The sequence below is a fragment of the Callorhinus ursinus genome, unplaced genomic scaffold (assembly GCF_003265705.2).
Source record: "Callorhinus ursinus isolate GAN/ISIS: 27379988/994484 unplaced genomic scaffold, GSC_fseal_2.0 scaffold22, whole genome shotgun sequence".
Taxonomy (NCBI): domain Eukaryota; kingdom Metazoa; phylum Chordata; class Mammalia; order Carnivora; family Otariidae; genus Callorhinus; species Callorhinus ursinus.
In genome coordinates, this window is record NW_027397084.1 from 10,889,710 (window position 1) to 11,022,583 (window position 132,874).

At 43.1% G+C, this 132,874-nt stretch overlaps 2 protein-coding genes, 2 long non-coding RNA genes and 1 pseudogene across 11 annotated transcripts in view; 1 reads left to right on the top strand and 4 right to left on the bottom strand.

Moving 5' to 3' along the window:
- TRAM2 (translocation associated membrane protein 2) overlaps positions 1-5,733 on the bottom strand; it is an 80,820-nt gene extending 75,087 nt beyond the window's left edge. The window contains exon 1 of one of the 2 annotated variants that reach the window (XM_025890356.2): positions 5,482-5,733. In XM_025890356.2, coding sequence (XP_025746141.1) covers positions 5,482-5,601 — 120 coding nt within the window. In that variant the 5' untranslated portion in view covers positions 5,602-5,733. The remainder of the gene's footprint in view (positions 1-5,481) is intronic. The other variant, XM_025890358.2, reaches the window with a different exon arrangement.
- Positions 5,734-26,403: 20,670 nt separating this feature from the next.
- LOC141374807 (uncharacterized) lies at positions 26,404-47,955 on the bottom strand. Its single transcript, XR_012381935.1, has 4 exons — positions 47,825-47,955; positions 33,075-33,272; positions 32,783-32,841; positions 26,404-27,752 (listed from the first exon to the last, which is right to left on the bottom strand). It is a non-coding gene; the product is annotated as an uncharacterized lncRNA (long non-coding RNA).
- A 17,921-nt stretch (positions 47,956-65,876) lies between these two features.
- Positions 65,877-85,961, bottom strand: LOC141374838 (uncharacterized). Its single transcript, XR_012381979.1, has 3 exons — positions 85,852-85,961; positions 71,431-71,680; positions 65,877-67,193 (listed from the first exon to the last, which is right to left on the bottom strand). It is a non-coding gene; the product is annotated as an uncharacterized lncRNA (long non-coding RNA).
- Positions 85,962-91,971: 6,010 nt separating this feature from the next.
- On the top strand, positions 91,972-112,253 carry TMEM14A (transmembrane protein 14A). 7 transcript variants are annotated; one of them, XM_073905093.1, is made up of 5 exons: positions 91,972-92,198; positions 96,211-96,299; positions 100,527-100,628; positions 101,506-101,593; positions 110,229-112,250. In XM_073905093.1, exons 2-5 carry the CDS (start codon positions 96,230-96,232, stop codon positions 110,302-110,304), a joined length of 336 nt encoding a protein of 111 aa, XP_073761194.1. In that variant the 5' UTR covers positions 91,972-92,198; positions 96,211-96,229; the 3' UTR covers positions 110,305-112,250. The 7 variants fall into 7 exon arrangements, with proteins under 7 accessions (XP_073761194.1, XP_073761193.1, XP_025746559.1 ...); XM_073905092.1 differs by having other exon boundaries at positions 91,980-92,198; positions 96,208-96,299; positions 110,229-112,248; XM_025890774.2 differs by lacking the exon at positions 110,229-112,250 and adding an exon at positions 103,110-103,680 and having other exon boundaries at positions 92,037-92,198; positions 96,208-96,299.
- LOC112837806 (glutathione S-transferase-like) lies at positions 105,070-119,296 on the bottom strand (annotated as a pseudogene).
- Between the last annotated feature and the right edge of the window lie 13,578 nt (positions 119,297-132,874).

Genomic DNA, 132,874 nt, shown 5'->3' on the forward strand with positions numbered 1-132,874 from the left:
ACTGCGGGACACTTGAGACAGCGGAGGTAAATCAAGGCGGAGCAACAGACTGGGTAAAAGATAAAGGTCGGCTTGTGAAATAAGAAGGGCTGCATCAGGAGCCATGGTAGTAGTTTTACCGTTTTCTTTTCCTCCTTTTTTCCCCCACCCCTTTCTTTAACCATGAGGTACCAGTGGATACCAGATACACAGCGCTGGATGAAAAGGTGAAGAGATAGCATCGGGGCAGTTTCCCACCAAAGCCTGCTCAGAGCGCTCTCGCTGATGAGAAAGCACTTCTGTCGTTTGGGAACTCTAATCCGGTCTTATCAAGCCTCTGGCTTCGTCATTTACCAGGGTGGGAAGGTGGGGGGGGGGGTCCATCAGCTCTGCCACGGAGTGATTTCTGGGGCCCCTGCCCACGACCAAGCAGATCAAAAGGGAGCTCATGCCTGCCAGAGTGAAGTTTTCACCATAGCAACACATGTACTCTACAAACAGTCAGGACTGAGGAGCTCTGTTGTGACTGGTCCGGACAGTGCCCCCGAGAAACCAACCAGCAACCGAGGGCTCAGACAACGGAGCAAGTGAGAGAAAAGTGGCACCTACTTAGCGTGCGCGGCCGTCTCCTCACGGTTCTGACCCCTCCACACAGCTGACAGAGGCCGCCCAGAGACCCACAGCCCTGGTCCTAATGAGCGGGATGTCAGAGAGAAAACAGATGTTCTCGCAAGAGCAGCTGTCCCCCGGGCGCCCTGGGGAAAAGAGGGACCCAGTGTCGAGCAAAAATCCCCTTTGGTGAGCAAAATGGCCAGCACTGGAAAACGTGGGGGCCAGGTCTCGTGGCAACACATGTCATATCTAAAATGAAACACAGCCCCGGTGCCCCACGAGCCAGCGTGGTGGTGGAAGGTGTGCAGGCAAGACCCAGCAATGAAGCCAAGAACAGCAGCGATCGGCGCGGTCGTTGAGACCATCGATCAAGCGCTCATGGGCCGGGCACAGTGCCAGGCATGTTTACAGGTCTCAGTCTTCATCCTGAAGTAAGGGTCAAAAACTCACTAAGGGATCAACGCCACCTTTCTGGATATCACATTTTGGCCAAGGGAAGACACAGGGATGGGTGATGGGCCATTATGTCTCACAGGTGAGGCTTAACACTTAGGCTTGACCAGGAGAAAAACTAGCTCCCAGTCTCCGCTCTGTTGCTCCGATCACTGAGCGATGTGTGTAGAAATCCAACCACAGAACAAGGGCACCCAAGAGAGTAAGTCACCCTTCTCAGTTTCCCTGGGCTAATTTCTCCAAAACACCACTGAAGGATTGATGTCAGAGCCTAGAGAGGATGATGCATAAAGTCAAAAGCTGTAAAAGCTGGTGGGGAAACATCTTCAAACGCGCATTAGAAGGTAGTCAAGGAAATAACCGGTGTGCACAGACGCGGGTCTGCGCCATTTATAAACCTCTCCTTCCTAGAAACACAACAGAAGCAGAACTGTTTCACAATGCTAATAGACAGGAGTGGCAGCCTGGCTTCGGGCTGTAATGTCGATCTGTATGTCTGGGAGGATGTAAACAGGTGCCACGGAGCCCCTGTACTAACAGGACTCCCATTGTATACACTGCAGACGCATCATCCTGGCAAGTCAATCACGGAGTCAGGAACAGGGAAGAAGGTAGCCCTACCACAGCTACCTCCAAAAGAAGCAAACCCAGCCACTACTGGAAAAGGTCTCTGGGTCCTGAACCCTTAAGTCATCGCAGACCGAACTGGGACCCGAACCTACAAATGACAGGCCTAGAATTTTAGAAACATTTCCTTGCCACAGAGCCAGCAGAGCCTGCAAATGAGCTTTGAAACCAACAAAAAAGTTTCTGTTTCAAAATGACATTTTAGAGGTAATGTATAATTGCTTCCTCTCTGTTCGATGCTCCCCCCCCCAGCCGCCGCCTTCGCCCCCGCCGCCTTTTTCTTTCTCCATTCACTAATGAGAGAGTTTTCCTCTTCCCCTGCCTGTTTCAGTTTGAAACGTGGCACTGAACAGGCCACTGGAAAGCAAAGGGAAAGGGGAGGGGAAGGCTGCTTTCAGGTCTGACGCACGCACACACCCCCCAGCTGGCTGCCCACACCCCGAAGGAGGGTCAGCACTCCACCACAGCCAGGACTGAAGACCCAAGCTGCTGGGTAGAAAACTCCCACTTGCACCAACTCCCCCGAAAGCAGAGTTAAGAAAGAGAAAGCTGGAAGGGAAGGAGGGGGAAAAAAAAATAAAGCTCCACATTCCTGACATTTTTTAGCCAAGTGCTGTGGCTACACAGAACAGCTCTATTCCAAACGGCCTTGCGGAATGGAAAGAAAACCTGGATGCAGGGCAAAGAACCTGCCCTCTGCCTTGGAAATGGGAGACGGAATTTTAGGACGACCCAAAACTAAACCAGAAGGAGGAGGGAGGGGCACTTTCATGTGTGTTCCCCAAAGGCAGTGATCCCCAGGGAGGAAATTTGGAGTCAGCCTCTCCCAGAGGATAGAACTGAAGTCCCAGGGTCCCCGGGGTGGGGGGGCGATGGAGGCCCCCCGAAATGCTGGCGAGCTGAGGGTGAGTTGGGGAGGGGTAAGGCATGGGTGAGATGGAGACCAGTCAGGATGCCAGGGGCTGCGGAGGCCTGGGGTGGAGGCAAAGGGGTCCAGCTCATCGGCAGGGGCTGGGCGGGGGACCCCGAGGGAGGAGTGGCCAGGAGAGTTACTCTTTGTGGCAAGAATCCTAACTGGGTTTTCCTGACTCAGCTTCTGATGAAGGAACTCTAGCCCTGCCCAAATTAGAAACCCCACAGCCTGACGTCCTCTCTCCCTGTGTCCCCCTTCCCTTGCCACCTCCTTCTATTCTCATTTCCAGGAAAAAGCTTGTTAAGAGCTGGACTGCCCCCCGCCCACATGCGTCCCTACATATACACCACACCTCCAGGGGAGAACCCAGAAGACCCTAACTAGATGTATCCCTGGGTTATGAGGTGCCATCCCCGGCTTTACCCCAAATGTGAAGATGCCCACATGTGTCTCTCTGAGGTCCCTAGGACTAACCGAGTTATTTCTGCTCTTTTGGTAGGGAGAGCAGAGCTCCAAAAACTTGACTCTCTCTCCTACCTCCTCAGAGTCAGTTGTCAGGCATAGACAACAAGGACCTATGTGCCGAACACAGCAGAACACGTGTCCTTCAGAAGGGAGGTTTGGGCATGGCCCTCTCTCTCACATACCAGCATACACTGACAATCCCACAATGTACCTCCGATGCCCCTTCTAGAAAAGGTGCCCTGCCCTGTAAGCCCAACCGCTGCAGGTCTAAGCTTCTGCAGATAGAGGGTGACAGGAAGAAGCAGTCAGTCTGCAGGGCATTTCAACCAGGGCCCTTTCCACATTCCCCAAGATGGGGAACCGGGGAAGGCATTGTTGTTATTTCCTCAATCCCGGACCTTCCTCCTCTGTCAGGGAGTGGGAGTAAGGGCTCCTAGCACTTTTCAACTCCCACAAAGTCCCAGGTTTCATGCAAAGGACTTTCCACAAGGCTGAAGGCAGGAGAGGGAAGGAGGTACGGAGCTCAAACCCTAAGCAGCTCTTTGAAGCAACAATAAAACCCACAGAGCCACGAACCTTAGCAACTGCCCGAAACGCAGCAGAGAGGCACAAGGCTATGCGAGAGACCCGCCGGCTGAAGAGAGTGTGCCCATGAGGTCTACAGCTGTCACGTGTGTCTTTCCAACCACACCTTCCAAGACTGGTGACACGGCCCCGGGAGGCCTCTTAGAACGGAGGACAGCAAATAGATACTGAGGGTATGGGCTGCGCAAAACAAAATTCTTATTTCATTAAAGCTAGTACCATGATCAATAGTAACGGGGCTTCGTCAACAAGCGATGCGTTTTCACATTTGTGGAATCTGTTCTGGCTCTTATTGCTTGATCTCAGTTGAACCTTCCAATAAGCTTGTGAGGAAGACAGGTTTTACTAACCTCTTTAGCCAAGGGGAAACTGAGGCTGCAGTCAATTTTTCCGTCCGGACTAGTGACAGGGCAGAGACGGGGACCCAGGGACGGTCCTGGCTTGACAAAGTCAGGGTGAATATGCAATGAGAGCTGTGGGGGTGGGGGAAGGAAGGAGGGAGGAACTGAAGGGCAGGAGCCCTAGCAAAAGCTGGAGTGCAGACCCCAATCCTGGTCCCAGGTTTATTTCCTACAGACCCTGAAGGCCAGCCGAGGATGCATTCACACATCCAACCCTGACTCACCACCACGAAAATGTCCCCAGCCTGAGGGCCGCTTCAGGCCCAAAGAGAACCCTTGTCATCCACAGAGGGGAGACAAGGAACCCAGAGAGAGAGGGGCACTGAAAGCGGAATTAGCCACACTAAGAATCCTCCGTTTCCAAGGCCGTTACAGCTTCCTAACCCATCCCTGAGAATGCAGATGAGCAGCACTACCCAGCAGGGAGGACCAGGCACGCCTCAAAGGAGACATGGGTGAGAGGAGGGGAGCGTCACTCACGTAATCTCACTCTTAAGACAAGATATACCAGAGCAAGCCCATCCTCACTTTCTTCCAGTTCTTCCCACTTTGGATATCACATTTTTCTCCCTCTCCCGAGCAGTCAGTCATTCCCTTGGATTCTGACCCCCAGCGGGCTTACTAAAACTCGGCTTGGTCTGCTTGGTGAGGCCTACACCAGGGCACTGCTGTCCGGGGTCGGACCCCATCCCCTCCACCCCCTGTCCCCCACGGCTCTGAGAGAATCATCTTTCCCCTAAAAGCAGAGAATATCCCTGTCCCTCTCCTTGCCCCTGTAACAGGGGAGAAGCTCTGGTTCCACCACAGATGGATCCAAAGGGACAGTCCTCAGGGTAATAAAGGGTATATGAAACCTGGCCTTTTCGGCAAGGGCAAAAAAAAGGGGGGGGGGGAGGATGGCAGAAGGGCACTGCTGGGACAGGGTCAGGGCCACACGTGAACGCCCTGAGCACGTTCCAGAGGTGAGGATGCATGAGACCTGGAAAACCAGGTGGGACGTAGAAAAGAGTCAGCGTCCCTCCCGCTGGAAAAGCCCAGAGGAGCTGGCAGCCACCGCTTGGGAGGGGGAATTGTGCAATGACCGCGGGTCTGGGAGTCTCCGGGCTTGGCTCCCGGACACCAGAAAGGAAACCCCACTGGTCGGGCCAGGGTGGCAGCGCTACGGATGGTTCGAGGCCAGGCTTAGGATCCAGGGCTGCAGAAAGCGCTGCAGGATAGTGTGGGTGCTCAAGGGGGCGGCAGAGCAGGGCAAGGCTGGCGCGGCCGCAGAGCTGAGGGGTGGCGTCCGGGCTGACCAGGAGGCCAAGGGGGCGCGGAGTGCACAAAGCCGGGGTGCAGAGAGCGTACATGGCAGCCAGACGCCCCGGCTCGGAGGAGGACCCGCAGGACCTGCAGGGCTACGCCGGGCGACGCGCGAGGGGGCATCCCCTCCCCAGTCTCGCTCACCTCGAACATAAGCCCGATGAGGACGCAGAGCACCAAGCAGAAGCCGATGTCCGCATGGTTGTGGATGACGAACTCCTGGCTGAAGAGCGGGTAACTTTTCGTCCTCCTGCGGAAAGCCATGGCAGCGGGCGCGCAGCGGCCGGCGGGGCCCGCACCCTGCGCTCTCGAGCCGCCGCGCAAACTTCTCCAACCCCGGCCCGGTCCGCCCGCCGGCCCGCTGCCCCGCTCGCCCTCCCGCCCGCCGGCCTAGCGCCGAACAACTTCTGGGGCCCGCCCCCTTCCTCCGCCCGCCCCCGCCCCCGCCCCCGCCCCCGGCGCCCGGAACCGCCCCCGGCCGCAGCCCCCTCCCCACCCGCGGCCCGCACTCGGCGCGCCGGCCTCGCTGCGGCCCCGCCCCCCCGCGCGCTTAACCCTCTGGCCGCCGGGACGCGCGGGGTCGGGAGGGAGCGGGGTCCGGGGTGGGGGAGCGGGGCGGGGCCGGCGCGCGGGGCCGCGAGCGCGGCTCGGGCCCCCTTGGCCCCGCGCCCGCGGCCCGGCCCGTCGCCGTCGCCGCGCCCCGCTGCATTCTCGCCGCTGCGGCCCGGCCGCCTGCCGCGCGTAGGGAGCAGGCCGCGGGGGGCGCTGCCGCCCGGCCTTGCCGGGACAGGAAGTGGGCCCGGGTTTCCCACTTCTCGGCGCCCGCTCCTTCCTCCGAGGGAAGGGAAGGGCCGGGGAGGCCGCGGCCCGGCAGAGGGCGGGGTGGGCCGGGCAGCCGGATACTCCTGGGCTTGCGGGGCCGAGAGCAGCGCAGGTTCGGTGGAGGGAGGGGAGCGGCCGGCGGGCCCTCTCGCTGGCCGCCCCGCCAGGCACGGATGACCAGTGAACCTCAAGTCAACCAAGTGTTTATTGAGAGCTTGTAGTGACCTAGGCACGGTTCAGATTGCTGGGAATACGCAGCAAACAAACAAAAAAGACCTGCCCCGGGGGCGTCTGTATTCCAGTGAGGGGAGTGGATGGACGGGTGCAGTTTTGCTAACTAATGAGACTTTTGTGCTACTATCAATTAGTTATACACGTCTTACTCAGAGTCTGCCTTAAATATTAATTGATCTGAAGAAGAAAAAAAGAAGGCACTGTCTCATGTAAAGTTTCTATTTAATATTAAGTTTTAAAAGTACTCCTGGAAAGGACAAAATGTATTTTTAACAAATTAATTTATATAGGCAAATATTGGATTTATGCCTACCAGTAATGAAGGAGTCAACTAATCACTTTCTAGATGTGTGAAAATGCAAAATGAACAAAGAACTATTTAATTCCTATTCTCCTTTTCTTTAGGTCCAGAGTTATTTCACTTTTAAGTAAATATGATTTCTTAAACATGGCACGGTGTGGGAAATGTGATGGAGACTGAACTTACCTTGACTTCCTAGATAAAATTTTACATCTGAAGTTTCTTCACTCATCAGTATTTAGATACAGTCTTTGGTCTTTAATTTATCTGGCTTCAGGAAATAGGAAAATATTGCCTATATTGGACTAAACATTTAACTTCAAGGCTGACCTTTCTTAAAGTTGGACCCGAGTTTCATGAGGAGTAGAAAGATCAAGAACTCCAGAGCATCTTAATTTTCCATCTGTGAAAAGGTGTTCCTATTTTCAAATGGGAGCCACATCTGTTAGGTTGAACCCTATGCCATCAGTTTCTCTAGGTCAAAATTAGAATACCAGCATTTCAGATGGCTCAACCTAATACTTTCCTCGTGTTTCCCCATGACCATTCGTAGAGGATATCGTGGTGGGAATTTCTTGCATAAAGTGAGATATTGTCAATCTCGGCCTGTATTCAGGCCAAAAGTCCTAGGAGATAGTTAGGGATTATAACCTCCAGGTGTGTAAATGAGAAACCTAAAGTAAAGGGGATAGCTTAGTGCTCATACTGATGATTGCCAGCCCTGAGTCCTTTCAAATGCAATTGAACAGTTAGACAAAGGGTTCTTAGATGCATGGTTTGATATTCATTACCTTACAACCCCATGGAGGAAGCACTAGACGCCTACTTCAGCCATCCCAGCCATCTCTAAGTCTTAGTTCCAAAACCATCTTCAACCCCAGACAGACCTCTTCCCAACCCCTCATCCAGTCACGGATCCTATGAATCTCAGCACCTCAGAACAACCTTCCAACAATCCCCCTCCCCTACCATTCTTTACCTGGCCCACACTAATTACCCATAGATACCCTGCCTCCAGGATCTCCCCCTTTAACACACCACTCCATTAGAAACATCTACTGAGCACCTACTAAGTGCCAAACACTGTGCTAGTTACCAGGGACGGAAAGATAAGACAATCCATGTGTGGTGGTTTTAAAATATGTCCTCAAATTCTTTGATACTCCTCCCTTCAAGAAGTGGCGATTAATCCCTCCTCTTGAATGTGGGCTGGACTTTAGTGGATCACTTCTAACGAATAGAATATGGCATAAGTGATGGTGTGTGACTCCCAAGACTAGAATGTGAAAGACATTTTGGTTTTCTCCTTTCTGTCTTAGGTCACTTGTTCTGGAGGAAGCTAGCTGCCACATTGTGAAGATACTCAAGCAGCTTTATGGAGAGGTCCACATGGCCAAGAACCAAGGCCGCCTCCCAACAGCCGTCACTAATCTGCCAGGCTTGCCACCTTGGAAGCAGATCCTCTAGCCCTCGTCAAGTCTTCAGATGACCGTAGTCCCAGCTGACCTCTTGACCGGATTTGGTGACTGCCTTTTTTTTTTTTTTTTTAAGATTTTATTTATTTATTCATGAGAGACAGAGAGAGAAGCAGAGGGAGAAGCAGGCTCCCCGCTGAGCAAAGAGCCCGATGAGGGACTCGATCCCAGGACCCTGCCATCATGACCTGAGCCAAAGACAGATGCTTAACCAACTGAGCCACCCAGACGCCCCTGGTGACTGCTTTAATATAAGATCTATAAGAGTTAAAGGAGTCAAAACTTAAGGCCGGGATGACATAAATGACAGTGGCACCATTTAAAAAACTATGTGGGGGCACATGGGTGGCTCAGTCGGTTAAGCGTCTGCCTTCGGCTCAGGTCATGATCCCAGGGTCCTGGGATCGAGCCCGGCATCGGGCTCCCTGCGCAGCGGGAAGCCTGCTTCTCCCTCTCCCACTCCCCCTGCTTGTGTTCCCTCTCTCGCTGTGTCTCTCTCTGTCAAATAAATAAATAAAATCTTTAAAACAACAACAACAACAACAACAAAATGGTTGGACTGCAGTCAGGGAGGGAAACCCAGAATTAAAGGAATCTGTGGTTCATCTGCAATGGGACTGCTGAAGCCGTGAGGTTAAAAGTAAGTGATCCCCGGAGAGTGTGCTGCATGAGGAAAGGCCTGAGGGCAGTAGCGTCCAAGGTAGGGAACCCCAAGCTGAGAAGGGAGGAGGAGAAAAAGGAAAGTACAGGGTGCAGGAAGCCAGGACACAGGCACTTCACAAGGCTAGGGTAAATCAGGCAGGATGCGAATAAAATGAAGCCCCTCGATGCACTCATTATGGCCTTTGAGAGCACCCTTTTTTTTTTTTTGAGAGAGCCATTTTTAACTGGACCTCGGAGCGGGCTTAACCGTGGGTAGAAGATGAGAAAAGGAGGTGAGAAAGTAGTCTATTCTTTTGAGAAGTTTGGTGAGGAAAAGGGAAATGGATGGTGTCTTGGGGGATATAGAGGATCTAAGGCAGGGTCTTTAAATTACATATAGTTTTGGAGATTGGAGTCTGTTTGGAGAAGAAACAGGAGAGAGAAGGAGGAACTGAAAATACTGTAAATATTAACCCTAGAGATCATTGAAGAAATCAAGGAGAACAGCTCCAACCATAAGGGGAAGAGGCAAAACTCCTCAGGCTGGGGCAAGGACCTAAGAATGGGTGAAAATATATATAGTTACATCTGGAGGTGGAGGAAATAATTAGCTCTCCTGTTTCTGTTGCACTTTACAGTAGCCCTGTGAGGGAGGCAAGACAGTTATTACCAAGCCCTGTTGTCGCTCTTCTGAGACACATGAATGACCAAGGGCCACATAATTAGTGGGTAGCTGAACCAGGACTCAGACCAGCAGGTCAGCACAAGGTTCCCTTTGCTAGACCATCCTGTAGCCTTTCAGGCTTCTTAAAGTGTGGCACTGATCAGGGCCATACCGTCTGTCTCTCCACCTGTCCCATCAGGGCTGCTGATAATTCGGCCACACCAACTCTTAACTAAATTGGAGTAGCCCCTCTTTCCAGAACAGACCATGTAGCTTCCAATCTTTATATCTTTGTTCCCCTCACAAGGCCTTTGTTCCGTGTCCCTTTGCCAAAATGGTAACTGTCCTTCAAGATAAAGAACGTGTATCTCTTCCTTCGCCAAGCTGTCTTCAGGGCCCTGGGCTGGAGGCACGCGCACTGTGCTGTGTGCATCTCTCTCAGGTAGCAGCAATCAGTGTATCTCTCTATGAGTTTTACCGCCCCCCCTTAGAGAGTGTCACCCTTCAGGGCAGGAATCTAGCCATTTGCTCTCATATTCCAACAGCACCAAGCATAAGAATCCCACATAGTATGTTCTCACCAAGTGTTGGTTGAATGAATGATTCAGTGAGAGATGCTGTTGCCCTGGGCTGGTATAAACGTAACCGTTATCCCAACAAATGGAAAATGTATTTTCTCACATACCAAGAAGTCCTAAGTTAGTTCATTCCCAGAAGTAAATGATTCATCGAAAACTAGGGTCTCACTGTCTTCCCATTTTGCCACTGTGTTTGCTTTTGTCTCAGATTTGTCCCTCATGGTTACAAAGGGGCTGCAACAGCTCCAGGCATTCTTTATTCATTCCTTCATACAACAAGACCCAAAACTCAGACAAGAGGGAGAGGGGTGTTTTGAAGAGTGAAGAAAACTTGCCCAGAAACCCCAGACTTCTCCTAATGCCTCACTGGCCAGAATTGCATCCCATGCCCATTCCTAAACCAGTCATTGGCAAGGTGAATGGAATTAACATAACTGGATTAACCTCACCAGGGAGACATCCTCAGAGAGCCAAAGAAATTTCTCACCTCCTTTGAAGATCTGGCAACCCCTTACCTGAATAAAATAAGAATTCTGATTGCAAGGAAAAGGGGAGACTGGGTGTGAAGCAGGCATCCAGAAGGATCTGCATAGTGATTTTTTTTTCTCTATACATTTTCACATCTTTGCCTCACAGGACACACAGCATTCTTGTCCAAAACCATCCTTACTTTCTGGTTTCTTGCAGAAGGAACATGAACCTTGCAAATGTCATACCCCTAGCAGTTACTGTTGGAATGTCTGGCTGAAGGGTCTCCAGCTTGACGAAGTGGACTGTTCGTGCCCTGGTAGCCCAGCATGTTATATCAGACTCAATACCACCTTTGGCCAAAGAATGAGGCTTCACAGCTCTCAGAGCTTCTTGCCTCCAATATCACAGTAGTTTAGTGGAATCAGTGGTCTACGAAAGGCAGGGCTGTTAGGAGTGGTCGTCCCTGGCGGCAAGCACTAAGGAGCTACATGATCTATAAAGAATTTTAAAACAATGATAAACCTCTAAATGCAATGTGGTATCCTGGATTAAACCCTGAAACAGAAAAAGGACATTAGTGAATACTGCTGAAATCCACATAGCCTGTAGAGTGGTTAATAGCATTGTACCAGTGTTAATTTCCGTGTTTCGATAAATGTACCACACTTCTATAAGCAAGGTGAAAGATTTATGAAGATTCTCTATCCCATTCTTACAACTCTCTTACAAATCTAAAATTATTTCAAAATTTAAAAAAAAATTTTTAAATGACAAAGGTACCTAAAAATTGGGGATGCTTTTTTGCATTATCACCATGGCAATCCCAAACAACGTTAGCGGTAAAAGCACCTCCCCCCTCACCCAAGTCTTTTGGTTCTAAGTTCTAAGCAATCATTGTAGCTGTTGTTGACTCTTGATAACAAAAATGTAAGTTTCAACTTAGCACATTTTTATTATTTATGTTTTGATGAGCATTGCATTCTATATGCAGGTTAATCCTAGTAATTCTCATATATACATTAGACCCCTAATATATGGGGTCTCAGATGCACCCATTTGTTTCGAGTAAGTTCATATCCAACCAGCATCATCTGAGCTTGTTTCCAGCCCAGTCATGTCTCCAGCCCAAGGGTACTTTAGAAGCTTGCATTTGAACCACAAATTGGAAACAATTCCAGCACAGTGATTTTACAGCTGAAGAAAGAGTACATGTGGCTTCAGTTCTGTCATTCTGTGTGACCACTTGCAGCTTTTATGTATGTTTAAAATTTAAAACAATGAAATTTGTTATTTGTTTCATGTCCTGTGTCATGATTATTTCTGAATTTTGTTTTCACATCGAGGAGCAGAGAGTTAAAAATGATCAGCTCCAGGCATTCAATATGCTAAACATAAGAGTGAGTGGAATTAAGATCCCAGGTACTAGAAACTACCATAAAAATCTATTTTCACTCCCTTCCTTTTAGAGATCAAGAAAGTTCGAAGACCCAGAAAGTTGCTGAGGTTAATAAGGACTTGGTGAACTGGGGCGAGGACCAGGGCCTCTCCCCTCCTGGCCCAGTGCCCCCAGCACTGTCTCTGCAGCCCATGCCCGCTCTCCTTTAGCAGACAGGCAATAACTTACAAAAACCGAGTCACTTGTCCAGGGTCAGCTAGTGACTCAGTGGCAGAGCAAGACGTGGAAACCAGGACTCCTGACCGTGTGGGGCTCTAACCACTGCCCCCTATTTCCTCTTTCCAGCTCTCATTCAGCTAGAGACAGATTAATTCTAGACGACTAAAGAATGTGCCACCTGACATATGGAAAGAGGGGAGCATTTTTTTTAAGAGAGTCACAACTCAAATTGACATTAGAAAAGCATAAATTTCTGTCAGAATTCCCACAAGCAGAAAAACACTGGAAGACATTTGGGAAGCATGGGAATGATTCCAGACCTCGATTTCCATTGATTTCTCTAGCTTGGGGGGCTATTTTTCAATGGAAACTATATTGGGATCTTAAGCTGCCCACAAAAATGCTCATCCTTAGTTTTTTCATGTTTAAGGAGAAAGCAATAATTATTAGAGTGACGTTTGTGAAGCAAGGGGCCATCACGTTGAGGATAAGCTCAATAGCAAGAACTCCATGGAAAGGTGTGCATGAACCACTGCCTTCCCTGAGCCACTCTCTCCTACACTTTCCTAGACTAGACTTACTAGACTAGACTAGACTTTCTAGACTCCTAGAAAGGTAGGCACTATCTTGATTAAATCTAGGCACCTCCCTGTGAACCTTTGCTACCAGCTCTTGAAATTCATCCCATCTCTGTTTCTCAGATCACAGCCCAGGGTTCAGAACCCATTCACTTGTGAATTGTCAGGCATATAACTGTTGGGGTCTGTCTTGGCACAGCTCCCTACCACAATAATTGTTTAGGTGATTCCTGATCCCCATTGAGCTAATAATTGACCTCCTACTGAATGCTTGGAAGGATGATGTTTGAGTGGATGAATGGATGGATCGGTGAGTGGATGGGTGGAGGAATGGAAAGGTGGATGGTTGGATGTGGGTAACATTTTGTTCCCTACATGAGTGGATGGATAGATAGATTTACAGGTAGGTAGATGGATAGATGGGTGAATGGAATGGAAGAGTGAATGAGTAGATGGAATGGAAGAGTGAATGGGTGGGTGGATGAATGGATCAATATACGGGAATCCATACCATTCCATTTTTATATTGGTGCCCAAGGTAATTCTGTAGTAAAGGGGCCCCAAAGGGATTCTACTTCCACATAGGAAATATGTTCAAGACCAAAGCTATCTTTAGATTGTGTAGAACTTAGCCTTCCGTAGACTTTAAGGCCCTAAGAGGCAGGAATTATAGCTTTCCATCATGTGCCTTAATAACCAGCTCATTCCCTGCTACATAGCAGGTACTACATGAATATTTATTGCCAAGAATGAATGAATGAATGATTTGAAAAGCACAAACACATTCTGATTCTTTGTGCTTATATTCCAACATTAAAATTTCATTCCTTTGTGAATCAATTATGTATCCAGAAAGTATCCAGTTAGGATGCAGAATATTCCTGGATATTAAATACATTCAGCTCTTTCCATTTGTTGTCTCCTTAGCAGGAATTAGCTAGTCACACTGCTGTCTCTCCTGATTCCTTGCTGGTGAGGTTGGGCACGGGGCAGGTCCAGAGGTTTCTCTGGCTGGGCTGAAGGATTCTTGCTGACCAGTGGGAATGGGCCCTTTACAGTAGGAAATACCAGCGCTGTGGGGAGCGACCCAAAGACTCTCCTCTCTCATCTGACCCCTGGCAGCTAGCCCCTGGCCTTCTCAGCATCCTCACCTCTTGGTAGGATGGGAATTCCTTACTTTGTCCCCTGGGTTTCTGCAAGGTGGGCAGGGCATGCCGAGTGAGGAAAGAAATGAGAGAGGAGGAAGAGTGAAAGCAAGAAAGGAAGCCTAAGAAGAAAGGAGACACAGGACAGTAAAGAGAGGAGAGTGGGAAATGGGCAGGGGCAGGAGAGAGCGGAATGATCTTTGCAGCACAATGCCTCCAGTAGTAACATCATCATTGTCTTGCCTGAGCAGATGTGCAAGGATTCCATCTACTCATTATACAACATGAAAATGGAACACGTTTGTTTCTATCAGCCTCATCAGAAATCTTGGCAGATGCTGTCAAAAAGTGCGTACTGCTTCTAAGATGTGATTTTTCAACAGTGCATACTGTACTTTTTTGATTGGGGTTGGAAAAGACAGGAAAAGGGAGTTGATTGTGGTTTTTATTTTTTTTCTTTTTTAATTTTGAAATTACTCTCTCCAAGGAGGCTTTTCCTTAGACCACACGGAGCTCCTCTGACTAGCCAGGATGGCACAACCAGGGGTCTGGGGCTGGCCAGCAGGCTTAGGGCCACCCTAAAGCCCTGTGCCAAGGGCCCATTCCTTTGAAATAGCCCCCTCTGTACAGGGTTCGGGGCTCCCCCTTCATGGCTCTCACCTCCCCTTAGTCCAGCATTTTTCCGAGCTTCCCCTCTCCTACACTGCACTTCAGCCTCGACCTCCGTGTCCCTGTCTCGCCTGAAGACATCTGAAGTGGGTGGTTCAAGCAAAGAGCATTTTGTTCCCAGCTGAACGAGGCTCAGGGAGACCGGTAGTGCCAGAGACAGGAGTGGGCACCATTCGTCACTAAACTAAAGCCTTGCAGTGTGCAAGTTCCCCACGACAAACGCCACCTTTCCCTGGGAAGACAGCCAAGGCCTGGAGCCCTGCGTAGGAAATCCCCAGTGAGAGGCCCTTCCTAAGTGCCACAGAAAATGGTTCTTTTCATCGACTGAGTCCCCTTCCTTTCTAGCGTACAGGCCCACATCACATCCCCCTTCCTGGCCTTCTACACTCCACTCACATGCCAAGTGCCCCGCCCCGGCGCCTCATGGCTCCTGTGTCCCTTCCCTTTCCCCTCCACGCTCAACGGGCTCCCCCAGCCCTCGCAAAGCCTCCTCCTTCCCCCAGTAGGGCTGCCGACTCTCCTTCCATGCAGCAAGCACTCTGTGCCCCCACGTGAAACTGTTCCGTGCCATGTCCTCGCATCTCCAGAGGCTCCGCTCGGGTTGAACAGAAATGGTTTGTTGACTTTACCAGATTAGCAAGGGGAGCAAATTCCACAGATGCCTCTGTCCCTCAGTCTCAAAGTTCAGACCTCCAGCTTGATAGCAGGAGGGAGGTGATGCTGGCAGCCTGAGAGTGCACGAAAGAATGACAGCTAACAGTCCCTCTTCACGGGGCAGTTGCTAGCTGGCAGGCAATGGTCGACGCCTCTCACGGCTTCTTAATGTAATCTTCACGACAATCCTCTCTCTGTTCCTAGCCCTGCTTTACGGAGGAGGAACGAGATGGCACGTAAGGCTAGGGAGAGGCAGACCTGGGGGGTTCCTGGGGGATGGCACTCCTGCATCCCTGGGATTACCTCTCCCAACATGCACTGCCGGTAGCAGGAGACTTGGATTCCAGCCTCCTCCTGCCACTGCTCAGGTGGGTCACTTCGGGCCAGCCACATTCATTTTCCAAATGTCCTTCTCCCGATTGGAAAAATTATGGGAAGGAGGTGATTTCCTGGGGCACCGCCATACGGTGACACTGATTCTTTTCCTCATTATAAAGGCATTCAGAGAGACCCCAAGCTTCCGGGACTAAAGACCAGCCCCAGGTAAAGGGATGAAGTAGCTGTTCTTTGAATGCATCCCCATCTGGGACAGGGTGAACATATGGTCCAGCACGAGGCAGCCATTCAGTCCAACTCTGTTGGGCAAGAGGGCGTGATCCCTCATGCTTTAATATGAGATGGAGTCATAAACACCATTGTAGATAGCAGGGGCCATATGATCCCAGATGTCCTGCACCCTTGCCAGGGTCCTCTCAGTGACTCCCCTTTACCTGCACTCTAGCACACTCTCACCTTCCCATCTTGACCTCTAGCCTTCCCTAGAGACTCATGCGTACCTCCCCTGCCAATTTTGACTGAGCAGACAGCATGTTACGAGTTCATCCTTACCACTGGCGGAAGATTTGCAGCGCCATATTCTGTCAATTGGAAGATGCACCCTTTTAATCTCATTTTAACATCTTATTCATTTAACATTGATCCTAAAACCAATGCCACATCATTGTTTACTTGGCAGCACTTTTTCTTTCACAGTGGTTCACAAAACCGTGGTGTATCTTACAAATGAAGGCCTCTTCGTTTTGACGAAGTGTGGTAAGTAGCATTTTCCAGGTCCCAGCTCTAGAAGCTCAGCCAGAGGGTGGCGACCTGGGTGCTGGTTCTCTGAGGCTTTTCCCTCCCAATCAGGACTGGGCCCAGTATAACGGACGTGATCTCCCAAGGACTTACAGGGCCCTCTAGTTGTAGCCATGGGGGATATGTAAAATGTTTAATGACCAGACCACTCTGACAGAAGACAGCTGAAAACACCTGGCACGTCTGTCCGGGCGCTTACCCACTCCCCACCCTGGCTATAGTACTCCTTGCTGTTGGCTCCAAGCCTGCTGCCAACTTCTCTCCTGCCTAATTTTACGGACACTTGCCAGCACTCTCAGGGAACTTGGCTTATCACCCAACCCCAGGGGACAATCCCTAAGTGGACGAAGTCAGGTCTGGTTATCCCAGTCTCCTTTGCTTTTATTGTTTTTAGGAGTGGGCATGTGTATTAATTTACTATTACTGCCATAACAAATGACTAGAACTTGAGCTTAAAACCACACAAAGGTAGTATCTTGTGTTTGTGTAGGTCAGAAGTCGGGTACAGTTCTCACTGGGCTAAAAATCGAGGTGTCTGCACGGCTGAGTTCTTTCCTGGAGGCTCTAGGGGAGAACTGGTTTCCTTGCTCTTTCTCAGGGATTGGCAGAATTTAGTTTCCTCCTCTATGATTGAGGTCCCTGGCTGTCAGTTAGGGACCTCTATTAGGGTCGAGACACCCCTTTCCAGTTCTTACACAAAGCCCCCTCCACATCGGGACCAGAGACAAATTCTCCTCACACTGCCATCTCTGTCCCCGAGCTGGGCTTGTGGGATTAAACTGGGCACCCCAGATAATCCAGGAGAGCCTCCCCATCTCAAGTCCCTGTGGCCATGTAAGGTCTTAAACGCATCTGCAAAGTCCCTGTGACCATGTAAGGTCACATATTCACAGGTTCCAGGGGACAAAAGAGAGAGCATCTTTGGAGGTTGTGGTTCTGTCAGCCACAGTATGTGACCCACTCTGACTGAAGAGCTATAAAGGGGTATCTGCTGGGCGTTGGGGGATATTGCTCCTTGATAAATAGATGGGCTTTGAGGAGTCCTGCCCTGCTCCTACCTACTTTGAGATGCTATGAGCTGTGGTACCTAGCTTACCAGCATTAGGCATCAACACCAAGAATAAAAGTTAACACACTAAGAAGATCAGTGAAAATATCAGAGTGAAAAGAAAAAGCTTGCCTTTTGATGACAACGTGGAGCTGCTGAAACAGCCTAGATCTCCTGCCTCCTCCTGTTGATACCTCTTTAAGGGCTGGTAAAGGCTCCCATATTTCTGGTTATGATTGGGGATTAGTCTTGGATGAATAGATCTCCCATAGTCCATAACGCTGCCTGCCAGGTTGTACCTCCTGGTTGAGATGATGGGCTGAATTATGCCTGAACTTGAGGTGCCCTCTAAACTTGATGGCTTGGATCGCTGGCTGCCCTCATGGTGGGTCTGTCTTCCAGCCCTGTACCATCCAGGCTTAGCTTTTCCCTCCCTGTTAATCTGCATGTCCAGGGTCACACCATACCTACATTCCGCCCATCTTGGTGTTTCTGGTGTATCTTAATAGCCAGATACATGAGGCTGCTGGCCAGTCCCTGACCAGTTCTTTCACTTTTATGCTTCTGTGTCATTCTTCCTGCTGCTCCGTCAATCAGAAATACCCTTTCTATATCCTTATATCTTTACCATTATATCCTTGCAACAATCTTGGGAGGAGATGCTATTACTCCCATCTGGCAAATGATTCAAAACACCGGGTAACTTATTTAAGGGGACCTGGCCAGTAAGTGGCAGAACTGGAGTGCCCCTGTAGGTCTCACCGACTTGAAAGCCCACGTCCGTTTAGCATTTTAGAGGAGACACTGCCCAACTGAAGTCTTGAAGGATTTGTCTCCCTCACTACAATCTAAGCATCTTGAGCGCAGAGGGTGAGTCATTCTTTAGTGGCCCCCAGCATCAGTGGTGCTAGTCAAGGTTAACAACTGGCTCTGGGAGAGGGTTGGTGGGGGAGCGGGGGAGGAGGGGGAAGCCCTGATTTGTACTATTTCCCATGGGGTAAATTAATTTTTTTAAGATCTTATTTATTTATTTGAGAGAGAGAGAGATAGCAACAGAGATATCGAGAGAGTGAGAAGCAGGCTCCCAGCCAAGCAGCAGCAGGGAGCCTGACACAGGGCTCGATCCCAGGACCCTGAGATCACGACCTGAGCCGAAGGCAGACGCTCAACCAACTGAGTCACCCAGGCACCCCTCCCATGGGGTAAATTCTTCCATCATGGCTGATTTCAAGCTCCCAATGTGACATTACTGAACAAGGAGTTAGGAGAGATGTGTAGAAACACACCATCATATGATATCTCCACCATACAGATACAGTAGATGTGAATAACCTCAAAAGGACAGAAAATAGTAAAAAGTAGTAAAATAAGTAGGGAGTGAATGACTTTTGATTAGTTATTACCTTTGTTTTAAATCTAATTTATTCTGTTTTAATTTTATGTAACTTAACCTTTAATAATTACTGTGTTTCATGATCAGCTTGCAAATTTTCTGAAAGCTTAATAAATCGGTTTGCAACTGGTTTGAGCTGGTTCTGGCACACCACTGCTAGGGTCTAGTACAAGGATTTGCTTTTTTTTTTTTTTTTTAAAGATTCATTTATTCATTTAAGAGAGAGAGAATGCAGAGGGGGACAGAGGGAGAGGGAGAGAATCTTCAGCAGACTCCCAGCTGAGCACAGAGCCTGACACGGGGCTCAATCTCACGACCCGAGACCATGACCTGAGCTGAAATCGAAAGTCAGACATGCAACAGACTGAGCCGCCCAGGTGCCCCGGATTTGCCTTTAATAGGCACTGGAATGGTGGTGAGGATGCTAATAAAAAGAACATGAATATGACCTCACTGATCTGAGGAATTCTTAATCTCAGGAAACAAACTGAGGGTTGCTGGAGTGGTGGGGGGTGGGAGGGATGGCGTGGCTGGGTGATAGACATTGGGGAGGGTATGTGCTCTGGTGAGCGCTGTGAATTGTGTAAGACTGATGAATCACAGACCTGTACCTCTGAAACAAATAATACAATATATGTTAAAAAAAAAAAAAAGAAGAAGAAGATAGTAGGAAGGGAAAAATGAAGGGGGGAAATCGGAGGGGGAGACGAACCATGAGAGACGATGGACTTTGAGAAACAAACTGAGGGTTCTAGAGGGGAGGGGGGTGGGGGGATGGGTTAGCCTGGTGATGGGCATTAAAGAGGGCACATTCTGCATGGAGCACTGGGTGTTATATGCAAACAATGAATCATGGAACACTACATCAAAAACTAATGATGTAATGTATGGTGATTAACATAATAAAACAAAAACAAAAAAATGCACATAAAAAAAAGAACATGAATATCCATTAATGAGTTTTGAAGAGAGTCTGATAACTCAGCCTTCAATATCCTTTCCTGTGTTTGAGAATTTCTTAGTTCCATTGCTCAGACTTCACCGAAAGCCCAACAAATAAAAACTAGCTGACAGGAGGGACCAAAGAATAGCCAAGGCTCCCACTAAGGGCTGTGAATCCTGAACTCTGTGAATCCTGAACTCTGTCAGGGTGGGACCCTATGACTGCTTCCAGTTCCAAAGGGTCCATGTGCACTGGGCTTGAGGAAGCCTCTGGAGCTCTGTCTTCTCTCTTCACCTCCCCCAACCACGCCCACAACCAGAGACCTACTGGGGGGGCGGTGCGGGGGGAAGCACCAAATCAAATTAGCACTCGGTTACATTCAAGAAAGGACAGCCTCAAAATTAACAAGTCAGGAAACGACAGATGTTGGCGGGGATGTGGAGAAAGGGGAACCCTCCTACACTGTTGGTGGGAATGCAAGTTGGTGCAACCACTCTGGAAAACAGTATGGAGGTTCCTCAAACAGTTGAAATTAGAGCTACCATACAATCCAGCAATTGCACTACTGGGTATTTACCACAAAGATACAAATTTAGGGATCCGAAGGGGTATGTGCACCCCAATGTTTATAGTAGCAATGTCCACAATAGCGAAACTGTGGAAAGAGCCAAGATGTCCATCAACAGAGGAATGGATAAAGAAGATGTGGTATATATACACAATGGAATATTATGCAGCCATCAAAAGGAATGAGATCTTGCCATTTGCAATGACGTGGATGGAACTGGAGGATGTTATGCTGAGTGAAATAAGTCAATCAGGGAAAGACATGTACCATATGACCTCACTGATATGAGGAATTCTTAATCTCAGGAAACAAACTGAGGGTTGCTGGAGTGGTGGGGGGGTGGGAGGGATGGGGTGGCTGGGTGATAGACATTGGGGAGGGTATGTGCTATGGTGAGCGCTGTGAATCGTGCAAGACTGTTGAATCACAGATCTGTACCTCTGAAACAAATAATGCAATATATGTTAAGAAAAAAAAAAGAAGGGCGCCTGGGTGGCTCAGTCGTTAAGCGTCTGCCTTCGGCTCAGGTCATGGTCCCAGGGTCCTGGGATCGAGTCCCACATCGGGCTCCCTGCTCCGCGGGAAGCCTGCTTCTCCCTCTCCTACTCCCCCTGCTTGTGTTCCTGCTTTTGCTATGCCTCTCTCTGTCAAATAAATAAAATCTTTAAAAAAAAAAAAAAGAAGAAGAAGATAGCAGGAGGGGAAGAGTGAAGGGGAGTAAATCGGAGGGGGAGACGAACCATGAGAGACGATGGATTCTGAAAAACGAACTGAGGGTTCTAGAGGGGAGGGGTTGGGGGGATGGGTTAGCCTGGTGATGGGTATTAAAGAGGGCACGTTCTGCGTGGAGCACTGGGTGTTATGCACAAACAAGGAATCATGGAACACTACATCAAAAACTAATGATGTAATGTATGGTGATTAACATAACAATAAAAAATTAAAAAAAAAAGAAAGAAAGGACAGCCTCCCAGGAAGTAGGGAGCCTAGAAAGAAAAACTACATTGCAGCCTCCCAAGAAGTCCTGCCTCTCACTGTCTCAAACTTTTGTCATGGGTGCAGTGTTGATGTCACGGGAAACTGGAGGGAGCGGGACAGCTGGTGAATCAGCACTCAGCACTCTCCTCATCCTGGCTCAGGGATTGCTCCATATATGGACTCGGGCTCAACAAGGCAGTCCCACTGATTTGCATCGGAGCTCCCTTAAAACTGCATTTTGGGATTAGGTCATTGTTAGCAGGAAAAGGGAGACCCCAGAAAGGTTGGTCAGCATGAAGAAATTGGGCCAATTGTGGTCTGGCAAGGGAAAGCTGAGAAGAGGGGGGCAGCCCCATCCAGTCACACAGCTCTGGGGAAATGAAGGCCAGAGCCTGAGAAAGCAGTGGGAGTGACTCTGAGCAGTGGTTGCAAGGGGAGGGATTGGGCAGAAGACCAGCCCATTCCTGCACACTGCATTCTGCCCCTGGCTGGCCTGGGGCTGCCAGAGCTTTATCCTAAGGCTGATTCCCACAAGGGGAAGAGCTCCAAAATTTCAGATATGAGAGACAGTTCCCCGGCCTGTGAGCGAAGGTGGCTATGAGGCTGCTGAATGTCCAGGAGCCCCACTGGTCTGGTGAGGGACAGACCAGGCTCTGAGTTATCCTGAGGTTGAGATGGGTTCACCCAGGTAGAGCACAGCTTGTTAACCTCCAGCCCCCATTCCATCTGTCCAGACCAGGGCAGCCCAGTGTGACACAGCCAGGCTGTGGGAACACAGGGAAACAGGAGACGAAAAGGAGGTTGGGGAGTGATCTGGGAAAGTGGCTTTTAATAGCTGGCCAATAAATTGGATCCAATTGGTAAAGATTAACCAATTTTTGTCGTTGTTTCTGCAATCTGTTTGCTTTAACCTTTTTTTTTAAGGACCAGCTTAAATTATTTCATGATGCTTCTCTCTCCGTATAACCCCCTGATTTAATTCAAAAGACCAGAACCGTGGAATCGTTGTGAGAAGGAACTACTCCATATGCAAAACACAGACAAATCTCACGAACGTAATGTGGAGTGAAAGAAGGCAGACACAAAAGAGTACTGTGAAATCCCATTTATATCAAGCTCGGAAACAGGCAACACCAATCTGCGATGTTAGGAATTGGGATAGTGGTTCCTTTGTTGTCATTAGCAACTGGGAGGGGCAAGAAGCCTTCAGGGGTGCTGGCACTGTACTAATTCTTTGTCTGGGTGCCACTTACATGGATGTAGACACACTGAGCTGTCCACTGATGGATGCATTTCTGTATGCATGTTATATTTTAATCAAGTTTCCTTAAAATAGAACCAGAATGTAATCTTTGAAAGAAGTGGTGACAGGAAGAATAAATTCCTGTGTGCTAACCAAAAGGAAGCCTTTGAGGGTTGGTTGACAGAATGGCACCCCCCCCCCAGGGCAAAGAGTCAGAAGACTTGATTTCCAATTGCACTCTGTTATCTGCTGCTGGAAGGGTCTAGGAAGCTTAGCTCCCCTGCTCTTCACTTTTTCTGCTGCAGAACAAAATGGGTTGGAATGGATTGCATGATCTCAGAGAGAAGATTCCTCTTTCTTACCTGTTCCAGTGGAGATGGAATAGGATTTCATGTTCATTTTGCCTCTCACGTGCTCTTCTTATAGAGGAATGATCTTCAAGCTTGGTGAGCTCACAGATCGATTTTTACACTGTCAAAACATGCGCGCGCACACACACACACACACACACGTGCACACCTAGGGGTATGTGGCCCCCCTCAGTACCCTTTTGCCCATCACCAGCCTCAGCTTTCCCATGCATCTCCTTCTTCATCTTCATCTCCAAGTTCCTTGCTCTGTATTCCTTTCCTAGGGCCACCATACAATGTACCACCGATGGGATGGCTTAGAACAACAGAAAATTTTTGTCTCACAATGATGGAGGTTAGAAGTCCAAAATCAAGGTGCTGGCAGAGCTGTGCTACCTCCGAAGGCACTGAAGGAACTTTTCTGTGTCTCTCTCCAAGCTTCTGATAGCCCCCAGCGTTCCTTGGCTTGGAGATGATCACTCTAATCCTCCCCGTTCATGTGGCGTTCTCCTGTGACTTCCCCAACATGATCTTCCCTCTGTGCTTGTCTGTGTCTGTGTGATACCAGTCCTGTTGGGTTAGGGCCCACCTGAGTGACCTCATTTTAACTCAATGACCCTATTTCCAAATAAGGTCACTTTCTGGGGTACTAGGGGCTAGGACTTCAACATATATTTTGGGGGCGGTGGGGATATTATTCAACTCATAACAGCCGGTGATTAAAAGGCTTCAGGAAAACCTCAAGTAGCCCCCCCCACAACTCCATGTCCTGCCAGGAAAGGTTAAGGATCCCTGGTGAAGACCAAATACCAAGAGACTTGGATAAATAGTGAGACCATTCTATGTTTGTACAGAGCTTCCCACTCCTAAAGCACTTGCATAATTATTCAACCACTCGATTTTTCTTATTTTTAATCTTTTTTTTTAAGATTTTACTTATTTAGGGCGCCTGGGTGGCTCAGTTGGTTGAGCGACTGCCTTCGGCTCAGGTCATGATCCTGGGGTCCCGGGATCGAGTCCCGCATCGGGCTCCCTGCTCAGCGGGGAGTCTGCTTCTCCCTCTGACCCTCTTCCCTCTCGTGCTCTCTCTCATTCTCTCTCTCTCTCTCAAATAAATAAATAAAATCTTTAAAAAAAAAAGATTTTACTTATTTATTTGTCAGAGAGAGAGAGAAAGCACAAGCAGGGGGAGCAGCAGGGAGAGGGAGAAGCAGACTCTCCGCTGAGCAGGGAGCCCAACGCGGGGCTCGATCCCAGGACCCTGGGATCATGACCTGAGCCGAAGGCAGACACTTTACTGACTAAGCCACCCAGGCACCCCATAAACCATGTGATTTCTCACAGTAAGAAAGGCAGAGATGCAGGCTTTGGGGTCAGACTGCTTGGGTTGGAACCTCAGCTCCATCTGTTTTAGGTGCTCGACCCTGGGCTCACTGCCTCTGTACTTCAGTTTTCTATCTGTCAAAAAGGGATGTGGTAAGAATCAAGCGAATTAGCATAAGCACTTACAACACCGCCTTGGTACGCAGTTAGCATCGATAAATGTTAGCTACAAGAACAAAGAGCCAGACAGTGTCATCTGCATCTTACGGATGAAGAACCTGGGGCACACAAGGCTAATTCAAAGCAGATCCAGAACTGAAACTCTCGGGCCTTCTGGGATACAGCACTGACTCGTTAGGTTATCTGGCATGACGTACTGTCCATTTTTAGGTAAAAATAACAACAATGACAGCTACCTTTTACTGAGCACTTACTAAGCGCCAGGCACTGTGCTAAGCACTTTGTATTCAGCATCTCATTTAATCCTCATAATGACCTATGAGGCAGGTATTGTCCCCATTTTAGAAAGGTGCAAGTTGAGGCCTAAAATTTCAGGAAGCCAAAGTTGGATCGCCCAGCTAGTGATGAAGAGCCAGGATTTGGATGTCAGTCTGTGCAATACCAGGGCCTGAGTTTTTGATCACTTGTGATCCATAACCTCCGGAAAGAAAACCAGCGTGCTTGCTGGCTTTATATGCAAGCAGGGGTTGCTAGGATGAACAGGGTGATGTGGGTAAGTTCCCCAAGGGTCAAGAAGAAGCCTCTCTTAATCATCCTTCCCCCATACTCCCTGCTGCTTCAGGGACTGCACCCCAATAAATCTCCCAGATCCTCCCAAGGAAGAGTTTTCAGATCAGTCCCCAGGAAGCCGGGCCTGAGAGTGCAGAGGCACCAGAGGAGAGCTGGACGGCCAAGCCAGAGGGATTGTCAGATGCTGCCAAAAAGACAGAGGAGCCCCCAGGGCCAGAACCAGAGGGAGCCATGGTGCCCAGGCCCAAAGGCTTTACGACTCTCTCAAGTCTGTGAAGAGAGAGGGGAACGACCTGACCAAGAACCCCAGGCACTTCCAGTCCGAGAAGGGGGAGTACCGCTCCTCCCAGATGGTTCAGATGGTTCAGATGGCTGCCCAGGGACACTGCCTGGTTTAAGGAGGCCTAATGAAGGCAGCCCTTCGGAGGGCTCTGCCTGGGGGGGCCCGCATCCGTCCCGAGGCCCACACATGGTTGTGGCTGGCAGCCCAGACAGACAGGACTGTTTTGGCGTCTGTCATCTCTTTTTCTCCCTCTATCAGCGGCAGCACAGTACGCAGAGTCCCTGATCCCAGCTAGCCTGATAGGGTCCTCAGGATCCAAGCAGCCGGCCTGTGCCTTCTGGGGCCCCCTGGTGGATGAGCAAAGGTTCAAAGTATCATTTGAGTCCTCAAATAAAGCAGGTGTGGTTGCGAAGGGGGCTGACGACCAGGAGGAGGGAAGGAAAAATCATTGTGCATTTCTCCCCCAACTGAATTTAAAGAGCTCTGTTGTGAATTTCTCTCTTGTCCCCGACTGGGGTGAATGATTTACTCTGACTGCAGGAGCCACAAACACAACAGCTGTGACCCAGGAGTGGACTTTGGTGGGGGAGGGGGAGGCAAAGTAGAGGGCTGGCCTCTTCACTTGACCTTCCATTTGGAGCACCCCCCAACTCTCAGGGCCTTTGGAAAGTAACACATTTAGAGTTTTCCCAAAAGAACGTGAGCTGTGGCCTGAGGAAAAGGTGTTTACTCCCATGGAGGTGGGATTTTTATTGCTGGTTTCAACATCAAGGAGGTGTGAACGTTATGGACAAATCCTGACAATCAATACCACCTGAGGAAGGCCAGAGAGGGGGGGCCCACAGGCCAGGGCTTCTCAGACTTGAGGTGCACGGCTCGGAAGCGCCTGGGTAATCTCAGGAAAATGCAGATTCTCAAGCAGGAGGACCGGGGTGGGGCCCCGAGAGTCTGTGTTCCCAGCATGCCCCTGCTGCTGGCCCTGAGACCGCTCCGGACTAAGAAATGACTCCACTCCTTTACTTGGCAGTCCCCTCCATACACACCTCACCTCACCAAAAACAAAATAAAACAGAACAGGGAAACTGCATTGCCTGGAAGTGTCTTATATAATCCCAGGTAATTGGGAAACGACTGCCATACCGTATTTAGAATTTTAATATGCTCCCTCTCTGGCCAAGAATGCGCTTATTCTGGATCAGGTCAGAAGGTTGGGCAAAGGATGAAGAAAATCCCATGGAAGCTTGGGCACTCTTATAGAACAAGCAGAAACAACAGTATCTCAACCACTGTTTTTGTTCTGAAATATATTCTTAAGTATGGCTTTGACTGATATGCATAAAAATACTAGAAAACATAATTAAAGGCAAATTTTAGCTGTTCTTTGTGTTTGTCTGTATTGCCCAAATTCTCTACAAACCAACCTATATTACTTTTTTTTTTTTTTTAAGGCTAAACTTGAAACATCCTGTGCCGTCAAAGTTTCTAGGCCTTTTCCCCAGTGCTAGGAACCAGAATGGAATCTGAGATTGTACATACAGGTGCATTCTGCAGGTAACTAAACCTTTGCGGTGGGGGAGGACAAGAATCTTCTGGTGCTTAGGAGACCAAAAGGGCAGGGCAAGGCATCAGTGAACCCTGATTTAGCATGGGGAGGAGCGTGGAGGAGGCTTATGAGGAGCACCCAGTCCCTGCCTCCTGAGGTCATGCTGACCGCTTGCTGGCCCAAGGGCTGATTTATTTTAGTTTCCATGGCTTTGAGCAAGGCCAGTTTGCACAAATGATGGTCTGGCATCTTGATCCATGTTTACAAATCAATGAACAGACTACCTAAATCAATGAACTGTGATCTTGTGCATTTTATAGATGAGAAAAAAACGAAGTTGGGCGGGGGAAGGTTGCAGAGGGTGCAAGTAATCACGGAAATGGAAACTTCATAACTCCGTTTCCCATCGCATGGCATTTCCTTTCAATCAGGGATTCCCAATCTTCAGAACTGCTAGGGCAGCATGACTCTGGATAAACACAGCCCTCCCTTATCAGCACGGGGCTTTGTATACAGTGGGCGCTCGGTTTTTGAATACAATAATGTTTTCGGTTTTTGAATACAATAATGTTTCTTTCATAATGGTCTGAGCAGAGCACAGAGCAATTTTAGGAAACGGCCATCTTTTCCCACTGGTAGCAATAAGCTTTGCAAAGAGGTTTGCACTTTTAGTCACCCAAAAGCTATCTGTTAAATGGAATAAAAGATTATGGAAGCAACGAGGTTTAAGAGGACTGAAATAACAAAACAGATTTCTAAGAAACAGGAAAAGGGATGACTCTAAATGTAGCAATATTCTTTTCTATTTAAACATGTAAGAAGGCTTTCTAGGTTTCAAGCATGTGATTTCTAATGTTGAGGAGATAAAATTCCAGGAGGGCCCATTGCTTGATCTCTCCAGCCACTGTTCGGGAGTGAAGACTGGCCTTCTGCTGGCATCTTGGCTGATCTTTCGGCTGCTTTGTGCCAGTCCCACTCAGTTTTGAATATTCTTTATCCTTCATGCTTGGGCTGCAAAGGTAAATATAAGCAACATTTTGCTTTTTGTCTCCAGTCTTCACTCCTCTCGGTCGTTTATTCCCTTGACCATGACCTTTCCCATCAGATGTCCGGTATTTTCATGGTTTCTCCAGAAAAAAGGGAAAACTCCCTTATAGAGAGGTACAAACAACTGGTAACAATTTAGAGTAGCACAGAGAGGTTCTATCCCAGGCCAAACCAAGAACAGACAAAATTTGTTCTTTAAGGATCTCCTTGACTATTTTTTTATCCTCTGTTTTCAGTGCCAAGATGTCCCTGGCTTCAACAGCATCTTTCTGAGTCTCTCTGTCAGCTCAGGAAAGGCTCCCTATCTGCAACCTTGCCCTGACTCCTGTATTTCTCCCCTTCTCAGCATCCCACCAAAACGTACCCAACCTGTCCCAGCCTTCCCTGTCTTCATCATAAATTGACCAAATGTACCAACCGGTCCCCTTAATAGTAAGAATAAGGGACAAGTGCATTGGTGAGATGGTAGACCAACCCTGCCTTTTGGCCCAGGGGCCCAATAAAGGTTGATGACAGATGAGTTAAGCTGTGGCCTAGGTGGTCTTGTCTTGATTCCAAAGCACCTTCCGCCAGCCCTATGGGCATCGGTGACTCGCCCGAAGTCTTGGAGGACCAAATTGCTCCCTAAGTAAAGCAGATAAGATGAAAACACAAGGTGGTATTTGCTGGGAGTGGGGGGGGTTGATCGTTGCCCTTCCAGTGTGTTTGCGTTGTCTGCTTCTGATCCAAGGTCTCTGGCTGAGCAAATTGCTACGTGACCAATTAAATTTCTGCTGCAGTGGGTTCGGCACATGCCCAAACCTTCTGTCGTAACAAAGTGCACTCCCTGACTGCCTTGCTAATGGGAAGTGGGCTTTGCAGCATACATACCATGTGGGAAGAACCAGAAGACCAGATGTGGGGCTCGGCACCCCTTTTTCTTAGGCAAGAACCAACCCTGAATCCACAAGTTTGCTCTATCTTACCACTATTCTACACTGACCTCCAGAATTTTTTTTACGAAAAGCAGTCTGTTATAGAGAAAAGCAGCTGGGGAGACTGCTGGACACCCTGATTTCTGCGGTGTGCTAACACCAGCCGCTAATGCACACAGTGCTTCATTCATTTGCTGTTGAGGGAGCATGAGCTGGTGTTCTCAGACCCAGGTCACAAAAATATGACCTTGAGAAGGGAACTCTCTGTCAGCAGGAGACAAGTCTGCCATTTTTGTCATACCAGGCTGCAGTGGTGAGTCGGTTGGAACTGCAAGGCCCCCAGTGGAGAGCACAGGTTGGGGGCTTGGTCAGGAGGGCCACACAATCCCTAGAACTTTCTGGGGGATCCTCCTAAAAAACAGTCACCAAGATCTGCCTCATTCGTAGTTCACTGAAGGCTACTGACAGGAATGTGTCTCTCACCCTAACTGAGGATGTCAGACCGGGGCAACTGGGGAAATCTGTTCCTGGGATGTGTGTCTGTTTGGGGTGGGGGTGTACCATTGCCTTTCTGATCCGAGAGTAAATGTGATGAACTAAAAAAGACTCTTGGAAGGGCAAGGTACAGGCAAACATAAATGTGACCAGTTTACCTCTTAAATATTTATCAGCCTACACTTACTTATCTTGAGAGGCCATAGAACACAGTGGTGAAACCCACAATCTTTGCCACCAAATGGATCTGGGGTTTGAACTCCAGCTGCACTCACTGTGTGGTCTTGTGCAAGTTACTTAACTTTTCTAGGTCTTACTTCCCTTATCAGTAACATGAGAGATGATCATAATAAAAGAGTACCTTCCAAACAGAGTTACTATGAAGACTGAATGAGCTAATGCAATCAAAGTGGTAGAAGAGAGCATTCTTTACTAAGTGCTTAATATGTGTCAGCTCTAATCTGGGGAACAGGAAAGCTTATCATTTTTTGGTAAAAGTCAGGTTGATTAAGGTGTAATTTATGTGCAATAAAATCTACCCCTTTTGGTGTACATTTCTACAAGTTTTAACAAATATATGCAATCAAGTAACCACTACCACAATCGAGATACATCACCCCAAACAGTTCCTTTGTGTCCCTTTTTCATCAGCTCCTCTCCCCAGCCCTAACCCTAGGCAATACTGACTTGTTTGCTGTCCCTATAGTTTTGCCTTTTCCTGAATGTCATATAAATAGAATCATACAATAAGTGGCAGAAAGCTCATCGTTTTTAAAGGCTGACACATATGTGGCATCTAATGAATTTCTAAGTATATTTAAAGAATCAAGTTACAATTACCATTCCAAATCAGATGATATATGTCCTGTTGACTTATAGAAGAGGTATAATATTTCAAAATGCCTCCTGAATTAGTTCCTTTATGGGTAAGTGGATCTTCCTCATATGCTATCTGATCAGTCAACCTTGAGGCTGGAGTTGGCAAGGAGGACGATATGCCATAAGGAGAGCTCATGTATTTCGAAAAGTGAAATAAAAGTTCTTCTTACCTGAATGAATAGTGGGAAGAGGCTCTAGAGTCACTTGAGGCAGGAAGTCAATTAGATGGTTCTCCATCTCTCTATTTTAGGGGAAGTCTGGAGAGTTGCAGGGAGTAATGCCAAGGGCAGGGGCATTTTGTTTGTTTTGTTTTGTTTAATTTATGGCTTGGACTCTGGGATGACCTTGCCTTGCAGCCTGTCCTGCGGCAAGCATAGGAGATAGCCACTCCTAAGTAAACTTGGTGGCACAGTGACTGTCTCCGTTCCCGTATGGTATGGCAGGGCTCCTGAAGTTCCTTCATGGAGGGAGAGGGAAGAAAGTGGCTGAGTTGAGACTGGTCCACTGTGACGGGGGAAATGACCCCACAGCGGAGAGCATGGGCTAATCACCTAGACCGGGAGCTAGATAGAAGACAGCTTCGAGGGGTTTAACACTAACAAGAGCCTGGAGAACCAAGGTAGCCAGGAATCACCCCCAAACCCTGGCCAAGAGGCCAGTGGATGAAGCACACCCACAGTCAACTTAGGTCTATGCAAAGGTCAGGAGGGAAGGCAGTGGGCAATGGTGGGGATCGGAGCACCCAGGGACACTTCTTGGATTCCAAACCTCTCTATTCTAGTCCCACGGTAATTCAGTTCAGATACCCCTCCCCACAATCCCATCTTATGGAAGCACAGGAGAGGGCAAGGACACTGGTAAGACTAAGCCTTTTCCTTCAAGCACTGTTTGAATTGTTGCAGCAGACGAAGGTGACTCAGTGGGCGAGGTTTGTGAGAAACTCACAGGCTGTTTTCCCAGCCCACTCGAGCATAGGTATGTGCCTCTCCAGCCCCAGTATGCTCCCATTACAATTTCATATCTACTTTATCTTAACTTCTGATCCATTACCTCTTGGCGGTGGCCCCAGTACCACAGCTTCAAGACTCTTGGTCTTGGAATATTAGTCAGCCATAAAACAGAATGAAATCTTGCCACTTGCATCCACAGGGATGGATTTAGAGAATATAATGCTAAGTGAGATCAGTCAGAGAAAGACAAATACCATATGATTTCACTCATTTAAGAATTTAAGAAATGAAACAAGCAAACAAAGGAAAAAAGAGATAAATCAAAAAACAGATTCTTAACTATAGAGAACAAGCTGATGGTTGCCAGAGGGTAGATGGGTGGGAGATGGGTGAAGCAGGTGAAGGGGATTAAGAGTCCACTTACCATGATGAGCACTAAGTAACATATAGAATTGTTGAGTCACTACATTGTACATTTGAAACTAATATAACGCTGTATGTTAATTATACTGGAATTTCAAAAGTTTAAAAAATAGAATCCTGCTCTTGCAACTTGTACACAAGCCAGACATTTTAAGGACTAGTACAATGCATCACTCTGTAAATAATGATTTTATTTTATTTTTTAAAGATTTATTTATTTTTGAGAGAGCGAGAGTGCAGGGGGAGGGGCAGGGGGAGAGGCTAAGAGAGAATCTCAAGCAGACTCCCCACTGAGCACAGAGGCTGATGTGGAGCTCAATCTCACAACCTGGAGATCATGACCTGAGCCAAAATCAGAGACTTAGCCAAGTGAGCCACCCAGGAGCCCCAGTGATGATTTTTTAAAAAGTTTGTAACTCAAATAAGCAATCCATAACTCATCTTTAAGTTCAAGATTTTACCATTCAGATTTCTTCAAATTTCTCCCTTTCTTTTTGGATACACACAAAGGTACATCGTGCCATTAGATGCATTTATGCATTTCCAGAAAGCAAACGTGAGCTTTTTATAATGAGCAATTGTAATAGGATTTGGCTTCTAGGATAAGATTAAGAAAATTATTATAAATAATAGGAAGAACAAATGCCCTTTATCTGAGAACAAATAAACTGTAAATGTTAGGGCAGGTTACAATGCCTCAGTGATAAAGTAATTAGTAGTTCCTATTGAAACAAGCTTAACCCAAGGGAAATTTCATAACCAACTATATTTCCCATGTACAACTGGGCAGGAAAAATATGAGATTTAGGAAGGTAGAAAAGGAATTTCTTTGTAGGCCTCCATTAAAAGTAGACGTTGGAACATGAATGCACTCCAAAGTATATCATTATTTTTTGCACTCTTTTATCACTCTGAAGTGAGGAAACCAATCTAGGAAAAAGGTTAGTGTCAGCATTTTGAAATGCAATGGAAAATTATAAATTACGAGAGCTATTGATAAAGCTGTCATTTATAGCTCTATTAAGAATTTTATATTATTTACATCTGCACTGTAGACACAATCAAAGCCCACTAATCTATCACAATTTATTAATGCTGTTTTCATTTTCAATGTCAAATACAAATGAGACAAAGATGCTCGGAGAGGGTTACTTGGATCAAGATTTGAAATACAGCCACTTAAAATAAAGGCCTCCCAAGCCAGACTGCAGGTTTTGATATAAATTGCATCGAGAATGGTATCAATGAGGATGTATTTTTGCTATTCATCTACAAACACAAATTCTCGTGAATGATATCAGATAGTGCATGGGCATACAAAATGTCTACTCACCTGGTGAGTTTCTGATTCTGAACACTTTGGAAGATTTTTCCCCAAAACCTCTCCAGATTCTACAGTTGAGAGAAACATAATCAAACAGGAAGCATAGACAATTGCCTCTGTCTTAGCACATTGATACACTTCCTCCCCACCCCAGTCTTAACTTCCCTTTCTTTTAGTGAGGTCTTCAGTTTCATCCATTCACTTACTGATTTATTCACTTATTTGTCTTATTAGTTATCTATTGCTGTGTAAGAAATTACCCCCCAAGACTTAGTAGCTTAACACTACACACATTTATTACCTCTTAGTTTCTGAGGGTCAGGAGTTGAGGCATGCTTAGCTGGATCCTCAGCTTTAGTGTCTCTCACAAGGCTGTAATCAAGGTGTCGACCAGGGCAGAGATCTCATCCGAAGGCTGACTGGGGGAAGCATCCACTCCCAAGCTCATGTGGTTGTTAGCAGGAAATGATCCCTTGAGCTTTTCCAACACATAAGCTTGCTTCATCAAAGCATGTAAAGTGAGATAGTTACCATCTTTTGTGACCTAATCATGGAAATTACATACCCTCAACAGTACTGAATTCTATGGGTTTGAAGCAAGCTACTCCAGGTAAAGAGATGACACAGGCTGTGACTACTAGCAGGTAGGGATAACTGGGGCAATTTTAGAGGTTGCCAATCACATTTTTTATGAATTTGTTGAGCACCTCCTAGGTGCTCGATGCTGTGCTAGGTGCAGGGAATACAGTGGTGAACTTCCTTCTCTCAGAACTTACAACCCATCCGGAAGGACAGGTGCAGTCCTTGAATAGATTATTGCAATTGTGATAAGCCCACTAAATTAGAAATACAGGGAGGGGCGCCTGGGTGGCTCAGTTGGTTAGGTGACTGCCTTCAGTTCAGATGATGATCCTGGAGTCCTGGGATCGAGTCCCACATCAGGCTTCCTTCTCAGCAGGGAGTCTGCTTCTCCCTCTGACCCTCCCCCCTCTCATGCTCTCTCTCTATCTCATTTTATCTCTCAAATAAAAAAAAATCTTTAGAAATACAGGGAATAAAGGATCCACCCTGGTCTAGGTTGAGGGAGGTAGGATGTCAGAAAGGGACATTTCAATGGAAACTCAAAGAAGGACTGGCCCACAAAAGAAGAGGAGGAAAGTTTTCCGGGCAGAGGGAATAACCTGTGCAAAGATCCTGAGGCAAGAAAGATCATGTTGTATTTGAGGGTAGAGCAGCTGGAATATAGAGTGAGACAGTGGGAGAGCAAGAGAGGGAAGTAGGGCCTTGTCTGCTATATTAAGGAAGTTGGTCCATAGCCAGTGACTAAAGGGAGGCCCTCAAGGAGTGATTCAGAAGATCTCTCTGACCACCTTTTTCCTTCTACAGGTCCTCTCTCTACTGGCCTACAGTCAGTCTTGTGGCTATGACCCTGCTCCACGACACTACTGAGTGGCCCGACTCCCCTTTATCCTGTAACAATGTCCCACTGATACTGTATCATATAGTCCCAAAGGCTCTTCCTTTTTCCACCTCCAAGATTTTTCTGGCAGTTTTCAAACTGTTTTCAAACAAACAAACTCCTATTATTTAAAACAGCCAAAAGCAGAACCACTTGGATCAAAGACCATTACAGGAGGAAAAGGACACTTGGGAGTGCTCTGCCCCACAATTCCACAGGGACCCCCAAAACACCTGTCTGGAGCTCCAGGACTCCAGATTGAGAAACATGCCCCTGGGCCACAAGTTTATCAACTATTATTCCCAAGGACTCATTCTGTCTATAAACTTTTATTGAATCCTTACGACATATTAGACATGTAGTAGGCACTGGGAATAGAGTGTGTTTAAGATGTCTCTTCCTTCCACGAATTTACTGTCTAAAGAGGGATTCATGTGGTTGAATGACTCACTGCATTACCATGTGATATGCAATTATGGAGGGTGGGGTAGGGAACCCTGGTGGCTCAAAGTGGACACAGTCAGGGAAGACTTCAAGAGGAGACTAAGTTTGAGGGAAAGGGAGTTTGCAGGTGAACAAGAGGCCAAGTGGTACCTGTCTCTGAGGATTTGCTCTTAATCTGAAATCACTTCCTTCACTCTGCTCATGTCAGACACCTCACCGTCTAGATGGGGGTCCTTTCTCAGTATGCTAACAACTGCCCTAGGTTTTAAGTAGAAAGGCCTTGGTTGATCTCCCAGGTTCTATAATAACCACAGTGTTAGAAAGCTTGCATTGGATTTTTAATTTCTCAGGGTTTCTGGATTAGAATAGAAGATGAGCACCTTTATTCAGTTCTATACCTCATATTGTCTTCTCCCCCTTATAGAAGGAGGGACTGAGCAGAGAACACTCTTTTTACCCCATCTCAGAGTGTTTCCTCCCTACCAAGGTTCTGCCCAGAAAAGGCAGCCTTTGACCTCTGGTCTGATTTCAGAGTCTTAGGCCAGGGTCCCCCATCAGGTCTAGCATGTTCTGTTGGTCTCTGGGATCCTCCCTGATGTGACCCAATAATCCTAAATTCTAGGGTGAGATGGCTTCCATTTCCTGGTTAATTAATTAGCCAGGGATTTGTCTAATCCTTCATAATTGACGGGGTGCCTGGGTGGCTCAGTCAGTTGGGTGTCTGCCTTCGGCTCAGGTCATGATCCCGGGGTCCTGGGATCGAGCCCCACATCGGGCTCCCTGCTCAGTGGGGAGCCTGCTTCTCCCTCTCCTACTCCCTCTGCTTGTGTTCCCTCTCTCACTGTCTTTCTCTCTGTCAAATAAATAAAATCTTTAAAAAAAAAAAATCCTTCATAATTGACAACTGAAAGCTCATACCAGTCCTAAAACAGTAAGTTCAGTAAATTTAAAGTCTCAGCACAGTAAAGGATGCAATACTAGGCTGAGGCTATGCAATAGCAGAACTGGCCATGCCTAGGAAAAAGGCTTCAAGCCCGGATGTTGGGTTGTGCAAGCCAGGCACTCTGTTGTTTAATGGTTTTATCTCTCTTTGACTCATCTGGCATGATTTAGCTTAGCCTCAGGCCAGGTTTGAATAAGAACAGCAAAAGAATCCAGCTCAACTTTCCTCCATAAGATCTTCCCTCCAACAAAAAGTAAGCTCTATCTCTGTCCTAAAAACTCAGGTCACCTCTTGATTTTTGGACATACTGTTGAGTGTGGGCATAGTATCTTGGGATTCCTACACCTCTTATAATGCTATATTAAAATTTTGTGCTGTTTTTCTTCTCAAGGGATGTGCTTTGTCTGCCTGAGTAGACTGTAAATTCCTTTTAGGCTCAGGGGATGCTTTACTCTTGTTGGTATTTATGGTTCTTTCCCACCTCCAGTAGACTTAGCACGGTATTGTACAAGTAGGCACTCTATCAATATTTGTGTGTGAAGGAATAACCATGGCCTACCCCATGTATGACGCAGCCAGTTTCATTGACATGAGGGTGCCCTAGCTGGGGCATTTGTGAGGGAATGGAGTTCCGGAGGCTGTCTGGGTGGGCAGCATATGGCCCATAGCTGGCAGGCGGCAACCACAGACCCCTGGCCAAGTATGTGTGAAAGTCAACATCTTTATGCCTTGGGGAAAACGTCACTGGTTAAACCTGCATGGAGGGTGATTGCCATTTACTTAACCCCAGCTTGGACGACATATCACCGAGTTTCACTTGCACCCTTCCCTTTAGCTGTAATTTAACCATTTTTGCCACATTTCCCTTCTTTACCCAAGAGTGCATTCCCTGAAAACCACCACCCAGAGGATTCTACTAAGAGCAGCATGGTTTTTATTTCCTTTCAACTATTGCTTTATAAGTACACTACAGGCAATTCGAATTTCATCTCCTTCAACCTAGATGAAAAGTTGAAGATTATATTATATTATATTATGCTTATATTAATATATATAATATATATATTATGCTTATATTAATAACCAGAGTGTCATGAAGCTCTTATTCAAATCAGGATTTGCTTTTTAGCACAAGTAAGGGGACTTCATGTTCTTAGCCACAGGAAAACCATGTCAGGAGGGCGTTAGGCCCCCCTAGAGTATGTCCTCCTGGCTTTATGACTGTGGGTGACTCACTCAACCTTCTGGCAATTTCCTTCCTGCCACTCAAGAGGTGAGAAAGACAGTGGGGATATTATGAACTGCTCTTCAGGCTAAGGATATCTTGAGAATGACTTGCTTTTTGTCCATCCCTTCTAGGAAAAAGATACACAAAAAGTGTGGACTTCTGGGCTCACCTTTTCCATAAACTGGATTCTGTTCCTGTTTCCCCTATTTCTAGCAATGGTAACTGTTGTAACTATTAACTACTTAACACCTTTCCACAGCAACCAGTCAAGTCTTAGCAAATCTTCCTTGCCAAAACCTGTGCATCTGTCCTTTTTCATATACCTTATTCATTCACTTAGACACTGTTACCGACCATCAGTGAAATGCAAGCCATTGTATTAGTTGCAATGGATAGAAATAAGCATAAGACTAAGAAATGGATAGAAATAAAAAATAAGTTCCAAGTGTAATCTCCCGTCTGCAATCTCTTACTCTTTTTCTCTATAAAGTACTCCACTGCTTAATTAATTAATAATATCCCTAAATAAACTTATAATCATGTCATTTCATGGAGGTGAAATTTTAAATAGCTCTTCAGTGCTCACGGGATAAAGATCAAACACTTAATTTAACTCTTAAGAGCTTCTAAAATCTGGAATGAACTTATTTCCTGATCTTACTTCCCATAACTCCCCACTGTAAATCTTCTACTTGGACAAACTGGTCAGATTACTATACTAAAAGTGTACATCCTTTTCCGGCTCCAATCTGTTGCTAAGAAGAAAGCCACTGGCCCAAAATGGCATCACTTGGGCTAAGCCCCCAAACTAGAGCTTAATACCTATACTAATTATAGTTTCAACCTCCCCCAGAAATGTAGTCTTCACAGTCAGTCCAGAATTTTCTGATAAGCATCAGTGAGGTAATCTGTCACTGGGCTCTCTCTATCCCTCAAAGGAAGATGAGGTAATTTGCATGATAACACCCCTCGCTCTTCCCCTCAGGGAAAGTGACCTTGCCTGAAACAATCCTTTTCTTTTCTTTTGCTAATAATTCCTCGCTCCACCCTCCTTCCCATAAAAACCTTCCCTTTGTACAGCTCCAAGCCACTTGCTAGATGGGCTGCTGCCGGATTCGTGAATTGCTTAATAAAGCCAATTAGATCTTCAAATTTACTCAGTTGAATTTTTGTTCTTTAACACTCTTTATTCATACATTCAAGAATGGATTTTATGTCTTCTGTGTGGCAGTCTGTGATAAGAGCTGGTGCCCAGTTCCCGCACTTGAAGAGCTTATTATTTAGTCAAGGATACAGACAAATGAATTGACCATTGGCAATGACAGGAGGAGCACGGAACACAAAAGAATTTCTGAAAGTGATGGGAACGCACAGAACTACACGGTATCCAGCCTCAGAGAAGTCAAAGAATGTTACCCAGAGAAAATGACATCTCAAGTGACACAGAGAGAATGAGTAAAAGTTAGGGGGTACGTTGAAGAGAGTGTACCAGACAGAAAAAGCAGTGGCCTGGCGATGAGAACACATTGGGTTTGAGCAACAGAGAGAAGGTGAATCTGAATGGAATGTGGAAAACACATTGCAAGAGGCCGAAGAGGGAAGCAAATCCAGAGGATCTGAGATCTAGTAACCCGGCTAACAGGTTTAGGCTGGACAGGCTTGAAGCAGCAGAGGGCAATGACCAGATTTGGCTTTCATGAGAATGGCATACCCCAGTCTCATAAATCAGGAAAGAACTCTTTGGGGACATTAAGTAAGGCCTTTCTTTCCATGAGTATTGTTAAGGATCTTATTAAGATGTTTGATTAACTTCCCTGCATTCGTCCTGCAAGTCTGAGAAGTCCAGCTGAAGCATTCCTTGAGAATTCAGGTTCTTGTTGGGCCTTAGAAAAATGACCGGGGAGATCTGCCTAAATCAATACAGAGACAAGTATGTCACCTGGTGGTGTTTCATATCAAATACTTGCCATAAAGGTAATAGCTACCACTGGTTGAGTGCTCTCTACATGCTCTTATACTCATATCACTTTATGTGAGATAAATATTATTATACCCACCTTAGAGATGAGAAAACTGAGACTCAAACAGTTTTAAGTGTCTGGCTCAAGGTCTTAGGCTTGATGGCAAATATTTGCTTATTATGATATGAACAAATAAAGCTGGAATTTGAACCCAGAACAATAGGACTCCAAAGTGCAAGTAATTTTAAGGTTTTGTTTAGTTGAAATTTACTCTGTATTAATCAAAGATATTTTATGATATTTCCTTTCCATCATCCTTCTCATAAGGCCAAGTGTATAGGCTACTCGTTGGTTTGCCTAGAGTGGTAGGAATATAACAAATGCACATGGCATTGGATAAAGAAATGAGGAGTAAAGGAGAGATACACCAGGGAACAGGGTAAGGGGTGTTTTAGGGTGATTTGTACTGATGAGATATGGGAGGGCAGAATTTAAATCATGCAAAAGGAGTAGGATTAATGTTTTTCTCACTGATTTCAACTCTGGCCCATGCCTCGGAGTAATAACTAGTGGGCGGGAGTGAAATCGCTTCTCTCCTATGGCCCATTCGAGAGGTGTAATGAATGGTTCCTTACATAGAGCTCCTTTGTATGGAGGAACAAGGTACACAGAACTGAGTCCTCTAAAAACAGAGGCCCATGTCCAGGTTTTAAAAACCACCAAACAACCTGTACCCAGAAACAGTCACTCCTTTACATGTGTATGAACTGAGCGACTCCAGAAATGTTCCAAGCCAGACGGCACAGGGTAAAAAACAAACAGCAGCAGCTTGCTTCCATGAGGTTTCCAGGAATCACCCTGTCCAATAAAGAAAACAACGGCCCAAATTAACCAATTCAAGTCTCAGAGGATAACTCTGCGTCTCCATACCGTTTTACTATGGAAAAAATAATGAAAATGATCTAAGACCTTGAAAATAGGTTAGGAACTCAGTGAGAAATCAAAATATTTCAGCTGATATTCTACCACTTATTAGGTACTCTAGGAAGCAAGCAAGGTGTTCATCATCACATGTCTTCTGATTGCAAAAACACAGAAAACAACCAAAATATTCATGACTGGGAGATGGCTAATATACCAGTGTAGCCATATTGTAGAAGACCATGCAACATGGAAGAAGGAAGTACTGGTGAGATTTACAATTTACAAAGGTAAATTGCAGAATAATATGTACAGTTTGACAATATTTATGCATTAAAAAATAGAAAGTAAAACTAAATTTGAGCAACTCTGTGTCTTTTCTGAGAGTAAATGTATTGGAAAAAGTTCTGGAAAGATACATACTTCTGGAGAGGACAGGATAGAGGGTGAAGACTAAGTAGGGACTTCGGTTCTATTTATAATATTTAATTTTTTGTAAGTAGATATATTTCGGCATTTGTTGTATAACTATAAATAGAAATAATTATCAAATAAATCATAATAAGTTAATTTGACAAAGAATAGGCTTTAGGGTTGCACATATGAGGATCCCACATAGATATCTGCCAAATTCATGTAGGGAAAAATTTTTTAAAGAAATGTAGACTTCTTAAGCAAGAGTTTCCATTCGTCTTAGTGTGTTGAGATGACAAAGCCATGTTTTCCATTAGTTGGTGTTTTGAGACTACAAAACAGATAATCAAAGAAACTGTGAAGACTTTCTTACTGAAAACCTTTATTACTAAGACATACTTAAGCAGTAAACTTAGGAGTAAATAAGGAACCCCCCCAAAATAAAGTGAAATTGAGTAAAATATCCAGAGTCATGCTTTGTTTTCCAATATATGAGCAATTATTGATTGAAAGACGCTAATGAAAAAAATTATGTGGACAGTAGCAGCAAAAAAGCATAAAACATCCTAGAATATACAGGAACTGTATGACCAAAATTTTAGTGGGAAATATACATAAGTAAGTTGAAATAAATGGAGACATAGATTATATTCCTGGGTGAAAAAACTGGCTATTATAAAGATAAATCCTTCTCGAATTAACTTATAAGCTTAAGGCAGTCCCATTGAAGAAAATCCCAGTGGAATTTTGTTTTCTTGTTGGAATTTGAGGACATGAAAGAATAGACTGATGAGGAAAATCAACATTTTTCTTGTTCCACAAAAATTAAAATATAACACAGAACATCAAATTTTTAAATGTTGTGGTATTGACACAAGAATGAAAAGAAAAACTAATACAGCAGAATAGAATATCATTCTTAAAGAGATCTATCAGTTTGTGTTTTTGAGATAAATATCATAATCCACTGGTGCAAGGAAGAATTATTCAACAGATGATTTTTTTTAATTGTTTATATGAAAAGGAAAATAAAACACAGCTAATTCCATTTTGGGTTCAAAATTTCTATATAACTGTAAGATATAAGATTCTACTTGAGGGGCGCCTGGGTGGCCCAGTCATTAAACATCTGCTTTCGGCTCAGGTCATGATCCCAGGATCCTGGGATCGAGCCCTGCATCAGGCTCCCTGCTCGGCGGGAAGCCTGTTTCTCCCTCTCCCACTCCCCCTGCTTGTGTTCCTTCTCTCGCTGTGTCTCTCTCTGTCAAATAAATAAGTAAAATCTTAAAAAAAAAAGATTCTACTTGAAAACACAGATTAAGATATTAAGTGACATTTATAGAGAAGGACATTCTAAACATAAAAAAAGAAAGAGATAATAAAAGGAAAGATTATGTTTTGAGCATATTAACAAAAAACAAACAAACAATAACAAACCCAACTCTTACAGGGCTTCTGGGTTACACAATTACAGAGGAAGAATGGTGACTCCTGGAGCCTGAACAGCCCCACAGTCTCACTTCTGTATAGCAAAAAATACCATCATCCAAATTAAATAAAGGCAGAATTGAAAAGCACTTCTTCATCATACATGACAAAGAAGTTCAGGCAGAGTGATCCTTTTGCAACATGGCAGATCACTTCTCTCTTCTTTTCAGTTCTTCCAATGGCTTCCATCTCATTCCAAGTAGAAGCCAAAGTCATTGCAGTGGCCTCAAGACCCTCTGGCCTCCTCTCTGATCTTGCCTCCTTCTGGTCTTCCCCTCTATTACTCCACTCCAGCCACATTTGGCCATTTTGTGCCATGAACCCATCAGGCACACTCCTATTCCCAGGCCTTTGCTCTTGCTTTTTCCCTCTGTCTCAAGGATCTGGTCCTCATTTTCTTCAGACCTCTATGTCATTTTTTTCATTAGGGTTGCCCCTCCCCCAAAGGATTGCTTTATTTTCCTCCATGGTACAAATGCCCACTGACATTCTATACATTTACTTGTTTCTCTGTTTCCTGTCTGCCTGCTTCTTGAATGTAAGCTCAGTGAGAACAAGGATTATGTCTACTTTGACTACTGGTATATTTTAGACTAGAACAGTGCCTGCAGGTAGTACTCTGTATTTATTTGTTAAAAAAAAACTGAATATATATACTTATTAACTAGTACTTTTTAAAAAAGATTTTATTTCTTTGAGAGAGAGAGGGAGAGCATGGGGCAGGGGGTGGTGAGGAGCAGAGACAGAGGGAGAAGCAGGCTCCCCACTGAGCATGGAGCCCGACTGAGACACCTAGGCACCCTTAACTAGTACTTTTTAATATAATTGCCAGAGAACCATTTAAGCTAACTTAAATTAAAACTGACTAAGGGTGGGAAGGCAGCCAGATCTCAGTTACTAGAATCGGCACCAGAACATTATCAAGGTATCTGTCCCTCCCACTCCCTGGATTCTCTACTTCATACTTCTCTTTTCCCACAGATCCTCTGTTTCCCAGAGCACATGGTGATCACATGGTCCCCAGAAGCACCCAAGTTTTACTGTGGGTTGCCCAGCTACTTGGATGGGGATGACCTGACTCTGTTGGTTCTATTCCAAATTCCTGGGGAAGGCTGTGAATAACTTAGTCTGGATTGATGTCTATCCCAGGACCAACTGACTGTGGCCAGAGTGGAGGTGGGGGTCAGAAGTTCACTATGAAACCATGCTGCCCCACTGCAACTAAATGGATAGAGGAGAGGCCAATTTCTAACAAGGGGTGTTAAGCAGTTAAATCAATAGGTGTCTACTATAACATAAAATTAACTCTTTCAGATAAATTATAAAAAATGCCAATCCCTAAATTAAAATGAAAACGGTATGAACAGATAATCTGCAAAAAGGAAAATACGAATGTCCCATACATTTTAAAAAGGGTTTGACTTTATTTATAGTCCAAAAGTACTCTATAAAATAATAGTATATTGCTGGGGAAAATATTTGCTACAATAATGAGAAAACATTAATATTCTTAATATATAGTTTATTAACACTGAAAATGAAAAATATTAATATGACTTCGAAAGGGTAAAAGATATGCAAAAACTACTCATAAGAGAGAAAGCTTAGAAAGATATCTGTGTTCACGGACTGGAAGGCTTAATACTGTTAACATGTCAGTACTGTCCAAAGCAATATACAGATTTAATATAATTCTTATCAAAATCTCAATGGTATATTTTGCAGAAATAAAAAAAAATCCATCCTAAAATTCATATAGAATCTCAAGACATCTGGAATAGTCAAACAATCTTGATTAAAAAAACAAAAACAGAGTTGGAGGTCTCATATTTCATGATTTTAAAACTTATTACAAAGCTTTAGTAATCAAAACAATGTGGTACTGGCATAAAGACAGAAATGTAGATCAATGGAATAGAACAGAAAGCCCAAAAATAAACCCTCACATATGTGGTCAAAGAATTTTCAACAACAGTGCCAAGATCATTCAATGAGGAAAGGACATTGAACAAATGTTGGGAAAACTGGATATCCACGTTCAAAATAATGAAGTTACACCCTAACATTATACCATATACAAAAATCAACTCCAAATGAATCAAAGATATAAATCAAAGACCTAAAACTATAAAACTCCTAGAAGAAAACATAGGGGAAAACTTCATGACATTGGAATTGGCAATGATTTCTTTTTATTTTATTTTTTTTACTTTATTTATTTATTTGACAGAGAGAAAGAGAGTACAAGCAGGGCGAGCGGCAGGCAGAGGGAGAAGCAGTCTCCCACTGAGCAGAGAGCCCAACTTGAGGTTCGATCCCAGGACCCTGAGATCATGACCTGAGCCAAAGGCAGACACTTAACTGACTGAGCCACCCAGGCGTCCCTGGCAATGATTTCTTAAATATGACACCAAAGCACCGGGAACAAAAGCAATAATAGACAAATGGGACATCAAAGTTAAAAACTTCTGTATATCAAACAACAACAACAAAATAACCAACCCACATAATGAAAAAGTAACCCATGGAATTGGAGAAAATGTTTGCAAATCACATATCTGATAAGGAGTTGATATCCACTACTATAAAGAACTCCTACAACTCAACAACAACAGATAAATAACCCAATTAAAAAACAGGAAAAAAGTTGAACAGACATTTCTCTAAAGAAGATATACAAATGGCCAACAAGTATATTTAAAAGATGCTCAACATCAATAGTCATTAAAAAAATGGAATCAAAACTGCACCTCACAGCCGTTAAGATGGCAACTAACAAAAACAAGAAAATAGCAAATGTTGGTGGGGATATGGAGCTATTGGAATCTTTGTGCACTGTTGGGGGAGAGGAGGATGGATGTGAAATGGTACAGTTGCAATGGAAAAGAGTATGGAGTTCACTAAAAATATTAAAATAGAATTACCATATGATCTAGCAATCCCATTTCTGAGTCTATATCCAAAAATAAATAAATCAATAAAAGCAGGATCTAAAAGAGATGTTTACACACCCATGTTTATTACAGCATTTATTCACAATAACCTAGAGGTGGAAGCAACTCAAGCGCTCACCAACAGATGTGGTATATATACATATAATGGAATATTATTCTGCTTTTAAAAAAGAAATCCTGTCACATGCAATGACATGGGTGAATCTTGAGGACGTTATGCTAGATGAAATAAGGCAGTCTCAAAAAGACAAATACACAAATACATATTATTCCACTTATATGTGGTATCTAGAATATTCAAACTCACAGAATCAGAAAGAATGATGGTTGCCAAAAGCTTGGGGGGAGGGAGACATGGAGATTTGTCATTCAGTAGTTATAAAGTTGTGCAAGATTTTTTAAAAAAATATTTTATTCATTTATTTGACAGAGAGCACAAGCAAGGGGAGCGGCAGGCAGAGGGAGAGGGAGAAGCAGGCTGCCCATTGAGCAGGGAGCCCAGAGCAGGACTCGATCCCAAGACACTGGGATCATGACCTGAGCTGAAGGCAGACGCTTAACCAACTGAGCCACCCAGGTGCCCCAAAAGTTGTGCAAGATTAAAAAGTTCTAGAGATCTGCTATATGTGCACATACCTAACACTACTGAACTGTACACTTAAAAATGGCTAAGGTGGTAAATTCTATGCTATATGTTAAAAAAAACAACACCACAAAGAATCTCAGGTGGATTTGTACATGCATTCAAGTCTGAGATACACTCTTCTAGATACTAAAAACCCTGGTATTGTACCTAGAGTTTCAAAGCTTTAATATTCTTAAAAAATATTTCATAGATGTTGTCTGGAAAGTATACCAAAATAGCATTTGAACAAAGCAATGAATAAACTGAAAAGAGAGAATGAGTTACAACCCTCCAAAAGAATATTCACCAAGGAGATTTAATGTTGATTTTTCAGACACAATGCAAATAAGGCTTTCACTCATTGACCACAGTGGAAAATCCCATTATTTAAAATGTACTGATGGTCAAACAAAGAAATTTGGTGATCCCTCTTTGAGGCATAATGATGCACTTGGAAAGATGAAAAAATATATATACTATTCCCATCTGTCAAGTGGGCAAATATAAAACATACATACAATGTAAAAAAAAACATATTGAGAAATAATATACATACAGTAATGGACACAAATTTTAAAGGTAATATTCAATGATTTCTGACCCGCATGCATGCATGTACACACACATACACACACACACACAGAGTGAAAGCACACAAATCAATGTACAGAACACTTCCAAAACTACAGAAGATTCTCTCATGCCCCTTTCCAGTCAACCTCTCTTGAGAATGTTTTAGAGATAATACTCAGTACCCATAATTATGTTGACTGACATCCATTTCTATCCATCATTAATTGGTGTGTAATTAGTGGCTGCTTTCTATAAAGCAATGAAACAATTTTATATCATCAAAAGTATTATTAATGCTCAAATTCTTTCTAAGGAAGGAATTGAGCTTCTTGGAATCTGTCATAAGCAAATAATATGAAATGTAATAAAACACATACATATGAGGATGCTTGTCACTGCAAAGATGACATCAAAAAATTAGAAATTGGGGAGATGTAGATCAAAGGATACACACTTTCAGTTGAAGAATAAGTTCTGAGGCAGCATGGTGACTACAGTTAATAGCAGTACTGTATACTTGGGGTTGCTGAAAGTAATCTTAAGCATTCTCGCTACAAAAAAAAAAAAGAGCTAAATATGTGAGAGGATGGATGTGTCAATTACCTTGATGGTAATCATGCCAAAATGTATACGTATATCAAATTATCACCTTGAATGCTTTAAATATATACAATTATATTTGTCAATGATTGCTCAATAAGGTTGGGGAAAAAATAAAGCACACACAAAAACATTAGAAACAGCCTATGCATCCATCATAAGGGAATGGTTAGATTATAATATATCCACTTGATGAAATAGTTTGCACTCATTTAAAATAAAGGTTTTGAAAATTTTTTCACATGAAAACATATTCACAATGGTCAGGTATTAATTCATAAGGATGAAATGAAATAAGAAATGCAATATGACCCGAATTTTGAAAAACATTACTTTCATGGGGAGAAAAGAGATTAGCTTGGTATTATCTTTAGTTAATATGAATATAGGAAATTTTAATTTTATTCTTTTGCTTTTTGTATTTTCCAAAATTTTTTATCATCCCATGTGTTGCTTTTGTATTTAGAAGAAAACCTATTTTTTTTAAAGATTTTATTTATTTATTTGAGAGAGAGAGAATGAGAGATAGAGAGCACGAGAGGGAAGAGGGTCAGAGGGAGAAGCAGACTCCCTGCTGAGCAGGGAGCCCGATGTGGGACTCGATCCCGGGACTCCAAGATCATGACCTGAGCCGAAGGCAGTCGCTTAACCAACTGAGCCACCCAGGCGCCCAGAAGAAAACCTATTTTAACAAGCAAGCAGGGAAAGTAAACAAATCGCCATCCCCTTTGACGATGAAATAAAAGCTTTCCCATGGTTGACTGCAATTTCCATACAATTTATACTAGAGACTTAAATAATGAAAACAACAAAACATAGAATGGATCAAAAGTCAAATGGACACTTCTATGAAGAATCTCATGACACACCTTGTGTTACAGACAATTGATAAATGTTCATCATTTCAATGTTTTGTCAAAAGGAAAAGACCATGAAAGCTGCATAAAATTCTGTGCTATTCCTTCAATGGGAAAAAAGGAGGAAATAAAAGAAAAAGCCCAAGCCTATATAATGACTCATTTACACCTTCTTTACAGAGTTCACACGACAGGTCAAAATCAATCCAATCTGGAAGCTTCTGGAGGGAAACCAAAGATCTTCTAACACCCATGTAGCACAGATTACATGCATAGGCAAACATCTGACCTGCTCTTTAGTAGTTTTAAGGTCCTTTACCAAACAGAAAAAATTGAGAGGCCAGAAATTGTACTCCCTGGTGGATCCACAAATAGCTCCCTGCTTTATTTTTTCTAGAAGTGGGAGGGAAAAATAAACTTGCCAAAGTCTGTGCAATATGATCCATATGGTTGGAGGAAAAAGATATTAAAGTTTCAGTTTATATTTATTTGCATGTCACCTTTTAAAACCTTCTATTCTCTCTGTGTACAGAATATGTAAGCACAGTGCTACATACATATAATTTTTAAATAAATATACATACCTATATTGGGGTGTTCATCCTCATGTTTTTTAATGGCAGGGATACATGCAAAAAAAAAAAAAAAAAATGGAGACCATTAGTCTAGACCAGAGAAACTTAGCCTCAGTTAACTGTGAAGCATGTTGCAATTAGTGTTTTACTGATAGTAGTGAAATACTGTGTCAGCTTGGGATTTTAAGAAAATCAGAGCAGATTCAAAATTATTTCTTTCATGGGTAGTATGCTTAAATTTTTTTTTTAATTTTAAAGATTTTAGATATTTTAAATATTTTAGAGCGGTTGTAGGTTCACAGCAAAATTAAGAGGAAGGGGCAGAGATTTCCCATATACTCTCTGCCCCACATATACATAGCCTCCCTTATTGTCAACAGCCCTCACCAGAGAGGTACACTGTAACCGTTGATGAACTTACATTGACACATGATAATGAACTGAAGTCCATAGTTTACATTAGGGTCCACTTTTGGTGTTGTATATTCTATGGGTTTGTATAATGACATGTATTCATTACTACAGTATCATCCAGAGTATTTCTCCTACCCTAAAAATCCTCAGTGGTCTGCCTGTTCATTTGTCCCTCCATCCTCCAACCCCTGCAACCACTGATCTTTACTGTCCCCATAGTTTTGCCTTTCCCAGGATGTTATATGGTTGGAATCGAACTGTGTGTAGCCTTTCCAGATTTGCTTTTTTTACTTATTAACATGCATTTAAGCTTCCTCTATGTCTTCGCTTAGCTTGATAACTCATCTCTTTTTAATGCTGAATAATATTCCATTTAGCATTAAAAAGAAGTGTCTGGATATGCTAGAGTTTATTAATCCATTCACCTCCTAAAGGACATCTTGGTTGCTTCCGAGTTTTGGCAATTATGAATAGAGCTGCTAAGAATATCTGTAGGCAGGTTGGTTGTTGGATGTAAGTTTTCAATTCCTTTGGGTAAGTACCAAGGAGCTTGATTGCTAGATCATATGGTAAGAATAGTATGTTTAGTTTTCTAAGAAACTGCCCAACTGTCTTCCAAAGTAGGGGTACCATTGTACATTCCCACTAGCAATGAATGAGGGTTTCTGGTGTCCCACATCTTCACCAGGATTTGGTGTTGTCTGTGTTCTGCATCTGGCCATTCTGATAGATGTGTAGTGGCATTTCATTGCTGTTTTAATTTGCATTTCCCTAATGACATATAATGTGGAATATCTTTTCATATGCTTATTTGCTATCTGTACATCCTTGGTGAGGTGCCTGTTAAGATCTTTGGCCCATTATTTAATCAGGTTGTTTGATTGCTTATTGTTGAGTTTTAAGAGGTCTTTGTATATTTTGAATAACAGTACTTCATCAGATGTGTCTTTTGGAAATATTTTTTCCCAGTCTGTGGCTTGTCTTCTCATTCTCTTGACATTGTCTTTTGCATAGCAGACATTTTTAATTTTTATGAAGTTCAGCAATTATTTCTTTCATGGATTGTGCCTTCAGTGTTGGTAGTGTGCTTTTTTTTCCCCCATGGGAAAAGATAGTCATACTGCTTGCTTCATTTTCTCCAAAGGGCCAAATCAGCCCTTATTAATGACATACTACTACAAAGTAGGAAAATTGAAAATCATTGCAATGGATTGTTTTCTCATTTTCCCATGAGAAAATTTCTCACTTTTTTAAAAATGAGAAACATGGATATATAGTAGAATATAAACAAAGAATAGACAAAGTACACATAAATAGTTTATAAACAAGAATGGTGCTATGAACATTTCTATTATGACGTGATAAAATATTATTACCAAAGTAATGTTTGCATTAACGTTATTGATATTAATGCTAGTTTTTTAAAAATTCAACAGATGGCACATTAAAATGTTAAAACAAGTTTTATCCAAGCTTATTCTTCAATTGAAACACTCACTTGCTCTGTTGATATACCTGTGGAGAAATGTGCTAAAAAAACTTGTTTTGCATTTTAAATAAAGTTTAAAAATTAGAGTAGCCCTTTGCTTTCCCATGCTTTATTATAATTTTTGAAATTTCAAATGACTGATTTAATAGATGGATAAAATGATATATTAATATTAAATCAAGAAAAAATCTTAGTACTATTTTCCTTTTTTTTTTAAAGATTTTATTTATTTATTTGAGACAGAGAGAGAATGAGAGATAGAGAGCACGAGAGGGAAGAGGGCAGAGGGAGAAGCAGACCCCTGGCCGAGCAGGGAGCCCGATGCGGGACTCGATCCTGGGACTCCAGGATCATGACCTGAGCCGAAGGCAGTCGCTCAACCAACTGAGCCACCCAGGCGCCCAGTACTATTTTCTTATCTTTGTTATACTATTTTGACTTTTTTCAGTGTCTTGATAGAGCATGAAGGAGTGGCGTGGTTGTAACCATCATCTATCATTTGTGAAGTGGGAAAAAGATGAGGGCCTTGGGCCTATAGTTCAGTCCCATCTGAACAGATAATTTCTTCATTGGTATTCCAGAAAATCTACACTGCTCTTCAATCTTCAGGTATTTCATGTAAACTAGAATTGCAGATGTGTAGATGGTATCAGGACCCAGAAAGACCCTGAGGTCTAGAGCTAGGAAGAGGAAGATGAGCAGCTGTCACAAGTGGATCGATGTTATTTATTCCAAAGTTTCCTCAGAGATAACCTGACCACTTGTTACAATAGCATCCTAAGTCAAAGTCTCCAGCTACCCACAGCCTCACTTAGCCATGGATGGGGTCACAAAATGTAATATTAATATGAGAGGACATTTCATTTCCTTTAGATCTCATAGTGATTTCATCAAGCCTTGAAGGTGTTGCATGTGAGAAGGGCAGAAATCAAAAGCCAAAGGAAAAAACCAAACTAACCCAAAAGAAACCAACCAAACAACAATAACAAAAACAAACAACAAAGGCTTTCTAGTCTTTGTACTAGAAATGGTGAACAGATGTTCCTCAGATCCACTGAGAAATGGCCTTAAGTTAAAATAATCAGAATTGAGACATATCATAATTTGGGTACAGATGGGATGGAAAGCCCAGGGGGTTAAACATCTAATTATAAATAGGAAAGCAGAGGTAGTGGGTGAGGATATTTTCAAAGGGGAGAGTTATTTAACATGGGTATGGGTTATTGATGAAGGTTGCTCAATGTACATTCACTCTTAGTAGACATTAAAGTCAGAAGGACTCTCACCCCTCTGGGCCAGCACAAATTAATTCTCAGGCCTCTCAAGATTTTGAAACTCTAGGATTCTTTGTATAATTACATTTTACTACCAGATTTTCTTATGAAATGTCATGAAATGGACATCTCTCAGAAGTGGGACATCTTAGTCAAAGTAAACCCCACTTCCCTGTTCTTAGCAGGGCCATATATGGACAGCTAACCTAAGATTTGTGATTTGGGGGGACAATCTTATGGACATTAGGCAATGATTCTCAACACTGGCTGCACATTATAATTATCTGAAGAACTGTAAAAAATATCAGTGTTGCAATACTATACACTGAAAACTTTTATGAAACATCATTGAAAGCAATTAAAGAAGACCTAAGTTAATGGAAACATCTCAGGTCAATGGACTAGAAGTCTTAATATTGTTAAGATAGCAATATTCTTCATAATGATATATAGATTCAATGCAATTCCTATCAAAATCCAGCCTGTCTCTTTTTGATAGAAATTTGACAAGCTGATCCTAAAATTCACATGGAAATACAAGGGACCCAGAATAGTCAAAACAATATCAAACAAAACAAAACAAAAGAAAAAAAAGTTGTAGGAGTCACCCTTCTTGATTTTAAGCTGACTACAGTAATCAAGACTGCGTGGTACTGGCATAAGGATAGATGTATAGATAAATGAAACAGAATTAAGAGTCTAGAAATAAATCCATGTGTCTATGGTGAACTGGTTTTGGACAGGGTGTCAAGACATTTGGTGGGGAAGAAACAAAGTTTTCAATGAGCAGTGTTGGACTGACTGGATATCCACATGCAAAAGAATTAAATTGGATTCCTACTTCATTCCATATGCAAAAAATAACCCAAAATGCACTAAAGACATAAATATAAGAGGTAAAATTATAAAACTATAGAAGAAAACATAAATGTAAATCTTTGTGATTATAGATTAGGCAATGGTTTCTTAGATTTGATACCAAAAGCACAAGAAATAAGAAAAAAGTAAAACTGGACTTAACCAAAATGAAAAACTTGTGCATCAAAGAGTTTAGAAGAAGGTGAAAAGTAACCCATAAAATGGGGGAAAAAATACTTGTAAATCATATATCAGATATTATATATCAATACATCTATTGATATCTAGCTATTGATATCTATCTATACTCCAGTATCCAAAATATATAAAGACTCTTACAACTCAACAATAAAAAAATAATCCAATTTAAAAGATTTTGTATAAACATTCCCCCAAAGAAGATATATAAATGAGCAATAAGTACATGAAAAGATGCTCAACATTATTAGTCACAAGGGAAATGCAAATCAAACTATGAGATATTCCTAGAAACATATCAACTACCAAAACTGAAGCAGGAAGAAATAGAAAATCTGAACAGACTGATTACCAGCAATGAAATTGAATCAGTAATCAATAAACTCCCAACAAACAAAAGTCCAGGACCAGATGGCTTCACAGATGAATTCTACCAAACATTTAAAGAAGAGTTAATACCTATTCTTTTCAAACTTTTCCAAAAAATAAAAGATGGAAAACTTCCAAATTCATTCTAGGAGGCCAACATTACCCTGATACCAAAACCAGATAAAGACACCACACACAGAAAAAGAACTACAGGCCAATATCTCTGATGAACACAGATGCAAAAATCCTCAACAAAATACTAGCAAACCCAACCCAACAATACACTGAAAAAAAATGATTCACCTTACTGATGCATGAGTGGAAGTAACGGTAGTTGGCAGCATTTGATTGTAAGAAGTCAATAAAGTAATTGTGTTTAAAAAAGAAATGATTCACCATGATCAAGTGGGATTTATTTCCAGGATACAAGAGTGGTTCAATATTTGCAAATCAAACAAGATGATATATCACATCAACAAGAGAAAGAATAAAAACCATATGATCATCTCAATAGATACGGTAAAAGCATTTGACAAAGTACAACATCCATTCATGATAAAAACCCCAACAAAGTAGGTTTAGGGGGAACATACCTCAACATAATTAAGGCCATGTATGAAAAACCCACAGCTAACATCCTACTCAATGGGGAAGAACTAAAAGCTTTTCCCTTAAGGTCAGGAATAAGACAAGGATATCCACTTTCACCACTTTTATTCAACATAGTACTGGAAGTCCTAGCCACAGCACTCAGACAAGAAAAAGAAATAAAAATTCATCCAAATTGGTAAAGAAGTAAAACTGTCACTATTTGCAGATGACATGATACTATATATAGAAAACCCTGAAGATCCCACCAAAAAATTACGAGAACTGATAATGAATTCAGCAAGGTCACAGGATATAAAATCAATGTACAGAAATCTATTGCATTTCTATACACTAATAATGAAGCAGAAGAAAGAGAAATTAAGAAAACAGTCCCATTTAAAATTGCATCAAAATAATAAAATGCCCAGGAATAAACTTAACCAAAGAGGCAAAAGGTCTGTACTCTGAAAACTATAAAACATGGTAAATAATATTGACAACACAAACAAATGGAAAGATATCCCATGGATTGGAAACAAAATATTGTTAAAATATCTATATTACCCAAAGCAATCTACAAATTTAATGCAATCCCTATCAAAATACCAACAGCATTTTTCACAGAACTAAAACAAAATCCTAAAATTTGTTTAGAACCACAAAAGACCTTGAATAGCCAAAGCAATCTCAAAAAGAAAAACAAAACCGGAGGTACCACAATTCCAGACTTCAAGTTATATCACAAAGCTGTAGTAATCAAAACAGTATGGTACCGGCACAAAAACAGACACATAGATCAATAGAACCGGATAGAAAGCCCAGAAATAAACCCATAATTATATGGTAAATTAATCTTCAATGAGGAGGAAAGAATATGCAATGGGAAAAAGTCTCTTCAACAAATGGTGTTAGGAAAACTGGACAGCTACATGCAAAAGAATGAAACTGAACCACTTTCTTGAACCAAACACAAAAATAAACTCAAAATGAATTAAGAACTTAAATGTGAGACCAGAAACCATAAAAATCCTAGAGTAGAGCACAGGTAGTAATTTCTCTGACATTGGTCATAGCAACATCTTTCCAGATATGTCTCCTGTGGCAAGGAAAACAAAAGCAAAAATAAACTATTGGGCCTACATCAAAATAAAAAGCTTCTGCATGGCGAAAAAAACAACGAACAAAACTAAAAGACAACCTACTGAATGGGAAAAGATATTAGCAAATGACATATCTGATAAAGGGCTAGTATCTAAAATATACAAAGAACTTATACAATTCAACATCAAAAAAAAAAAAACCAAATAATCCAATTTAATATGGGGAGAAGACATGAATAGACATTTCTCCAAGAAGATATATAGATGGCCAGCAGACACATGAAAAGATGCTCAACATCACTCATCATCAGGGAAATGCAAATCAAAATCACAATGAGCTAATCACCTCACACCTGTTAGAACAGCTAAAATCAAAACCTCAGGAAACAACAAATGTTGATGAGGATAGGGAGAAAAAGGAACTCCCATGCACTGTTAGTAGGAATGCAAACTGGTGTAGCTGGTGTGGAAGACAGTATGGAGGTTCCTAAAAAAATTAAAAAAAGAATTACCCTATGATCCAGTAATTGCACTACTAGATATTTACCCAAAGAACATGAAAACATTAATTTGAAGGAATATGTGCACATCTATGTTTATCACAGCATTATTTAGAATAGCCAAATTATGGAAGCAGCCCAGGTGCCCATCCATAGATGAATAAGGAAGTGGTAGATACATACAGTGGAATATGGGTCAGCCATAAAAAAGGATGAAATCTCGCCACCTGCAATGACATATATAGAGCTAGACAGTATACAGAAAGTATAATGCTGAGTGAAATCAGTCAGAGAAAGACATATGATTTCACTCATATGTGGAATTTAAGAAACAAAGCAAACAAAGAAAAAAAGAAACCAAAAAACCAACTCTTAACTACAGAGAATAAATTGATGGTTATCAGAGGGGTGGGGGTGGGTGGATGGGTAAAACAGGTGAGAGGCATTAAAAATACATTATCTCGATGAGACTGAGTAATACACGGAACTGTTGAATCACTATATTGTACATCTGAAATTAATTTAACACTGTATGTTAACTACACCAAAATTAAAGCTTAAAAATAATAAATTAAAAATTAAAAAATATATCACTTCTTCATAACCACTAGGATGGTTATAACCCAAAAGACAGATAATAACAAGTGTTACTGGGGACAGAATGGGGAAATCGGAACACTCATACACTGCTGGTGGGAACATAAAATGATGCAGCCACTTTGGAAAACCATTTGGCAGTTCCTCAAAAAGTTAAACATAGAATACCATATGACCCTGATCTCAGGGTCATGGGATCAAGCCCCACGTCAGGCTCTGTGCTCGGCACAGAGTCTGTGTCTGCTTGTCCCCGCCCTCATAAATAAATAAAATCTTTAAAAAAAAGGGAATTACCATATGACCCAATAATTTGATCCCTAAATATGTACCCAAGAGAACTGAAAATATATATCCACACAAAGACTTGTACATAAATGTTCAGAGCAGCAGTATTCCTAACAGCCAAAATGCAAATGATCCAAATGTCCATCAACTGATGAATGGATAAATAAAATGTGTTATATCCATACCGGGGAATATTATTTAGTCACAAAAAGGAACGACGTACCGATTCATGTTACAGTATATATGACTTAGAAAATATTATGTTAAGTCAAATAAGTCAGTCACAAAAGGTCATATATTGTATGATTCCATTTTTATGAAATGGCCAGAAATAGGTAAATCCATAGAGACAGATCAATCAAATCCTAATATCTGGGGATGAGGCCTGGGCCTTTGAATTTTTAAAGGCTCCTGGTAATTTTGAAGCACCTGGGACTTGTAATCCACTACATTAAATAAACCATCAATCTTTTTTATTATAAATTTGTCGGCAGAGATCACCAAGATTTTTTGATCTGCCTCCCACTCCCATCATTGTTCTAATGGTTAATTTTGACGAGGACTGTGGTGGGAAAAGGTCTAGAGTAATGACTGCCAAAATTCACCAGTGCTAGAATTATTCACCAGAGTTATCAACAAAGGAACATATTGTTTCATTAAGTTATAATGTGCTTTTTTAAAAAAGTTTTCCGCAGTGCTAAACAGCATGTTCTTACATGTTCTCTGCATTGTAATATCATTTAAGATTTTTCAAAGGATGGGCGCCTGGGTGGCTCAGATGGTTGAGCGTCTGCCTTCAGCTCAGGTCATGATCCCAGGGTCCTGGGATCGAGTCCCACATCGGGCTCCCTGCTCCTTGGGAGCCTGCTTCTCCCTCTGCCTCTCTCTCCCCCCGTCTCTCATGAATAAATAAATAAAATCTTTTAAAAAAAGAGATTTTTCAAAGGATATGACATGACCCTTTAATTACAGTGGCAATATAACAATCTAAATGCCAGAAAGTTTTTGGTTGTGCTGTTTTTAATCTACTCCTGCTTCAAAGTTCACAGTAGAATAGCCATGGCAATCCTAAGCTCTGAGGACTTCTCCCTTTGGATCCAGGAGTGGGATACAGGTCTTCAGATCTTGGATAGTCCAAAGGGTTGGGTGGGGGTGCTTTAACTCAGGATAGGCTAAATGATTTCACTTACCCTAGAACCACAATGGCCAGGGGTTTTTAATTTTACTTTATCATTCGTTTACTATTCCCACTTAATTTCCAAAAGGAAGTTGAAGTACTTTGACTGTCTAAGAAAGTAGATTTAGGCTGCAGCAGGCCTGATAAGCCAAGGATTAGGTTTCCAGCATGATCCTTAATGGATATTAACCTGGATATTATGTATCATTTTGGAAAATGACTGCTTTCCACATAGTCTAATCCCTTGATGAGAATCATCAGGGTCAAAGCCATGCAGAAGATGCAGATATAATGGCAAAGTTCTCAGGTATTCTACTGGGAAACACCTTGTTTCTGCCAAGATACCAGAATCATACACACATTTACATTTATTTTATTAGAAAAGGTTTCCACATTTAAGCAATAACCTTTCTGAAACATATCTCTAAATAATGAGTTTCAAACTTTTCATCTACTATTATTAAGCATAATGGATGAAATACAAAACACACTCATGGAGCATATTAGAGTAATGCAAAATAACTCTACCTGTGACTTTACTATTTTTTATCCCATACAAATATGAAAGCATATCAAAATTGAAGCGAGCAAAAATAATTTTAATTATTGACTAGGTGATGAGTACATGTCTGTTGTTCAGTGTACTAGTCTTTGCTAATACTGAATTATACAAATTATATTAATACTTAATTTGGGGGTAAATTCAACAGAAATGTTATTAATACAACCTATTGAGGTAGGTTCAATATCAGGGTAATATTGAATCTATTGAATTTAGAATTATTTTAATAGTAGCATCAATTAAAACAAACTTCTTACTAGATATTCTGTTCTAGCCATGATGAAGTAATTGGTACCACAAAGCCCTCCCACTATAAACCCCCACAGAACTAGATAAAATATATAAAATAGCTGTTTTCAGATATTGGACAATAGTCATGGAGGACTTTAATTCCTGAAAGAAATAAAATAAGACAACTTACATACACACAAAAAAGACTTTACTGATGAATTATCTCAAACACTGAAGGAAGGAATAGTACTAATCCTATACGATTCCTTTTAGAAAATAGAGGAGAGGGAACACTTACACCTGTTTTATGAGACCAGAGTTACTCTGATATCAAAGCTAAAAAAAAGACATTACAAAAAGGAAAACCACTGACCAATACTGTCATGGATGTAAAAGTCCTTAACAAACTTTTAGCAAATTGAGCCCAGCAACATAGAAAAAAGAGTAATCATTATGATTCAATGGGATTTATTCCAGGAATGTAATGTTAGTCTAATATTTGAATACAAATTGATGCAGTGTAAAGACTAAAAAAGGAAAATCATACAATCATCTCTATAGCTGCAGGAAAAGCACTCAACAAAATTCAACACAAAATAAAAGGAAACTTCCTCAACCTGATAAAGGATTTCTATTAAAAAATCTATAGCTAGCTAGCAACATACTTAATGGGGGAAAAATTAAAACATTTCCCCCCTAACATGAAGATCAGGGCAAGTATGTCCACTCTCACCACTCCTGGTAGAGGTCTGAAATACCTTTACCAGAGGTCTTCAACAGTGTAATATGATAAGAAAAAGAAATAAAAGACATTAAACTGTAAATGAATGAGTAAAACTGTCCTTATTGGCAGATGTATGATCATGTATATAGAAAATCTTAAGCAACTTAACAAAAGCTACTATAGGTACTAAGTGAATTTAGGATGATTTCAGGATATAAGGTCAAAGTACAAAACTCAGTTGTATTTCTGTATATTAGCAAATGAACATTTGAAAAAGTAAACTTAGAATAATACCATTTAGAATAACATTAAAAAACCAAAAAGTTTAGGTATGCACATAATAAAATATATGGAAGATACCCTGAAAACTTTAAAATATTGCTAAGAGAATCAAAGGAGACAAACAGAAAGACATACTATTTCTTGTCAAGATGTCAGTTCTTCAGGAATTGATCCAAAGATTCAACACAAACCCATTCAGAATCCCAGAAGACTTTTTTGTAAAAATGACAAATGGACTATGAAATTTTTATAGAAATATGAAGAGCCTAACAGAGATAAAGTAATTCCAAAAAGAAAAAAAACTTGGAGGATGTATAGTATCTGATTTCAAGATTGCTATAATGCTATGGTAATCAAGACAATGTGGTATTGGCATAAAGACAGACAAATAGATCACTGGATTAGAATATAGTACAAAAGTAGACTCACATATATTGATTTTTCACCAACGTACCAAAGAAACTAAGTGGGGAAAGTAAATACTTTCATCAAATGGTACTGAAACAATTGGCTGTGTATACAGGAAAAAAAAATCAATTGCAACTCATATTCACACCAAACACTAAAATTAAATTGAGATGGATCATTGCTCTTAATGTAAAAGCTGAAATCACAAAGCTTCTAGAAAAACACATGGAAGTTATTTTTGCAACTTAGATCGGTAAATATTTCTTTGTCAAGGACCCACAAAAACAAATGGATAAAATGGACTTAATCAAAATTTTAAACTTCTGTTCACCAAAAGTCTTTGTTAAGACATTGAATAAGCAAGCTACATATGGGAGAAAATATTCACAACACATATATCTGACAAAGGACCTTTACCTGGAATACATGAACAACTCCTATGACTCAATGAACAACTCAACTTTTAAAAAGTAGTCAAAAAGACTTCTGCTTCCAGAAGGATGGAGTAGACACATTTTTTCCCTTACTCCTCCTGCTAATAAGTACAGCTAAAAACTCTGGACATTCTACATAAAACAAAGATAAAGGGGCCGAAAGATGGAGAGAAGGCAGACCAGCGGTTGATCTCAGGAATCTGAGGAACAAGGTGGTGAGTTCCTGGGTTTTCTTTTTGTCTCATATATCCCAGACTAGATGGTGAAGTCAGCAACCTGAAAACGCCAATGAGTGTGCACGTGTGCACCCTCCACCCCCCAGAAAAACCTGCTGGCTCTAGTCAAAGGGCCAAAAGGGGACAGCCTAAGAAGACAGAAAACTGTTGGACAATAACTCTACTCCAGCCAAATATTCCAGATAAAACTGCAACCCCACCCCCATCCTCAACAGCAAGGCCAAGTAGGGAGCCTAAATCTCCATCCTCATGAAGTTATAATGAGGTACCCCAAACCTCTCCCCTACCCTCCCAGTAAGGTGGTATCAAAGATCATGGAACTAAAGATTAAGTCCTGGCTCTAACTGAGTCTCTGATTCTTGTTGCTCTTTTTTTTTTTTTGTACGCTATGAGGCCATGAATTGCCCTTTCAGCTTAATTTAATGAGGCTTAATTCAACTTAAAACTATTTCTTCTGCAAACTAAACTCTGCTATATACTTTCTAATCTCAACTTCCAATCCTTTCAGGCTTCTTACCACTTAATTCTTCTCTAATTGTGTTGGCCATGCTTGCCCCACTTCCCTCATTGCCTAGCCTGTATCCTATAATGCATCTCCTCAACAATGCTTTTTGTTGAAATCTTTTTACTGAACTATAATTTGCCTGCAATAGGCTTCCATTTAAAAAGTACAATTTGGTGAGTTCTGATGTATCCATATACGAGTGAAACTACATATACAATCAATACAGAGAATATTTTCACCACTCTCCTAAGTTTCATCTTGCCTCTTGGCAGTCCATCCCTCAGCCCCAAGTTTTTTTAGTCACTGTATTTGCATTCTCGCTACAGTTTATATTTACACTTTTATGCCTGGCTTCTTTTATTCAGCATAATTGTTTTTCTGTAGGTTGCATTTATCTGTAGTCCATCCCTTTTCATTGCTGAGTAGTATTCTATTGCATAGATAGACACCATATTTTGTTTATACACTCACCAAGTGAAAGGTTGTTTCCTGTTTGGGCTACTGTGCATAAAGCTGCAATGAACATTTTGAAAAAAAAAAACAAAACGATGGCATAGAAGCATATCTATTGATAGGAAAAGATGTTCATGACCAATTGCTAAATGAAAAAAAAAAACAGGTTACAGAACACTTTATAAATATGAATCCATTTTTTGTAAAGAATATATTTGTGGAAATAAGTAAATGCATGGAAAAAAATCCAAAATGTTAATAATGGTTATATCTGTGGGTTGAGATTACACGATTTTTAAGACAAAAATTAAGTAAAGTGGGCAAAAGACTAGAACAGGCACTTCACAATAGAAGAGATGCCAATAAACACGTGAAAAAATTGCTCAACATCCTTAATCATCGAGGAAATGCAAATGAAAGCTATGACGAGATACCACTACTGAAAGCACCAAATGTTGGCAAGAATGCAGAGCAACAGAACTCTCTATATTACTAGTGGGAATGTAAAATTGTACAGCCACTTTGAAAATCAGTGTGGCAGTTTCTCATAAAAGTCCAACATACATCTACCCAATGACTCAGCAAATACACTTCTAGAAGAAACGGAAACACTGGACACAGAACAGACTTGTGCCTGGATGTTCACGGTAGTTTTATTCTTTTTTTTTTTTAATAAACGTCCCGCTTCTTTTTTTTTTTTTAAAGATTTTATTTATTTATTTGAGAGAGAGAATGAGATAGAGAGAGAGAGCATGAGATGGGGGAGGGTCCAAGGGAGAAGCAGACACCCTGCTGAGCAGGGAGCCCGATGCGGGACTCGATCCCGGGACTCCAGGATCATGACCTGAGCCGAAGGCAGTCGCTTAACCAACTGAGCCACCCAGGCGCCCCACGGTAGTTTTATTCTTGACCCTGAATACTCGAGGAAGAAAATCAGATTTCCAAATAATTTACCTTGTTTTCTCTTTTCCCACCCTCAGCCTGGACAACTAGAAAAGGAACAAACTAGAAGCAACCCAAATGTCCATCAGCAGGAGAATGAATAAATAAAATCAGTATGTCCAAACAATGGAATACTACTCAGCAATGAAAAACAAAACCTAAAAAACTTTGGATACCTGGGTGGGCCTGAGTATCATTATACTGAGCAAAAGAAGACAGAGACAAAAGGGTACATACTGTATGATTCCATTTGTATGAATTTCTGAAATAGGCAAAGTCAATCTATGGCAAAAGAAATCAGGACAGTGGTTGTCTGCGGAGGTGGGGGTAGGCAAGGATTGATTGGGATGGGGTTTAAGGGATATTTTGAAGGTCAGGTAGTATTCTGTATTGTTGTATGGTGCGGCTGACATACATATATGAAACTGCTGAAGCTTATCACACTGTATACTTAAGAGCTGTCATTTCATTGTATATAGATGTAAATAAAAATGGTTAAAAATTAAAACAAATCTTTTTGTTAATGTAAATTTTCAAACAAACAAGAAAAGTAGAAAGTACACTATAAAGAACAGTCTATCATACTTAAGTAATCATTTGCTAACTTCACTTACTGGCAAAAAATTGCTTAAGACATGGGGCGCCTGGGTGGCTCAGTTGTTGAGCATCTGCCTTCGGCTCAGGTCCTGATCCCAGGGTCCTGGGATGAGCCCCGCATCGGGCTCCCTGCTCCGCGGGAAGCCTGCTTCTCCCTCTCCCACTCCCCCTGCTTGTGTTCCCTCTCTCGCTATATCTCTGTCAAATAAATAAAATCTTTAAAAAAATTGCTTAAGACACGTAATTCAACTGATCTCCACATATTCATGAATGATTGTGTTTATTTTCTAAAGAAAAGCAGGGAATTTTTATTTGTTTGGGATTTTTTTTTTTTTTTTGGACAGGTCTCATGGTTTGAGGAAAGGTGGTATTTTCTACTTTCCCAGGGATTTCAATGGAAAGGCAAAATTTGATCCACTGACACCTATTGAAAAAATGTGGTCATTTTCAAATACCAGCAAGGCTTCATTTTTTAGGGCTTTTTACCAGTCTATGTTGTCTCTTAGGAGGAAAGAACCAGACCTGATTAACTGATTTTAAAATAAGCTCAGGGGCACCTGGGTGGTGCAGTCAGTTAAGCCTCCGACTCTTGGTTTTGGCACAGGTCATGATCTCAGGGTCTTGAGATCAAGCCCCGTGTCAGGCTCCTCTCTCAGTGTGGAGTCTGCTTGAGATGCTCTCTCCCTCTCCCTCTGCACCTCCAGCTGTGTGCTCTCTCTCTAAAATAAATAAATCTTTAGAAAAAAATAAAATAAGCTCAATATTTTTTCCATTTCACTAGCTAAGGAACTCCAGTGATAGTTTTGCTATATACTACTCTCCATTCATGTTTTAGAAGAGGAATCAATGGAAGGAAGGAAGAAGGTAGATTGAGGTAGATTAAGATGCTGTTCTTACCAATTATTTGCTATGTGATCTTGAATACATCTCTTCATCATTCTGACCCTCAGTTTCCACATCAATAGGCATGAGAATCCCTATCTCAAAGTTTCATAATGGAAATTAAATTCTGTCCATGAAAACGCCTTGACATATGCCAGGAGCTCAGTAAATATCACTGTCTTCCCTGAACTCCTTAACAGAAGACAAGAAGGAAGAACATGTCTCCCTTCATATTTCACAGGTAGATACACTTGGATATCTGGACATTCTTTGGGTAATGTACACAAGTCCAATTTGAACTATTTTTCAGGTGAGGTGAGGATGGGTGGATCAAGGTAGGCAGGGGTGGGAAGCCTGAGAGATCCTCACCTTTTATCTTCTAAGAACATCATGAACATTTTATAATAACTAATGATGAAATATTGCTTACTGTTTGCAGTTTCTATTTCTCTCTATGAAAGAGTATTTGGAAGGCAATTTTTGGTGGTGGGGGTGTTTTGTTGTTTTTTTTTTTTTTTCCTGCACTCATCAGTACAGGCTGCAGTGATGATTCTCAAACTCTGAACAATGGTCCCCAGTGTTTGGGCAGGGAGGGCCAGCATATGGAGGCCTCTCATATAGCCAAATACTGGCTCTCTGCCCTTCCTTCAGCTTTGTTTAAAGACAAGATCTGTTTCCTCCTTTGTCATCCCCTACAAGGCCTCCAGACTCCACTGTGAAGCCCAGCCAGATTTCTGTAACAAATTACCTGGGAAGCCAAGGCTGAAAAAAAGAGAAAAGAACAAGATGAAGTGTTTTGAAATCTGACTTTCCTCCTGGAGCATTCAGGATTACCTATTCAAAGGGGGCAAGGTTGAACTAAGGTTTGTGCTAGGAGGTTTGCAGGCTAAAGTTTGTAGAAAAAGTTTGGTCAGTTCATTTATTACAAGTTTTTCATATTAAGGTGAAATGTTTCCAAACTTAAAAAAAGAAAGATAAAGAAAATAGGTTCAAAGTATTACAAAAGAGCACATATAAAATAGTTGTATGAAATGATGTAAGCCTATACAGGCATGCCTTGTTTTATTGGATTTCACTTCATTGCACTTTGCAGATAATGCATTTTTTACAAATTGAAGGTTTGTGGCGACCCTGTATCCACCAAGTCTATAGGTACATTTTCCCAACATTTGCTCACTTGTGTCTCTGTGTCACATTTTTTTGTTAATTCTTGCAATATTTTAAACTTTTTCATTCTGATTATATTTGTTATGATGACCTGTGATCAGTGATTTTTTATTTTTAAGATTTTATATATTGGGGCGCCTGGATGGCTCTGTCGGTTAAGCTGCTGCCTTCAGCTCGGGTCATGATCCCAGGGTCCTGGGATCGAGCCGCACGTCAGGCTTCCTGCTCGGCGGAGAGCCTGCCTCTCCCTCTCCCTCCACCTGCTACTCTGCCTACTTGTGCTCTCTTTCTATCTCTCTGTCAAATAAATAAATAAAATCTTAAAAAAAAGATTTTATTTATTTATTTGACAGAGAGAGTGAGAGAGCATAAGCAGGGGGAACAGTAGAGGGAGAGGGAGAAGCAGGCTCCCCGCCAAGCAGGGAGCCCAATGCAGGGCTCGATCCCAGGACCCTGAGATCATGACCTGAGCCGAAGGCAGACGCTTAACCATCTGAGCCACCCAGGCGCCCTGTGATCAGTGATCTTTGATGTCACTATTGAAATCGTTCTGGGGAACAATGAACCATGCCCATATAAGACAGTAAGCTTAACAGATAAATGTTGTAGGTGTCTGATTGCTCCACTGACCAGTTTCCCCCATCTCTCTCCCTCTCCTTAGGCCTCCCTATTCCCTCAGACACAATATTGAAATTAGGCCAATTAATAACCCTGCAATGGCCTCTAGGTGTTCAAGTGAAAGGAAGAGTCACAAACCTCTCACTTTATTTTTTTAAATTTATTTTATTTAAATTCAATTTAATTAACATAGTATATAATTAGTTTCAGAGGTAGGATTTAGTGATTCATCAGTTGCACACCCAGTGCTCATTACATCATGTGCCCTCCTTAATGCCCATCACCCTGTAACCTCATCGCCCCAACCCCTCCCCTCCAGCAACCCTCAGTTTAAGAGTCTTTTATGGTTTGTCTCCCTCTTTGTTTTTGTCTTGTTTTTCCTTTTCTTCCCTATGTTCATCTGTTTTGTTTCTTAAATTCCACATAGGAGTGAAATCATATGGTATTTGTCTTTCTCTGACTGACTTATTTCACTTAACATAATACCCTCTAGCCCCATCCATGTTGTTGCAAATGTCACAATTTCATTCTTTTTGATGGCTGAGTAACATTCCATTGTAGTTATACACACCACATCTTCTTTATCTATTCATCCATCGATGGACATCTGGGCTCTTTCCATAGTTCGGCTATTGTGGACATTGCTACTATAAACATTGGGATGCAACACATCTCTCACTTTAAATCAAAAATTAGAAATAATTAAGTTTAGTGAGCAAGGCATGACAAAAGCTCAGACAGGCCCAGAGCTAGGCCTCTTGCAGCAATTAGCCAAATTGTGGATGCAAAGGAGAAGTTCTTGAAGGAAATTAAAAGTGCTACTCCAGTGGAACACACAAATGAAAAGAAAGTGAAACAGCCTTATTGCTAATGTAGAGAAAGTTTCAGCGGTCTGGATAGAAGATCAAACCAGCCACAACATTCCCTTAAGACAAAGCCTAACCAGAGCACGGCCCTAACTCTCCTCAATTCTCTGAAGGCTGGGAGCAGTGAGGAAGCTGCAGAAGAAAAGTCCAAAGCTAACAGAGGTTGGTTCATGAGATTTAAGGAAAGAAGCCATCTCCATAATATAAAAGTGCTGATATAGAAGCTGCAGCAAGTTATCCAAAGATCTAGCTAATTAATGAAGGTGGCTACACTAAACAATAGATGCTCTTCCTTCCTTCCCTTTCTTTCTTTCTTTCTCTTTCTTTTCTTTTTCTCTTTTTCTTTCTTTCTTCCTTCCTTCCTTTCTTCTTCTTCTTTCTCCTTCTTTCTTTCCCTTCCCTTCCCTTCCCTTCCCTTCCCTTTCCTTTCAACAACAGATTTTCAATGTAGATGAAACAGCCTTCTATTGGAAGGAGATGCCATCTAGGACTTTTGTAGCTACAGAGAAGTCAGTGCCTGGCTTCAAAGCTTTCAAGGATAGTCTCACTCTCTTGTTAGGGGCTAATGCAGCTGGTGACTTAAGTTGAAGCTAGTACTCATTGACCATTCCAAAAATCCTAGGGCCCTTAAGAATTACACTCAATCTACTTTCCCTATACTCTGTATACACAAAGCCTAGATGACAGCACATCTGTTTATAACATGATTTGCCAAATATGTTAAGCCCACTGTTGAGACCTACTGTTCAGGAAAAAAGATTCCTTTCAAAATACGATGGTTCATTGACAATGCACCTGGTAACCCAAGAACTCTGATGGAGATGGACAGCAAGGTTAATGTTCTCATGCCGGCTAACACAGCATCCGTTCTGCAACCCATGGATCGAGGAGTAATTTCAACTCTCAATCTTATTATTTAATTCGTAATTAAATTCCATAATTTATAAATTAAGTTATAAAATTTATAATAGAAATTAAATTAGATGTTATTTAATTCACATTTCATAAGGGCTATAGCCGCCATAGATGGTGATTCCTCTGATGGCTCTGGGCAAAGTAAACTGAAAACCTGCTGGAAAGGATTTGTGATTCTAGATGTCATTAAGAACATTCATGGGAGGGGCGCCTGGGTGGCGCAGTTGTTAAGCGTCTGCCTTCAGCTCAGGTCATGATCCCGGGATCCTGGGATCGAGCCCTGCATCAGGCTCCCTGCTCGGTGGGAAGCCTGCTTCTCCCTCTCCCACTCCCCCTGCTTGTGTTCCCTCTCTCGCTGTCTGTCTCTCTCTGTCAAATAAATAAATAAAATCTTTAAAACAAGACAAAACAAAAAAAGAACATTCAGAGGTCAAAATCCCAACATTAACAGGAGTTTGGAAGAAGTGGATTCCAACCCTCATGGAGAACTTTGAGGGGTTCAAGACTTCCAAGGAGGAAGTTAAGTGCACATGGGGTGGAAACAGCAAGAGAACTAGAGCTAGAAGTGGAGCCTCAGGATGAGCCTGAGTTGCTGCAATCTCATGATACAACTTGAATGGATGAGAAGCTGCTTCTTATGGACGAACACAGAAAGTGGTTTCTTGAGATGGAGTCTACTCCTGGGGAAGACGCTGCGCAGACTGCTGAAATGACAACAAAGGATTTAGAACGTTACATCAACTGAGTTGATAAACAGCAGCAGCGTTTGAGAGGACAGATTCTAATTGTGAAAGAACTTCTACTGTGGATAAAATGCCATCAGACAGCATCTCCCGCTACAAAGAAATCATGAAAGGAAGAGTCCATCGATGAGGCAAACTTCACTGTTATCTTATTTTAAGAAACTGCCTTTAAGAAACCCCAGCCTTCAGCAACCACCACCCCTGATCAGTCGGCAGCCACCAACACGGAGGCAAGACCCTCCACCAGCAAAGAGATTACGACTCGCTGAAAGTTCAGAGGATGGTTAGCATTGTTTAGCCAATAAAGTCTGATTGATTGATTGATTGATTGATTGACTGATGGGGGTAGGGGCAGAGGGAGAGAGAGAATCTCAAGCAGGCTCCATGCCCAGCACGGAGCACAACTTGGGGCTAGATCTCAGAACCCTGACATCATGACCTGAGCCAAAATCAGGAGTCAAATGCTTAACGGACTGAGGCACCCGGGCGCCCCTAAAGTATTTTTCATTTAACATTGTTTTTTTAGACATAATACTACCGCACTCTTAATAGGCTACAGTATCGTGTAAACACAACTTTTATATGTACTAGGAAACCAAAAAAGTCATTTGATTCTATTGCAGTATTTGCTTTATTTCAGTGGTCTGGAATGGAACCCGTGTTATCTCTGAGGTGTGCCTAGAAGTTGACAAAATCTTTATCAGGCAGGTAATATTAGTATCCTTCATTTTATAAATGAGGAAAGAAAGGCTCAATCAATGCTTGATCAAAGATATGATCAATATATGATCAATGCTTGATAAAAGATATGCTTGCTTGATAAAAGCATATAAACAGTAAGGAGTAAGATTAGGTCCTGAATCAAACAATGAATCATGGAACACCACATCAAAAACTAATGATGTAATGTATGGTGATTAACATCACATAAAAAAAAAAAAGATTAGGTCCTGAATCCTGGCCTCTTGGCTCCAAATCTTTCCCACTAGAGGGGCCCTCAAGGCTGGATAGCAGTTTCAATTCCTCTGAGAGTAGTCCTAGTTGATGTGGCCAGCAGAAACAAGCTTTGGGTCAGTGTTCCCTGAAGCAGAGACCGTGATCATGGGGATCCAGAGAACAAGGGGGAAAGTGGAGATGTAGGAGGCACACATGAGATATGACACACGAACATCACAGCAATCACTTGCAGGACTGAGTCAAGAGGTGCCCCTCGTAGACTCTCTTGAGTGGGACCCCCTTTCACACATCTCCTTTCTGAGATTGCATCTCTGTTCCAGATTGGGAACAACCAATGCAGAGGGAAGAACAAAGGAAAATAGAAACACATAGCATTTCCATAGTGTGTCGAGTATCATCCAAATGAGGAAGAAATGCATGAATGTACACAGAGAATATCACATAATTTTTTTAGATTAAGAACACAGTACAAAGCTTGTTTGACTTTTTTTTTTTTGTCAGCCCATGTATTTTTGTTAGCAATGTTGACCACTGAAATTATTTTCTTAGAGGAGAATTTTCCAGTAAACCTCCCACATCATTGCAAGCTTCCTGTTCCCAACTGCTGTTCCTCTTCGTAGGAAGGGTCATCATGACAAAAGCAGCAGGAGGGCTGATGGTCAGCAGAAAATTAATTTGGCAGGGTGTGTGCTTAAAGACATCAACTTCCAAGGGGAAGAAGTTTTTGTTTTGTTTTGTTTTGTTTTGTTTTCTAAAGCATTGTTTTTTTACTTGTGGTGTGCCTTCTGAAGTTACGGATTATTTTTTGAAGATAGAGACTTTTGGTTTAGCTTAGTTCTCAGTACCTGGAAACTATTCAATACATGCTATTGAACTGAATGTTTAACATGTACTTCCCCTTAACCAAATGAAGAATATTTTATGGGGCACTTTTCATTTTAGATGAGGTTATAGAAGTAGGTAATCTTCGGAAATTGGGGAAATTAATTCACGAGGACTGTGGTCCAAGTTTAAATTCTGGGTCCTCAAGCACACTTTTAAAAACAGGGCCTTTGACCCTTTGTTAAATATAAAACAAGCACACAGCTAATGTAAACCTCCTTTGAAATTGATGATATCAGGCTTGGCTGCATACTGGAGACAGGTGGGGTGGAAAGTGTGGTAGGATTTTTTTCAAAATACTGCTGCCAGACTCCGAAATGTAACTGGTAATCTGGACCCTGGGCTTCAGAGTTTTTAAAAGCTTCCTAAGAGATTCTAATAGACAGCCAAAGCTGAGCATCAGTGTCCTAAATGAATGAACACATTTAATCAGCACCAACTAAGTACCAGGCATGGTGCCAGGCACCTGTTATCCTTTATTTTACGAATATGGAAATGGGGACTCAGAGAGGTTATCTGCTTAGCATCATGGAGCAGTGAAGTGTTAAAGTTGGAAAGAAAAAAAAGTCCTATGACCCCATACTCTTCTTGCCACTTACATTGTAGTAAAGAATACGCTGGTGTCTGCAGAAGCCAAGGTATTGGCCTTTGAAAATGAATCCACATAGAAATAAACTCTGGGTGCAAAACCTGTTGGATCAATATTTCCTACTAATGCCACATTCTTTTGTTCAAAACCCAGCAATGTCTCCTATTGAGTTAGAAATTGCAGATGGAGGTGAAGGGCCTGATGTCAGACCTTCCTGATTTGGGCGTTAGAGACTGTTCAGTCCATGAGAGGCAGGACGTGGGTGACCCCCGTAGGAAAACAGGGGCTGCGCTACGCACAGAGGAGGACTCACAAAGGTACACTGTGGCTACGTCAGTTCCCTCACTGTCCCTGTTGTAAAGAGCCGGCCGCAGTGCTGAGATTGTGTCTCCGTTACAGATATCCCAACTGCTTAGGAATCCAGGGAGCAGCTATTCGGTCGGGAGAAATTCAACCAAGAAAAACGAAACTTCAACCAAACCCAAGTGTAATTATGATGGAGAAGCTGAGCACACGCTTGAAGGTGGTTTGTGACTTTACTACGTGTGTATGTGTGTGCACACCGTGATCTTTTGGCTTGAACAAACCCTTACTCACAGTGATATACCTCAGGGGTCCAATCAACGCCTCCTTATTCCCTCTAAATTTCCCTCCCTCACTATCTCCCCTCCATCCTTATGAAGTGTATGTCCACTTGCTGAGAAACATAGGGAAAAAGCAGGATTGTGTGAACATTTTAGAGTCCTGTCTGGAGCAGTGAAAACTGTCTATTTCAGAAAGAAAGAAAAATAGAGACAAAGGCACAGGGGAAAGGGAAAGTAGACACAAAGAATGAAATTGGCAGGTCGGGGTGCCTGGGTGGCTCAGTCAGTTAAGCATCCGACTCTTGATTTTGGCTCAGGTCATGATCTCAGGGTCATGAGATCGAGCCCTGTGTCGAGCTCCACTCTCAGTGGGGAGTCTGCTTGAGATTCTCTCCCTCTCCCTCTGCCCCTCCCCCTGCTCATGTGCGCTCTCTCTCTCTCTCTCTCTCAAATAAATAAATAAATTGGCTGGTAGAGGACGTGACAGACAGGTACTTAAATAGACAGAGAGAAAAATAGGCAGAATAGGACAGAGAATGAATGAGACAGAGACAGGGAGAACCCAGAATGCGAGAACAGAGAGAAACCAAGATGGAAACTCAGGGAGAACTAGGCAGAGAGAGAGAGATGGCCAGTCAGTAATGGAAAGAGAGAGAAACAGAGAGAGGCAACAGAGAAAACCAGACAGGAGACAAAGATGAAGAAAGAAAGGAAGAAAGCGACAGACATGCTGAGAGGAGCACAGAAGACAGACGGAGGTGAACGGGAAGACAGAGGTGAGCAGAGTGGCAGAGCCAGGCAGGAGTGTGGACGGTTTTGTACACATTCCTGTGGTGAAATGAGAAGCCGACTGGTTTGCCAGGAGGGACAGCCTTCCCAGTCAGGGCTGTTGGAGGGTATGAGTTTAGTCATGCTAAATAGAAACAGGATGCCTTCCTCCCAAGCCTAATTCTGTTGCATCTGGAGGGCAGTGTGGTGAATGTGGTTTCTATGCCAGCACTCTGGGCCACGGGAGGACCTCACAGAATTACAGAATGTTGGAACCGAGATCCTTGCGGTAGACGTGTGTGGTTTCCTGGCCAGCCCCTATCCATTTGCCCCGTTTCCAGTAAAAGCCTCCAATATTTATGGGGGGACCACCCTTTCCCACCTTCAGTCCTTGTGGGTTTTGTGGTGTTGACCATACCCCCTCACCATCTCCTATTCCAGGGATAGTATATGACCCAGGCTTGGCATATGATCCAGAGCATCAGTTTCTCCTGTGGTTTCAGTGATTGGTTCAAGGACAGGCACATAACTCAAGGGAGGCAAATCAGAGCCAATCAGTCTCCTTTGGGTTTTCTTTCTGGGCTCCTGGGTTTGCCCTCAGATCCAGACTTCAACCACGGAGCCATGTTGGCTGGAGCTGGGGCTGCCATCTTGCCAACTTACATAGTCTGAAAATGAAGCCAACAACACACAGCAGCAAAGAGTAAAATGAAGAACAACTCAGTTCTGTGGCCTCTTTTGAACACTGATCAAGCTGTTCTGAAGTCAGAACTATCTCTAGACCTTTTTTTTTTTCCCCAAAGCTAATAGATTACCTTTTTCTTTAAAAGTTTAAAACAGTTTGAATTAGATTTTCTGTCACTTGCAACCACATCCTAGTGATATGATGTCTCAGAAATCAATATCACCACATTCTACAAAAGCTGAGTTTAGCTTATCTATGATTTTAGCTAGTTAGTGACAGCATAGGAAGCAAGGTTTCATCCACCATGTACCCCAATGAACTCACTCTTTCATTCTCTCCCCCTTATTTTATTTTAAAATTAAGCTATAGGGACCATTTCCAATAAATGTCTTTACTCATGTGATTTCACAAGATCTAGAAACACCAGCCCTAAGCAATATGCCACCCCTAAGTAAGGCTTCCCTTTGTTCAGCTCACTCCCCTTCCTATGTTTCTCTCCCTTCCTAGTCATGGTAAGCAGAATACAACAGACATCACGGACACTTTTATGTGAACTTACCAAACAGAAACTTTACCTTTTAAAAGAGAACAATAAAACAAACCCGAAGGAACACATTTCTAATGGAGGAATTCCAAATATCATAGCATGTGGTTAGAGGACATACTTTAGAATTGCTGAACCTTCTTACAATTTTCTGAACTGTAAACAATGAGCACTAGGTCCAATATTTTTTTATAAGATTGTAAATGAAAACGTACTGAAGACCCCTGAAAAACATCTCCCATGTAATATATGTTTAGAGCAGTGGTTCTCAAACTTTATCATGCATTAAATCACTAGAAAATTGTTGAAACCCTCTCTGAGCACCCCCCACCCCCGACTTTCAGCTTTAGAGGATATGGGGCAGGCCTGAGGATTTGCATTCTTTTTTTAAGATTTTATTTATTTATTTGACAGAGAGACACAGCGAGAGTGGGAACACAAGCAAGGGGAGTGGGAGAGGGAGAAGCAGGCTTCCCACTGAGCAGGGAGCCCTGTTGCAGGGCTCCATGCGGGGCTCCATACAGGGCTCCATGCAGGGCTCGATCCCAGGGCCCTGGGAACATGACCTGAGCCGAAGGCAGCCGCTTAGAAGGCAGCCGCTTAACAACTGAGCCACCCAGGCTCCCCGAGGATTTGCATTTCTAACGAGTTCCCAAGTGATGCTGATGCTGCAGGTCGAGGGCGCCATACTTTGAAGAACATGTTCAGATTTTAAAATACAACTCTGAGAGAGCTTGGCCAGGTGGCATAAAACCTCAGCAGAGCTCTTCCCGAGTCCTAGAAATTAAGGCCCCCTCCCACCTCAGCAGAGATGCAGGCTACTGTTTCAGGTGCAACCTGGGTGATGTCCGGGGGGGGGGCGGGGCTGGTGCCCTGCCGTGAGTCCACTGGTGACCCAGATGAAGGATGACAGCCGAAGTCCATGAGTGCTGGGATTGGCAGATGCTTATGTGGTGGGAAAACAGTTTTTGAAATACGAATTTGGGTGTTCTTTTTCTCTTTCTGAAAATTACTATTACTCCAAGGAACTTCCCTTCCCTACTCTTCTCACCCCACCCCCTGTTCTAGGCAATAGCCAGAACTGTTTTATTCTCATTGCCCCAAGGGATGATGTCATACAAGAAAGAAGCCTACTTCCTGGCTTTCGTGTATCTAGGTACAGAAGCAAACTAGGTTAACGTGGTCAGTGCAGGTACACAGGACAAGGTGCTCAGAAGGGCCTGGCACTTGGGTTTAATGCTCTGCAGTGGCTGTCTTGAAATTCTTCACAGTTTTAACTTGGAATGTATGATTTGTAAAGTAGAGTGAGATAGGGCAATGGAGCATGCCCCTGGGGCTTGGAGACTTGGCTCACAGGGAATCCTGCCCCCAGCTGTCTCCTGCGGTGCCCCACCACTCGCTCCCTGGTGCCCTGGTGTCATGGCCCTGCTAGGCTTCCTTCCATACCTGGTATAAGTGCAGAGAGGAGGAGAGGGTGTCAGGCCCTGGTGCACAGGCCTTAAGGCATCTGGAGATGAGAACAAGGCAGGTGCCTTTGCACCTCAGGTGGTGGGTGCCACAGCCACTGGGTGGGCAATGCAGTGGGGTCTCTGGTCCAGCCCCAATCCAGACATAGGGCCTTATGTATGTATATGTGTATGGCATGTGTTTATGGCATGAAGGCTACGATCCCCTCGGGATCATCTGTCTGCTGGGGGCCCGTGAACGGGGGTGGTTGACTTTCCCTACCCCATCCCCAACTTTATGTTTTCATCTTGTATGGGGTCCAGCAAATGATGTAGCCAGCCAGCACATAGGCTTTGAAACAGGCCCCAGACACCTTTACACCCCGGAATACCTGAAATGTGATGAAGGCCACTGATAGCCCCGTGGAGGTTTTCACTTTTCCCAGCATTGTGTGGAAAGAGAAGACCCATCCTCTGCACCTCAAAGTAGTGAAGAATTGAGCTGAGAGCAAGCTGGAGCTGGAGGAGAACTTAGGGCAAGGATGACTTAGCACGGACCCACATAGTCCAAAGGCCAGGCAGGAGCAGGCAAAGTTCAGGGGATGCCAGCAAGGATAGATAGTGACCTAGACTGGATGTGTGCATGTGTGTGTGTGTGTCTGTGTGTGTGTCTGTGTGTGTGTGTGTGTGTGTGTGTGTGTAAATCCCACACTGACTGATTAAACTCCTTCCATCGGATGAAATGGAGGTTTGAAGTAGAAAACAAGTGGCTTACAGGAAAAAAAAAAAAAAGATGAAATCTCTTGCATCCCTGAATGTGCAGATTGATGTTTATATATGCCACACTTGCCCCCAAAATGGGAAAAGGAGTTTGTAGAGGCATGGAGTTAAGAACATACAAGGAAAGAAACTGCTTACAAGGCTGAGAGCTGCGAGAGACCTGTTAGGCCTGGCAAGGAACCACCACCCTTCAGAGGATCTAAGAAAGAAACTCTGAGTCACCCACAAAGGCCAAATTGCCCAGGGTCAAGAAGCATAAGGACTGAGGCTGGTCAGGGGAAGCCGACCTAAGAAGCAGTACCAAAGCATCACTTCCTTATAAGAGAGTTGTTTAAATTGTCCATGAGAATATTTTGTTCTATTATGGATACGTGTGCCTTGTGTACTTTATTTGGGAGAACACTTTCTTCAAAGCAACTTAGCTAATGTGGTGGGGGAAAAATGCTGGTTGCTAGGGGTACCATCCAGATACAGGGGAAGAACAATAGTTGATGAAAAATAGCAGGAACTGAGTCCCAGAAAGACTGGAAAGAGTGAAGTAATTAAGAAGCCTGATTTTTTTTTTTATTGGGAAGGCATTTTTGGAGGTTTCTTTTCTCTCTTTTTAAAAATCCCTGTCTTCTAGTTCTTCTACAACACACATCCTTTACCTGTGCAGTTTTTACAGGGGGGAGTCCCCTAAAATGAAAGAAAATGTGGAGATTCATAATACTTGTAGTGAAGATGCATTTATGATTCTCATCTGCCTTTCTCTGTGTTTGGGAGGAGAGGAGGAATAAGGGGAGAAAAAAAAAACTCAAGTAGATAGTTTCATTCTCTTTCTTATTAGCTGAATCCAGACATAAATGAAGGAACAAACACTCCCAGGGAACAACCAGAAAGGAGTAGGGGCAGGGAGGTCCCCCACAGGGGTCCAGGTCTTTAGAGGACCCAAGTGCACCCCCAGGAGTCCTCCTCCAGGAGGTATCTCAGACCAAATCATCACTGACCTGGACGATGTACCCCAGCAGGTTACTGGGCCTCTGGGATTGTGCTGGTGGGTGCAGGGAATGGATTCTGTGGCCAACCTAGTCCCACGTCAACAAAAATTCTTCTATAACCAAAGATGTTCCAGGTTGTAGTAAATAATACAAAGCTCAGATAAAACCGAAACCATTGTATCAAAAGTACAAAGAACAGCTCCCTGGAGTCCCTTGGAACTGGATTTGACTTATAGGAGGGTTTGGGGGGGGGGGGGGGGGGGGGGCTAAAAGATTTTATTTTGGGACACCTGGGTGGCTCAGTTAATTAAGCAACTGCCTCCGGCTCGGTTCATGATCCCAGGGTCCTGGGATGGAGCCCTGCCCTGGGCTCCTTGATTTGTGGGAAGCCTGCTTCTCCCTCTCTCTCTGCCTGTAGCTCCCCCTGCTTGTGCTCTCTCTTTCTCTCTCTGTCAAATAAATAAATAAAATCTTAAAAAAAAAAGGATTTTATTTTTAAGTAATCTCTACACCCAATGTGGGGCTCAAACTCACAACCTCAGGATTAAGAGTCGCACGCTCCACTGACTGAGCCAGCCAGGCGCCCCCCTTTATTTATTTTTTTAAGATTCTATTTGGAAGGTTTTAACTTGTCCATTTGGTGCCAAATCTGCCATAAGAGAGAACTCCTGATATGGATGCAATTCATACCTGTGATAAACCAGGACAGAAAAAGCTAAAGCACCCAGAGAGAACAAAAAGGGAACAGAGAAAAGCAGACACAGAGAGAAATGGCATTCAATGACTCAGAGCAGATAACTGATTTCTTCCTATGGAATCGATGAAAAAAGCTTCTGCAGAAGGGGGTCAAGTCCCCAGCACAGTTAAAGGAGGTGCACACCCTCCTTAGCTGGCTGCCCTTCACTAGTGTGGCCTCCGTGTCAAGAGAACTGGATCCTGGTTCTCAGAAGCTTGTGTTTCTTCTTTGTTAGGGATCCTGTTTAGCTCCCGATGAGAATTCTGTCCTCATCAGCATCAGTTTCCAAAACTCCCCCCACTGACACAAAATTAAAAGGGAGGCAGAGTCCCTTTGGGATGTTTTATATCATGAATCATCCCGCCCTTCCTGACTCTCTTGGGAATCCCATCCACACACAGAGGTCCCATTGACTCCTGGGGTCCTTGTCAAAGGCGAATTCAAGAATGGAAAAGATGAGCTGGAGTTGATTTCATGTTGGACGCGTCGGCTGAGTCCTGTCACAGGCGGGGGTCACAGCAGCTTAAGATTAAAGGAGCCTGCCATTCAAATACTTGGGGTTTTCTAGCATTCTGAGTGTAAATGGATCCCATAATTCACATGCAGACTATTTAGAAGGAGATGAATGAACAGCAGAGCTCTGCAGAGTTCTTTTTAAACATACAGTGCAGCCTGTTTGTGTGGTAACTGGACCTTAAGCATGTACCACTGAAGGAAGTGCTTGGCCAGTTTTGCTTTATTTTATTTTAATCCTGGAACAGGCAAGGGAAGAACAGAGTTTAAGAAAGTACATTCTCAAACCTGTACAACCAAAAGCCTTTCCAGAGACATAGCAACTTTCTGCTTTTCAAATACTTCATTGATTTAAAGATTCAACAAGAAAAATTATTTTGGGGGGCACCTGGGTGGCTCCGTCAGTTAAGTGTCTGCCATCAGCTCAGGTCATGATCTCAGGGTCCTGGGATCCAGCCCCATGTCGGACTCCCTGCTCAGTGGGGAGTCTGCTTCTCCCTCTCCCTTTGCCCCTCCTTTCCACTTGTGCTCTCTCGCTGTCTCTCTCACTGTCTCTCTCTCAAATAAATAAAATCTTTTAAAAAAGAAAAATTAATTTTTTATTAACTGAGGCTAGATCCTCTCTGTACAGGATCCCACACTCTCCCAGCAAGAGCATTGAGGAACATTGGCCATGGCGTGGTGGTAATCAGAAATTTGTCTTTGAAAACATGAGAATTTCTGTGTTATTTGTAAGTAAATCACATGACTTTGATTTGTTCACTCATTCATTCAGCCATTCACTTTGTTCATTCAATGAACATCTGTTAAGTCCCTTCCACGTACAAGGTGCTGTGCTAGGCACCGGGTGAACAAAATGGCATAAGATAGATTCCAGGGTTCCATGTAAAATGGACTAAGCTGGACTAACAAGCCTTGTCCCTCCCACTGAATGCAGCTTTTAAAACCTGGACAGAACACAAGGAGCAGGTATTTACTATGAAAAGTAAATAGCAGGTAGCTTGGGAAAAAGATGGAAATTCAAAGGACTGCTCAACACGTGGTGAGCTTACCATTTTTCTCCCCCCGGTATCCCGTGCCCTGGATTCAAGGCAGCCTAAAACCTGGAAGGGAGCACCGGCAAGGACAGAGAGAGCTCCAGGAAAGGCCCTTCTGTTTTGACATCAGCAGTGGTGAAAGGATCTCCCAACATTCAGAGAGAATGGAGAAAATTTCTCATTTTCCTTTTTCTTTTCCTTAATCTCTCAAAACCACCCAGCCCATTGATAGCCTGCAGGTCCTTAAAACTCTGAGGGGTGGAAGGAAACTTCCTCTCTGGCTGCAAGAACAGCGGCCCAAGAGAGGGGCACAAATGCCTACTGCTTTTTTTTCCCCTCTCTGTCTTCCCGCCTCTTGGCCACAGTAATGAAGAGTCTGACTCTATTTTTTGATGTTTGATTGCAGACAGCTTTCCAGCCTCACCACTCGCCCTTCACTTTCTGTCCCACATCTGGATGAAGCTGGTAGGAAGGCTCAGTTGCTCCTTTCTCACCAGTGGGAAGTTCAAACCATGGAGATCCAGCCTGCGAGCAGGGACATTCGCCACAACCACACCCCCTGGCCGTCAGAAACACCAAGCCAGTCCCCATTCCTGGCTCTTTCAAGCCATTTTCAGACCAGCTTGGGAGCCCTCTTTGCTCTCTCCAGAAAGTTCGATGATGTAAGTAATAAACCTTTCCGTACTTTCTTGTGAACGTATGGCTCATTGAGCTTACTATCCAAATTAAAAAAAAAAAAAAAAAATTGGCACAGTGCAGTGGGAGCGGTCCATCCCATTTTTGCTGAATGAAAACAACGACCCCAGGTATGGGCACAGTTCATAGGAAATGAACAGCAGATGAGGACCAAAAAGGGACTCTTAAGGGAACTAAAAAGCTCCGGGGAAATCTCAGAGAGGAAGCACCTGGGGGGCACTGGTAAAATTGTTTACGAACCTAGGTTTATTCCCAGGGTGTGCATGCGTGAATCTGACCGTAAAGAGTGTATCCTAGACAGAGAAATGAACCACGGGAGAGATCGCGGCCAAGGGGTCAGACCGGCCACTAGGTGGCGTACACATCAGCTTGATCCCAGTAGCCCTGCAAAGGCTTTGAAAACAACCGACTTTGAAGCCACAATCCACAGAAGCTGGTCAGAACTTGCAGCCTAAAACCAACTGGGTTGATTGCCTACTAAAACAAAAAAATGTCAATATTTCATCAGATTTAAACAAGACCCAGAGTCTCATAACATAATCTTCAAACTGTCCAAGATACAACCCAAAATTATTCAGCATGCCAAGAGCTAGGAAAATCTCAACTCTAATAAGTAGAGTTGCTTACAAGAAGTACACAGTGTAGTGCAGGAGACAGAATCATAAATGGATAATGACATAACCTTTAGTACTGATGCTGTGAGAGATATGGATAGGACAATGTGGGAGCATAGAAGTATACCTAACCCAAACTGGGGAGTTGGGAAATAAGGAAATTAGGATCGGCTTCCTGGAAGAACAGATGTTACTGTTAAGTCTGAAAGAATAAATAAACAAGAAGGAGTTAGGTGAAGCAGTAGAAAGTATTCACAGGGTGCCTGGGTGGCTCAGTGGGTTAGACTCTTGAATTCAGCTCGGGTCATGTTCTCAGGGTCATCAGGCTCCTCTCTGCCTGTGGAGTCTGCTTGGGATTCTCTCTCTCTCCCTCTCTCTCTGCCCCGCCCCCTCTCTAAAAAAGAAAGAAAGAAAGTATTCACATCTATGAAAGGGGCAGCAAGAGAAAAGCAGGCCAGGTGGGCATGAGGGACTACAAACAGTTCTGTTCTGATGGGGCACTAGCTGCCAGGCAGGGAGTAGCAGAAAAGGGTGATGGAAGGGCCAGGACCAGTCCATGGAAGGGTTCAAATACCATCATATATCATATTCAACCTTATCGGTCATCCCACCTAATCTTAGTTCTGGCTATATGAACACATTAACACAACCTAACACAGTGGTCGTAATGAAATTATGGAAATCATGGCACCCTTCTGTGTCTTCGCTTCTTATGGCCGAAACTATTGGTGTGCACCGATGACCTGCCTGGTCTTCTGTTTCCCAGCCTCCCTTGAAATTAGGTTGGCTGTGTGACCGATTCTGCCTAATGGATGTGAGTGAAAGTGAGGCATGAAACACTCAGGGCTCAGATATTTTAAGTACCCAGGTGCCTTTCCTGAACTCTCTCCCCCTTTCACTTAGATATTAGAGGCCATGTGTTCGAGGGCCATGCAACAAGATAGAAGGAACTTGGGTCACTGGGTCATCACTTGGAGGAAAGTCACTTCAAGAACATTCATGAAGGAGTTTGCACAAGAGAACAATAAGCTTTTCTTGTGTGAAGCCACTGGGACTTCACAGTTCAGCCTAATACAATTTTTCCGTCTCTTTATCAAGAGCATGATAAACCTCCCTCCAAAGTCTTTCCCAGCTCCATAAATCTAACTTTATCTAGAGAAGGTCCTCCTCCAATCATCTTTGCCCAAATTTCTTGGGATCAGTCCTGCCTATGTTCTTCATTTCCAGAACACATCTGTATCTTACCTTGGAGAAGGGTCATGATGCCAGAGATGCTCAGGATTGGATAGGCTCTCAAAACTCACTATTGTAACTTACTTCCTAGTACCTGATTCACCTTTCCAACAGTCCTGCTACGTGGTGGTCCAGGGTTTGGTCAAAAACTTCCAGTAACTGGAAATTCACTGCTCTGACTATACAAATATTCTTCCTCCCCCTACATTCTGAATAAGAAATATACTGCCCTTAATTCATAATCCCCATGGACTGTGCTTAATCTCCTCACTTTATTTTTCAAATGAATGAGCAGTAACTCTATTCAAATGAATGAGTTGTGATTCCAGTTGGGACATGTGAGCCTTTTCCTGACCTCTTCCCATCATGGCAATAAATCTTTTTTCCCCTACACAATGAACTACTTATTTGGTGAAATTGCATGGCCTGTTCGTGACAGTCCAGAAATTATCCTTATATTCATCAATTCCATGTGCCCATGAGTAGAGAGCTCTTTCTTTGAGAGGATCTTGTCTGTAACATTAGCAGTTTTGCAGTTCAAATCTTTGGAAGCTGTAAGTCTACCTATATGTCCATGAGGTATCTCTGAAACCATGAACATCCCTAAAAAAGTCAATACAACTAAACAAGAAAACAGAAGTGAACATCCTCATCTGGCTGGAAAGTTTTTTTCTTTTTTTTAAGATTTTTATTTATTTATTTGAAAGAGAGAGCAAGCACGAGTGGGGGGGGGAGAGGCAGAGGGAGAAGCAGACTCCCCGCTGAGCAGGGACCCAATGCAGGGTTCAATCCCAGGACCCCGAGATCATGACCTGAGCTGAAGGCAGAGGCTTAACTGACTGAGCCACCCAGGCACCCCTGGCTGGAAAGTTTTAACATGAAAGATTTCTGTAGTGAAGCACTCTATTTTCTTGGATGCAATGTCTGCTCTGTTCATAACGCTGGATAGTCCTTGATTAATGTGAAGCACAATCCATAAAAGGAAAAAATGATAAATTGGACTGCATCAAAATTTAAAACTTTTGCTCTGTGACTCTACTGGAGGCATAAAAAGACAAGCTCTTTACAGAGTGGGAGAAAACATTTGCAAACTACATATGTGACAAAGAACTAGTATCCAGAACATATAAGGAATTCTCAAAATGCAACAGTAAAAAAATAAGAAGTAACCCAAGTAGAAAATGGATAAAAGACATGAAGAGACATTTTGCCAAATGGTGACAAGTAAGCACATGGAAAAATGTCTAACATCATTCGCCTGTAGGGCAATGCAAATTAAAACCACAATGTGATATCACTGCACATCTCTCAGAAGGGCTAAAATATAAAAGAGAGACTGCCAAATGCTAACAAGGATGCAGAGAAACTGGATCACTCATACGCTGATGGTAGGAATGTGAAATGGTATAGCCACTCCAAAAAATCGTTTTTTTAAAAGCTAAACGTGCACCTATCGTACAGCCCAACTATTCTATTCCTGGATGTTTATCTCAGAGAAATGGCAATATATGCTCACACAATAATATGTACATGAATTCTTAGATTAGCTGATTCCTAATAGCCAAAACCTGAAAGCCACACAGATGGTTAAAAAAACTGTGGCACATCCATACCAGGTACTTACTTCAGGAATAAAAAGGAACTAACTATTGATACAGGCAACAACCAGGATCAATCTCCAGATAATTACACTGAGTGAAAAAAACTAATCCCCAAAGTTTACCTACCATATGATTCCATTTATATAATATTCTTGAAATGACAAAATTATAGAAATGGCGTACAGGTTAGTGGTTGTCAGAAGTTACAAGGGGTTGGAGTGGGCAGGGAATGGGTGTGATTATAAAAGGCCAACAGGAGGGAGGGATCCTTGTGGTGATGAACATGTTCTGCATCTTGACTATATCAATGTCAATACCTGGTTGTGATATTCTATTACAGTTCTGGAAGATGGTACCATAAGGGGAAACTGGGTAAAGAATAAAAGGAATCTCTCTGTATTATTTCTTTACAAATGCATATAAATCTACAGTTATAAAAAGATCAGATTTTAAAAAAGATTTTTAAAACATTCCCCATTTCTGGGTCGCAGCTCATCCCAGGTAAATCACAATAGCTGGAGGTGGGAGCCAGGCATTGGTAGTTTTTAAAGATGCCCAGGTGGTTCCAGTGGGCAGCAGGTTTGGGAACCACTAAATTAAACATCTCAGAAGCCTCCAAGGAGATATTTAAGGAAAAGGGGCGGGGTGAGTTTTCTTAAAGTTCTGTCTGTAGATACATCTTTGCAAAAGGGAACGGCACCTGGGTGGCTCAGTCGTTAAGCGTCTGCCTTCGGCTCAGGTCACGATCCCAGGGTCCTGGGATCGAGACCCGCATTGGGCTCCCTGCTCGGCGGGGAAGCCTGCTTCTCCCTCTCCCACTCCTCCTGCTTGTGTTCCCTCTCTCGCTGTCTCTCTCTCTCTCTCTCTCTCTCTCTGTTGAAAAATAAATAAAATCTTTAAAAAAAAAAAGGGAACGGACACAGAAACACCCTATAACATTTTGGCCATCGGCCCAGTCAATGTGTGGGAGAGGCCTTGGCCATTTCTTACTCATCTAGCAGGCTCCTGACCTTGAAACTTCACTAACTGAACTTAAGACTAAAAGCCAACATTATTAACCACTTTGCTAATTGGAATATTTTACCAAAATTTTTAAAAAGTTATTTCATAAACAATGCAATTTCCAATTTCTTCCTTTCTACTTTCATCCCGATAATCTTCATTAAAGCTCACCTGAGCAGTGTGTTGTTGTTTTAAAATTAACACCCTATGCACACCTGATTTGAATTTCAGCTCTTTTAATAGTCGGTGTCCTTCTTTCCAAGAAATTTGTTGGAGATACCACCTAAACTTACTGTAGCAATTAGCCTCTTAGACCCAACTGTAAGGAGAAAGGGACAGAATCTTTCCTCTCATTAAATTTGGACCCAGTTTCACCTTTACAGTCAGCCACACTGCCCTGCTGACAGGACTCTTAGAATGTTCTTCAGTTGTACGTTTTCGAATATTATCATGCCCTATTTTTCAGCCTACACCTTCTCTTGGGACTTTTCCTTTTAAATTAAAAACACTGTTTAAAATGTGTTATCAAAGCAATATTTACATATAATGAGAAAAAGCAGCCTTCTCAAACAAGATAAACTGCTTTTCCTCAAAGATGCCATTTTTTATTGTATTAAGGGCTGTTTGCTCAAAAAGATCAGAAGCAAATGGATTAACCCTGTACATCAAGTCCTCTTTCACAAGAACCCAATTTTCTGTTTGATTTTTCCACTCCAAGTATCACAAATACAGTAGTAGCTCCGTGGGAGCTCAGAGAATAGGAAAAATGGAGCTATCTTGGGCACCTGGGTGGCTCAGTAGGTTAAGTAACTGCCTTCGGCTTGGGTCATGGTCCCGGGGTCCTGGGATTGAGTCCCACATCAGGCTCCCCCTGCTCTGCGGGGAGCCTACTTCTCCCTCTCCCTCTGCCTGCCGCTCCTCCTGCCTGTGCTCTCGCGCACTCTCTCTCTCTCTCTCTCTGTCAAATAAATAAATAAAATCTTAAAAAAAAAGAAAAGAAAAATGGAGCTATCTCTAATTTTTGCAGTGTTTTATTTCCAAGAAATCTCTTTTGGGTAAGATCGAGTTAAGCATGTATGCTAGTGAATGTATGTAAATCCATTTTACCATAGACACAAACATAATTCTTTTACAGTTCAGCAAAGCACGAGAGTGAGGAGTCATTTCATTCAAGACAAATTCCGGATTTAAGTGTACACAGACACAGAGCATTAACTCAGTTGAGGACAACCAATGAAAAACAAGCTGTGCACAAAGATGACCTCTCTCACCCCATGAAGTTTCCACCCAGAAACATCTGCAGGCTGCACAGTCCAGATGATTTAAATGGAAGCCTCAGAGGCAGGAAACCATACTCACCCCGGGCTCTTTGTGAACAGGGCTTGTTGCTGAACCCATTCACTCTGCTTCTAATTCACAATTCTCCAGCCCCAACCAAATACCCTCCCCTCCCTTGGTTCTCACAAGGCACAGAGCCCTTCCCTCCCTACCCCCAAGGTCTTCGCTCAGAACATTCCTGCTGCCCCCAGGGTGGTTCTCCTGACTCCTTGACCACTGGCTCCCTGTCAGACTTCATGTTTCAATTAAAATAATATCCTTTCTCATCCCCCCCTCACTCCAGAGTCAGTCTCTGACTCAGCACCTGTTTATTTTTGAGTCCTACTCCACAGCTTGACATCTAACAGATGTTTTGCTAAATTAATAAATGCCTCTTCCAGCTAAAAAAGTAGATATGACAGCATTCCTTAAGAGAATTTTAGTGATTAGTAAAAATTGATATTTTTAAACATACACACACACCCATATGAGAATCAAACACAAAGAATGTAATGATTAGCTCAAGCGGTTGAGGATCAGAGGCTAATGCCGGTTGCTTGGATAGAACTTTAGGCAGGTACAATCCCCAGCAACCTGTGACCCAGACCTGACTACTGTTTCACAACTGTTCCCTCCTCTGAACACTTAACGTGCATCTATTATCCGTCCAGTTCATCCATTCAATAGGTGCTTCTGCTTTATGACTCTTACCAACCTCTTAAAGTGTATTTTAAGCTCTTGGAAAGCAAAGACCACTTTTTTAATAATAATAGCAAACACTTGAGTATTTCCTAGGTGCTAGTCATAATATTATGTGCTTTCCTGTATTAATAATATACACAGTGGGAGTTGTGATTCAAACCCCTGCAGAAAGACCGCAGAGCCTGCATGCACCTTCTTTTCTGAAACCTGGATCTGACACTACTCAGCTGTTTACCTGAACTTTGGCAAGTTGCCTCAGTTTCCTCCTCTGTAAAATGGGAATGACATAGCATTACCTCAGAGGGTCGTTGTGAAGATTGAAGAAAGTTGATATCGTAAAGTGGAAGGTGGCTGGCACCCAGCAGGTACTCATTAAATGTTAGTTGTTATTATTATTGTTTATAGGAAAGTCCCAAGTCCCGGGAAAGCCCTCGGTCCCGTTTTTTGCACGGGGAAGTCCCGTGTCCTTGGCAAAGGTTCAAAACGGGTCCAAATGGCAGACTTAGGACAGGAAGTTGGCCGGTGCCCTGTGGTCACTCTCCACTGCCTGCCTCTCTTTCAGAGCCCACCTAAAACTCTCCCTAGGTCCTGTAATTGACCTCCCCTCCCCGTAAAGAAACTGCACTCCTTAGCCAACAGTCTGTAACGCAGAAGTCGCGTACCTTTTTCGTACGTTCTTCCACGTAGCTCATCGCCCTGTTCTCCCCATTTACCGTTCAGTTTTGTAACCATCCCTGTTTTCTAAGAGCAAACTATTTGATGTTTGAGAGTAACTCTGACAAGGCCAAAATTTCGTGCCTACCCGAATGAAACTAGAGCATCTAGTGCCCCCTGCTGCCTCTTCATGGGAAAGGCAATTAAATAAGAAAAGCTTGATTCGTTGACCGTGAATTTTGCTTATCGAGGTCTAAAGAGAAATCGGTACAAATAGCCTAAGTTTGAAATTAGACTCACGTTTTATCTTTTCTTGAATTCCCACTCTCGGATTCCAGTCCTCTGCCCGGCCCTGGCTCGGCGGCCTTCTGAGACCACAAGTTCCCTCGGATTTGGAGAGCGCGCGGTTGAGGCCAATGGGATGCCGGCGCACGGCTGAGTGTCCGGCAGGTTCAGCCAATGAGCATGAGGTGTGGCAGAGGTGGGCCCGCCCCCCCGCCCCGGGTCCCCAGATTTGAGATTATCAAGTCAGGTGGAGGCTCCCGACGAGCCGCCTTGGTTGTGGCTTAGGCGAGGGCGAGCGAGCGGGCTGCGCTGGGTCCACGGCGGCGAGGGGTCTGTCCAGGATGTCGGAAGCAAGTGAGGGCGCGCAGCCCATGGGAACCACCGGCCGGGCGGAGGACCGACAAGAGGCCACCCCCGAAAGTGCGTCTCCAGCCCGGACCCGGGGGCCTCCACGGGGAGCCGGGCCGGCGCCGAGCCCGACCAGTTGATGGTCCCGCCATGAGCTGGGCCAAGAACCAGGAGGATGCGAGGTTAGGTGCCGTGGCACCCCTCCACGTGCCAGGCCACGGCCTCCATCCTGCCGCTCTCCATCCTTCCTCTCTCCATCCACCCCTCCAGGTGGGAATGGAGTCGCTGTGTGACCGAAGTCTCTTTCGGAAGGCCAAGTTCCTTGAGAGCCCCATCTAGGCACAGGGGGAAGACAGAGATAGATGACTGCACTTTGTTAAGAGGGTTTTTAAAAACCAAACCAACTTCCAGCTGTGATGAGTTCCCAGGGCCTACACCCTGGCCAGATTGCCCTTTCTTTTCCCCTCCCAGCCCCGGGGTGCCGTGGTCTTAAGTTTCATTGGTGTCAGTGTGGAGTTGCCATCTCAGTAACGAGGTAGTGTAGATTTGTTAACATCTGTCAAAGGTAGAATCTTCTCAGACAGGATGGGTAGGTGAGAACTTTGCTGTGGGTGGTGGATTTATTTGTAATCCTTCCAATGAAAGCTTTGGGAGGTCCAGTTCTTCCTTAACTCATGGATTTCTTTCTTTCTTTCTTTCTTTAAGATTTTATTTATTTTTATTCGACACAGAGACAGAGATAGTGAGAGAGAGAGCATAAGCAAGGGGAGCAGCAGACAGGCAGAGGGAGAGGGAGCCCGATGTGGGGCTCGATCCCAGGACCCCGGGATCACGACCTGAGCCGAAGGCAGCCGCTTAGCGGCTGAGCCACCCAGGCGCCCCAACTCATGGATTTCTTGAAGAGGTTCGGAGCTCATGGCTTCCTTGTAAGACTTCTTGTTGCCATGTGTCTTGCCCTACCATTTCAGAACATTGTTCATTAATGGCCTGAGCTGGGACACCAGCAAAAAGGACTCAAAGGACTCTTTGCCAAATGTGGAGAGGTTGTTATCCATACTATAAAGGACCCCAACATTGAAAGATCAAGAGGGTTGGGCTGATCCTCTTTAAAGATGCAGCCAGAGTGGGGAAGGTAAGCTATGTAGTCCTTCAAGGGCCCTTGGTGCACAGGATTTGATTTCTGAGAAAATAGCATTCCTGGATCATGATCGGTGTGTCTGAGCTATCTATAGCCAAGGCTCTGAGGGAAGCAGAATTTAGGGACTTATTTCTGTACAGGTTTCAGGGGGAATAAGAAGTATATGGGTGGAAGTGGTCCAGGAAGAGGCTAGTGGACATTTATTATCTGTTTACCTGCCTGTTTGGGACACTGTGCTAAATACCTCTCATGTATAGAAAAGCATCCATGTATGCTATAAAACAGGCATGATTTAAGTGCCACTTCACAAAGGACGAGATTAAGGCCCACAGAAGATTTGGTAACTAAGAGATTGCACAGTAAGTAGGGGGTTGGCACAGTGAGCATTCTGTACCCAGCAGTCCAGCTACAGCCTGTGCTGTTTTACCTCTGGAGGAAACAAGTCTTAGATTGGGACCTGAAGAGGGCATGCAGCATGGACAGAGACTCCACTCGACTGAGGTCAGATTTATGCGTGTTTCGGTAAACCAGCTGGATTTCAGGTTTAGAGAAAACTGGGAAGTTAGGCTCAAGTAGTGTGTGGTGTGTGTGGAAGGGATGAAATATTTTGTGTACCGGTGGTGGAGTCTTATGGCTCAGAGAAAAGGAACTAGCCCAGGGTAATACTGTTAGGAAATGCCAGTGAGAATTAGAACCAGGGTCCGTCCTACCCCCTTCTCAGAAGGCATTGTCCCAGTTTTTTTTTTTTTTTTTTAAGATTTTATTTATTTGACAGAGAGAGACACAGCGAGAGAGGGAACACAAGCAGGGGCAGTGGGGGAGGGAGAAGCAGGCTTCCCGCGGAGCAGGGAGCCTGATGCCGGACTCGATCCCAGGACCCTGGGACCATGACCTGAGCCGAAGGTAGACGCTTAACGATTGAGCCACCCAGGCGCCCCAGCATTGTCCCAGTTTTAGCACTGAAAGTCCCACATCCCAGGAAACCCGAGTCTCCAGTCTTAGTAAGTCCCTCAACCTGGGAAATCCCTCACTTCTGGTTTTAGCACTGGAAGTCCCCCAATCCCTTAGTCCTGGGCAAACCTGGATGGTTGGTCAACTGACTCCTGTGTGGGAATAGGTCCCAGACCCAGACAATGAATGGATGGCCATCGCATGAACTCCAAAAGTGCCATGGTTGTGAAGAAGGATCTTATGAAGAAAATGTGGGGAGTCTGAACCCCAAAGCTACAGGGAAGAGGAAAGGGAGTACTTTGGCAAGTTTCAGGAAATGAGTATCTCCCCAAAATGTGGTTTATGCTTCCCACCAACCACCTGTGGCTGCTTTTTTCCTTCCTTCCTTCCTTCCTTCCTTCCTTGGCTGGCTGGAGTTCTCCTCAGCAGGGCTTCTTTCTCCTCCTCTGGCATTTGGGTGTCTTCTCTCCTGTGAGTTCCCTTTCCATCCTGAGTCAGAGGAGGTACCAGCCCTGAGCTTTGCCTGTGTTTCCAAATCAAGGCCAATGAGTTTTGCATGTTTTTTTTTTTTAGGGATTTTTTAAAATATATTTATTTATTTTAGAGAGGAGGGGCAGACAAAGGGAGAGAATCCTCAAGCAGACTCCCCACAGAGCACAGGGCCCAATGCGGGATTCCATCTCAGGACCTACAAGAGCCGAAACCAAGAGTCGGATGCTTAACCAACTGGGCCATCCAAGCACCCCAAGGCCATCAGTTTTCATTGGATCCAGAGTCCAACAAAAGACAAGGTTCTGTTTTCATCACCTTTAAAGAAGAGAAACCTGTGAGAAATATTCTAGAGAAGTTCCACACCATCAGTGGAAGCAAGGTGAGGAGTCTCTGGCTCCATGTGCCTGCCTTCCCACCTCTGGAGAGCTAGCCTTTGGATTACTGGGAACCCAATAAGGTAACCAATCATCCCGATTTAACACTGAAAGTATCATGTTCTGGGAAACCTTTCCTGGAGGAGTATGAAAGGTCCTGGTTTGGGCAATGAGTGTGGAAGACTGGAGGCATCAGCCTCTCAACTGTGCTCTCCTCTTCTCCAGTTCCACCCATACACAGCTTATGAAAGCCTGTGTTACTATACATTGGGAGTTCTTCAAATCCAAAGGGGCCTGAGGATGGAAATCAGGAGATCTGAGAACATGGATGGAGAAAAGAAATTTCTATCTTCACGAACCTCTAACTATAGTCTAGCATTTCTTTCATAGGCAACAAACCACTGCAGTATTAGTACCTGTGACTGTCATCACTAGGAGTCACAGATGCTTGCATGTTCCAGATACCTCAAAATATTGTTTAGCTGCAGCACTACTTGGGAATTATGGTCATTATTATTCCCACTCTGAGATCTTGTAATGTAATAAAGAAGCACATCTATGAGACCACAGATTTAAATTTTTAATAATTTGATAACTGTATTTCAGTAAAATTGGCTTCCTTGGCAATCCTATGTTTTTTATTGTGTGTTTTTCCAGACTGCCAAAGGGGATTGATGGCACATCAGAGGACCATCTGTCTCTGCCGTGGATCATGAATAGACAGCTTGACAAATAGGTAGAGATGAATATGCTTTGTGGCACCCTCGCCTTCTGCTCTAACTTTATCGTTAGCTGACATATGAGTTGAGAGGACAGTGGCCCTTTTGCCTAAGAACCTTCGTGAACCCACATGTCCAAGAATATGGAATTTCCCATCATAGAGAGTTGTTCTTTTAGGTTTAGGTGAAAATGCCTCAAGTAGGAATATCATGGAACTGTTTCCAGCTTCTAATACCTCAATGATGGGGTGGAAGGGATCTCTCAGAGCACCTAGTCTGAGCAGCACCTTATAAATCCAGGCACTGAAGTCTGAGGTCACGGGCAAGTTATTTACTGGAGGTCATACCCGGTAAAGATACGGAGGCATTCCAAGAGGGTTTTTAGTTTTATTCCGGAGAGGGAAAGTCCTGGGAGTCTGGAGAGAGACGGTGGGGGGAGGATAGGGTAAAGATGGGCATAGAAGGGGATGGAAAGGAGAGCTGGCTATTACTGTATAAGGATACAAACATACTGACTCAAAGGGGCACATGCACCCCCATGTTTATAGCAGCAATGTCCACAATAGCCAAAATATGGACAGAGCCCAGGTGTCCATTGACAGATGAATGGATAAAGAAGATGTGAGACATATATGTGTGTGTGTGTGTGTGTGTGTATGTATATATGTAGTATATGTTATATACATTATATACAATATCGTATATATTGTATATACAATTGTGTGTATACGCACACACAATGGAATATTACTCAGTCATCAAAAAGAACAAAATCTTGCCATTTGCAACCATGTGGTTGAAACCAGATGGCATTATGCTAAGCAAAATCAGTCAGAGAAAGACAAATATCGTATGATTTCACTGCCATGTAGAATTTAAGAAACAAACCAGATGAACATAGGGGAAGGGGAGGAAAAATAAAATAAGATGAAAACAGAGAAGGAGGCAAGCCATAAGAGAACTCTTAACTCTAGGAAACAAACTGAGGGTTGCTGGAGGGGAGGTTGGTGGGGGGATGGGGTAACAGGGTGATGGGCATTAAGGAGGGCACTTGATGGAATGAGCACTAGGTGTTATATGCAACTGATGAATCACTAAATTCTACCTCTGAAGCTACTAATACACTATATGTTAATTAAATTGAATTTCAGTTTAGGAAAAAAAGAAAAGAAAGGAGAGCTGGGACTTGGAGCCAAACTTCCCCCACTCCACATTCCAGTGCCTGCCATCAGCTCTCCTGGGAACCTTCAGCAATCCTATCAACTCCCTAGGACCAACTTAGACTTCTCATAAGTGAGATAGTCACGTTACTTCCCTGAAGCACTTTCATGCACAAGGAATAGGTTCAGCAAACAAATCTTCACAAGATTTACCGTATATTCTTAGGGTTTTTTTCTTTAATATTAAGAAACTGCTATTATTCACAGCCCAGCAACACTCCTAGAGCTGCTTGATAACTCCTACATGACCGCCTTCTTCAAATCTCTGAAGGACTGTCCTAGAAGGAAGAGGGTCGGGTTGGCGCGTTAACAGTATGCGGGTTAGAAGGCAAAACTGGCCTGAGATGAGTTGTTGCCAGGAGGCACAATTCCAAATCCACTTAAGGTTCATTCCTGGGATCGGATTATCCCGGGACTAGACATGACTTAAAGTGCGTTTTCAAGTCTGTCGGTCTATACCTTTCCCCTCACATACTTAAGCCCAGCAAATCCTGGGCGTGAACTATAAAACCGGGATCCTGATCTCCCCTCCACAGCTCCAGGACCTGCTAGCCAGTGTGATATAATGAGGGGAGCTCCGACTTTGAAACCAGACAAACTTGGGCTCTAACCTTTGTACCCCACTTAGGAGCTGAGACCGTGGACGAGTAAATCACTTCACCTGTCTGAACCTTAGCTCCCCCCACTGAAAATGGGGGTAATCTGCTGGCGAGAATCTAAAAGGCCTGGGTTGCTGTTGAGGTCGCACAAATGTCCCTTGAGTGATGAATGAAACTCACGGTTAAAACTCCGCCTTCTGGGATCCCGGCTACACCCAGACCCACTCTCGGCGGATGCTTCTCAGTCCTGCCCCGTCCGGCAGGAGGCAGCAGACCCCAGTCCGGGTGCGGAGCCGGAGCCGGAGCCGAAAGCCCGGCAGAAGCGGCCAGAGGCCGTCGAGCGGACTGGCCTCCGGTCTGGAGCCGGTGCGGGACACGCCCAGCCGAGGAGGGAGGGCGGGCAGTGGCGCATGCGCGCCGTGGGGAAGGTGCCGCCCGGAACCTGCAGGCCTTGCCCAGTGCCGGGAGGAAGCGCGCAGAATCGGGAGGCGCTGGCCGCGGGGACCGCTTCCCGACCCCAGGTACGAAGTTGGCCCGAGGCTGGCTCCCGATTTGCCTCCTTTGAGCCGCGGGGAGGGCTCGGGGCTGCAGGTGAACTGTACACCTCGCAGTCGAAAACTTCCCCTTCTGAATTTTCTTGTGAAGGCACAGATACGGGCAAAGATGCTGAGGACCTGGGGAGGATTTTGCAGGGGATGGGGGCTGCTTCTCCCAAGCGTCGCTTCTTTCCACCTCCTGGGAATTCCCCGAATGTCCTCCTTCCGCGGCCCTGAATCTCCCACCTGTTCTTCCTACCTTCCTGGAGCTAGGGAGAGGCGAGAAAGGGATGGGGTTCTCGGACCATGGCATAAACGCTTGGCAGTTTTAACCTTCCTAGTACCACCCAGACTTCACTCGAAAATGGTCTTTCGAGCTCCAAGGGGTGTAAAGGTAGGTAGCTTTTTATATAGTAGCTTACCGAAAATCTTAGTGGGTTCCCCAAGTTTTGGAGGGCTAGGGGCAAGGCAGGGCCCTGTCACCTGGTTTCGTACACGGTGCAGTAAATCATTTTGCTGCATTGCACCCAGGATGTTTTCTGGCCTCTCCAAGTACTGAAGGTAGCGTTTGCAATGAGAGCATGTGATGCAAGGCGCGCATCGGCTCCCACTTCCATCGCTTTCCTTTGTGGTTCTGGTCATATGGTCCTGCCATGGAAATGGAGCAAGAGGGGTGATTGCTTTTTGTCTGCATTTTCTCTGTGAGTTCAGAAACTTCTTGCAAGGATTGGGAATAGATGTATTTTGCCTCCTTAGAATACTCAGTTCAGTAAGGAGATTAAGGGAACAGGCTGTTTCCTGGCAATAGAGCTAGACTGAGGGGTTGGTCAGATACAAAATGTCTTCCTTGGGCAGAAGTTGTTCCTTTGGTTCATTCAGCAAGTATTTTCTACACACTCTGCCTTGGGCGTGGCTGTGAGCTTGGTGTTGTGGGGAGGACAAAGATGAACTGAACTGGAGCTTAGCCCTGGAGGAGCTTGGCTGGGAGGGGAGATAGGGAGGGGAGCCCAACCTAAGTAACTCTATACCAGGTAGAAGGGAGTGCAGCCCTGAGAAGAGGGTCAGAAGACTGGGAGCTCAGAGGAGGGAGAAGAATCGGCCTTTTACATCAGGTGGTCGGCGTAAGGAGAAAATTAGATGCTCAGATTACTACCTGATGATGAGTGATCTCTCATAAGCTTCAGATGTGTGTGTGTAAAGGTGTCTTCCTCACTGTGTCAGCATCTTAGACTGTGTCTCAGATAGAGCCCACCATTCCTGGATTCCTCCCTCCACCTGCCACCACATGCCTACTGCTGGTCCAGTGCTCCCTGTCTCGGGGAGTAGCATCAAGGCCTCCCTTCTTCCCACCTCTCCTTCCTAGTGGTCCAAGCCAGAGACCTAGAGGTGAGTCATCTCTGACTCATCCCTCCCCCGCACTCCCCACATCCAGGCTATTGATTCTACTTCACAAACCTCTCTGAGAGCTGACCCACCCTCCTTGCCATTGCTCCAGGCCAGGCCACCACCATCTCTTGCTTAGCTCAGCCTCCTCCTTCACTTCGTCCCATGTCCCACTACCACTGCAAGGAAGCCCTTGCTAGAATTAAATCTGGTTGTGAGACTTCCTTTGTTCATCCCTTCTGCCCTTGAGACAGAACCCAGCCTCCCTCTACAGCACTCACAAGCGTCCTGGCCCTTTTTCCCCAGCCCCCTGTCTTCCCAGCCCCCCTGCACTCCTGTTCATTTTTGAAAACATGCCCTGCTTTCTCATGCCACTAGGCTTTTACACATGTTCTCTCTGCTGCCTAGAGCACATCCTTCCTTGCCACCCTCTTCACTCGGCTTACTCCGCCTCTCCCCAGGATCCCAGCCGGGACCCCGTTTGCTGTAGGAATCCTTTCTTAGGCTCCCAAGTCCCCTGAGGCACCTCTTCTTAATATGGGGCCCATGCATCTCCTCGTAGGGCTCACCACACATCTGCCTCTGCTGTGCTGTGCTGGAAGGCCAGAGCCAAGTCCAAGGGCTTTCCGTGGCTTCCTACTGCCTTGCACAAAGAAGACGTTCAATAAATAGTTGTTAAGTGGAGCTGAGCATAAGCTGTAACATTATGATTTGACTCATCAAATGCCTGAGTCATAAAGTCACCCCATCTCCATTGTTTTCTCAGTGAGCTGGTATAGTTATAGCCTCACACATGTCAAGCTTAAAAATGGGTATAAGGGTGAAAGAGGAGAACAGTCATTATTAAAGCAGCTAGTATTTGTCGAGTGCTCAGTATGTGCAGGCGCTGTTGTAAGCACTTTTCAGTATTACCTCATTTAATCATCACAACTCTGCGAGGTAATTTTGTTATCCGTATTTTACAGATTAAGGAACATGCGCAATGTCACATAGCTAGTAAGTAGTGGTATCAGGTTTGGAGCCAAGCATACATTGTGGAATTCGATTAACTCTTAGGGAAAGGCAGTAGGTAGGACGGACCATGAGAAGCTGACAGGGCTGAAGATGGAAAGTCACCAGATGGAAGGCGGTGCAGTGTGGTTGCAGCTTGAAGCTGTGAGACCAACAGAAGGGACTGAAGGGACTTGACAAATCTGAAGGGCATTAGCTTTGTCTGCATAGTCATTTTTTTTCAGACCGCTGACTCAGTTAGCAGAGGCATGATTGCTAGTGGCTAGGAATGAGACTTCTCTCAGTCTGAAGCCTTGGTCCTGTTGCATGGCCTCGGGGGTATTGCTGGCCCTTTCTGTGCTTCAGTCGTCTCATCTGGAAAGTGGGGTAATAACGACAGGCCTTAACTCAAAAGGTTGGGGTAATAATTAAACGAGCCAATGTAAGGCTTTAGAAGGGTGCCTAGCACATGGTAATTGCTCGCAGACATTGTCATCCCCGTTATTACTGTGTGTTTATCCATCTGGCAGTCCGCAGTGGTTTTTGAGCACAGGTCCTTCCTGTGGGTTCTGTCCTGCAGCACTGCTCCGTGGACACAGACGAGTTCTCCTCTTTTAATTCTTCTTCCCTTGGAGGTTGAGGATTTTTTACTAGTGCCTCCCAAGCAGTGCTGTCATGTCCTGGGCCTCGGGTTCCCTCCCCGCCACACCCTTCCTCATAGTAACTTTTGGCTTCCTCTCTGAGATCAGTTCAACACTCCTTTTCTGTTCTTCTGGGTCAGTTTGTTACCAGTTTGTGCAGAGGATCAAAGACTAGGTTAACCTAAAAGATGAGCAGCAAGAACAGAAAAACTACAAAGAAACCTCATATGAGTGCCCCTGGGTGGCTCAGTTGGTTCAGCGTCTGCCTTCGGCTCAGGTCCTGATCCCAGAGTCCTGGGATCGAGTCCCACGTCGGGCTCCCTGCTCAGTGGGGAGTCTGCTTCTCCCTCTGCCTCTGCCCCTCTCCCTGCTTGTGCTCTCTCTCTCAAATAAATGCAATCTATAAAACAAACAAACAAACCTCATATGCTATTCCTTGTATATACAAAGATATTTTCCCCATGGGGGAAATACAGTAAAAGAGGTAAGATATAAAAGCACCACTGTGAATCAGAAATTAAAAGAATTAAAAAGCTGCAAGGAACTTTAGGGTTCATCTCATCTACTCTCCTCATTTTGGGGGGCATCGACGTCAGGGATGGGGCGTGGTCCAAAGCCCAACAGCCAGCTAGTGACCTGTACCCATGTCTCCAGCTTGTAGCCAGCACACTTTCTCCTACGTCTTCTAGATTCCTGGGTAGGATTATAATGAAAATTCTCAGCCCTAGATATATGTCTCAACTGCTGCTATGAGGCACTGTAGGATACTCTCATCACTCACATAGTTTTGTGCAAGGGGCTTCATTATATTCTTCAGTGATTTACCATTGATTAAGCATGGATATCTCTGGCTGAGCTTTCCTTTTTTTTAGTAGACTAGAGAAATTAATCTCTGTAATTCTGTGGAATGCATATCATTTTTATATTACCTATGCTCCCCCCAGTTTTTTTAATTTTGTAAAACTTGTCCCTTCCCCCAGCAGTAGAATTGCAACCTTGCCAATGGACCTGATTGGTTTCGGTTATGCGGCCCTTGTGACATTTGGAAGCATCTTGGGATATAAGCGGAGAGGTAAGCCTTAACCGTATTTTTCATCCAAGGGACTTGGTGGGGGATCGGTGGTTGTGCTAAGATTATCTGAGGGTTTGTAAATACGACAAGAAGCTGAAGATGTCCTAGAGGTGGCTGAGGACCAGCATGTCATGCGTGGAAGGGAGTCGAAGAGGGCAGGGGGCGCTGGGTGCGACAGAGCATTCCAGCCCAGCTGTCTGGGTCTCTCTTCACGGGTCATTATCAATTGCATAATTAATTGACTTAACCTCCTCAGGGCTACTCACTTATTATCAAGTGAGGATTTTTGTTTGTTTACATACTCTTAGTGTCAAAACCTGAATTATGTTGGTACTGTGTTTTGCAAAGGAAAATTTGTTAAATACTTATATATCCTATCTGAGGTTGTCTCTTCATCTGTATCCAAAAGAGGAAAGAAAAAAAAAACCTAGTTGATAAGTTTTCGTGGAAAAAAATGAGAGGTTCTATTTGTGATATTGGTGGGCTTCACCTTGAGTGAAAAAGCCAGGTCTACATAGTTATTAGAGTTATTATTTAACAGTTGCTAAGAAGTCCAAGGCCAGAAGCACAGGTCTCTGTAGGGACTGAGGGGTGGCAGGTTAAAATAGAGTATTTTCTAAGATTCCTGGGAACCTCTAATTTACTTAGACTTTTGTTTGTTGCTCTTACGTTCTCTCTCAATGTGTGTAGCATCCTCGATATGTATTCAGTGGAAAAATATGATGGCACCAAAGACCTATAAACCACTACTGATGTTTTATAATCTTCTTTGAAGAGGGCTCAGTTTAAAATTCTGATAGGGTTGTTGTTGAAACACTTTTTCATTGTCAAAGATGTGTCTAAATAACTTCTGTGACAGAACAGAAAAAGCACCTCTGGACCTTTTTGCCTGCGTGTTAGAGGGGTGGGAAGAAGGAAGCGCGTGCGTGCGTGCGTGTGTGCGTGCGTGCGTGCGTGTGTGTGTGTGTGTTGGGGCGGCTGGGGGTGGGGGAGGGGAGGAGAGACAAGGATTACTTTACAGTTCTAAGCCAGATCTCTTCAGGAACAAATTCAATCACATTCTCTGTAAGGTTTCTGATTTCAGGTGCATGTGGCTCAGTTGCACAATACGGTTCCTTGGCCTCCGACAGGAGCCCCCAACTAAGTGATCCTGGAAGCCCCTGGGGGCGTGTGTTCCAAAAGAAGCCCCCTCTTGTATAATGTAGGTTAAGAGCACAGGCCACAGAATCAGACTTTGCTAAATTCTGCTCATGACACTACTCCTTACTAGCTTGGACACTCACGTGAGTTGTTTTAACTTCTGGGCTTCAAGTCCTCATTTGTATATTAATCAGTTAGGATTAAATAAGAATAATGCATGTAACACATTTCACATAGTGCCTGGCCAGAAGAAGGGTTTAATATTCTTGTTTCTACTGCTACTCCCTGCCAGTGGGAGAGTGTGTGGGCCAGTGGGGCAAAATACTTTTTTCTAGTTTTGTATTCTGTATAATGTTTTAAGCTACTTGTGGTCCCAGCATCTTAGAGCTGTTGTAAAAGTGAATCAACTCTTTCTGTTTTTACTTAAAGCTTCCCTAGACATGAATCCCGTATAGTTCGGCCAGGAGACCCTTCCACAGGAGAGTTACTGAGAACAGTGCTGGGTAGGTTAAAGATGTGACATCAGAATGGTGTTTGGTAAGAGGACAAGTATATCAGAATCCTACATTAGACCAGGTGCCGGGCTTGGGTTGGGTCAGAGTGAGGGGCTGATAGATTTTTTCTCTTGCCAGGAGCAGAGAAAGGGGAGAGCGATAGCACAGCGACAGGATGCTGAGCACCAAGTTCTGAGGTCACCCCTCTCCCACATAGGTCCCCAGAAAAGTGCATAACCAAGAAGACACTATGATTCTGAGGCTTTTTCTGAGCCAGGTGGCCAGTGTCCAAAGCCAAAGATGGGCAGAAAGCTCACTTGGCCTTCTCCTACACTGGGGCTGAACCTGACCTCGTACCTTCCTACTCCAGTTCAAGGTCAGGGCATAGCAGCCCCTCGGGAGAGGAGGGGAGCAGGAGAGCTTGTCAGGCAGGTGTCGTGCCCTGAGGAAGGGAGGCCCCCATGTGCACCTTTCAACTCCTTTGAAAACTCCTTGAGACTGCCCCAGCCACGTTGGCACTTGGAGGAAGGGGGGGTCGGCAGAGCTGGGAGCTGCTGCTTCTTCTTTTTTTTTTTTTTTTTGGTAGCCCCACCATAAACTGAGCTTTTTTGCAGGATCTGGCTCCCTTCCACCAGCCATAGCTTTCTTATGAGGTAGAGCCCACGGTCCCAACTCCTTCCTCACGCAGGATGGGCTCTCCCAGGGAGCCTTCCCACCTCTCATTCATGTGGGCTGCTGGTGTGCCTGCCCGTCCCCACTGTTTGCTGTCTGAGCTCGCCAAGACTCAGGTGCAGATGCTGCCCCTCCCTCCATATACTTAAGGTGGGGAGGATCCTAGCAGTGCAGAAATCGTCAGGGTGTACAGAAGAGAGTCAGAGATCTCTAAGTGAGAAGACACCTTAATTAAGTCATGCATTCCAGAAAATGCTTAAATCCCCTTAACTATTTTCTTAATCTGCCGTCTTCTGCTTAAACATGATCCATAACAGGGAGTGCCTGGGCATGCATTTTGTCAATGTTTATCGAGTGCTGCCAAGTACCCAGCACTCTGGCAGGTCCTGGAAAACAGCAGTGAGCAAAAAGAGACGGTGCTCAAAAGCAAGTCAGGGGGCTGACCGTAAATATGTGGACAGGTGTACAAATACATGACGGTGAATTGGGGGAGGCTCTGATGGGGGCCCTGTTTCAGAATGGTGGGTCAGAGAAGACATCCCTGAGGAGCTGACCCTTACAGAGAGATCTGGAGGTGAGCTGCTGCAGTTGGCCAGGTGAACGGTGCAGGGAAGATCAGTCCAAGTAGGGAACAGCATGTCTAGAAGCCATGAATAATAAAGAGTTTGACGTATTCAGGGAACTGAAAGAAGGCCAAGGCTCCAATAATCGAGCAGACTTGGGTTTTTCCGTAAGTGCAGTAGGAAGCACTGAAGGTTTTTAATTAGAGGAGTGACCTGTCTAGATGTATGCTTTTAAAAAGACCATGTTGCCGTGTTTGCAGAATAGATTTGCGGGGAGGGAGGAACAATGAAGAATTTAACATTATCTCCAATTGTAACATTCTAAGCCTTTATATATTTGACATGGATGGTATTACTAACTCTGTTTTGCAAACGACAAAACTCAGAGAGACTAAGTGCCCTCGCCAAGTGCTCCAGGCAACAGATGGAAGAATGAGGACTAGAACCCAGTGCGTGTGCCTTCTCATTCAGGATGCTGCTGTGTGTCTGTCTGTCTGTCTGTCTGTGCGTGTGCACGTGTTGCTGCAATCGTTTTTAACCCTGGCTACAATCTGAATTTCCTATAGATATTTAAAACAGATGCCTTGACCCTACCCAAAGGATTCTAACCTGATAGATTCTAAATAGAGTGAGCTCCACGTACCACCGACTGTGTGTGTGTGTCTTTTGCACCGTGTCCCTGGCATGCAGCCCACTGCCGGCGTGCAGGAAGTGCTTGGTGTTCGTCACCGTGCCCCGGGGCAGTGAATGAATGGGCTGGGGGGCGGGAGTGCACTGGCTGGCTGGCTGGCTGGCTGACTGCGTCAGTGCCCTGGCTCTTCCCATTTCTCAGTACAGTCACCATTCATCCCTGAGTTCTGTCATCTGGAGGCTGGAAGCTTTGTTAATTATTCAGGACAGAGCCATCACTTGCTTTGCACAGGACTTCTCTTTCTACCTCTATGAGCTTAAATACCAGTGCATCCTATTTTTATTATCACAACCTCAGAGCAAAAAGATGGAGGCAAGGAGAAGAGGAAAAAGAGAGAGAGGTGTAAAGAAGTCAGCTGATTGTCCAAGGTCATGCAATCAAGGCCCAAACCGCTACCACCAGACAGGCTTTCTTATTCATTCAGGCCATATCTAACCCTGGCATTGTTGTGTATTCGGGGTTCCTCTGCCTGTCATTTCGGGTTCAGCAGAGATCAGTCATATCTTAGAAACTGTCCATGAAGAGGCTGATATGTGATTTGGCTTTATCTAGTTACAATGCCCAGGTAGATGTACATTGGAAGGTGCATGTATCATACTTGAAGGAATGGAAGGAATTCCTTTCATTTGGGGATCCTCTTTCTGAGCACATTTTTTTTTTTCCCCAGGCGGTGTTCCATCTTTGATCGCTGGTCTTTTTATTGGATTTTTGGCTGGCTATGGAGCCTATCGTGTCTCCAATGACAAGCGAGATGTCAAACTGTCACTGTGTAAGTAAGAAATTTTTTCCAGTTATGAAGAAGGGTCGAACCTTGGGAGTGGCTGTTTTGATACCCTACACGAGGCATACTGGAAAACGTGCAACCACGTGGCAAGTGGGTATGCATGTGTCGAGACTGAACACAATACTTGTTCCTTTCTAGACCCAGTCGCAAACAAGCAGTTAAGTAGTTCACATATACTTATTGTCATTTTGTTCTTTATATCAGCAAGTGATTTTTCCCTGAAAGCTATTCTGAAATTGTGACGTCAGCACCCTCATCTCTTACATAAAATGGTCTCTCTCTCTCCATATTGACTCAGCTCCTAAAAGGCTGGTGTGACGCTTCTGAGTTTAATATTATTGCCCAGACTGTTATTATTTAGCCTCCAGACATCCATTTCCCAAAATGCAGTGCTGCACATTAAAAACAGCCTTTTTCCTAGTATTTCCTTATTCATCAGGTCTTACTTACAATAAAAGATTCTGATTATTTTCTTTACTTTCACCGAAATGAGCATTTATTAGGTGTCTCCTGTGGATCCAGACATACTGCCTAGTGTTCCTGAGGAAAGTTGAATGAGACACAGTCCTAGCCTTCCAGGAGGTTCTACCACCAGAAATTTAAGTTAGACAAAGACTTTTGAAGATATTTCAGGAATGGATTTTTAACGTGCTTGTTTACTCAGAAACCTTTTCAATAGGCTAGTTTATAAAGTCTTTTAAGAGAGCACTTTATCTTTTCAAGAAGGCAACTTAATACTTACACATAATCGTCATTATATTAAAAAGCTGAAACAATGTCTTTTTTTTTTTTTTTTTTCTTGCACAAGCAGGCATTGATAATGTGTTTGAAACTCTGGTTCATGCATTGGTTTGGTTTTTAGTTACAGCTTTCTTCCTGGCCACCATAATGGGTGTGAGGTATAAGAGATCGAAGAAAATCATGCCGGCTGGGCTGGTTGCAGGTTTAAGGTAAGAAACACTATTTATCTGTACTTTCTTCTACCATCATTTAGTGTTGACTTTTTGGCAAGAGTCAGTTTTAACTTGAAAAGGTCAAAGTAATTTTTGTTACAGTGAGCATAACTGTAAACCCCCACATCAGGCTCTCTGGCTCTCCCTCTCCCACTCCTCCTGCTTGTGTTCCCTCTCTCGCTGTCTCTCTCTCTCTCTCTCTCTGTCAAATAAATAAATAAATAAAATCTTAAAAAAAATAGAATAAAAAACTGATTTCAGTCTCATTTTTCCTCAAGATTGACTCATCTGAAACAGTAAATACATTCATTGAAATCTGATACTCAGTCTCAGAGTGTTCGACAAAGTGATAGCCTGCTACACTTAAAATTTTGAATTTTTAAGGGACAGTTAATATTAAAAAAATAAATAGGGAGCCTCCGATTTCTCTTAATTTGATCCCAGTAATTCTATCCATGAGATTAAGCATATTAACCACATACAAATTTATAGGTAACATTTTTAATTCGTCCTGGAGGCAGCCTTTGTATGTTGAAAGCCTTAAACATGTTTACTTCTTTTGTTACACATTTTTACTTTTCGGAATAAAGAAATAAATGTATACAAAGACTGATGTTTATTGCAACTTTAATTCCAATGGGACACATGACGAACTAAAGAATTAGAAACAACCTAAAAACTCACCAATAAGGAAATGTTTCAATAAGTGTTTTGTCTGCTTAATGAAATATTGAGCAGCAATTAATAACACATTTTCAAAAACTATTTAGTGGCATTAGAACATCTTAATGATGCTGTGGGACATAAAAGCAGAATAAATAATCAAATATAGTATGATCTCAAAAGTTTGTGTATAAAAAAACAAGATAGGAAAGATAGGCTTCAAACTGTAATAGTGTTTATCACTGGGTGATAATACAATGAGTAAGTTTCTCCTTCCTACTTTTCTTTAGAATTTTCTCGTGTGGCTGTGTATCATGTTTATGACTTGGTGGGCGGGGGGTGGTGTCAGGGAGGAAAGTGATTACAAAGAACTGTTTTCCAGTTATGGCTGTGTTCTAAAAATGATCCTTGGTAATAGAAGGAATCAGAAGTAGGGTTTATGGGTCAAGAAGAACAAGACCCCAGTCAGTGGAAAGTGGCTGAGATTGTAATAATAACACCCCAAAATTGCTCCTTGCTTCTTTTTTCAAGCCACTTGCCTTTACTAGCTTATGAAAGGTTTGTGTTCCTTTCCAAACCTTTCTCTTACAAAGGTTCGCCCCAGATTTTCAGAATCGTGAGTTTTGATTTTGCTCATTCAGTCAATCAGCATTTTTAAGTGGCTAATTCAGCCATGTCTGGGAAGTTCCAATACAGAGATAATTATGGAGATCATCCCTGTTCCGAGGAGAAGAGAGCATCTTGGAAGCCAAAATTTAGTAACAGTACAGGTTAGGGGAATATATACTAACCTCTGTTTTATGCCATGTAAGCGTGACCCACTCTTTGCCTTTCTTTTATTTTAATCCAGCCTCATGATGATTCTGAGACTTGTCTTATTGCTGCTCTGAGAATCCAAAGGAACTGAAGACTAAATTCATGTGATTCTACGGGCAGAGCATACACTTTGTATTTAAAAGATAAGCTTCAACGTGGAATGTTAAGTGTCTTCTTTTACGTTAGAAGCAACAGAAATGCTCCAAAATGAACAGGAGTTTGAGGGATTTTTTTTTAAACCAAAAACTCAGCTGTTTTCTACTTGTCAGATAATGATTTTATTAAAGATATTTAATAAATCATTATGCACGCTTTCATTTACTGTGTCTACTTTTATATATGTGAAGTTTTTTTTTTGACAATTCCAAATACTCATGTCTGATGTTTAAATTAAACTATAAGTTCCCAGATAATGGAATGCCAGAAGTGAACTTTACAAAATGCTGATGTAGCTGCTTGTCATTTGTGTGATATTAGAAATTACAGTTCTTCCATTTTAATTTTATTGCTGCCAGTGTTATTTTTCCCTTTAAAAAAACTCTAAGCACTCTCTGTGTACTAACAGAATGTATTCAGTATTCAAATAAAATGCATTCTGTTTTAAACCTGTTTCTCTCATTTTAATGTCCTCTCTCTATACTCAAATCATTTTCAACATTTAAGTGTTCAATTATTAATGAAAGAGATTGGGAATTCTTCCTCAGGAGCAGATATTTTCCCTTGCTGGAACAATGGAGATAATATTGTAATAATTCTGAAACAAAAATGATTTTGTCCATTTTGTCCCAAATCACCACTTCATTTTTAGGCAGAATTATGACAGTGTCCGCAGCACTTACTTTTAGGCCCCAGACTAAACATCAAGAGACTTGAGTTCTAGCCCGGTTCTCCCACTAACTGGTTATAGGTTCTTTGGAAGGTCATTTCCTCTCTCTGGGTCTCAGTTTCTCATCCATAAGGAGGAATTTGGACTAAATGGTTGATGAGATCCCTTAAAGCTCTAAAAATCTGCAATTTTGATCCTGTTGCCTCTACTCCATGGTGTCAGATTATAAACCCATTCTTTATGTGAAATGGTGAGTAGAGCCCCAGTTGGCAAGAGCAGAATTGATACTGTTGTGTTCACTTCCCTTTCCTAGCTGACTTTCAAGGAAGTTATTAGACTTCCAGTGATAAGTAATTCAATTAAGGGAAGAAAGGAAGGAAAGGGAAGGGAAGAAGGGACGGGAAAGGAAAGGAAAGGAAGGGAAAAAAGAAAGAAAAGGAAGAAAACCTACCAGTGTAACCAAAAGGGAGGAGGGAAGGAAAGAAAGGAAAGGAAAGGGAGAGAAAGAAAAAGAACCTACCAGTTTAACAAAATAGAAAACCCAGACAAAATCCTTTGATACACTTCAAAAATATTCTACTTTAAAAAATCCCACTTATCCTAACGGTGCTAAAGAGGTTGTTAGCACAAGCAAAGTTGGAAAAAGTGGTTTTCATTGGGTGCTGTGTGTACTATCAGAGATGACTGAGAAGACCCTTCAGATTTGGATTGACAATTTATACTCATGATTATGATACAAAAGTAGAAACTGTGAAATTGATTATAAAGATATATGCCATATCTGTAAAATACTCTAGTGATTGAAAGTTTAAGAAACTAGGGGCACCAGGGTGGCTCAGTAGGGTTAAGCATCTGCCTTTGGCTCAGGTCATGATCTCAGGGTCCTGGGATTGAGTCCCGCATGGGGTTCCCTGCTCAGTGGGGAGTCTGCTTCTCCCTCTGCCTCTGCCCCTCCCTCCCACTCATGTTTTCTCTCTCTCACACACAAAGAAAATCTTTAAAAAAGATGATAAAATCTAAAAAAAAAGAAAGTTTAAGAAACTAGCTTGAAGCTATGCCATGTCCAGGACTTTTCTCAAACGGGTGTGGAGTGGGTGACGGTATTTGTATATGTGGAGTGTTTTGTTTCTTAAAGAAGTCCTTGATATCCACTGACTTACTTATTTTACTCTTTTGTAATAAGTAGAATGCAGAAGAATCTTTATTTGGATGATTCTGATTCATTGGTGTTTTACTGATTTATGGAAAAGGGTTGTCCGATTTACAAAGTATTTGGTAGTTTATTTCCTTTGGCTTGTTATTACCTTATTAAAGTGTTCTTATGATATCTTTCTGGGCACTGCTATGAATGCAAAGTGAAACATTTGAGAACTCTTCACTTGTTAATACTCAGCTACTATATAGTGCCCATGTTTTTGAGAAACATGCCACGTTCAAATTTGAATATGTTCATCACGGTCTCAATGGAGCCTTCATCTAGTGGAGGCTTCCTTTGGCTTCCAGGCTGCAGAAATTTGCAAATTGTGGGAATGTAGCTGATTCTGGCCTTGAATTCCTAAAATGCAGAAGTATACTAGCCATGAGAAGAGAATATGGCAAAATAGATAAAATATAAATGATGCATATTTTTGCATGTGACAGAAAGTGTGTAAAAATTATATTCCTCGTGGTTGGTAGAAACAGGAGATAAAACGGAATTTTCATACATCATGTGGCATTGTGAAGCAACGCTACCCTTGTACAAAGCAAGTTAGCAATATTTCTCAAGAACCACAAAAATGTTCATAGGCTGTAACCAAGTGACCCCATTTTTCAGATTGCATCCTAATAATACTATCTTAAACATGGAAAAATGTATACCCATAAAGATGCTGTTGCAACGTTATTCATAAAAGCAAAAATTCCAGAGTATCCTGATATATAACTAATAAATAGAAGCCCTCATGTCATAAGGATTTTTCCATGTCGTAATCTTGGAAAGTACACCTTTAGGTGGCTGCATAAAATTCTGCCCAATGGATGTGTCTTCACTTATGTAGACCCTTCTCAGGTATTGAATATTTAAGTTGTTTATGATTTTCAGCATTTAAAATAAGGTTATTCTGAGCACAGCCCATGGAATATTATATAATCATGAAAATTTTCAAAAATAGAAGACTATGCTGTATCCAAATGAGGTGGTGGACTACATAAAAATACCCAAATATGCTTATAACATAATGTGAAGTGGGAAATTGAGGCTGCAGAATTACCACAACTTGGACAACAACTATTTTAAATAACCATATTTTTAAAAGGTTAGCAAGGGGGGCGCCTGGGTGGCTCAGTCAGTTAAGTGTCTGCTTCGGCTCAGGTCATGATGCCAGGATCCCGGGATTGAGCCCTGCCTCGGGCTCCCAGCTGAGCAGGGAGCCTGCTTCTCCCTCTGCCTGCTTCTCCCCCTGCTTGTTCTCTCTCTGACAAATAAATGAATAAAATCTTTCTTAAAAAAATAAAAGGTTAGCAAGGAATCCACCAACGTAGCAAAGTGTTTTAGAACTGAGGCCACAGAATCAGTCAGGCCGAGGGTTTCATCCTGGTCCCATCACCTGCTGACCGGGTGACTTGAGGGAAAGTTCTTTAACCTCTTGGAGCCATGTTGCCTTTTCACTTTGAGGATAGAGTAACATCAATGCGGTCATGTGCCTTCAGTGCTTGGTACAATGCTCGGCACCTAATAAGTGTATAGTTGATGGCTATGGTTATTGTTAAATAATGGCTCTGTGAGGGTGATAATATCTTAAATCTTTTCCTGTCATTTTATTGAGGTTCTACATTCAGGGCAAAACCTTTGAGACTGAAGGCCTGCCAGAAGTCGGCCTTGGATCCCCATGCTGGCCCCGATGACCCTCATCTGCTTTCCTATGCCACTTTATTTTTAAATTTACTACCTTATATTGAGGTTATCTGTCTATGTGCTTATCTCGCCCGCTAGGTGTGTTCCTTGAGGGCATCTGTATCTTTAGCACAGGTCTTGGCATAAAGAAGTTAGCAGCGTCTTCAATAATAATGAATGACTGGTTGAAAGAATAAGTGAATGCTACAAGTTCGTCCTTCCTGAAGTTCCTGGGAGTTATTTGGATAGCATTACCTGTAGCAGAGGGAAGCCTGCGAGGACACTGGGTTTGCCCTCTTCAGCCATTAAGATGACTTCGGGGAGCTGTATATCGGCCCAGCTCAGCTGATCGCCCACAAGGAAATCTTGCCCGTGGTCTCTTAGAGCCCGCATGCCAGTTGAGAAGAAGGTAGAGGATTTAAGGGCATTAAAAATAAAAAATAAATAATATCAACTAAACAATCCATATGATTAGGCTATAAAATTGTTGATATGATAAATATATTCAAATGTATATACTAAATCATTCAATTAGAACCATTGTTACTCAACCCGGAAAGGATGGATTAAACCAGCAGATAACTTAAAGTCAGGGTGATTTGGCAGAAAGTCTTCTAGAAGTTTAGAGACCTGGCTCCTCGTCTTGGGCGCTGGCCAGCTGTGTGAGCACATATAAATCCCATCTCTGAGGGCTTCAGTTTGTTCATCAAAAGAGGTGGGATAGCTTGGGTCCTCCTGAGTATCCTGAACACTGGAAACAGGCTGATCTCGCACACCTTTGTCTTCTTTTCATTACATCCCCTGCACCTATTCTATGAACGTTTACAGAATAATTTTACCCCCATAGTCTGGATTGGTGGTCCTCCTGGGTCTAGGATGATAATTCTCTCCTCACACCGTCTCAGGTCAGGATCCTTATTAGGATGCTGCTCTATGTGGGAGAACATCATTCTCCCAGGGACCCACACCTCATTTCTACAAGCAGATTTTCTTCTAATGGGGCTCTGACTTATAGGTCACTCTGAGTCAAAATCAACTGAAAATAAAAGATTGGAGAAGAAGGTCATTAAGGTATTGTCTAGCCCTCCAAACTCTCTGATTTTGTGATGCTTGGACATGGGATCAGGAGTTAGAGAGACCAGAGTGTAGGCCCTAGTGTGATTAGTTGTATGACATCAGGCAAGTTACCTTGCGTCTTTAGGCTCTGGTTGCTTCATCTGCAAAATGGGGATAACAATGGCACATCTTCCACGGAGTTATAAAGATGTTGTGGGATCATGCATGCAAAATGCATGGCACAGTGCTTAGCACATAGTAAGCACTTAGCAGAAATGAACCATCAGATGATTAGCTCTGTTTTGGTGATGATGCTGATGTTGATACTATTTTGAGCCACAAGAGAAGTCTCTTTTCTTCATAGTATCTCACAACAAAAACTTAAGTCACTGGGAATAGTGATGTTAAACATTCATTCCATTGTCTATATTAATAAAACTATAAGAAAAAATTGCTTAAATTATATGCTAATTACAATGGAATAGATTATCTTTTAATTTCAAAGGAATGATACCAAGAAAGCCTGAGGTATAGAATATTCATATTTTGATCCATCTTCCATCTTGGACCAAGGGGACTGATACCTCACTAAATGTAATTAATGGAAAAGTATAACATAGGAAGTTAGAGAATCTAAAATCTACATTAAATACATAAATATAAGGGGTGCCTGGGTGGCTCTCGGTTAAGTGTCTGCCTTCAGTTCGGGTCATGATCCCAGGGTCCTGGGATGGAGTCCCACATCGGGCTCCCTGCTCAGCAGGGAGCCTGCTTCTCCCTCTCCCACTCCCCCTGCTTGTGCTCTCTCACTCTCTCTCTGTCAAATAAATAAATAGAGTCTTTTAAAAATAAAAAATAAATACATATCAATTAAATAATCCATATGATTAGGCTATAAAATTGTTGATATGATAAATATATTCAAATGTATATACTAAATCATTCAATTAGACCCACTGTTACTCAACCCAGAAAGGATGGATTAAACCAGCATTGCTGGTGGGTTTGGAAAACTGATATCTCATTTTTACCAAACCCTTAACATTTTTCATGATCCATTCCTATGTTGACTGATATAATGAACACATCTTGACCTTGAGGTCAAGAGCACTGATAACTAAAGAGGTCTTCCAACACTGTATTAGGGCTGGCACTAAGTATTTGCTTCCAGCTCAAGTTTCTCAGACATTATTTTCAGCTGTTAAAAATGCAGGGACAGATGAAAAATAGTACTATTTTGGAACAATTGTTTTCTTAACATTTTGAATATTGTATAGAATTCTGAGAAGCCTTATAAAGTACCCTGAGCCCTGGTACTATCCAGTGTATTTTAGAAGTAATATCCATCTTTTCCCTCACTCCACCTCTCTAATTAGTGTGGGATTTTTCCTCCCTAGAATCTTCTTTTTTGGGGCGCCTGGGTGGCTCAGCTGGTTAAGCGACTGCCTTCAGCTCAGGTCATGATCCTGGAGTCCCAGGATCGAGTCCCGCATCGGGCTCCCTGCTCGGTGGGGAGTCTGCTTCTCCCTCTGACCCTCCCCCCTCTCATGCTCTCTCTCTCTCATTCTCTCTCTCTCAAATAAATAATAAAATCTTAAAAAAAAAAGACTCTTTACTCCAGAAGTAAATCAAGCAACTGAAATTCTGTCAGCATTAGAACCCCAAATATTGCTGAAGTTATGCATGGAATCCTTAAAAATAAAATGCAGAAGACCGGACTGAGAGGAAGGAGAGCAGACTTGTTTTGTAACTGCCACTGAGGGGAGAGTTTTGCTTTCACAAAGTGTTTTGGGGATTTTTCATCCACCAATGAAGTTCTCTACTTTTAGTTTAGTTCTTTTTCTCCTCCTTGATCCAAGTCACAGGGCAGGGCAGAAGTTTGTCGCTTACCTTCTCATAGACAGGGAAGAATCTTGTAGTAGCTCTTTCAAGGATGTCTTCAAGATTCTTCTTCTTCTCTCCAGGCAGGGACAGTGGAAAGAACATAATCATGTCGCTCAGGTCCTTCTACATACATGTCAATCCTAGAGAAGGAGTGATAATTCAAAAGAGTTGCAGATAAAGGAACCATCATTTCAGGAGCTAAAGAAACAAGTTATCAGTGCTTCGCACCACCTGCCTCGTAGCAGGTGCCTCAATGTCCCATGATTTAAAATCAAGTATTGCTGCCTACATGCTATTCCTTTGAGATATTAAGATCAATTTGAGAAACAGAAAAATGATAGGACTAGAGTGTGGGAGCAGTTATGTGGTGTGTGAATATCAGCTGTGTGACGTGAGTGCTAAGTAAAACATACACAAAGTATTAAAATAATCCTAAAGTAATAAATGAGGCAAAGATCATATTCGGCTATTTAAATGTTATAATAAAAATGAAATTGCCCATGTCTATACAGGTTGAGGAAGAGGCAACCAGGGACCTCTATGCTCCCAACAACATCTCCATCTGGATTTAAAGGTTCTCAAACTTAGTAGAACAATTCAAGAAGGCACAGAACTTACTCCACAGGTCCCCCTTGCCACCACTCACATCTCTGTGCCAGAATGAATAGAAAAACAGATATTATGTTAGACAAGGCACCATGGGCATTGGGAAACCTCTGTCCTGGTCCAAAGTGAGTTTCTTAATGTTTTGGAGCCATAGTTCTTTTAACTTTAACCTAGAATACCAACGAGTATCTTGAAATAGCCTCCAATTCTTTGTACTTCTGCCATTGAGAATAACTCTTCATTCTCCCCTTGAATCTGAATGGGCAACTTGTTTGACCAACAGAATGTGGGGAAGTAATGTTCCAAGACTTCTAAGACTAGGTCATAAGAAACCTTATAGCTTCCACCTGGTTGTCTCCCACATTCGCTCTGAGGGAAGCCAGCCACCTCATCAAAGAAGCTCAAGCTGGCCTCATGGAGAGAAAAGTCATGTGGGGGGAGAGATACCCTGCCAGGCCCATTTGTTCCAGCTCTCCCAACCCAGGTGCCAGACATCTGAGTGAAGAACCACATGAGAGGCTCTTTGAAGAGTGCCATCCAGCTGATCCCTGTCAACTCACAGAACCCTGAGAGATGGTGTCTGCAGCAACAGCCAGCCAGAAGAGGAGCATTCTGAGCAGTAGGGTTGTTTGGGGATTATGTAGTAGAAAGAGGGTTAAAATATAAAGTGTCTAACACATATAAGGTTTTATCATCATGAGATACCAGTGAGGAAACCATAAAAATTATTAATTCATTTTCAATTTATAAACATTAGTTTTGTGAAAGATGTACTAAAAACAATTTTGCAGTAAAAGGAACCACAGCTCCTTAGAAAAATGGCTGAGTTCAGGTCCAGAACAAGAGATGTACAGGGTTAATCTGGATTAACCCCTTACAAGGAAGTTATCAGAGACCACTAGAGTAAGTCAAACATTCCCGGGAGCGACTTTGCTCCCACTGGCCAAAGGCAGGACAATTTGAGCATAAATAAAAGTAACAACTAAAGTGAATTGAAACACGTCAAAGATATTTAAATTGATGAGCTCATAGTGACACTAGAACAATAACAATAACAATAATTAATTGGTAGGCTATAGGTGAGCCAACTCATTTGGAAAATTGGTAAACAAAGGTCTATCATGTCTTTCCTAGAATAAATTGTACTCCAGATAACCAGATAGTAAATGAAGGAAAGTTTTTCTTTATAGAAGTGTCCTAGATAATAAACGCAGAAGGAATGATAGCACTGAACACCAATGGCTGTTAAAATCATAAAGAATAGACAAGTATTTTTTGCTTCCTGATTGGGGAATGCACCAATACCTATGAAATAGTCTTGCAAAAACCACTAGAATTTGAGTCTGTTAAAAGCTCTATATCTAACAACCAATTGACAGGAAATAGAGACAGAGGAATGTGTTAAACTACACTGCAGGGATGCAATCAGCAGAAATTTGGCAATTAGAATCTGTTAGAAAGCAAGAGAAAGCTTATGTTAAGATTTAAAAATACAGGATCTATTTCAAAAATTTTACTGCATTAAAAATTTTAAAGTTCAGTTTCTGAAAATAAATGTATTCTTTAAAACAATGAGAAATTTATTTAAAACACACCTCCTTTGGTAAAAATGGACTATTTGTTGGTTACTAAGGGTTTTCTAATTCTGTGCCGTAATTTGCAATTGAGGGTTGCTGTTTTAACATTCTAAGACAAGACAATGTTTTGCTGGTTTGTAGACAGGTATGCCCATTGCAAAAGGACAGGTGTGTACATGTGAGAATTAAGAATGTCTGGGACCCTGGGGCGGGGGACTATCTGGTGTGCCAGAGCCTAAGGAGGTGGTTTCTGAAGGCTACTTCCTGAAGCAATTTCACAGGGTCATGCTCCCAAATTTGTTCTTATGATTTACCCTGTGCTTTACTCCCACCTAGTGGAGGGAAACACAGATTTCACCAGAAAGAGGCAGGAAATGAAATAAACTGTAATTGGCCATGAATTGGTAATTGTTGAAAGTAAATGTGTACACCGGGTTTATTTTACCATTCTCTCTCCTTTGATGTGCATTAGATTTTTCCACAAGAAGTTAAAAAACAAGAAAAGCATTTTCAGTGAATCTATCAAGAACTACATACGATTGCTAACATGACTAAAGGTTAGATTTTGTTTGTTTAAGTAAGAAATAATTGCTGTTACCAGGCTTGTTCCTGCAGGTTCCTTCCATGCAAGTCAGATTTTGCAGCTAGGTATCTTAGGATAGCTCTGGTTTCTGCCAAATTCATCCCATCGATTTCGACCATGGGCATTTGTTCATACATCAGGGTTCCACCTTTAAATGTAAAAAGGAAAGTTGGGTTCTTTACTATCCCTGATGGTAGTAACTGAGTCTTCTTTAACTCTTAAGGTGCTACAAAATGGGACTACATAATTAACTATGATTAAAATATTTTAGAGACTAATCCAAAAGCAGGAATATGTAAGCATTTATTCGCAGAAAGATGTGCAGAGTGCAAGACTTGAGGCTGAGTCCTCTGGGAGACACAACAAAGTGCAGACACAGAAGCTTTCTTTCTGGCCGAGAATGTCCCTTTCTCATCACTTACTCTCCATCCCTGTGGCCACCCCGCTGGCTAGACTCTCTTTCCCTCTGAACCATCGTAATAATGTCCTAGCTATTAACTCAGCCCTCAGATGGGCCCTCCTTTTTTTTTAATTAAGCTTTTTAATTTTAATTCCAGGACAGTTAACGTACAGTGTTCTATTAGTTCCAGGCATACAATATAGCGATTCAACAATTCTATATATTACCCAGCGCTCATCACTGTTAAGTGTGATCTTAATTCCCTTTACCTATTTCAGCCATTTCCACCTCCCCCCCCCCCCCAGTTTGTTCTCTAGAATTAAGAGTCTGCGTTTTGGCTTGTGTCTTGTTTTCTTTGTTCATTTGTTTTGTTTCTTGAATTTCACATATGAGTGAAATCATATATTTGTCTTTCTCTGACTGGCTTATTTTGCTTAGCATTATACCCTCTAGGTCAGTCCATGTCATTGCAAATGACAAGATTTTCTTCTTTTTTTGGCTGAGGATATTCCATGGTATGTATATACCACATCTTCTTTATCCATTCATTTATCGATGGAAACCTGGGCTGTTTCCATCATTTGGCTATTGTAAATAATGCTGCGATAAACACATGTATCTCTTTGAATTACCGTTTTCATAATCTTTGGGCCACTACCCAAATAATGGGATTACTGGATCATAGGGTAATTCTATTTTCAACTTTTTGAGGAAGCTCCATGCTGTTTTCCACAGTGGCTGCACCAGTTTGCATTCCCACCCACAGTGCACGAGGGTTCCTTTTTCTCCACAGCCTCACCAACACCTGTTGTTTCTTGTGTTTTTTATTTTAGCCATTCTGACAGGTGTGAGGTGGTATCTCATCGTGGTTTTGATTTGCATTTCCCTGATGACGAGTGATGCTGAGCAGATGGGCCCTTCTTATCTACTCCACATGCACTGCCTGCTTGTTTTCCCGGAGTCATAACACTGGGCTTAAACCTTTCCATTACTCCTCTTTGCTTACAAGACAATAATATTTAACCTCAACCTAGACTCCTTGACATTTGCCTCCATGTACCTTCGGCACGTTATTCCACACCACTCTCCTACGTGAACCCAAGTCCCGGTGGCCTCCCATCAGAGAGACAGCTCTTTGTTTTGGGCTTACTTTTTCAGTCTTCCAGGAAATCTTTGCATTACACAACAGCGACTTGAGAGGGCAATGGTTTAATTTAAAAGAATTCCACTCTCTCTGCCTCATCCTTCCCTCCTTCCCTCCCTCATCAGTCAGTCTGACTCTTCCTCAGAAGGGCAACAGTAAGGATGGCACTTTTCCCACTTTTCCTTAAGTTAAGCCAGTTCTCTGGACTGATTCCGTGGCAAGAACATCCTGGTTTTTCTGCACTTGCCACCAGGTTTAACTGTCAGGGCATTTTCTGCTCCCTAATTACATCTGTCAGGATCCAGCTGGGAGACGGAACCATACTGGTTACTTTAACCATACCAAGTTACAAAGAAGATAATTAGGTCCTGGAGCACTGAGAGGCAACAAAAAGACAGTACAGCATCATGAAGGTGACAAATGCAGAAAGTAAGTATCATCCCTAAGGCTGAGGAAACAAGGAGATGGTGCTGAAATTATTACAATTTAGAAGCTCGGGGGGGGGGGCTCCTCCCACTTTGAACACTCATATGCTTGTTGCAAGGTCCAAGTGCTGCCTTCCTGACATAGAGATATGGATAGATACTGCCTACCTAATTTTCTCTGCTCTTAGAATGTGTGTGCGTGTGTGTATGTGTGTGCGCGCGCACGGGCGCGCGCATGCGCATGCATACATGCCTCTCAGAGATGGAGAGACCATCTATCTCATCCTTGGTCTAATGCAGCATGATGCAAGGCTTTTTTCTCACCTTGGATCAGTTTCTCAAATTCTTCACGTGTTTCAAAAAGTCCTTCTTCAAACTAAAGAATGAAAGAAAGAATACAAGAATGTTGTTATCATTTTTACTGTTATTTCTTTTGATATCATGGAAAAAGAGTGCAATAGAAGTAAAAGGTCTAACCACCAAGGAAACCAATATTTCAACTAGTTATTGAACGCATGCTGGCCTTTTCTGGGTTCAATGAGCCTAAGGACTTTTTTTGGTTTTGTTTTTTAAAGATTTTATTTATTTGACAGAGAGAGACAGTGAGAGACAGAACACAAGCAGGGGGAGTAGGAGAGGGAGAAGCAGGCTTCCCGCGGAGCAAGGAGCCCAATGTGGGGCTCGATCCCAGGACCCTGGGATCATGACCTGAGCCGAAGGCAGACGCTTAATGACTGAGCCACCCAGGCGCCCCTAAGGACGTTTTTATATAAAACCAAAACTGAATTCAGTTGACCCAGTAACATGGATATCTCCTGTTGTGTGGATGGAGCCTTCCAGGTAGACTTTTCAGATGACAATCTGAAAGCTAGCTACTCCCCTTCATTGGCTCAGACAAGTTACTCTCTTCTAATTTCAGTTTCCTAATGTGTGAAAATGAAGCTAATACCTAGTCACGATGTTGTCATGATGGCTAAAAGAGATCCTATCAAAGGAAAACTAACCCTCATGTTTGGCTCAATATTGACCATTGTTACTGTTTTCCTCAGAACTTTCCCTTGGGTGGTGTTGGCTGTCCCTCATTTCCAGTGTCCAACAACAAGCAAATGTTAGTTTGATCATTTTATTATATATTATCTTTTTAAACCCAAGAGGCTTAGACACGGAAAAATTAAATTGCAGCAAATCTCAGGAACTACGTGGTAGCAATCGAACAACAGCACTGAATGAACTCAGAAGACACTTTGGGGCATTAAGGAAACATGAATCGAGGTGTAGTTTATTTCCTGGGGCTTTCAAAATTTTTTTGCTTGTCTTAGATTTCCGTTTTATTGTTAGATTGTTACCAGTTAACTTCTGGATACTTTGTCTCTAAAATACATTCACAGATTGAACATGTGCATTTTGTACAGTACAATTTTAATATAAAATTTAAACACAATGAGTTTTCTGTATTATTTCCATCATTATTAGAGATGGAAAACCCCAGCATGTAACTGGAAAACAATATTTTCCCCAAAGATTCTATTCTACCCCCACTGTCACAAAAGTAATTTTTAAATTTTACATTTACAATTAGGAATGATAAAAAATATTAAGAAAAGAGACTGATAACATGGTTCTCTGGTAGTGTTCCTGAATATTTAATGTTAAACCGAGATGGCAGATCACCCTCATTCCTAAACCTTGAAGACCAGCATGAACTACAACTCTTCGTGCTCTTCTCCAAGCCTTCCTGTGATGCTTATGAAGCCCAGAGAGGTTAAGTGACTTGCCTAAAGTCCCTCAGCTAAAAGGTGGAAGGACCAGGGCTAGAATTCCTTCTCTCCAAATCCACTACATGTTAGATACTATCATTTTGCTAAACATGTATTTGTATTTCAATAATCTTTATAGGAAGAAGTCATTCTGAAGTTGATATCAAATATGAGAATATAGATAGGGATAACCAAGGTATAAAGCAACACTTCCCAAAAAGCGTTTTTCCTAAATTTGAAGATTACTTAAGACATTCATGTAGTGTGATGGGGGAAAAAAAAGTATATATTTATGATTTCAATTTCTCCTCAAATTTCTCAGGTCAGGTACTCCGGGGTAACTTTTACTATCTGTTTTGGCCAGGCTCTAAGAGCTCAGAGTGTGGAGCTCAAACTCCAATTCCAACCAGGGTGTTACCAGGTCAGTCCCTGAAAGCAGCTTGGGGAGAGGGCAGCATGCAGGAAATTGTAGCCTGGGTGTGGCCATAGACCAGCATGGGATACAGCAAAATTCCTCAGACTATGCACTGTCTGAGGAATTTTCTGGTAAGTTTAGACTGAGTTTGACCAGATCACACAGCAAGGGTCCCCCACCTGAACGTTTTTGTTTTTAATGGTGTGTTTTCTTCAATGATACCTTTTGCTTGAAGGCTTACTGTGCGAGGGGCCCTGGGCTCTAAGGATACATGAAGCACGGCCATTTTAGCAAAGTCATGTATGCTAGAGCATGATGACTTAACTTTTAAAAATTTGCTATGACTCACATCAAAAGGAAAAGTCAGACACAGAAGGTCAATATTACTATAGAATTGTCTTCTAACTCTGACAAGCTACGATGATACCAACCCTGAATACAAAAACTGTGAGGAGGGCGCCTGGGTGGCTCAGTTGGTCAAATGACTGCCTTTGGCTCAGGTCATGATCCTGGAGTCCTGGGATCGAGTCCCGCATCGGGCTCCCTGCTCAGCGGGGAGTCTGCTTCTCCCTCTGACCCCCCCTCTTCCCTCTCGTGCTATCTCTCATTCTCTCTCTCTCAAATAAATAAACAAAATCTTTAAAAAAACAACTCTGCCCCTCACGTTTAAAAAAAAAACAAAACTGTGAGGAGTCAGAAGACCCGGGAAGGAGCTTCATGTGGCTCAGAAGGTAGAATTGGCCATTTATTGTTTTGAAAAAATTAGGTCATTGGAAGAAGAAATAACAAGTTCAAATTTTTTTATCATATACTAAAAAATACTAAATAATATTTAGTATTATAAAAAATAATAGTACTAAAAAATATTGCCCCATCCAAAGGAACTGGAATGTTTTTGATAGGTGGGCTTTGGGTTCACATTGTCTCCTGTGTATTTTACCATATTTTATCTAGATCTAATGCTAATGCAACAATACATAAAAATTGCGATTTAAAAAATAATTATAAAGGAATGACCCTGATTCCCCACCCCCTTCATTTATTCATCTGTCATTTATCCATCTCAATATGGATGGATCTCAAAGACATAATATTGAGTGTAAGGAGGAAAATATAGAATGATTCATGAAGGGAACCACTTATATAAATTATTTCAAAAGGTGCACAAGTCAATGGTTGGTGAGCACACACATAAATGTAAAAATATAAAGGCTGGACTAACTGGATAGGGGTTAGTTAAGTGGACATGGGGATGATGGTCCAACTAAATTTTAGCTTTATCTGTTAAGGTTTTATTTTTAAAAGATGATTATATTAATATATTACCCATGTGGTTTTTTTTTTAAGACTGAAGGCAAATACGACAAAATAATAATAATCGCTCATTCCACATAGTGGCATCATGTTTGTTTATTATGACATTCTTTATACTTTATGTATTTTCAAAATTTTAATTTAAAATTTAAAAAAACTCATAACGAAAGGATTTTTGAAAAAAAGTGATGATGAACTTTTCACAAGGATTTGTTGCTTTATTATAGCAGAGATTCTTAACCTGGGGACCTAGGATACAACTGTGTATTTCGCGGCTTCTTGGAGCCCCTATAATTATATGTACATCGGGCTTTTTCCTGGGAAGTGGCTTCATAGGTTTCTTCAGATTCTAGTATAAAATATCTGTTCTCTTCTCCTAAAATGTCTTCAAGCCTCTCTACCACCAGATACCATAAAATGGTATGTTTCACAAAATATTTGAATAATAAGCCGTGTTCTAAGCTGCATTCATATACGGTATCTGCATTCCTAGTGAACAAATGAATGTTAGTCTTCTGTCAGGGCCCAAACAGAATGTAGAGCAACCTAACAAGTATCAAGTGAATGGAATTACTTGCTATTTGCATGTTAAACCATGTAAGTGTGAAGAGAACTCCCTGCTCTTTCATCTTTGGATCCAAGAGACCACTTAGGAGTGACTAGGAAAAAAAAAATTCTGTGTGGCTTACAGAAGAGGCTAATTGCTTTATATTCACAGTGAAATTGTATACAGATACAAACATTTATCTTTGAAAGGTCAGTATAAACTTCAATAGCAGGTTTTAAGTGTGTTGAGAATAGAATTTTTTTAATTCATTAAAGTATAGGATAGTTATATTTTTGGTAATGAATGATATGTTCTTACATCAGTATCTCTGAGACCCTTATGTGCATTTAAAGAAAACTACCTGTTTCTCGATATTCATGAGAAATATGTAGTTAAACAAATCCAACACTTGGCTGACAAGGATGAAATGAAAAGAAGCTATTTGGTAAAACGAGTCCCTTCCTTCCTTCCTTCCCCCTTCCTCCCTCCTTCCTTCATTAGTCATTATTTGCTTTACCTTGGGTCAGCTCAGTACCAACAACCAGTTTCCATGATACTTGAGTGCTTATTTGAAGGAACTAATTCACTCACAGCCCAGTATCTAAAGAGCAGGTGGCAAAATTGGCTTTTTGTTCAGGAATCATAGGAGTTTCCCACACCTGCTCCCTAAGTAAGTGCTCAACGACCCCATGATGAAAATAATATGAATAAATCCAGCATCTTACCTCTACTCCTGCTGCGGCCAGGAGCCACCGGATGGACTCCATTCGGCCTCGTCCGTTGAAGTGGTGAAGCTTGGGCTTCCCCGCCATGCCTAAGGATTCCTGTGAATCAACAGAAAGAGACTGATGAAGACTCTTCGGCACAGAGAGCGAGCAGGAGAGAAATACAAATGTACAGAGCAGTGCAAAGTTAACCAGAAAGCTCTGGACTTGTGCCCCAAATCAAAGCTGTTCCTCAGCCCCAAGGCTGCCTGGGTTCTGTTTTCTGTCTCACAAATGGAGTTTATCATCACTAATTGGTGTTCTCAACACTGAATTGAATAACTGATATATTTTGGGCGCCTGGGTGGCTCAGTTGGTTAAGTGACTGCCTTCGGCTCAGGTCATGATCCTGGAGTCCCGGGATCGAGTCCCGCATCGGGCTCCCTGCTCAGCAGGGAGTCTGCTTCTCCCTCTGACCCTCTTCCCTCTCGTGCTCTCTATCTCTCACTCTCTCCCAAATAAATAAATAAAATCTTAAAAAAAATGAATAACTGATATATTTTTAAAAATAGATAGAGGACAAGTGAGGAAGCCAGACAGATGGAAGGAATTCAAAAATAAGACTCTGACCAGCTTTTCCTCCTGTAGCAGGTGATGAGCTTCTAGCATTCCAGTCTCTTTCCTTTTTATCTATACAGATCCTCCTCCTCTCTCCTGCCCGCACAACCCAGACTAGTAAAACTGGGTGAGATTAGGGGAGGCTGATGCTTTTCACTTTCCAAGTTTATCTCGGTACTTTAATTCAGGTGTCCTCTGAAGCCTGCAGACAGGATTCAAGAAGATTTTCAATGACTCATTAGGATTTAAAGCAAAAGTGCAGAGTTAGGCACTGGGTCTTTTCACACTTTCTTTTTCCTCTGAAAATGAAAACATCTTTTTTAGAAGCATAACCCTCACTCACCTTGAAGAAGTTAAAGTAGTGGGGAAATTAAAAGCCCATCCGCACCACCCCAAGATAACCTCTGAGGCTTATGGGACATGAGGGGGTGGCCTTGGTGGGGTGACAGGCTCTGGACATTCCAAAGTAGCTTGAGGTCCCTGGAGAGGTGGGTCCCTGGCAGCAGGGGAGGCTATGTGGGGAGGTGGGAGTGGCCTCACTCTATGAATGGGACCTGATTTATTTTGCAGCATATCACCTGGCTCACTTTTTAAAACAGCAATTCTACACATTAAGAGCTCAGGAAAATAAGTGAAGAAAAAAGGTTAGATTGAGGATATTATTATTTTGAAAACCAGAATGAAAAAAAAAAGTGACCTAGATCTATGGTTTTTCAGCCCCCTATGTGGTACCTATTAGAATCACCCTATTAGGGGCACAGACAGGTGCACAAGTGCGCATGCTCGTTCCCTTTCTCTCTCTCTCTCTCTCTCTCTCTCTCCCCCCCCCGACCCCTGCCTGGGTCCCACATTGATTTGGGAAAGGACTCTGGCATCAGTGATTTTTAGAATCTTTCTAGGTGATTCTAACATGCAGTCAGCATTAAGAACCACTGATCTGGATGGTGGTTGTATCAATAGCTGCCAAAACTACTAATAGAGATCCCTAGAATGGAAAGGTCAGGCTGACCACTCCACACACCTAACATCACTAAAAGTGGGACAACCAGACATGACAATCCTTCCAATGTGATGCAGTAGAAGTGTACAGCACTGCCTTCAAGGATTCTTGACAAAACAACTGACCAGGAATTCAATCAAGCCTCAAGATACCAATTTATGGGAAATGCAGGAAACAGATGAACACTTCAGGGATGCAATTAGCAAAATCGGCAAAATCTATACGTGGAAATCAACGGTCTTGCCATTCAGATAGTGGTCCCCAGGCTAGCAACATATGGATCACCTGGGAAATTGTAAGAAATGCAGGCCTCTCGGGCTCCACCCCAGACCCTCTAGAATCTACATTTTAAGATCCCCAGGGATTTACATCCACATTCAAGTTTGAGAAGCACTGTTCTGCAGGCCAAGTGACTAACACATTACCAAAGAACTCTCTACTTTTATACTGTGGTGATAAGAAGTTTTAAAAAAAATTGCATGAAAATCAGAGAGGCAGGGGAAATCTAAGAGCTCAAGAGATTTAAGAGATTCTTCAAACAAATGCAATGTACAGAAACTTTTTTTGGATTCTGATCTTAACAGAGCAATTATTTTAAAAATAGATGATATGATTAGAAACTTTGAACCAAGAACACTTAATATAAGAGAATTATTGTTAATTTTTTAGGTAATATGGTGATATTATGGAATGTTTTTCAGAAGGAATCCTTATCTTGAGAGACCCTGAGCAGAGGATGCAATTAACTTAAAGCTGGATTCCTGACCTACAGAAACTAGGAAATAATAAATGGATGTTATTCTCAGAAAAAAAAATCCCTATCTTTCAGAGATTCATATCAAAGGAGTTATGGATAAAATAGTATGATATTGGGATTTGCTTCCAATTAATCCAGTTGTGAGGGGGGAATGGGTGGGAGTCTAAGTATAACACAAGAGACATTTTGTTGCTAATTGCTGCAGCTGGGTGATGGGTCTATGGGTTGCTTACACTATTTGTCCATTTTCATAAATGTATGAAATTTCCCATCATAAAAACATTTTTAATTGCTCAGCAAAAGCTGATGTTATTCCTAATGGACTGAAGCTTTAAAGGCCCTGGGGTGGCTTCTGAATCACAAGGAAATTTGGAACAGTGTTCATTCCAGCTTCAGGGATGAATGTGTGGGATGAACGCTCAGCCTAGATTTAGTTTGTACCCCTGGTGGAATGGGGTTCAAAATAGAACTGTTATAGAAATACGAAAAAAAATTTGTACTCTTGAATTTGTGAACTGGCTCACTTGGATCTGCACCCCATAGTATCCACTCTGAAAAGTTCCCTCTGAGAAGTCTGAGGCCCAGGGCACTTGTGAGCTGACCCACCTTCCCATCTGGTCTCACCCACAGCAGATGTGGGGCATATGTGGAAGAAAGCAGGTGCCTCCCACAGGACAATGGGCTTCTGATTCTCATGCTGTCTTGGGGAGCTGGCTGAGAGGGGCTGAGTTCATGGAGCCTGGGGAGGCCCCCGTGAGGACCTGGGGCTAGATATTGTGGTCACTGGTCTCTGGTTCCATCAGCTTTGGGCTGGTTCCCGCAGAGTGGAGACCAGTGAGCGGCCTTGGGTCAGGTTCTGGGGAGGCTCTGACAAGCACAGGTGGGGCCCTGAGCTGGGGAGGACCTGAGCCACCCAGAACTTCGCTTGTCATCCACAGGGCCTGTGCCTGACTCCCAGCAAGACTGCCAGGGGGGCCCTGTCCAGACCCTCCCCTCCATAAGCATTCATTCGTGGGGGTGGTTCCCAGGAGACCCACCGGCCTGGGGCACAAGCTCTTGATCCCTTGCTTTCCCTGGACCCTACTTGGGCAGACAGAGCCTTGGTTTCCCTCAAGTGGGGACATCCCCATTATTCTGGACCTGGGGTTTCTTGGGTCACCCCCACTCCCCAGCAGTTGACTAGACCAGCACAGGGCTCCCCTATTATCCTGCTCCCTCCTCTACCCCACTTTTGGGGGATGTGGAAGGTCTCTGCCCCCAACTCACCTGCCTGCCTGTCCCCCAGTTGGGGACTGTGACATTCATGAGTACTTAACCTGGGGGCAGCTTACCTGAGCCTTAATAAAGAAAACCATACCTTAGAGAAAAAGAGAAAGCAGAGAAGGGCCAGGGTGACAGCTGGGAGAGCCCCCAGATATGTAACATATAATGGTATGTCCCCAGTCCACTCATTCTAAATGTACATATTAATTTGAGGTGAGAGAGTAACAAGAGTATTTGGCAAATATAACTAAATCAAATGGTTCATCCATTTTAAACCATTTGAATTGTAATTTGGGCTTTCATTAAAGTTATAACTTTATTATAAACAAAGAAATTGGATATATTGTATCTGTGACTTACACATATAGTGAATTGCTGGGTTTTAACAGCTGAATTTGTTTGCTTAAGAGAAGTACTGAACCTACTCCTACAAATGACCCCCAAATAGATTTATAAGCAAAATATCATCTTCCACCAACTTTTTTCAGACTTCCAAATCTGCTTTTTATGGAGGGCAAGGAAAATCATAAGAAGGCTCAATAATAGACTCTAAGAGCACTGATCACAATGCTCCCCCACCTATTTGCAGAAAATAAAAAGGGATTAGAAGCAATTATTGTGCATTTATTTCATTCTAGCTCAAAGAACTCCATTAGGCAGATACACCTGCTAAGTAGATAATTTCACAACTTTCAAGTGGGCATCTGAAATTAAAAAAAAAAAAAATCAAAGGTAATAATCCATTCTTTCAAGGGTGTAAGAATAAAAGGAATTAAACAGACCAGTAACTACACATCTTTTTCCCTGATCCTCAGCCTGGCATTCTGGAATTATATCTCCAATTATCTTGGCATCATGCCCCCTTCTGCTTTGTCTATGGAAACTGGATTATCAGTAACCCTGATTCCTGGATAATCTAAGAGAGAGTAAGGATGTTCCCCTCTATAAAAGTCAAGCTAGAAACCTAGTGCACAGTACATTTTCATGTGTCCTTGGGTATTGAATGCATGTTTTCTGGTCTCTGGAAAATCTTTCTGTCCTGCTGATGACACAAAGTGAAGTTTCTTTTGCTCTCATAAAGACACTGTCCTGGCACACATTGGTCTGCTCTGGGAAAGTCTGTGTTTCAGTGTCATGGCCAGAGGATTGCTTGTGTAGGAACTAAATTGTTAGGAATGGTGGAAAAGGAGGCTTTGTAAACTAATCAGATGATAGCCAGATAAGCAAACAAGTTAATTTATTTGAACTATATTAGAAACCATTTAAGCAAAGCTTAAGCTCTCTGATATATTTAAATGATTCTGCTAAAATGTTTTGATTCACTCTTCCCTCCTCAGTGGGTTACACCCCCAGCAAACAGTAGTCTCATTGAAAGTTATTGGCTGGCCCCGTCCTTTTTACGTCATTGCATCATAATGCATGTTTTTTTTTTTTCACAAGTTTTACAAATCATACCAACAGACTTATCCCCCAAAACTCCGGATTTGATTTAGTTTGACAAATCCACACACTGTGGCTGGTTTTCAGTTTTCTTGTCATCCTTTTTTGGGGGCAAAAGCAGATGAGATTTTCTTCTATAGTTCATGTTTTCAAATATCTATAATGTGAAGTTATTCCTCCCCAAATACTGTAACGTCTGGGCAAAATCTTATGGAAAAAAGCCAGACATTGGATTCCCGTTTCATCTAGGATAAAATCCAAATTCCTTGACAGGACTGGAAGGAGTGTGTCATGTGCCATCTGCCACCCCATCTCAGGCCACACTGCCATCCCCCACTTTCCAGCCCAGCCTCCTCCAGCTTGGGGTACACAAGACACTGTGCACTTTCCCACTTGAAGGCTTTGAGGATGCTGGTTCCTTAACCTGGAGCCCTTAATTTTTTTAAAGAGAGAGAGTGAGAGGGCAAGTGGGGAGGAGGGGGCAGAGAGGGAGAGACCCTGGGGCTCCATCCCATGACCTTGAGATCATGACCTAAGCTGTAATCAAAAGTCAGATGCTTAACCAGCTGAGCCACCAGCAGCCCTTTGGTCTGGAACCCTCTCGCCCCATCTCCTTGCCTGCCTGGTTTCCTCTCACTTTATATGTCTCATCTTAAAGGTCATTTCCCCAGAGTGGACTTCCCTTACCATCCATCTGAAGCAGAGCCCTTGTTGGTAAAGGGGTACAAGTTTTACGTATAAGTGTAAAGGTATGAGGCTCCAATGTATAACATGGTGACTGTAGTTGATAACACTATTGCATGGTTGAAACTTGCTGAGAAAGTAGAACTTAAATGTTTTCACAAAAAACAAACAAACAAACAAAGGTAAATATGTGAGGTGATGGATACGTCAATTAACTCGATGGGGGGAAATCCTCTCCCAATGTTTATGAATATCAAACATCACATTGTATACTTTAAATATCTTATAATTTTATTTGTCAATTATACCTCCATAATGCTGGAAAAATATAAAATATAGCTCTACCCTTACCTGCCCCCCAGCTACTACTCTCTGTTGTGTTTCCTGTTTAATTTTCTTCATATCCCTATCACAGGCTATAATTGTGATATTTATTTGTTTGTTTGTTTGTGGTCTCTCTTCTCTCACTAAAATGTAAATTCCTTGAGGTCAAAGGCCTTTGTCCATCTTGCTCATCCCCATGTCTCTGCACCCTTGCAACATCTCACATTAGGATTCAAAAGATATTTCCTGAATCAATGAATAACTGGGAGAGGCTTTGGCCTGGGTCAGGAGATCTGGCCTCTAGGCTGATCCTACCATTGACCAGCCCTGTGACCCTAGACAAACCCCAGGGGTCCTCTCTGGACCCCTGCCATTATTCATCCAAAGTAGGGAGATTAGATGTCTTGAGGGTAAGATGGCTGCCAAGTTTTGACACTTGATTCTTCCTTCCTCGTTTTTTCACAATAACAGTGGAACAACTATTATTTAGGGCAACCTCAGAAAAGGTATGGGTAGGTCTTGAAGTAGAACAACAGGGTCAGGAGGTATAACGACAGAATTTTAATCAGCTTCCATGCTTCCCCATCTCCACGCATGGGGCCCAGCCTTCACCGACAATGCCTAATAGCCACCTTCCTACTGAGTAGCAGATGTTTTACCACTACCGACTGCCACCCCCTTGCACAGCTCCTGCAGTGCTAGGGTGAGGCAACTGTAACCTGAGGACATGGGAACAGAATGGAAAGAAACATTCGTGTCCAGGAGCGCTTGTGGGAATGCCCAGTATTTGTAGAGTTCCTCAGTGAACGTGTCATAATGGAAAAGGCACTGATAGACTGGCAGATGGCGACGGTGGAGAGAACATTCCAAGTTAAGAAGGAAAGGAGCTTAGACAGTGTGGGACAGTAGTCATGTCATTCGTGAGGCTTGTCCAACTTGCCCTGTCAAGTGCTGCCGTCAATGCCCAATGTCAGACTCTGGAATATTTTTGTAGCATCCTTCACAAGCCTGAGCTCTGGAGGAAGGAAGGCTGTCGCTGATAACTCGTTAATCATTTTGTGAACATTCTGTCCTTTGGAAATGAAGCAGGATTGGGTGCAATGAGTGTGACAGCATGTTGGCAAGAAAGGCATATAGATAACTCAACTAAGCAAAGCGAGCCCCAGGATTATGTGAGCACTAGAGTTTAGAGGAGGGCGGGGGGGCTCTGGTAGAAAGTTGCTGATAGAAAGGGAGGGTGGGCTTGGGTTTACAGTAAAGAGGTCAAAGAAGATGGAACTGCAAAGAGAACTTCGAATCAGTAGGTTCTAAGATGGTGGTTACTTCATTAGTTATGAAACAAAAGTTTAAGACTTTAGCCTTTGGTGAGAGGAGGTGTAGCCAGAATGTAGACCCCTGGAGCTTTGGCAGTGACAGGAAAGAGGGAAGAAAATAGCCAACAAGAAAACCAGCCAGGGATAAAGAAGGACTGTTTTGATTTGTTTTGCAGTGTTTGTTGGAATTCTTTTTTTCCTTAGGGGTACAAATGTAGGTGGCTAAGGGGGTTAGGACAGGAGAGACCTCAGTCAGTTTGTAATTAGAAGGCAACGTTCCAGAGGCGAGGAAGGCAGGCGAGGCAGCTTGGCAAGCGGACAAATTGGCCAGAATGACTCTCTGCAGGACAGATTTGTGGGGCTTTATTTGCCTCCATTAGTATTATTACCATTATTTGGGGGCATAACTGATCTGTAATAAAGTACACATAATTTAAGTGTCCAATTGGATACGTTTTGACATATGTATACCCCTGTGAAAGCATCACCACAATCAGTAGAGTGAACGCAGCATGTCCAGAGCCCCCTTGTGATCCCCCCGGCCTGTCCCTCTCCATACCACCCCGGTCTGCTTCTTGTCATGCAAAATCAGTTTGCGTTTTCTAGAATTTCATATAAATAGAAGCATACAATAAGTGCTCCGTTTTGTCTGGTTTCTTCCACTCGGCATCACTATTTTTTTTTTTTTAAGATTGCAACTCCTTTTTTTTAAAGATTTTATTTATTTATTTGGGAAAGAGAGAATGAGAGACAGACAGCACGAGAGGGAAGAGGGTCAGAGGGAGAAGCAGACTCCCTGCCGAGCAGGGAGCACGTTGTGGGACTCGATCCTGCGACTCCAGGATCATGACCTGAGCCGAAGGCAGTCGCTTCCCCAACTGAGCCACCCAGGCGCCCTCAGCATCACTATTTTGAGACTTGTCTGTGTTGCTAAGTGTTTTCCTTCTTGTTTACCGCGAAGTAGCCGTATTCGTTTCCTGTGGCCATTGCAACGAATGACCACAAACTGGGCGGCTCACACAACAGAAATTGATTCTCTCACAGTTCTGGAGGCCAGAAGTCTGAAATCAAGGTGTCAACAAGGGTGTTTCCTCCTGAGGGCTGTGAGGGAGGATCTGTTCCATGCCTGTCCCCTAGCAGCTGGTGGCTGCCGGCGTTCCGTGGTGTTCCTTGGCTTGTGCGAGCATCACTCCAATCTTTATCATAGAAAGGGACAGTGGGAAAGGAAATGGAATAGGGGACTGATGGACAAAGGTAAACAGGTGAAGGAGGAAGAAATAAGAAGAAGAATGAACTGGAAGGAGTTGAGGGGAGGCGTGGCAAACTTTTCCCCTTGGCCCGTCAGTCAGAAATTTCTACTTTCTCTTTTGGCAGTTCTCCCACGTAGATTTAAGATTTTTAAGAAAACTTAATTTCTCTGTTCCAGCGAACCAATTGCTCTGAACCGAAGAGGCTGGACCCACTCTGAGAAGTCAGTCAGACTCTGATGCCATGGCTGAGCACTAATGGCACACTTGCCAGAGCAACGGGGCCTTCTTGGTGCCAACAGCCTCAGTGCCTTTAGGAAACTCTGTCACTGTAGTAACACAGCCTGCCTCGCTGCTCTCAGGGGACTTCCCGCTATCTCAAATGAAGCCAAGCCCAACCTATCTAACGCTCCCTTTCTTTTTTAGTTCTCAGATAAAGTCTACTGTCCCACACATCTGCCTTTTCTTGGAGTAAACCTCCCCAAAAGGGTGATGGGTAGCTGCTGTCTCTACTTCTCACTTCTCATTTCCTCCTCAACCCACTCTCGTCAGGCTTTGGTCCCACAGTCCCCTGCTGTCGTCAAGCCAGCTGTCGCCTCCTGTCCCCAGAACCACCATTCACTCTCCAGCCCTCACACCCCTCTCCTTCATGACGCCACACTTTTCCGGCTCTCCCCGACTTCACAGACACCACCTCCGCGGATTCCTTGGCTGGCTCCCGCTCTGCTTCCCTTTTCCCCTCCAGCTGTTTTCTCATCCTAGCTGGGTCTCCAGTCTGTCCCTGTCATCAGAAGTGGGGCCCTAGATGATAGATCATAAAGGACATTGCTGTTTCCGTCTTGTTCTCCCTTGGATTGCCCGCTCTGGGGGAAGTTAGCTGATCTAACATGAAGATACTCAGGTAGCCCTACAGAGAAGCAGACATGACAAGGACCTGAGCCTCATGGCCAACAGCCACGTGGGGGAACCATCTTGGAAGTGCGTTGCCATCCTCAATCAAGCCTTCAGATGACTGCAGTCCCTGCTGATGGCTTGACATACAACCTCATGAATCATCCTGACCCAGAACCACCTTCTTAAGTTGCTCCCAGGCTCCTGACGCTCAGAAAGTGTGCTAGAGAGTAAATGTTTGTTGCTTTAAGTCACCAAGCACTAAGGTAGGCATGATACATCCATGCCTACCTCTCTGACCTCATCTTCCAGTACTTTCTCACCATGCTCCCACAGCATCTGCCTGCCTACTGTGCCTGAAACAACGCCAAAGTTGTTCTTGACCGAGACCCTTGTCCTCACTGGTACCTCTGGTTAGCATCCTGTTGCCTTGGGACTTCTCATGCCTAGCTTCTTCCTGTCATTTAGGCTTAGTCTTCTATGACCACTCTAAGTTAACCACTTCCCCATTGCCATCCTAAAAACTCTCCATCACCTTCCTCTGTTTTATTTTCCTCCTAGCACTCATCACTAATCATAATAATTTTTTCATTGATTTATTTACTCATTGTCTGAGTAGGAAATTGCTCTTATATGTACCATGGCATCCTCTGTGCCTAGAAAAATGCAGGGAACAAAACAGGTGCTCAGTAAACATTTACTAAATGAGACAAAGAAGAAAACTATTTAAATATTAGAACCATAATCCTTAAGAAGGTTTCTGAGGTCAGAGTCTAAATTTTTTTTTCTACTAGGTATCCTTGGCTGGCCTGTTGACTTAGAATGTCACAATTATGTTGAAAGCTCCAAAGGACAAATATTTTCAAACATAGCTGGTGAGTGCAGAGAGGAGGTAAGAAAAGATTTGGAGAGAAAGGGAGGAGGCAAAGTGGATCAATGAAAACATAGATGAAAGTTGTGCTGACTCATGGGTGCCTCCTCCAACCAGCTCTGGTTGGCAAAATGATTCTAATAGATACTTGTTCTTCAAGCAGATTTTGGAAAATTGGCAAGTTACCATGTATAATAACTCAAATCTTGACCCAGTTCCCCCAATACAGAGAAATTAATTATATCAATTGTATCTGTATGATCTCTCCATGGAAATGGTGGGTGGTATAAGGGTCAAATACCAGATGTAAATTATTTTGTAACAAACATCTTTATCCCTTTATGTCACAGATTACCCAGGAGTGATATTTAAAATACTTGACATCTGTATAGGAAATATAAATTAGTATATGTCAGTATATATACCAAAATTTAATAATATTGCTTTTTATTTTCTAACTAAACTATGTACGGCATAAACATTGATAAAGCTACAGTGCAAGCGAGTCAGAAATCATTGTGATAGTTTCCAGTCATTTGTGATTTGTACTAATTGTGTGTTCTGGGCAGTTTGGGCTGGCAGCGAGTGCAGTCTGCTCTGTCAGGGTGGCCCTTTCCTGTACCCATGAGTCTCGGCACATTCCTAGGTCCCTCTACTGCTTTCTGCCCTTGTCCCGTTGAGAATAGGGGAGGTGGAGGCCTTCCATCATGGCTAGCCCCAAGTGCACCACCATCCCTTGAGGTATCTTAACGCTCCTCCAGCTTTGTTGATAGGCATTTCACTAACCTCCCCTCAGCCAACCTTTTTGAGATGAGGTGGTATCCTATTCTTCAGGTACTCAGACCACCAGCCATAATGAGGTAAATCTTAGTTCACTTCAAGATCCTTATAAAGGGAGTGCTGGGGTGGCTCAGTTGGCTAAACGTCTGCCTTCTGCTTGGGTCATGATCCCAGGGTCCTGGGATTGACCCCACATCAGGCTCCCTGCTCAGCAGGGAGTCTGCTTCTCCCTCTCCCTCTGCCGCTTCCCCTGCTTGCTCTCTCTCTCTCAAATAAATAAATAATTTTTTTAAAAAGATCATTAAAAGGGATTATAAAATATGTTATAAATTGGGGAAGGCTAGATGTGATGAGGCTGAGAACTTCTGTTCTGGAGCAAAGATGTAAAAATATATTGTTGGAAGGATAGATAACAAAGGCCCCTCCTCCTCATAAACACTTTGAGGAGTCCAGAGCTGGACAGAGAACAGGTAAATGCAAAGAGAAATGGGAGCCTCCTGGGATGACAACTTGGCACATCTTGCTTGGGCTGAATTGACTAAACACTGAGTAAACATAAAGGACACAGGCCATGTGCCCCGTGTATGTGTCTGCCCCAAATGGGCAGTCAGGGCTAGGGCCCTGGGCTCAGCCCCCTAGATCCTACATTTCTTGGGGCGGGGGGGGACACCACTCATCATCCCGGCCTCTCCTGCAAAGCAACATGCCAGGGGGAAAAGGACTCCATCTCTTCATGTACAGTTTGAGATCCCAGGCCTGGGTGACAGCAGGCGGGGAGACCTCCACTTCCTTCTCTCAGAAGCTGCAGAGCAAGAGGATGCTGCTGCCCAGGTGGATAAATGGTAGCCAGGGTTTCAACCAAAGTGTCTCAGATCAAGCCGTGTGTGGGACACAGGAACTCCATATGGTAGAAATGGCAGCAAAAAACAGGTACTGCAGCAGAGGGCTTCTGGGATTTTCGGTCAGTGTCAAGTCTACTTGACTCCTTGAATGGAGTAAACCCCTCGGTTGTTGGGTTTACCATTGCAAAAAAGACAGCTGGGGGGAAGAAGGTTCTTGCTGTTCAAAGATGGATGCTTGAGTGACTTAAAATGAATACTTAAAAGATGTGATTTTATTATATGCACATCAGGCTGGGAAAGCAGGCTATATGGCTGCACTTCAGCAGCACCCTGTTTTCCTTGGAACAAAATCCAAACTGCCCCCTCATGACAGACCATGAAGGATTCAGAGATTCAAGCCAAGGTGTCCTGATTGGATTGATGCTCAGCATGATCTCATGCCCTAGTGTGAGGTTATAGAGTAAATGGTGTCCCCCAGAAAGGACAGGTTGTAGTCTTAACCCTGGGTACCTGTGAATGTGACCTTATCTAGAAATAGGGTCTTTGCAGTTGTAGACACATTAAGATGAGGTCATACTGGGTTAGGGTGGGCCCAGATTTGATTACTGGTATTCCTAGAAAAAGAGGGAAATTTGGACCCCCCCACACACACATACACACACACGTGTGTAAACAGAGGCAGAAATTGGAGTTAGGCATCTACAAGCCAAGAAATGCCAAGCACTGCCAGCAACCATCAGAAGCTAAGACAAGCCAAGGAAGGATCCTTCCCTTCTGCCTTCAGAAAAAGCATGGCCCTGCTCATACCTTCATTTCACACAAAGAGCCTCCAGAACTGTGAGGGAATACATTTTATGGTTTTTTTTTTTTTAAAGATTTTATTTACTTATTTGAGAGAGAGAGAGAGAGCACGAGAGGGAAGAGGGTCAGGGGGAGAAGCAGACTCCCCGCTGAGCAGGGAGCCCGATGCGGGACTCGATCCCGGGACTCCAGGATCATGACCTGAGCCAAAGGTAGTCGCTTAACCACCTGAGCCACCCAGGTGCCCCATTTTATGGTTTTTACCTACCAAATTTGTGGTCATTTGTTATAGTAGCCTTAGAACATGATATACAAGGTATACATGATTTGGGATTAGAATTACCTGGGGTTTTTTGTTGTTGTTTTTATCACTACAGTAACCCCCCATTGGGCAAAGACTGTCTCTGGCTTATTTATCATTATTAACCCACCTCCTGGAATATGGAATGTTCTATATTCCACATAAAAGAAATATAAGTTCCTTAAGTGAACAGGAAAAAAAAAAGATTACCTGAAGGAAAATGGTTCTGTATCAAAAAAGCAAGAAAAAAAAGAAAGAGAGAGAAGGAAGGAAGGAAGGAAAGGAAGAAAGAAAGAAAGAGAAAGAAAGAAAGAAGAAAGAAAGAAAGAAAAAGAAAGAAGAAAGAAAGAAAGAAAGAAAGAAAGAAAGAAAGAAAGAAAGAAAGAAAGAAAGAAAGAAGGAAGGAAAGAAAGAAAGAAAGAAAGAAAGAAAGAAAGAAAGAAAGAAAGAAAGAAAGAAAAAAAGGAAGGAAGGAAGGAAGGAAGGAAGAAAGAAAGAAAGAAAGAAAGAAAGAAAGAAAGAAAGAAAGAAAGAAAGAAAGAAAGAAAGAAAGA

Coding starts and splice junctions, on each gene's coding strand:
- TMEM14A (XM_073905094.1), top strand. Junction 96,300..100,526: donor CTTGGGATATAAGCGGAGAG/GTAAGCCTTAAC, acceptor TTTTTTCCCCAG/GCGGTGTTCCATCTTTGATC. Junction 100,629..101,505: donor AGATGTCAAACTGTCACTGT/GTAAGTAAGAAA, acceptor TTTGGTTTTTAG/TTACAGCTTTCTTCCTGGCC.